Source organism: Lithobates pipiens, unplaced genomic scaffold (assembly GCF_037356315.1).
Source record: "Lithobates pipiens isolate NorthernLeopardFrog02 unplaced genomic scaffold, aLitPip1_a1.2 Scaffold_27, whole genome shotgun sequence".
In the NCBI taxonomy this organism is placed as follows: Eukaryota; Metazoa; Chordata; class Amphibia; order Anura; family Ranidae; genus Lithobates; species Lithobates pipiens.
Window position 1 is genome coordinate 94,918,751 of NW_027507788.1, and position 137,899 is coordinate 95,056,649.

Consider the following 137,899-nt stretch of genomic DNA (forward strand, 5'->3'; position numbering starts at 1 on the left):
AGTTCTGTTGCTCCAGGGCTCTGCTTTTCATATCAGGTGTTTGAAGGAACGATGCCTCTCAGCTGCCAAGAACCTTCAAGGCTTCCTTCAGGCTGTGTTCCCAGTATAAGTACATTATAGTACATTATTGAAGCAAGTTAGCTGCTTCTTTCTATTAATTTAGTTTTATGAGCTCAGACAGATATGTGAATTTATTTAACCTTAGTATTATTCATAATTTTGTTTTCTCTATCTATTACAACACTGTGCACAAGTATGCAATAGGACTATCATAGGACACCTACCGTAGGGTGACCAGACATCCCTGGTTTCCGGGGACAGTCCCCGGATTGAGGACACTGTCCCCGGTTTTGTCCCCAGATTGGGGCTGGGGCAATTTCAAACACAGTCAGCAAAGAATTTAAAAAATCTGAATTACACCCCCCCCCCCCCCCCCCCGCTCTGCTGCTCCTACCAGCTTAGGGGAGTGCATATTTTTCTATTATCTGTACCCCTTTTTGATCATCATGTGCTGGTCAGAGCAGAGGGAATATTTCTTCAGTTTCGGGTGCATGCCCATCCAGCTCCGCTCACACGTTCTTCTGCCTTGGCTCAAGTCCTGGCCAGCCGCCTGCTTATCTCCTTGCCTTCCCTGGCCAAGTGGTTTTCCTCCCCGCTCCCCACCCAGTAGTACCCGTGGCCTGGAGAGTAAGACTTGACAGGCTGTGAGGCAGGCAGCAGCGATGGGCATAGAGCCCTGATTGCCGCCATTACTAGTTAAAAACAATAAAATATGTCCCCGGATTTCATTTTAAAAATCTGGTCACCTTAACCTATAGACATAATAAGATAGTTGCCCAATGCCCTCCTCCCTGCCCTTTCCATTGACACAAGTATGTATGCTTAGCTTATGGTGACATTTGTATTTATATAGCCTCTGTTTAGTGTTTGGACATGCAAACATCTTCCAGGTTCCCTCGGGGCTAAACTCTGCAGGAGACGAGAGATGGCGGCCAGAAGATCCGAATTCTGAAAGATCTTTCCCATAAATATGAGAATTAATTTTTGGCAAAATGTATGTTTATGTTTATGTTTATATATATATATATATATATACACTGAGCAGACAACTTAGGTGCCAGACCTTTTTTGGTGAAACACTGGTGATCATACCTCTCAGCTTTTGAACTCAAAAATGATGGATGCTTGAGGGAAGGTAGAGACCTGTGGTGTGATCTGCATGCTGCAGCAAACAGTGGGAGTGGCCAAACTTTACAGTGGAATGGGCATGGTTAAAAAAAAAACAGACGTCCTTGTACCTTTAAAATTTTATATATGTAAGAAGGCCAGTATGGCGGCCTGAATTTATGGGAGGAGCCCGGGGGGTATTTAACCAGCCCGTTCGCCTGGGGTAGTTGTCGGTTTCCGGTGCGCAATACCACGTCACTAGGCCGACAGCGCGTGTTGATCACCATTGATTACCATTCGGACAAACGTCTCCCTTCTAGGAAGTCTCGCAGTGCTCGTGTTCCGTCCGGTTTTGTACAATCTCGCTGGCTCGACTGCCACAGGTAGGGGTCTCGATTGACCTTCCTTTCCATATTTGTTTGAGGGTCGTAATACCCAAAAAATGTCATATCGTTCGTGATGATACCGGGTTGTTATCACTCAAAACGCACATGTCCGCATACGCCCTTCATTTCACGGGCGTCGTTCGGTAGATATTGCTTGTAATGCTATGTTAGTAGCTGGTTGTCAAAATCTTGTTTGTCGTGTACCGCAGTCATATCGTTGCCAGTCGTATCTTACGGCACAACGACTTGTGCCTCTGCCACAAGCTGGCTCACGTAGGCCATTTCTTCATTTCACCTGTCACTTACTACGCTCCGATTCGAATCCAGTTGCATAAACTAAATGCGCCGATTCGTCCCGGCGTGCCCCTAGGTACTCGGCCTAATTTCGGTACATGCTCCAGAGCCCGCTCGTTCCAACCGTCCGGGTCTCTGTCATGGGGGGGTCATTTCACGTCACCTACTACGTTCGAATCGATACCAGTCGTCTTTTCAAATAAAAACGCACAGGTTCGACCAACGTATCCCAAGGATCTTGGCCTCATTTCAGTACATGCTCCAGAGCCCGTTCGTTACCATTCCAACCCGGGCCCTGTCATGGGAGTCATTTCACGTCACCTATCACGTTCGAATCAATACCAGTCGCTTTGTCAAAACGCACAGGTTTCGATCGACGTGTCCCAGTTTGCGTTGGCCTCATTTCGGTACATGCGCTAGAGCCCGTTCGTTGACGGTCGCGAGTCGCGTCCTCTCCGAGTCGTAGCTCTACCATGGGAAACATTTCATCCTCATCTAGTACGCCCGGTTCGAGTCCGATCGCATTTACTTGCATCGACTCGTCCGGACGGTCCCAGGTTTGTAGGTTTTCGGCCTCATTTCAGTGCATGCTCCAGAAATCCGGGTCGGTTCCAGCCTCAGTCCGTGGCCGGCCGTCCCAGGCCTCTGTCATGACAATAGTCCTTTAGTTCATTTCACTGTCACATTCCGCGCTCCGGTTCGAATCCAGTCGCACGATCGCATGCACCGATTCGTTCCGGTTCACCCCAGGTTATTTCCCACATTTCAGTACGTGCTCCAGAGTCCGTGCTGTTGTCAGTCGTACTAGCGACACGACCAGTGGTGCCTCTGTCACGGCAACCATACTTCATCTCACGATCACTTATAGCGCCCCGACCCGAATCCAGTAGCATCTATGATGCATCGATACGGTTCGGCGTGCCCCAGAGGGAACAGCCACATTTCATTCGTTTTTTCCACAGGTTGCCTGGCGTTCGGCCAAAAAAAAAAAAAAAAAAAAAAAAAAGAAGAAACCCCAAAAGGAAAACAGAAAGTATGAGGGAAATAACGGCGCGATGACTTAGAAATTGTGGCGAAGAAATATCTACTCACCGGTGCACTTCAGTTGTGTTAGCCAGCCGCTTATGTCGCTTGTCAGTTTCCTTGTTAGGCTCCTTTAACAAATATCATCTGTTGTTTCTCTCTCCAGGTCAGTCTAACTTTAGCAGGTCCACCCTGCACCAGCTTGGACGTTATCTCCCAGGTAAAAAAAACAAAAAAGAAAACAAGAGGGCTAGGAGTGGAAAAGGCGACAGCGAGACGGACCGATACACATATGTATGTACGCTGAGGCACACGTCAATATATATGTGTATACGCGTTCGCTTCCGCCTTAGTACCCAGCAACAGGTGGGTTCACTTAGAAAATAGAGAAACAGTCTTGACTTTGTCATCCTTTATAGGTTCCGGTCGTCCATCTATCTTCCCCAAAGAGATAGGACATCACTCCTAGGACACGATCCATCAGGAGCCATGTCCCAGCTCGGCAGCGAAGACCTCACTGCCCCCCTGTCACCTCGCCCGCCTTCAGTGAGCGACAGCATACAGTCTTTCAGGGGCTGGACTATCCCTAGGCTGACAGCAGAGCTCAGACGCAGGGGCATCCCCTTCCCAGCCACAGCTAGGAAAGCAGAGCTGTTTAGGCTCCTCTCTACCCCCCCAGCTACCGCCGGGCCTAGTACCCCGCCTCAGGCTACTCTGCAGTCCATCTCAACGGCCATAGGCCAACTACATGCCATGGTGTCGTCTCTATCCAGCTCGGTCACGGATGTTCAAACCAGAGTGACCCTCTTAGAAACACTCCCAGCCACAGCCACCCCGGTTCCGGACGCAGTCCCGTCTCCACTACCAACAGGTACCGAAGGCACATGTCCCGTGGTCTGTCCAGCACATCTGGTGCCGGCCAGCATTAGGAAGGACATCTTGGACGGCAAGGATGTTAACCTTGCCTCCTTGCTCATTTCAGTACATGACCTGGCAGAGAATAAGGCTTACACCTGGGGGGATGTATCCGTAGTCCTCAAAGCTAAGGACCCCAGGCTGAACCGTAAACTATCCATCCCCGAGTTTACCTTAGCCTTTGGAACGCTGAGAGATGTCGTTTGCTCAGCCTCTCCTGCCAGGAGGGTAGAACTAGATTTGTATCTCCACACGGTGGTGGACCTGGGATACAAATATGGTGGCTTTGCTTTCTACGATTACCATCGTTCCTTCTCAGGGAAAGCAGCCGCCAAACTGGCACAGTTCCAGTCGCCTACAGACTGGAGCCTTATGGATACGGAACTATTCTGCCGGCATTTTGCCGGCCTTCGTTCACCCCTGTGTGCCATCTGCCAGTCCTCCACCCATACCGCTCCCTGGTGCGCCAACATACCGGCTAGTCGCCCAGTAGAGTTCCCCTCCACCTCTGCCGCAGCCCTAGGCCCATCAGGCTCGGCACCTAAGAACCAGGTGGACAAATTTGGACGCACGGTCCGAACCGTAGGGGGTGCGGCCATCTGCAATAACTTTAACTATGGTTCTTGCAATTACAGCCAGTGCCGTCTACTGCACATCTGCGTTATATGCCACAGGGCACACCCCAGAAATTTGTGCGAGGTCAAAGCGCACAAAGGCTCTTGACTAAGCCGTATAGATGTGCTTTGCCTGGGCTTCTATCTCAACACGCACCCCACTCCTTCACTAGCCACCTTCCTCATCGGTGGCTTCACCTCAGGTTTCCACACCGGCCTCATCTCCCTACCCCACCAAACCCACGAGTGCAGAAACCTCCGCTCAGCAGCCTCTGATGAACAGGCCATCGACCTGCTGCTGCAGAACGAGGTGGATCGAGGCTTCGTCATAGGCCCCTTCACTCAGCCCCCCTTCAATATGTGGAGAGTTAGCCCTATTGGGCTTGTCAAGGGCAAGTTTTCCAATAAAAACCGTTTAGTGTATGACCTGTCTGCGCCTCGTTCTTCTCACATTCCCAGCTTAAACTCCTTGATCCCTTCTGAGGAGTTCTCCTTAAAGTACTCCTCCGTGGACATGGCAATTCAGGCCATCCTTAAAGTAGGCACAGGTGCGTGGCTGGCCAAAGCGGACATATCCGACGCCTTCAAACTGTTGCCTATCCACCCGTCCCTCTGGTGCTGGCACGGGATTAAGTGGAAGGATCAATATTACTTCGCTACGAAGTTGACGTTCGGCTCCAAAAGCAGCCCGTGGCTGTTCGACATGTTCGCTCAGTCCCTCGAGTGGATTCTCTTACACAAGGTCGGCTGTCAGCAAATTATCCACTACCTAGACGACTTCTTGTTGATAGAACGGCCAGGCACACCTCCGAGGGATCTCGACAAGTTAAGGACCGTCTTTGGGAACCTCAATGTTCCCATCACTGAACATAAGGTGGAAGGACCCGCACGTTCAATCACCTTCCTTGGAGTCAATTTAGACACCAGCTCCATGAAAGCCAGCCTGCCCCTTGACAAACTAACCCGCATCAAGGCGGCACTCCACGAATTCAGTCGGACCAGGGGATGTACAAGGAGACAGCTGCAGTCGCTGTTGGGCATGCTCAACTATGCCATGCGCATTATTCCACAAGGCCGTTCCTTTGTATCACGTCTGTTGGTCTACCTGTCTCAGGCTCAAGACCCGGATCAAATCCTCTGCCTAGACACCGCAGCTTTAGCAGACCTGGCAATGTGGGACGAGTTCCTGTCCAACTGGAATGGCATCTCTCTTTTCATCCCATGCATCTCACCTCTCTCACCACAGGTAGTCACAGATGCCGCGGCCTCTACAGGGTTTGCAGCAATTTTTGGCCACCATTGGTTCGCCGGACCCTGGCCTTCTCAAATTCTTAGGATCCCGGGGTTTAGTCAATCCTCTTCACTCTTCGAGCTCTACCCCATGGTTGCAGCCGCCCAGCTCTGGGGCCCTACCTGGTCTGGTCAAACGGTAGGCTTCACCACCGACAATCAGGCCACAGCCGAAATTGTCAATAAAGGCAGGTCTAAATCTCCCTCCGTGATGTCCTTCCTACGCAGGCTGGTGCAGCTGTCGCTACAGCACCAATTTAACGTTGTCTGCATGTTTATCCCAGGGAAATATAACCTCGCAGCTGACGCCCTGTCCCGTTTTAATTTCCGGTCCTTCTTTCTACAGGTTCCCAGTGCAGATACCGCGTCAGTGCCTATCCCACATTGGTCACAGTTGACCCTGGACTAGAGCCGCATCTACTAGGAGCCACGCAGCTCATCAACCGTTCTTTATCGGACAATACGCTGAAAGCCTACCAGGTAGCCTGGAAGGCCTTCAACACATTTCTGGTGGCCTCCACAGTAGGCACCCCCACAGATGCTAGACACATACTAGCCTTCATCTCGTACTGCCACAACCAACTGGCCTTGTCTTTTAACACCATCCGCTTATATTTAGCTGGCGTTCAGCACTTCCTCTCAATCCAGGATCCTACCAATCCCTCTGTTTTTTCGTCCCACGCTGTCTGAGCCATACTACGCGGCATCCAAAAACAACAGCCGCCAGTGAAAGTCAAACGGCTCCCCATCACCAGTTCCATTTTCAGGGACATGTCCACCATACTCAACAGCTACCCCTTCGGTGCTCTCCCCAGTCTGGTCATACAGGCAGCCATTTACCTAGCCTTCTATGGCTTCCTTCGGCCCGGGGAGTTCACTCACAACAGCCCACACAGCCCAGTCCTCCGCAGACGTCATCTGCTCCGTCACCAGGACCATTTCATCCTCCACCTCCCGGTAACCAAGACCCAGCAGACAGGCACCGGCGTAGACATCCACCTCTTCAAGACTAACAATGCCTGGTGCCCGGTCGCGGTGCTTACACAGCTTCTCTCTCGGCTACCCGAGCTCCCGGACTCTAGCCCTCTTTTGCCCTTCCCGGTCAAACCACTAACTAACCACCAATTCATTAAGCATGTCAGGATTCTCCTCCGCAACTTGCTCCTCAATCCCAGTGAGTATTCCGGCCACTCCTTCCGCATCGGAGCAGCTTCATCCGCATCCCGGCATGGGGTCCCGGACCACGTCATCAAAAGGTTGGGCAGGTGGAAGTCGGCCTGCTTCACTCGGTACATCCCTAACCCACAGGTAGAGATGTCACAAGCATTCACTCAACTGGCTCAATAAAGATTAACCAGGAAACAATAAAACTCTTATCCCTACCTGACTGTTTTGCCCCCTTATTTTGGTATACCGTCCATTAGACCAAGGCACACTTTCAGGTCCATTTCATATAAGGTGTCTCATGATAAGCTTGTTTTGTTCAGATACATATCGGCCATAGGGCTCCAGCCATAAGTAAGAAGGCCAGTATGGCGGCCTGAATTTATGGGAGGAGCCCGGGGGGTATTTAACCAGCCCGTTCGCCTGGGGTAGTTGTCGGTTTCCGGTGCGCAATACCCTCCCTCCCATCCCCTTTTTAGGGCATTTATCTAAAACATTTCTCTTCAATCACATTTATTCTAATTACTGGGTATGCCCCCTTATTTTGGTATACCGTCCATTAGACCAAGGCACACTTTCAGGTCCATTTCATATAAGGTGTCTCATGATAAGCTTGTTTTGTTCAGATACATATCGGCCATAGGGCTCCAGCCATAAATATATATATATATATCAAAGGTACATATAGACTCAGCACACTCAATTTAAAAAAAAAGCCCCTCCCCCTGTTGAGTGCCCCTACAGCAAGCAACTTGCTATGGGGACACCAGAGCCATGCTGCAGCTCAATTTGCCCATTCAGACTAATTGGCTAACTGACTTCTATTGACAGTGGGAGCCAATGGCGCCACTGCTGTGTCTCAGCCGATCCTGGACAGCAAAGGCACTTGTGCACATCGCTGGATCAAGTTGGGACTCGGGTAAATATTAGGGGGGGTGCTACACACAGAACGTTTTTTTTGTTATCTTAATAAATAGAATACATGAAAAGAGAAGATTTATTTTTATTTTTACAGAATAATACTTTGGTGGATGCTGCACCTGTCCCCTGCCACCTCTGCAATGAGAACTGAGCGATCCAACATCGCCGATGGCTCAGTTCTCTCAGCTCCCCAAGCAGAGAGCTTCTGACTGTCAATCAGCAGCTCTCCTGCTCTGCTCCTCCACTCACATTAGGGCGCTGAGCTGTGGAGGGATGGGGACCGGCCGTCTCAGGCTCTCAGCGGCTTGTTGAGAGGCTGAGACGGGTGTCAGTCCAGGCACCTGGTGGATCCAGACTTTATTGTCATGATGACGCGGTGCCTGGACTGATTCCTGTGGCGTCTGCAGAGAGTGGACTTCAGCCGCTCTCTGCTGAAAACAGGTCATAGGAGTGCAAAATAAATTGCACTTCTGTGACCCATAGGAGAAGCCCAGCCAAACGAAGCTCAGGATGGACTTCTCTTTTAAAGTGGCAGTAAACTCCCCTATCGTTTTCATCCACGGAAGCTGCCATCTTTGCCTCTGTTTAATCTTCAGCTGCCACGGTGCTGCACATGTGATCCGTTATGACACCAGCCATTGGGTGGTTTGACAGTTTGAGAGCACAGCCAATGTGCAGTTAGCATTTCTTTTTTAAACTGTTTAAATCAATGGGTTTACTTCCACTTTAAGATTTAAAAAAAACTTCTGCCTTTACAACCACTTTAACACAAATCTTCTCCCCCCTTACTCAGCACAAACCCTCCTCCACCCTCCCAAAATTCCCTCTCTCAGCACAGTCTGTCAGGGCTGGGTTCAGCCCTTCCTTCTCTGAGCTGTCCGCTCAGCTGTCGGCTAATTGCCAGCTCCTATCTCTCCACAGTTACTCAGCTGTTGATGATATCCTGCTCGCCAGTGTTGCCTACTTAAGCTGTCCGACCCAGAGGATCTCTGCACTTGCCTTAGTCAACATCAGAGAGACTATCTCCTGCATTCCTGTTGAAAGACTTGCTTGGCTGACATCCCTTCTGGCTCCAGATCCTGCTTGCTGTTTTACTACGTTCATCTCCGGCTTCTTGACGTTTGGCTTGTCTTGACTACCCCTTCTGGTTCCTGAACTCTGGCTATGTTTTTACTACGTTTGTTCTATTTACTTCTATTATTAAACAAGTGTTATTAAACTGTACTTCTGTCTCGGTCTGATTTCATGGTTTCTGACACAGTCTCCTATCCCCACCCCTGTCAATTTCCCCATCCATTTACCATTTACATCCTTTTCCGTTTGTGTGAAAGGGGCCTAGAGACGAATCAGAGGTGACAATGTTTCTTGCTTAAATAAATACATAAACGCCTGTCTGTTTATCAAGCGGACCCAATTGAAACTTCTATTCTCCTCTATGAAGTAATGGTTGAAAATAGGCATGTGTCCATTTACACCCACCTACATCCGATTCCTTAAAAACAAACAGATGGGGATCCCCTTCCGTCTAGCGTTTCAGATGGCAGTCAGGTGTAAACAGAAAAGTAGCCTGTTTGCATTCAACTGCCATAGGTGGAGCAGACACTAAACTGTCATCTGCCTGCTCAGCGGGGAACGCCGAATGGCTTGCACTTGCCATCATTATACTGCGGCAGGTCGGCATGTTTCCGTGAACCTAGCTATATACGTCAGTCCTTTAAGCAGGGATAGCAGGTGCCCGCTGCACTGTGGGGATTTCGATGCGCATGGCCAGTAGTCGCAATGACCACCTGCCATGCGCAATTGCAGCACAAGAGGCAGAACAGGGGCGCGTGTGTGTGTGTTTGTGTGTGTAAACATACAAATCCCTGTTCTGTGAGGAGAGCAGAGATAGATCGTGAGTTCTTACTAGCTAGGAACAACGATCCGTCATCGCTTCTATTCAATCGCATCCCCCCTACAGTTAGAACACACAAGGGAACACAGTTTACCCCTTGATCGCCCCCTAGTGTTAACCCCTTCCCTGAAAGTGACATTTATACAATAATCAGTGCATTTTTATAGCACTGATCGCTGTCTAATTGTCAGTGGTCCCAAAAATGTGTAAAAAGTGTCTGATCTGTCTGCCATAATGTCGCAGTCCCAATAAAATTCGCTGATCACCACCATTATTAGTAAAAAATAATAATAATAATAATAATAAAAATGCCATAAATCTTTACTTTATTTTGTAGGTGCTATAACTTTTGCTCAAACCAGTCAATATAGGCTTATTGCGATTTTTATTACCAAAAATATATAAATATGTAGAAGAATACATACCAGCCTAAACTGAGGAAAAAAATTTGCTTTTTAAAAAAAAAAAATGGGGATATTTATTATAACAAAAAGTACAAAATATTGTGTTTTTTTTTTTCAAAATTGTCACAGATTTTTTGTTTATAGCACAAAAAATAAAAACCGCAGAGATGATCAAACATCACCAAAAGAAAGCTCTATTTGTGGGAAAAAAAGTACATCGATTTTGTTTTGGTACAGCATCACACGACGGATGATGCCTGTGTTAAAGGGGCCTAACTCTATTCAAAGTGGAAAAAAAAAAGTTTAGCCTATAGTTCTACTTTCAGACTTTAATTTTAACATTTTTGTACTTGCAGATGTAGCACCCTGGAGTTTAGGCAGGGATGCTCCTCACAAATTTACTTGCCAGGGGTAGTTACCCTGGTTGATTGTTAGGGAGGACTCAATAGATCTCTAAGTTCGGCCTGGTTGCACTTGTCTCTACTATCACTAGGTGGCCGGGTACTTGGTGGTGCTAGATATGAAAAGTGCAACGCAAGGTCAGGTTATGGGTATGTGGGTATCTTAGCCAATGGGCAAGGGTTTCTTTGAATACCATAGCCTGCTGGGAGCACCTATATAATTCAGTGGAGTCAGGTGATCTGTGTTCATTGCCACCTGGACGGCTGTCTGGGTGGACGTGTGTCGTGTTGCCTTTGGCTGCTAGGCCAGAGATTGGGCCTATCCCAGGGGCATCTGGCTGATAGGCGGCCTACGGGCCTATCCAGAAGCAAGAGAGCAGCCCAGGGTTGGGATTGTGGCTTGCAGTCCAACCAAAAGTGACGATTCTGCCAGCAGGAGAACCTGTCAGTGGTCAGAGGTAGAGGAGAAGCTGTTGCCACTAAGGGATCATCCACCTTATTACCAGGGACCACAGTGAGTAACTGGAGCAGTATTCTTTCCAAATGGGCACGATGGAGAATCAGGAAACTTCAGGTGGTGATCAAGTCAGGGACCCAGCCAGCGGAGGTTAGGTTGCAAAGCAGACTTGTGTGCCAAGCCAGAGACCAAGCAGGCCAGTTGGATGAAGCTTGAGGATTAACTGAGTGCCAAGCAAGGGAGCCAGTAGAGAGGCAGGGGTGACGCTTGAGGAAGATACCACCGTGAAGATTGGAGGAGCTCAAGAGATTCAGTGGCAGTGAATCAGAGGGTCTAGTGAGAGACCAGGAGCTCGGTGTACTGAAGAACTACAAGGACAAGTTGTTGTAGTGAAGGTGAAGGATCTGTTAGGCTTTGTGTTAGGAACTGTTAAAGACTGCCATAGGAGAGAGTATTCCTGAACATGCAGATGTGGTGTCTTGCTGGGTGCCTTTCCCTGCATTGCTGTCCTCCTATTAAAGTCTTGCAGTCTGCCAATTGAAATTGCAATTACTTAAGGGTGTCCTGGCCCTTTACTCTCTTTCCCCCACATAACTTTATCCACCTTGCACCCACTATGCCTCACAGCCCACCATATACAGAAGGATGTCAGCTATCTCTGGCCCTGGAGGTTCTCATTAGACAGTGTAGCAAGGTCTCAGGCCTTCTTCAAAGATCTATTGAAATCCTGAACAAGCAAACAAATTCTGCTAGCAAGCCTAATGCCCACAATGGGGAGCCGAACAGAGTTATGCCAACATCTCTGTTACATGGTTTATACTTTTGGTGCTGCTCATTAAACATGCATAGTGCCATCCAGGTGGGGGGGGGGAGCATGGTCCAATTGGTCCAACTATGTTGGAAGGGTGGCAAAGGATGCAGGCTTTTATATATTTTGAACATTAAGAGGGTTGTTGTTGTTTCTCTTCAATTTCCGATTTTAAGGTGCCAGTTCAGACATAATTAGTTCTTGCTGGAGTTCTCCTTCATGTTTTGCAAAGAATTCTCTGAAATGAATCTATGACCCCTTAAACTTCCCTTAACTTTCCTTCACTAAAATTTCTGTATCAGTCCTAGACATAATTGTTCAAAGCAGAGTAAATGGTGAAATAATTGATGCATAACGATAATATCCTGGAATCAGACAGTAACCTGAGATCTGGCTAATGCATCCAGAGAAAAAAATGAGCTTTGGATAGTATTGGATGAACAGGCTGTGAATCATCACTCACTAATCCTTAGTATAGACTCGCTTGAAGTAAAGCAACAAGACAAAGGAGCATGTTTGGGTAAATTCATAATACACCGCACTCCCTGAGAATCTCCCATAACGGCGATTAAGGAGGACCACAGTTGACACAGTGATACTACAGAGTTCTAGAATAAACCTAAAAGAGTGAACATGTGTCTGTGTACACTGTCACCCTATTCACCAGAGGATCAATAAACAATAAAGTGGTCTTAAAAAGACCATTAACAGTCTGAGTACTTACCAGGTGCAGAGGAGGGTTTACTACTTCTAACAACTACGACACCACCAACAGCTTAAAGTGCACATCTACTCCATTCTTGCCTAAAGCCAGACACCACGACATGCAATTACCATTGTTGGCTAGAGAAGCATCTGTGCTTCTGATTTAGCCTCCCTTTGTTAATGGGGCTTCACTGACTTCATGGCTAAGCCTTCTAAACAGTGCAATATTTCCGAGCCATGAAAAGGAGTGGGATATTCACAGCTGAATTGACACAAAAAGCCAGCCATTCTCCACCAGAGTTCCACAAAACTCTAGGGTTCCTTTAGAGATTTCAAGGGGTTTCTTGAGCAATGGCTGATTGACTTCCCATCCACGGTAGAATTCTGAACACCATTATTAGGCTGGGTTCACACCTCCACAGCAGGGGTCCAGTGTGTCCCTGTTCTCCATTTCATGGACGAATCAGGGCCAAATTTTTGCCTGAATTCGGCTCTGAAATGGAGCCAAAGACGTTCCTGTACAAGCCGCTCCACAGCCGCAACGGAGATATGTGAACCGGCTCCATAGAGAGCTAGTCCCAATCTCCTGTAATGCGAAATGGATGCGGGTTTCTCTGCATCCAATTCATACAGGTGTGAGCCCAGCTTAAAGGGCCATTCTTCTCAATATAACCACCAATGTAAGGAGGCATTCTTTTCACTACTCTCACAGAGGCAGTTGTAGGGAGGGTACCCTCAAAATCAAAATTTAGTTTGAGATAAAAAAGTTGAGACAGGCTGCAATAAGCAGTAAATGAGATGCGCACCTGATGGGGCCATTTTGAATTTAGACATCCTCTGCCACTGCAACAAAAAAAACAAGCTCACACCCCTCAGGCCTCTAATTCTGGGCATGCTCCAGTGCCAGTCTTTATTGCTGTTCCTGGCTACTCAGATCCACTGCCCCCTCCTCCCTTGCCAAGTCACTGGAAATTAAGGAAATTATCTATTTATTGCTATCCTTCCATATGGCCTCTGAGCTCCTAAGTGCTGTATTGTGGGTAGTAGGCATATAACAAGTGATGTGTTTCCCCATATGCAGAAATACTGCGCAGTCATTTTTAGTTTAGGTGGGTGGCCAAGGGGCAGTAAAACTGTGTGTCAGCCGCCTGTGTTTACCTCCCTTCTTAAAGAGACCTATAAGTTAGATTTGAATATATTCCTTCCATCTCCCTTATTGGTCAGTGGGGGCACCTAACAGTAGGGCAAACAATTTTTTCATTGGCAGGAAGAAGAGGTGGCAAGCTCGACTTTTTAATGAAAAGTTAATATTTGCATATAACTTTGCCTATATCTCTGGAACAAACGATCATATTCACATATGGTTTTTAACTGCAGGTAACTTCAGATTAGTCAAGATTTTACGTTTTAATCTTTGGGGCTTTGACAGGTTAACCTAAAAGGGCTTTGCATAGATTTGCACTTGAGACATCCACTTACTCACTCCATGGAGACGCTCCACAGAGCCAACACACCTGTGCTGATGGAGCCCCACACTCCTCTTCATCCTGGAATCCCAGGAATGTGACATGAGGGTCTCATGACCGTGTAATAACCTTCTGTAAGATTACCTGGTGCTAGGCTCTCATTACTCATAAATAACTGTGTACTTTGTATACACACTTCACCCTGTGCCAGGCTATTGGTCATCATGGCTCACCATGCAGAATGTGTGCACAAATCATTGTAATCCAGGCTGCTTTCACAATCAATCACATGTAATGCTAACAACTGACCTCATTCATCGTAGATTTTTTTTGGAACGATGAATATTGCATTGTGCACATGCATTTAAATGTATTTCAGTACATTTTGTGATGGGACCCATTTCACCAATTCAAATTTAAAATGCAGAATAACGGTTTCAAAATTCTGCTTGCATGCATAGCAATGTGACCCAGCCCTAATAAGAACAATTCAAGGTATAGGCATAAGAGGCGTTAGATCTTCTATTAATAATGACTAGTTCTGTAAATAATTTTTTTTTTTTTGTAAATAATGAATTTAGCCTTTAATTTAAAAAAAAAACTACTTTTGAAGAAAAAATAAATACACATTTATTTTTACCTGCAAAAATATGTACATTTCTTTCCTGAGGAGCCTGCTGAAAATTGCACCCGTGATAGCGAGTGATTGTCAGGTTCTTGCATACACTGCCTACTGCTCTCTGCCCAATGCCCATACCTATGTGCAGTGCTTTGAAAAAGTATTCATACCCCTTGAAATTTTCCACATTTTGTCATGTTACAACCAAAAACATAAATGTATTTTATTGGGATTTTATGTGATAGACCAACACAAAGTGGCACATAATTGTAAAGTGGAAGAAAAACGATAAATGGTTTTAAAAATGTTTTACAAATAAATATGTGAAAAGCATGAGGTGCATTTTTATACGGCCCCCCTGAGTCAATACTTTGTAGAACCACCTTTTGCTGCAATTACAGCCGCAAGTCTTTTTGGGGATGTCTCTACCAGCTTTGCACATCTAGAGAGTGACATTTTTGCCCATTCTTCTTTGCAAAATAGCCTAAGCTCTGTCGGATTGGATGGAGAGCATCTGGGAACAGCAATTTTCAAGTTTTGCCACAGATTCTCAATTGGATTAAGGTCTGGACTTTGACTGGGCCATTCTAACACATGAATATGCTTTGATCTAAACCATTCCATTGTAACTCTGGCTGTATGTTAAGGTCGTTGTCCTGCTTAAAGGCGAACCAGTCTGAAGTCTTTTGCAGAATCTAATGCCCCGTACACACGATCGGACATTGATCAGACATTCCGACAACAAAATCCATGGATTTTTTCAGACGGATGTTGGCTCAAACTTGTCTTGCATACACACGGTCACACAAAGTTGATCGTAAATTGCAAACGTCAAGAACACGGTGATGTGCAACACATTTGATGAGCCGAGAAAAATTAAGTTCAATAGCCAGTGCTGCTCTTCTGCTTGATTCCAAGCATGCGTGGAACTTTGCGCGTCAGAATTGTGTACACGCGACTGGAATTTCTGACAACAGATTTTGTTGTCTGAAAATTTGAGATCCAGATCTCAAATTTTGTGTGATGGAAATTCCGATGGAAAATGTCAGATGGAACCTACACACGGTTGGAATTTCTGACAAAAGGCTCCCATCGAACATTTTCCGTTGGAAAATCCAACCATGTGTATGGGGCATTACAGGTTTTCCTCTGAGATTGTCCTGTATTTTGCTCCATCCATCTTCCCATCAACTCTGACCAGCTTCCCTGTCCCTGCTTTGTTGAAGGTGATGTGTAGTGTTAGTTTTCTGCCACACATGGAACTTTTTGGCCTAAAAGCAAAATGCAGTTTTGGTCTCCTCTGACCAGAGCACCTTCTTCCACATGTTTGCTGTTCCCCCACATGGCTTTTCACAAACTGCAAACAGGACTTCTTATGGCTTTCGTTCAACAAGGGGTTTCTTCTTGCCACTCTTCCATAAAGGCCAGATTTGTGGCGTGGACGACTAATAGTTGTCCTGTGGACAGATTCTCCCACCTGAGCTGTGGATCTCTGCAGCTCCTCCAGAGTTACCATGGGCCTCTTGGCTGTTTCTCTGATTAGTGCTCTCTTTGCCCGGCCTGTCAACTTATGTGCCTGGCCATGTCTTGGTAGGTTTACAGTTGTGCCATACTCATTCCATTTTCAGATGAACAGGAGATGTTCAAAGCTTGGGATATTTTTGTATAACCTAACTCCGCTTTAAACTTCTCCACAACTTAATCCCTGACCTGTTTGGGATATTCCTTGGCCTTCATTATGCTGTTTGTTCACTAAGGTTCCCTAACAAACCTCAGAAGGCTTCACAGAACAACTGTATTTATACTAAGATTAAATTACACAGGTGGACTCCATTTACTAATTAGGTGACTTCTGAAGGCAATTGGTTCCACTAGATTTTAGTTAGAGGTATCAGAGTACAGGGGACAGAATACAAATGCATGCCATGCTTTTCAGGTATTTATTTGTAAAAAAAAAAAAAAAGAATGGCCCAGTCAAAGTCCAGACCTTTATCCAATTGAGAATCTGTGGCAAAACTTAAAAATTGCTGTTCACAGATGCTCTCCATCCAATCTGACAGAACTTAAGATATTTTGAAGAATGGGCAAAAATGTCACTCTCTAGATGTGCAAAGCTGGTAGAGACATCCCCCCAAAAGACTTGCAGCTGTAATTGCAGCAAAAGGTGGTTCTACAAAGTATTGAGTCGGGGGGCTGAATAAAAATGCACGCCACACTTTTCACATATTTATTTGTAAAAATATTTGTAAAACCATTTATCATTATTCTTTCACGTTGCAGTCATGTGCCACATTGTGTTGGTCTATCACATAAAATCCCAATAAAATACATTTAAGATTTTGGTTAACACATGACAAAATGTTGAAAATTTCAAGGGGTGTGAATACTTTTTCAAGGCACTGTATGTACAAGCAGATAGTTCCTGAGCTGTAGGGAGTGAGTGAGCTACGGGCATGCTGATCAGGTCATCTACGGTGGAGAATAGGACTTGTAGTTTTTTTTCATTCACAGATGGAATTGAATGACGTGATTTTGTGTCAGCAGGGGTATGGTGAAGAACCACCACTGGCACAGTGGGACATCGGGAGGTGAGAGAGGGGTGCTGCCTAGTAGAGATGTTAATGATGAAAAAATGAGTTTAGGTTTGGCAGAAGGGAGGGGCCAGGAGCACCGGCAGGGGAACCAAGAAGAGGAGGATCGAGGCTGCTCTGTGAAAAACCCCTACACAGGGCAGGTAACCTGGGAACATATCATTACTGGATGATGTTTGCACTTTTTGACACTTGTTTTGACCTTTTATTATTTTAGGATCAAAATCCTAAAAGTCCATAATTTTATTATTGAGTTTTTTTCATAGGGCTGGTCACCTTTTGCTAGCAGCGCTCACTGTGTTTTATTAGGACTTAATAATTGTATAACTTTACAAAGACCTATACTCTGGGAGATATGCAAATGTCTATACATAGAGTTCTATTCATAGTGGCATTCATAAAGAAATTCACTGTACAAGTATGTCAACCATTCACATTTGCAATTTGAAGAATTAGGGTCAGTCTTTTCTCTTGATTAAATACTTAAACACATTTCTTTGAAGCTAGCCAAAGTTTGTTGAAAACATTTTCTATAAAAGTGCACAAATATGTACGAACCCAAAGTGACCATCAGAGGAACACCATAATCTGTCTTTGCATTCACCAAGGGTGGAACTCAGTATTCTGGCAGCAATTTAGAATTCCCACGTTTGAGTCCCAGAAGGATTTAAGATCTTCTCTTACAGATGGCCATCTAAATACCAGTTTTGGGTGTACTTACTGTAGGTATTAAAAGTAGATTCAAACCTTTGGTGGATGGTATTTAATTTTCTAAAGCACTTGTGTATGATTAACAGTTGTCATGTTTTTTTCCATAAAATACTTCTCACCTTTTTTTTATCCAATGTTGCATTTCAGTGCTGCAGATCTCTTCTGGCTCTTTTAGCCACATTCTGCAGACGAGAACTCGCTCCAGCATCAGCTGGAAACCACTCAGGGCGACAACTCTGAAGCACAACTGGAGGACAGTGTCACCATAACGCAAGGATCTGGCATGGTAGGATCACCAGGTATTGTTTGAAGTTTGCTGATTTAAAAAGATTGAAAATATCTTATGAAATCACATTATCATGTTAAAACATATGTGGGATTTTACATTTTTTTTTTTTTTTTAGAGTGAACCAATTTGTCGATTTGCGATGTATAAATGTAGATTGGTACAGTCTAGTGAGAATTTTAAATTAATGAAGTTTCTTGAATTCCTAAATGGCATGAGTCCATATGTCTCATATTACCTCCCTTACTCTTCTGCTTCTTCTAACCGCTGGAGATAATTCCCCAAACCCTGAGCCTCCCTTATTTAACTGTACCCAACACACACCTCACCATCACCCCCACACCCTCTGGCAGTAGTCACAATCTACACAATTTAGTCTCCATTCCTCTTTTTTCCCCAAGCCAGCCTCCCCTTCTCCTGTGCCCTCTGGAACGCCCGCTCTGTCTGCAACAAACTAACCACTGTTCATGACCTCTTTGTCACTAATTCCTTTAATCTACTTGCTGTCACCGAGACCTGGCTCCACAAACTTGATACCCCTTCTCCTGCTGCCTTCTCCCAAGGTGGCCTTCTCTGGACTCACTCCCCTAGGCCTCCCCCCAGAGCACCTTCCAAGTTCACTCTCCTCCCACTTTTTCCCTCTCATCATTTGAAGCTCACTGTATACGTCTATTCTCTCCAAATTCCCTAATGATCTACCGGCCTCCTGAACCATTATCGACTTTCCTTGATGAGTTTTCTGCCTGGCTACCCTACTTTCTCTCTTCGGAAATTCCCACACTCCTTCTCAGTGATTTCAACATCCCTGCTAATACAAATACTCCTGCTACTTCTAAACTTCTTAGTCTAACCTTCATTTGACCTGAAGCAATGGGTACAGGCTTCTACTCACTCTGATGGCAACACCCTTGACCTTGTATTCTACTATCTATGCACTCCATGCAACTTCTCCAACAATGCTTTTCATCTCTCCGACCATCACCTTATTAGTTTCTCTCTCTACCTGTCTTCCACCACCTTTCCCTCCAATCGCCTAACCATCACCCGTAGAAACTTTCACAAATTCAACTCTTCTCTCCTCTATTCTAAAACTGACCACCTGTATGACAAAATCTCTCCCCTGTCCTGCCCCAAGCAAGCCACATCCATCTACAATAAATCCTTGTCCTCCACCCTGGACAAGCTTGCTCCCCTCACTACACGCAGAATCAGGCCTCGACCCCTACAACCCTGGCAAACAGATGACACTAGAATTCTCAAAAAATGTAGTTGTACTCTTGAGCATCTATGGCACAAGACTAAGTCTCTCAAAGACTTCAACCAATACAAATCTGCCCTCCAAAAATACTATTCTTTCCTCCGCACTGCTAAGCAAACCTATTTTACAACTCTTATTAACAACTTCTCACCCTTCCCTATAAACTCTTCTCTACCTTCAACTTTCTACTTCGTCCTCCACCGCCTCCATCCACTGACTCACTTACTGCCCAGGCGATTGTTAATCACTTCAAAAACAAGATTGATACAATCCGTGATGAAATTTCCACTCTACAGATATTTCCCCCAGTTAAGACCCCAAGTCAACAGGTTTAATTGACACTCCCCTTATTCAAATCTGCTACTACAGATGAAGTTGCTAAACTCCCTTCAAACGCCAACCTAACCAGCTGTCCTTTGGACCCTATTCTATCTCAAACACTATGGTCACCCTCTGACTCTATCCTATACTCTCTAACCCACCGTATTTGCCGGCGTATAAGACGACTGGGCGTATAAGACGACCCCCTATTTTTCAAGTGAAAACATAGGTTTTGGGCAATACTCGTGGTATAAGACTACCCCCCTTCTGAGGCAACACCATTTTAAAAAAAACATTAGAACGATTCAAAAATACAAAGCAAGAATGCTAACTACTCATCCGCCTTGCTGTGTTATGTCATAAAGTAAATCAAACAATAATAGCACAAACAGATCTATTGAATGCCACAACACTGGAACGTAGAATTTTTCACTAACCAAACCTATACCACTCTTGGGTTATATTCTATGGGAATTGTCTACCAAAATGCATTTAATAACCCCCCCCTGTCATATGTCCCAGATTTACCTGTCCCTCTTGGGTGCCTGGGACCTCAAAGGCAAACAGCAGGATGTATAGTAGTAGGAGATCAGTGAATGGATTTACCCAGGGAAGTATGGTGAGCGGTGTATTATTTTAATGAATACAACGCCTGCTTGGATTGGCAGAGGCTGTAGCATCGTCAGCCCTTGTCTCTCTCTCTCTCTCTTAATAGAATACAGGGATTGGCTCAACGGCGTATACTGTTTGTAGCTGCAGCCACATACAGTATTAGCAGACATTTGGGGGCTGACATCCATCGGGCAGCATTGTATACCTGTATACCCGGCGTATAAGACGACCCCCGATTTTTGGGCATTTTTTTTAAGTGTAAAAGGTAGTCTTATACGCCAGCAAATACAGTATTCAATTTATCCCTCACCTCTGGCATCTTCCCCAATGCTCTAAAACATGCATTGGTCACCCCCATACTTAAAAATCCGTCCTTGGACCCTGCCAATCTTAACAACTGATGTCCTATCGCCTTGCTTCCCTTTTCCGCAAAACTCCTTGAAAACCTGGTTTACAACCAACTGAGTGACCACCTCATTAAGAATAACCTTCTTTATCCCCTTTAATCTGGATTTCGCTCTCAACACTCCACAGAAACAAATCTTTTAAAACTCACAAATTACCTACTAACTACAATAACCAACAGACACTATTCTGTACTCCTACTTCTGGACCTTTCAGCTGCCTTTGACATGGTTGACCACCCCTTCCTCCTCAAATAACTTTACTCCCTCGGTCTTCGGGACTGTGCTCGTCAGTAGCTCTCATCCTATCTATTTCAATGCACCTTCAGTGTCACTTACAATTATACTTCCTCCACCCTTCTCCATCGGGGTCCCCCAAGGTTCTGTTTTTGGACCTCTTTTATTTTCAATCTACACCTCTTCCTTGGGTCAGCTGATAGCCTCTCATGGCTTTCAATATCATTTCTACGCTGACGACACCCAAATCTATCTCTCCACCCCTCAACTCACTCCGTCAGTCTCCTAACCCATCATGAACCTATTAACAGACATATCTATATTGATATTATATTTCAAAGCTTGCCGCCTCAATCTCCGCAACATCTCTGTCCTTTTCTAACCAATGAAACCACAAAGCTCCTAATTCACTCCCTAGTTATCTCTCGCCTTCACTACTGAAACTCCCTCCTCATTGGCTTACCTTTAAATAGACTATCCCCCCTTCAATCCATCATGAATGCTGCTGCCAGACTCACCCCCCTTACAAACTTCTCAGTGTCTGCTATCCCTCTCTGCCAAATCCCTCCATTGGCTGCCACTCGCCCAACAAATTAAATTCAAAATACTAATAATAAGCTACAAAGCCACCCAAAACTCTGCCCCCAGATACATCACTAGCCTAGTCTCAAAATACCAACCTAATTGCCCTCTTCGTTCCTCCCAAGACCACCTGCTCTCTAGCTCCCTCATCACCTCCTCCCATATCTGCCTCCAAGACATCTCCCGAGCCTCACCCATCCTCTGGAATTCCCTACCCCCAATCTGTCAGACTTTTGACTGATCCCTGAAAACTTTCCTCTTCAGAGAAGCCTATCCTTCCTCCATCTAACAATTACACTACAGCCTACAGACAGCAAGACTCCCAGCACATATTTTTAGAATAAGCCTGTAGTTTTTGACGTTTCAGTAAGGAAATATTAATTTTTTTTCACACTGCTAAACAGATCACTGCTTTTAAACTCTACTCAAGTAATGTTTAACCATTTTAATATACTGTAAAAAGATCATCAACATTTCTCAGAGGAAAGGAAATAACTGTCAGATTTAACAATATGCTGGATAATTTCCAGTACAGTGTGCGTATTTGGACAAGCCTCCTTTATCCACTTTGATTCATACGAGGATATCAAGTGACATCTGACTATTGCGAAGTGGAGATTCAAATACGTTTTTGTCCTAATCACAGTTCCTCTTTTAATGTGAGATATGACACAACTAACTTATATAGGAGGACAAGTGAGAACAAGACAAGCGACACCTGACTAATGTGAATAATGACCTCATTGACTCATATGAGGAGAAAAAAAAGATTAGGTAGGTGTCACTTGTCCTTCTCATTTGAGTTAATAAGGTCTATTTCTCACATTGGGTAGATGTCACATGTCCTCCTTTTTTGAGTTAATAAGGTCCATTTCTCACATGAGGACATGTGATATCTACCCAATGTGTTGGGTGTTCAATCGCTCGGTTCTCAGTATAGAGGCGCTGGGGGACAAATACAGTATCGGACCAATGCTGCATCCACCTAGGTAAGTATGAATAAAAAACAACCCCCCCCCCCAAAACAAAATACATCTCTTTTAATCTTAGCCAGGACAAAGATACACTGTACATCTTGCCTAATTACATCCAAAATCTTCTAAATTGTGAGCTCTAACGAGCAGGGTTCGCTGATTCCTCCTTTATTGAATTGTATTGCAAATGTACTGTCTGGCCCTATGTTGTAAAGTGCTGTGCACACTGTTGGCGCTATATAAACGCTGAATAATAATAATTGAGAATGGTAACATCACTTTGACATCACTTTGACATCACTTTGCGATATGGTGATGGGAATTCAAGTTCTGCATCCTGCAGAGATCGCATTTTCCTTCATGCCTTTACTGTTGTAACCTTGTTTTTGAAAACTCTATTTGCCTGGCTGACTATTTCTGAGACACAAACTAAAACTAGCACACAAATCAGAAAGCAAATAAAGATCTCGTACCCTGTACACACGAGCGGATTTTCCGTTGGAAAAAACTTGGATGGTTTTTCCGACGGAATTCCGCTCAAGCTTGGCTTACATACACACGGTCACACACATAAATACACACGGTCACAAAACCTTCATTTGTCAAGAACGTGGGGACGTACAACACTACCACGAGCCGAGAAAATGAAGTTCAATGCTTCGGAGCATGCGTCGAATTGTTTCCAAGCACGCGTCCGAATTGTGCGCGTCCGAATTTGTACAGACGATCGGAATTTCTGATCGGAAATTTTTCCAACTGAAAAATAGAGAGCCTGCTCTCAATCTTTTGCTGGCTGGAATTCTGCCAGCAAAAGTCCACTGGAGCATACACAGGGTCGGAATTTCTGACCAAAAGCTCTCATCCGACTTTTGCTGGCAGAATTTCTGATCGTGTGTATGGGGCTTCAGAGTTGCTAATCTGCATACTAGTTCTGGGTCAATGACTCAAGCCATTGGCACAGAAAGACAGCCAGGGAATTAGCATTTTTAGAAAGGGAGGTCAGTAATGGCACCCTTCATATTTGAGCAGCTCAATCTTTAACCACTTCCCACCCGGCCAATGTACATATATACGGCCGGGTTCAGGAACATCCTTCAGAAGGAGGGGGATCACGCGCGTGTGCCCAATGCGGCGGCGCGATCCTGATGCGCTCGTGTCACACGGACACGGCGCATCTCCGATCAGCAGGAGGGCTCTGTGATTGGCCCTCCTGATCACATGATGGCCGTGTGTCCAATCACAGCCATCATGTGATGTAAACACAGAACCGGTTGGTAGGCAATTGGCTCTCCTCTCCTCACACGGAAGTTATCGGTGAGGAGAAGAGAGCAGATCGCTGCAGCCGGCTGGTGATCAGTGATGTTTTTTTACAGCTTTTTACTCACTGATCACCAACCTAGTGTAAACACACATGTCTCCAAAACACATGTCCCCAAATAATAAAAACACATGTCCCCCACATATGTCCCACTAAAATCACATGTCCCAATGATTATCTGCACACACATGTCCGTGATCACCTGCACACATCAATACATGATCATTTGCGTACATATGTCCGTGATCACACAAACCAATTATTATACACTTAACGGAAATTTTTTTACCAAAAATATGTAGCAGAATACATTTTGGCTTAAATTTATGACAAAATTCGATTTTATTTCTTTTAAAATGGAAAGATGATTATATTGTTGTTTTTTTCCAAATTCCCGCACTTTTTTTGCTTATATCGCAAAAAATTAAAAGAGAGTTGTGAATAAATACCACCAAAATAAAGCTCGATTTGTGCAAACAAAATGATAAAAATGTCATTTGGGTACAGTGTAGCATGACCGCACAATTGTCATTGAAATGAGAGAGCGATGAAAGCTGAAAAATGGTCTGGGAAAGAAGGGGGTGAAAGTGCCCAGTATTGAAGGGGTTAAACACAGCCATGCCATCCAGTCATTGCATAGCTAAATATAACTAAGCCAATATTTTGCATAATAAATCCCCCTGTGCCAAGCTGGTGTTATTCAATTAGGACTCTCACCCAAACTGTGCCAGACTGTTGTTCAAACACTAGCGGAAAGCATATTATTATCAGAGGCAATTTGTTTAATTAAACAATTCAATTAGTAATTTGTATATTTGTATCATGTACCAGGATGTTGTTATACAAATAAAACGGGTACCAGGCAGCTACAATACAAACACGACTATATGCCAGTCTATTAGACAAGCAGTTCTGCGTGCCAGTCTGTGACTGTATTATTATGAGCATAGCTGGGTTTATGCAGAGACATGAGGCTATGCCAGGCGGGCACATGTGGCTCAGTGCTATTATAACATAGGACAGCCTTACACATTTCAATATGTTCTCCTGACTTTTCAAAGTTCGTATACGCATAAAAATCACCTGAGTATGGAAGAATATGCCCAGAAAGGAGTGAAAAAAATTTCTGGGGAAAAGGAAGGAAGGGGGAGGAAGAAGGGAGAGGCCGAAAATGAAAGGTACGGAGGAAATAGAAATAGAATAAAAGGAAGGAAGGAATGAAAGAAAGGAAGGAAGAAGAGGAAGGGAAGGAAAGGTAGGAAGAAAGGGGAGGAATAAAAGGGAAGGAACTGAAGAAAGCAAAGATGGAAGCATAGATTTAATGCAAAGGAAGGGGGTGTGGGAAAGATGGCAAGAAAAAAGGGAATGGAAGATAAGGAAGAAAGCGGATAAAAGAATAAATGGGAGGAAAAGGGGAAGGGAAGAAAGGAATAAAAGAAGAATTTGGGGGAAGGAAAAAGAGAAAGGAATGAAGGAAAGCGAGGGAAGGAAGGCAGAAAAGAAAGAAGGGTAGGAAAGGAAGGAAGGGGATAACTAAAAAGAACAGAGAAAAGGAAAATGTATAGGATGGAAGTGGGTGGGGTGGGGTGGGGAGGGGAGGAGAGAATGAAAAAATGAAGGAAGGAAAGGGGACATGAACGACAGGGAAGGAAGGACAGGGCCGGATTAAGAACACCATGGGGCCTGTGCTGAGGATTTTGGTGGGGCTTTTTATAAAAATAAATAAAAATGCAAACAAAGTGATACCCTCCACACTCCTCTCCTGTACATACTGCCCCATCATAACCTCCTCACTCCTCTCCAGTACATACTGCCCCATCATAACCTCCTCACTCCTCTCCAGTACATACTGCCCCATCATAATCTCCTCACTCCTCTCCAGTACATACTGCCCCATCATAACCTCCTCACTCCTCTCCGGTACATACTGCCCCATCATAACCTCCTCACTCCTCTCCTGTACATAATACCTTCCACACGCCTCTCCTATAAATACTGCCCCCATCATACCGTCCACACTCGTCTCCTATACATACTGCCCCCGGTCAACCTTCCACACTCCTCTGCTGTGCATACTACCCACTGCCATACCCTCCACACCCCTCTCCTGTACTTAGTGCCCACTGCCCAGTGTTATACCCTCCACACTCCTCTCCCTCACTTGCACATACTTCCCACTTTTATACTATCCATACTCCTCCCCTATGCCTCTTACCTACAAAAGCAGTTCTTTGAAGATATTCAATATAATTTTAATGTTACCAGCTCTAGAATGGGCACACTTTTGTTAGTTCAACTAAAGGAAATCTTCTCGGTTCTCATATTTGTTCTGCCCATTGTTAGTACTCATTTAATTTTTTAATTACTACTGTGATTTATATGGGAACATAGGGGATGTCAGCTACTCTAAATATTCCACTGGTAAAAAAAAAGTGTCTCTGAAAATAAATGTTGGCAACTATGCACTTGGGCACTGCCCAATGGTCACCGGGTCAGTAGGGGGCCCCATGAGAGGCTCTTGGTGGGAAGGAGGAAAGGAAGGCAGGAAAGAAAGTTAGGTAGGAAGGAATAGTAGAAAGAAAGGGAAGCAGGGAGGCAAGGAAAGAAAAGAAGGAAGAATAGGAACAAAAAAAAGAAAGTAGGGAAAAAAGGAATAAAGGTAGAAAAAGAAAGAAAGGGAAAAGAGGAAGGAAGGAAATAAATCACTTTGACTTTAAAAAAAAAGCCTATAGTGGGAGCACAAATTGTGGCTATGAAATCAGCTCTTTCTTAATTACACAATGGGGGGAGATTTACAGAAACCGCAAAATCTGATGCAGATGTACATGGTAGCCAATCAACTTCAGCTTGTTCAATTAAGCTTTGACAAAAAAAAAAAAAAAAAACTGGAAGCTGATGGTTTCTTTGCAGACAGATGCACCAGATTCTGCATGTTCCAGCGCTAGTAAATCAACCCCTATGCTGTTTAACCTTATTTAAAAAAAAAGTGTGTGTGTGTGTATGTATATATATATATATATATATATATATATATATATATATACTGATTGCCCCTTGAATTATGCTGCCTCTGGACACATGCCTAGTTTGCCAGGATGACATCACAGTTCTCATTTCATCCATCTATTTACACTGACACACCTGACTCCATAGTTCTGTGCCAGCCAGGATCCTCCTCCACCCGGGGCCAGGAAATCATTACATGTTACTGGCTTCTGGGCTCTTTTACAAACAGGCCATTGTACCAGGCTGCTATTACGCCTGTGTCAAAGTATCATTAAAAGCACATTCCTTGACAATAATATATCAATGCCAGTCTAGAATTGCATCCAGCTCTGCCCCGACAGTTTATTACACACACATAATCCTAAATCACACCCTGAAAACACATTAATTACCTGTGATAATGTTACCCTTCTCCAGGATAACATTACATCTGTAACAGGCTGTGCCAAGGGATCCCACACAGCACTACATCATTGTCAATATATACCAGTGGGTGTGTGTTTATATCCATATAATTTAAAGTACATCACTCTTTACTGTCTGAAATGCCAGTTAAAGTGCCCCTGTAATAGGGTGACAACACAGTAACATAACTGAGCGGCAAGGACAGAGTGTTGTCACCCTATAACAGGACATTCCTGAACATGACCTTCAGGCCAGCATCACCACATATTTCAATAAAATCTGCAGATTTATAACATATTACTATAACTTAGAAGTCATTTTACTGTTTGTTTTCCATATTTTTACCCGATTTACGGGTGCTTTGTATAAGGCATATTCTATTTTTAAAGTAGAATTCCAGTCAAACCCTAACTTAAAAATGCTCTCCTCCCTTCCTAACGCCTATTCTGACTAACCTGTGTCAGAAAAGATCTGTATGTGCACAAATGCTTATGCCGCTGCGGTCTGACCACATGATTGGCTCCCCTTAGTCAGAACCGGTGTAGTATCAGATACTGTCCCCCATCACATAGTGTCCGCCCTGTACTGCGCTTGCGCAGTACGGGGGACAAGGAGAAGTCGAACATATCCGAAGATAAACGGTGCCTGCGCAGTGAGTCCAGGTTCAAGCCCCACCATCCAAGTGGTCATAGAGGCAGAATGAAAAAGAGCCGAGCGAAGCCAGGCCGTGCCCGACAAGTGGCGAGCGGCCCTGTTACTATGAGCAATGTCCACTTGGATGGTAGGGCTTGAACCTGGACTCACTGCGTAGGTGCCGTTTATCTTCAGAGATGTTTGGCTTCTCCTTGTCCCCCGTACTGCACAAGCGCTGTGCCTGCGCAGTACGGGCCAGACACTATTTGATAGGTGGACACATTTTGTCAGAATACTGGCTGTAAAGGAGGGGAGAGAGCACAAAACAACAGAGGGGCCTTAGTAAGTCTATAGGTGACGTCACCGTTCGGGCACTACCAGCTGTTGTTGAGCGCTCTCTCCATTCCCTTGCAGATTTCGCTGGCTGACACAAGGGAGACCACATGACTGGACTGGAGCAGCCTGAAAATAGGTAGAGATAATGTACAGATTAGTGTACATATAATTTCTTACACAGTTTAGTCAGAATAGATTTTAGGATTGAAGAGGACATTTGCAAGTAGTTTAGGGTTTGACCAGAGTTCTGATTCTGAGCACCAGGAACAAATACATTCCTTTGGTAGACACAAGCTCTTCTGACAATATTTTTGTGTTCAATTTCCACATTTCTACAGTGCTTTACAGACAAATAGACATTAGATCAACCATTCTCAACATTTTTACTCCACAGGAACCCCTGCTAAAACAACTTACCAGTGGGAAATTTGCATGTTACATTGGTGGTTAGTGGGAAGAGTACCTACTACATCAGTGGTCAGTAGGAAGAATGAACCTTGTGAAGCACCCTGCTAATAGGTGTAGGTAAATTTAGTTATTTTTGAGCTTCACTGTAATTAGTGGGGTTGGATTTGTTTGTTACAGGCTTTTCTGGGTTCTGCAGCTGCAGGCTTAACTACTTGCCCCTGTATTCCAGTAGGTTCTGGAACATAGTGGGCTGGAAGGGGCAGATCCTGGGCTGATTATGCATATAGCTTACGCCAATCCCTTGGTCAAGAGAGTGACCAACAGAGGTGTGTATAAACAGCCTGGGGCCCAAAACAGCAGGGTCCTTTGCTTGCTGGAGAGTGACCAACCCTGGAGGGGGTGTCTGCCCTCTAAGGTGATCCAGTGGAGCCTGCAGGAGGTTCTGCAGGGTCCCAGCCCAAGGAGAGCTGGGGGACAGACTATGAAAGCTGCTGGGAAATTCTGGAGCAAAGACTGCTAAGGATTTGGTCGGCAAGCTTGTAGGCAGGGGCAGTCTGCTTTGTCTGTGGCAGGCTCTCTGCAGTGGCACTGTTGTTGGTTAGGAAGTCAGGAAGAAGAACTAAGTTCCTCTATCCTCTCGGATGCTGCTGCCCCATGTGACTCAAGCAGCCATCATCGGTCAACCAGGCACTAGATGGCCAGGCGCATTATGCTCCCCCATAACAGACTCTGTTATTCTGGCTGAAACCTGCTCCTCTCATGCTACTGGAAATTTGAGTGTACCTAGCTGGGTAACTTTTCCACCAGATTTATTGTGAACTGTTGCGGCTTTAATACAAGTTCTAATTGCACCAGCCTGTGCGAGTTACTATCTCCGCACCACGCTGCACCCAACCTACAAGGTACATATTCTGGCTGATAACGGAAGGAGGCATCCATGTATACAGGGTCACAGTGAGTAGAGGTCAGAGAGAATGTTGCTCTTTTGAAGACACTGTCTTCATTGGCTCCAGGGCTGTTTCCAGTCTGGGATCCCCCTGAGCTAAATGTTCACATTCTAATGCTATTGAAGAAGACAACTGTTGCTAGACAGTTTCCTCAGCCAAAATGTGCATTAGTTCCTGGTTAGAGATGGACGAACTTCCGACGGAACGTTTCGCGTACGCGAAAAGATAACTCGGCCGAAAGTTCGCGAACCGTGGGCCCCATTGACTTCAATGGCAAGCGAACTTTAAAAACCTACAGGTCATATTTCCAGCCACAAAATAATTACTAGCTGTGCACACATAGTCCCACCACATGGCCACTAACATAACACATGTATGAGGTGAATCTGGGATCGACAACTACAAGCATTCTTTTCTTATATGTGAAATTTTGACAATTCAGGACTTAGGAGCGCATGAAGGCAATGGAGGAGAGGAAAGGCCAGGGTAGGCTATGATGAGGGTGAGTGAGATGATCACCAGCACCGTGATAGAGTGCACTGACACCAGCACCGTGATATATAGAGCACTGACACCGACACTGATTTGCAGACTGTACCTCAGTCCCTACACTGATAAAGGACTGCTGCAGAATAGGGCAGCAATCTGCAGCAGTGCACCACAACCCTCCAAATAGTACACCTATACCAGTCCTTACAAGGACCTTTGTGGACCAAGTAGCTAGTGATTTGCAGACTGCACCTCAGTCCCTACACTGATAAAGGACTGCGGCAGAATAGGGCAGCAGTCAAGTATAATATTCTTTCTATATTTGGAAGAAAGTATATTATATGTGTACAACCCTATATACTGTACACCTATACCAGTCCTTAAAAGGACCTTTGTGGACCTAATAGTAATAGCTAGCTAGTGATTAAACTGACTGTCCCTGCTGCACACAGCGTCCTGTCCCCCCCTGCACTGACAAAATTCAGGCTGCTGCAATCACCAGCACAGCAGTGCACTCAACCCTATATACTGTACTACACCTATACCATACCAGTCCTTAAAAGGACTTTTGTGGATCTAATAGTAATAGCTAGCTGGTGATTAAACTTACTGTCCTTGCTGCACACAGCTTCCTGTCCCTACACTGAAATAAGACAGAATGTAAAATGGCTGCCAGATCAGGTCTATTTATAAGGTAGGGGGAATGTCCAATTGTCCATGTGCTGAAATGTCTCAATTGACTGTCCTGTACCGCATGATGAATGTGTCATCATGGGTCAAAGTTCTTTCACACTGTAAACACATATGTCCGCCGGGCGAACAGCGGCAATAGTCCGCCGATTAGGCGAATCGCGAACATGCAAAATTTGCCGCAAAACGACCGCCGGGCGAACAGTTTGCCCATCCCTATTCCTGGTATCCCAAGACCCTAATCCATATTCCAGTTCTTCAATCAATAAAACCACAAAAGACACGAGTAATGTCGCGTACACGCGACCGGACTTTTTGACAGCAAAGGTCCAACGGAACGAGTCCGTCGGACAATTCGATCTTGTGTGGGCTCCATCGGACCTTTGCTTGCCAAAAATCCGGCGGACTTTAGAAATAGAACATGTTTTAAATTTTTCCACCGGAACTCCGCTGGACCGAGAAATCCGTTCGTGTGTATGCTAGTCCGACGGACAAAACCCGACGCTAGGGCAACTATTGGCTACTGGCTATGAACTTCCTTATTCTAGTCCAGTCGTACGTCATCATGTTCGAATCCGTCGGACTTTGGTGTGATTGTGTGTGGCCAAGTCTGTTCATTCGGAAAGTCCGTCAGAACTCCGCCGAAAGTCCGTCGGAAAGACCGTCGGACCCAGTCCCTCAAAGTCCAGTCGTGTGTACGCGGCATTAGAAAATACTGTGTACCTGGCTGCTGTGCACTTGAGAGGAAACAGAACCTGGGACAAACAGTGGGACCAATATAAGGAGTAATCTTCTCATTGACCACCAATATATTGGTATGCTGTCCAGTTCTGAGCACAAGTCCTCAGGAAGGATGTACTGGATATGGAGCGAGTATGCAGAAGGGCAACTAAGCTAATAAAGGATCTGGAGAATATTAGTTATGAGGAAAGGTTGTGAGCACTGAACTTACCGTATATACTCGAGTATAGGCCGACCCGAATATAAGCCGAGGCCCCCAATTTACCCCCAAAAAAACTGGCAAACTTATTGACTCGTGTATAAGCCGAGGGTGAGACATGCCTGTCCATCCCTGTGTGTGTGTCCGTCCATCCCTGTGTGTCCGTCCATCCCTGTGTGTCCGTCCATCCCTGTGTGTCCGTCCATCCATCCCTGTGTGTGTGTGTGTCCATCCATCCATCCATCCCTGTGTGTGTGTGTGTCCATCCATCCATCCATCCCTGTGTGTGTGTGTCTCCATCCATCCATCCATCCCTGTGTGTGTGTGTCTCCATCCATCCATCCCTGTGTGTGTGTGTCTCCATCCATCCATCCATCCCTGTGTGTGTGTGTATCCATCCATCCCTGTGTGTGTGTGTCTCCATCCTTCCATCCCTGTGTGTGTGTGTCCATGTGTGTGTGTGTGTGTGTGTGTGTGTGTGTGTGTGTGTGTGTGTGTGTGTCCAGCCTACCTGTGTCCCGAGCCTGTGTCCCGAGCCTCCGTCCCGTGCCTTGCCTCCTTGCCTCCGTCCCGTGCCGTGCCTTGCCTCCGTCCCGTGTCGTGCCTTGCCTCTGTCCCGTCCCGTGCCGTGCCGTGCCTTGCCTTGCCTCCGTCCCGTGCCTTGCCAGGATCGCCGCTCTTCGTCGGCGCCTCGGCGGCCATTGTAAAATTCAAAAGCCGCGCCTCCGCCTTCGCCTGTGATAGGCGGAACACTGAATTTCCCAGCAGCCTGTGTTCCGCCTATCACGGACATCGTCTCATCCTCGTCCGTAGTACAAAGATGAGACGATGTCCGTGATAGGCGGAACACAGGCTGCTGGGAAATTCAGTGTTCCGCCTATCACAGGCGAAGGCGGAGCCGGAGGCGCGGCTTTTGAATTATAGAATGGCCGCTGTCTGTCTGCTCGACACGCTGATCGAGCAGGCAGACAGCGATGACTCGAGTATAAGCCGAGGGGGGCACTTTCAGCCTCAAAAAAGAGGCTGAAAATCTCGGCTTATACTCGAGTATATACGGTATTCTCTCTGGAGAAGAGACGCTTGAGAGGGGATATTATTTCAATCTATAAATACCTTACTGGTGACCCCACAATAGGAATAAAACTTTTTTGCGGAAGGGAGTTTAACAAGACACGTGGCCTACGTAGAGGGTTCTTTACTGTAAGAGCATGAAGGATGTGGAATTCCCTTCCTCAGGCCTGTGGTCTCAGCGGGAGGCATCAATAGTTTCAAAAAACTATTAAATAAGCATCTGAACGAACATGACATTCAGGGATATACAATGTAATACTGACATATAATCACACACACATAGGTTGGACTTGATAGGCTTTGTGTCTTTTTTCAACCTCACCTACCGTGTGAATAAAGGTCCTTACATTAGTGGTCAGAGGGAAGAATGCTCCTTCTGTTTATGATCAGTGGGAAGAATGCTCCTTATATAGGAGGTCAGTGGGAAAAATGCCCCTTACATTTGTGATTAGTGATGGCCGAACGGTTCGCCCGGCGGTCGTTTCGCGGCGAATTTCCGACATTCGCGGTCCGCACGTTCGAACGCCTTTTTCCGTCGTTCGCCGCGGCGGACTTACGTGTTTAATGTATACAAGAACTTTAACCTTTGGTGACACGTTTATCATGTGATACAGGACAGCCAATTGAGACATGACAGCACATGGACACTTGTACATTCCCCCTAACCTATAAATACACCCGATCCGGTGGCCATTTTACATTCTTTCTTCTGTTAAGATAGGGACAGGTTCCTGTGTGGAGTAGGGAGAGATAAACCACTAGCTATTTGGTACACAAAAGTTCTTTTCAGGACTGGTATAGGTGTTAGGTGTTGATAGGTTTGCTGTGCTGCTGATTCTTGCAGCAGCCTGAGTGTCTTTTGTTAGTTTAGAGAAAGGGAAAGGACGGTGTATGCTACAGGGACAGCCAGATTAGTCTTTCATCATCATCATCATCATCATCATCATTAGCTGTTACTATCAAGGTCCACAAAAGAGCTGTTCCAGTAACCACTAATCGTTCTCTTTTTTTGCCAATTTGTATAGGGACAGGAAGGAAGCAGTGTTGTCAGGCAGTGAGGGTAATTTTAAAGACTTGCTGTTATTATTAGTTCCACAAAGGTTCTTTTCAGGACTGGTATCAGTGGTACAGTAATAGGCTTGTACATGTATAATATTCTTTCTTCCAAATATAGAAAGGATATTATACTTGACTGCTGCCCTTCTGCTGCAGTCTGCTAAACATTCACAACTCACTTGTTCCACAAAAGTTCTTATAAGGACTGGTAACTTGGTATAGGGTGCTACGGTACATAGGCTTGAGTGCGGTACAGTCTGCTGTTCTGTAAGGACCGCTATCGGTCCACAATAGATAGGGTTGACGTGCACCACTGCTGACCGCTGCCCTATACTGCAGCAGTCCTTCAGCGGTATAGGGACTGACGTACAGTCTGCTAATCACTAACACACAACCTGCTTGTTCCACAAAAGTTCTTATAAGGACTGGTAACTTGGTATAGGGTGCTACGGTACATAGGCTTGAGTGCGGTACAGTCTGCTGTTCTGTAAGGACCGCTATCGGTCCACAATAGATAGGGTTGACGTGCACCACTGCTGACCGCTGCCCTATACTGCAGCAGTCCTTCAGCGGTATAGGGACTGACGTACAGTCTGCTAAACACTAATACACAACCTGCTTGGTCCACAAAAGTTCTTATAAGGACTGGTAACTTGGTATAGGGTGCTACGGTACATAGGCTTGAGTGCGGTACAGTCTGCTGTTCTGTAAGGACCGCTATCGGTCCACAATAGATAGGGTTGACGTGCACCACTGCTGACCGCTGCCCTATACTGCAGCAGTCCTTCAGCGGTATAGGGACTGACGTACAGTCTGCTAAACACTAATACACAACCTGCTTGGTCCACAAAAGTTCTTATAAGGACTGGTAACTTGGTATAGGGTGCTACGGTACATAGGCTTGAGTGCGGTACAGTCTGCTGTTCTGTAAGGACCGCTATCGGTCCACAATAGATAGGGTTGACGTGCACCACTGCTGACCGCTCACCTATACTGCAGCAGTCCTTCAGCGGTATAGGGACTGACGTACAGTCTGCTAATCACTAACACACAACCTGCTTGTTCCACAAAAGTTCTTATAAGGACTGGTAACTTGGTATAGGGTGCTACGGTACATAGGCTTGAGTGCGGTACAGTCTGCTGTTCTGTAAGGACCGCTATCGGTCCACAATAGATAGGGTTGACGTGCACCACTGCTGACCGCTGCCCTATACTGCAGCAGTCCTTCAGCGGTATAGGGACTGACGTACAGTCTGCTAAACACTAACACACAACCTGCTTGGTCCACAAAAGTTCTTATAAGGACTGGTAACTTGGTATAGGGTGCTACGGTACATAGGCTTGAGTGCGGTACAGTCTGCTGTTCTGTAAGGACCGCTATCGGTCCACAATAGATAGGGTTGACGTGCACCACTGCTGACCGCTGCCCTATACTGCAGCAGTCCTTCAGCGGTATAGGGACTGACGTACAGTCTGCTAAACACTAATACACAACCTGCTTGGTCCACAAAAGTTCTTATAAGGACTGGTAACTTGGTATAGGGTGCTACGGTACATAGGCTTGAGTGCGGTACAGTCTGCTGTTCTGTAAGGACCGCTATCGGTCCACAATAGATAGGGTTGACGTGCACCACTGCTGACCGCTCACCTATACTGCAGCAGTCCTTCAGCGGTATAGGGACTGACGTACAGTCTGCTAATCACTAACACACAACCTGCTTGTTCCACAAAAGTTCTTATAAGGACTGGTAACTTGGTATAGGGTGCTACGGTACATAGGCTTGAGTGCGGTACAGTCTGCTGTTCTGTAAGGACCGCTATCGGTCCACAATAGATAGGGTTGACGTGCACCACTGCTGACCGCTGCCCTATACTGCAGCAGTCCTTCAGCGGTATAGGGACTGACGTACAGTCTGCTAAACACTAATACACAACCTGCTTGGTCCACAAAAGTTCTTATAAGGACTGGTAACTTGGTATAGGGTGCTACGGTACATAGGCTTGAGTGCGGTACAGTCTGCTGTTCTGTAAGGACCGCTATCGGTCCACAATAGATAGGGTTGACGTGCACCACTGCTGACCGCTGCCCTATACTGCAGCAGTCCTTCAGCGGTATAGGGACTGACGTACAGTCTGCTAAACACTAATACACAACCTGCTTGGTCCACAAAAGTTCTTATAAGGACTGGTAACTTGGTATAGGGTGCTACGGTACATAGGCTTGAGTGCGGTACAGTCTGCTGTTCTGTAAGGACCGCTATAGGTCCACAATAGATAGGGTTGACGTGCACCACTGCTGACCGCTCACCTATACTGCAGCAGTCCTTCAGCGGTATAGGGACTAAGAGTTTTGTCACAGGGTCATTTAAAAAATGACATGCAGAGGAAGAGGCAGGCCCTTCCGCAGGGGTGGTAGGGGTAGGGCAGGAGCAACAGGCTTGAGCCAAAGTGGGAAGTTGCAGAAGGTGCGTTCAATTACTTTAAAGGATGCACCAGACTTGGTTGAGTGGCTCGCTCAGCCTTACTCTTCTGCACCCTCCTCATCCTCTCGATCTGCACCCTCTTCTTCACTCTCTGCTATGTGCACCCCCAAAGACACTACCACCAACAACACGACCACCACCACCACCACCACATACCTTCCGCTTGAGTCACTGGAATTATTTTCCGATCCATATCAAGAGGACATTTCTGATGCGCAGCCACTCTTGGTATTGGATCAGGAAGAGGAGGTAGCAACAAGCGCTACTCAGCAGTCTGACGCCAGTACCCAGATCAGCCCAAGGAGGAGGTTGGTCCCCGGTGTTGCTGCCTACTCTACTTATAGCGGTGGGGAAGGTGACGTTGATGATGACGTGTCTAGTGATGTCACGTGGGTGCCCACAAGAGAGGAAGAGGAGGGGAGTTCAGAGGGAGATATGGACCAGCAGATAGGGAGGAGAAGCAGCAATGACTTACATTGCACAGCAGGGACAAAGCAGACTGCAAATGTATCAGGAGCGAGTCATCGACCATGTACGGTCACATCTGGCGCTCCCAGGACACCGGCACATGGCTCCGCAGTGTGGGCTTTTTTTAACGTGTCCGCTGCTGACAATAGCGTTGCCATCTGCAATCTTTGCAGTCAACGCGTTAGTCGCGGTAAGCCCAATACTCACCTAGGGACGACCGCCTTAAGAAGGCACATGAGCAGCCATCACCGAGCCCAGTGGGAGCAACGGAACACACAAAGCCACACTGCAGGCTCTCACCGTCCAGCCTCGTCTTCTACTTCTCCTTCTCCTCTCTCCTCACAATTGTCCTCCACTCCACCTTCCATCACGCCAAGCTCACATTTTTCTGCAAAAAGGCAGGCTTCCGTGGGCCTAATGTTTGAGCGTAAAAAAATGATGACGCCGGATAACCCTCTTGCCCAACGGTTGGCGGCTGGCTTGTCAGAACTCATAGCCCGCCAACTACTGCCATATAAACTGGTGGACTCGGAGGCCTTTCGCAAATTTGTGGCCATTGGAACACCACAATGGAAGGTCCCAGGAAGGAAGTATTTCTCAGAGAAGGGCATCCCAGAGCTATATGGCCATGTTCAGCGGCAAGTGAATGTATCTCTGGCACACAGTGTCGGTGCCAAGATACATCTGACCACAGACACGTGGTCTAGCAAACACGGGCAGGGAAGGTATATCAGTTTTACTGCCCACTGGGTGAACCTTCTGACGGCCGTCAAGCATGTAACCCGTGGCACCCGTGTAGATTTGGTTTTACCGCCACGGATTGCATGCAGGCCTGACTCTTCTTCTCCTCCTCCTACTCCATCCTCCTCCCTCTCCTCCTCAGCTGCCTCCTCCTTTTCCGCTGCTAGCGTCTCTTCCACTGCACCGCCCAAGCTCCCCAGAACCTATTCCACATGCCAGGTGAGACGTTGCCATGCCGTGCTGCGTCTGTTGTGCCTGGAAGCAAAGAGCCACACTGGCCCGGCACTCCTTTCAGCTTTGCGTTCACAGGCAGATGAGTGGCTAACACCGCTCAATTTGACAGTTGGTAAAGTGGTGTGTGACAACGGTGCCAATCTGCTTAGCGCATTGAAACAGGGCAAAATCACGCACGTGCCGTGCATGGCACACGTCTTAAACTTGGTCGTGCAGCGATTCCTTGTCAAATACCCTGGGGTCCAGGACATCTTGCGGCAGGCAAGGAAAATCTCGGCCCATTTCAGAAGATCTTACACGGCCATGGCTCGCCTTGCTGACATTCAGCGGCGACACCATCTGCCGGTCAGACGTCTTATTTGCGATTGCCCGACGCGATGGAACTCAACCTTCTATATGCTTGATAGGCTGCTCCAGCAGAAACGTGCAGTTAACGTCTACCTGTATGAACTCTGCGAAAGAAACGGTTCTGGGGAGCTGGGTTTTTTTTCACCGCGCCAGTGGCTGCTCATGCGCGACACATGCAGACTTCTGCGGCCATTTGAGGAGATCACCAAACTGGTCAGTCGCAGCCATGGCGCCATCAGTGACATGGTACCTTATGCCTTCTTTCTGGAGCGTGCATTGCGTCGTGTCATTGATCAGGCTGTGGAGGAGCAGGAGCGGGAAGATGAGGAAGTCGCAATGCTGGATGAATTCCCAGGGGGGGCTACTCTATCTGAGACAAGTCAACAACAGGAGTCTGATGAGGAGTCAGAGGAGGATGGTGCCGGGGCGGATGAGCAGGAGCAAGAAGAGCATGCTTTAAACCTTTCTGGGATCCCTGTTGTGCGAGGATGGGGAGAGGAGAATGAAGAGGACGACATTATCCTGGATGATGAGCAGGAGCCAGGCCACCACACCGCTTCCACTTTAGTGCAAATGGGGGCCTTCATGCTCCAGTGTTTTAATAGGGACCCCCGTATAAAAAGCATGAGGGTCAAGGACCAGTACTGGGTGGCAACGTACTTAGACCCCCGGTACAAACACAAAATGGCGGAAATGTTACCGCCGTCGCAGAGGGCTGTCAGAATGCAGCACTTCCAGGCCTTGCTTCGAGAAATGCTGCATTCTGCTTTTGCGTGCGCTGGCAGAGGAGCAATTCCCACTCCCAGAGAAGGATTTGCGGGTACCAATCCAACAGCGCCTGCAAGAAGAGGCCGGTTTGAAGATGTGTTGGTGACTTCGGATATGAGGTCATTCTTTCAGCCGACCCATCGACAGGTGTCATCCGGATCCAGCATCAGGGAACGCCTAGACCGTCAGGTGTCCGACTACATTGGGTTAACGGCCGATGTGGACGCTCTGAGGAGTGATGAACCCCTAGACTACTGGGTGGGCAGGCTTGACCTCTGGCCAGAGCTTGCCCAATTTGCAATCGAACTGTTGGCTTGCCCCTCATCCAGTGTCCTGTCCGAAAGGACGTTCAGCGCAGCAGGGGGGATTGTGACCGATAAGCGTACTCGCCTAGCTCACCACAGTGTTAACTACCTCACATTTCTAAAAATGAATGAGGCATGGATCTCGGAGGAATTCAACACATGTGATCAGTAGACCATGTATATGTCTATAAACAATTTTTGGAATCAAGCACACAGACCTTCTTAATTCATTTGGCTCACTTCCCTGACCCAAAAAAGCACACCGTACTATATGCCCCTACCCTCCTCTTTGAAGAGGTTGAGCGGTGTCATATTTCTACTGGGGCTGCTTATTATGAGGGGTTCCCACCATCCCTGTGCTGTGCTGACTTCCTCCTGGGTGTTCTTATTATGAGGGGCTCCCACCATCCCTGTGCTGTGCTGACTTCCTCCTGGGGGTTCTTATTATGAGGGGATCACACCATCCCTGTGCTGTGCTGACTTCCTCCTGGGGCTGCTTACGGTGCTGCTGTCAGCGCTGTATGTCACGGAGCTGCTGTCAGCGCTGTATGTCACGGAGCTGCTGTCAGCGCTGTATGTCACGGAGCTGCTGTCAGCGCTGTATGTCACGGAGCTGCTGTCAGCGCTGTATGTCACGGAGCTGCTGTCAGCGCTGTATGTCACGGAGCTGCTGTCAGCGCTGTATGTCACGGAGCTGCTGTCAGCGCTGTATGTCACGGAGCTGCTGTCAGCGCTGTATGTCACGGAGCTGCTGTCAGCGCTGTATGTCACGGAGCTGCTGTCAGCGCTGTATGTCACGGAGCTGCTGTCAGCGCTGTATGTCACGGAGCTGCTGTCAGCGCTGTATGTCACGGAGCTGCTGTCAGCGCTGTATGTCACGGAGCTGCTGTCAGCGCTGTATGTCACGGTGCTGCTGTCAGCGCTGTATGTCACGGAGCTGCTGTCAGCGCTGTATGTCACGGAGCTGCTGTCAGTGCTGTATGTCACGGAGCTGCTGTCAGCGCTGTATGTCACGGAGCTGCTGTCAGCGCTGTATGTCACGGAGCTGCTGTCAGCGCTGTATGTCACGGTGCTGCTGTCAGCGCTGTATGTCACGGAGCTGCTGTCAGCGCTGTATGTCACGGAGCTGCTGTCAGCGCTGTATGTCACGGAGCTGCTGTCAGCGCTGTATGTCACGGAGCTGCTGTCAGCGCTGTATGTCACGGAGCTGCTGTCAGCGCTGTATGTCACGGTGCTGATGTCAGTGCTCTGTATTACGGTGCTGCTGTCAGTGCTCTGTATCTCCTGCACCCTCTTGTTTGCCTACCCTGGTCCCTGACCTTCCCTCTCCTCCATTGCCTTCATTAGCTCCATAGTCCTGAATTGTCAGAACAATTTCCCAAATAAAAAAAAAATGCTTGTAGTTATCGATCCCAAATTCACCTCATACATGTATTATGCTATTGTCCAGGTGGTGGGACTACGTGCTACCCCCTAATAATTACCCCGTGGCCGCAAATTCGACCTAAAGGTTTGCGAAATTCGCCTCCCATTGAAGTCAATGGAGCCCGCGGCGAACGGTCGTTTTCGCGAACGTTTGTGTCCGTTCGCGTTTCGCGTTCGCGAAACGTCCCGTCGGAAGTTCGTCCATCACTATTTGTGATCGGTGGGAAGAATGCTCCTTTCACTGGTAGGCCAAACCCTAGAGAAATCACGTGTTTTTGCAGCACCTAGAACGTGACATTTTATTTTGTATAGCTAAGATTTTTTTATTTAAAAATAATAACAGTAAGTGTACGCTATTGATTGAGAGCTACAAACATAGGCTTTGTAGGCACCACCTTTGGTTGAGGCTGCATTCACACCTGGCGTTTTCAAGCGTTTTTTGCTGCATTTTTTACCGCGATTTGCGGCGTTTTTACAGCGTTTTTTACCGCGATTTGCCGCGATTTTGTGCAGGGTAAAAGGTCACCAACGTTAAAAGAAGAAAAACGCCCAAATCTGCTCAATTCGAGCAACAAAAAAGGGTCCGGAACTTGTTTGAGCTTCAGGCGTTCGGCTTCAGGCGACATGTGTAGTGGAGATGTGAACCATCTCCATTGAGAATAATAGAATTTTTCCCCTCTAGCGTTTTGTAGCTTCAGGCTTCAAGCTACAAAACGCTCAGGTGTAAATGGGGTCTAAAAGCATTTAGGTTTATTGCAAATGATTAACAACATTAAAAAAGACATGCATAAATCACCAAAATTTCACCCCAAACCACCACATACCACCACATACAAGACCCTGTTCAGTGACATGTACAATATTACATGTGCAAAGGTATGTAAAATAAATTTCCAAACAACACATGTATGAACATTGATGCTGAAGATTCTGTGTTTATATCAAGGCCCAAAAGGGCAAAAAAAAATAATCTTGTGACATCCTCCACCTTGTCCAATAATAAACCGAATGCCCCATGTTGTAAAGCACTGTGCAAACTGTTGGCGCTATATAAATCCAGTATAATAATAATAATAATGTTCCGGTGTATAGTAACAGCCAACCACCAAGTGAACTGCCCACTTCTGGTGGGATCGAAACACAAGACCCCAGAGCTGAAATCAAATATAATTTATTCAACTTGTTATAGTTGTAGTGATTCCTGTTCATAATATTATAAAATAATCACAAAGAACTCCAAAGAACCCTAATTTGGTATTCCTAATGTGCTAATGTATTTTTACACAGGAATGTCCGATCCACTTAAAAAAGAAAAGCCGCATCCAGAATGTTTTGATACACCACAGAGGCACGCTGTGAATGCCAGTTCCTGTCTCTTGGTTTCTGTATATGTGAATCATCCAGTGCCAAGGCATCAGTCCAGAAATCTCAGTGCCAGGCCAGCTAGTGACTACAGCAGTGATTCACGAGGAGGTGACTTGCTTTTTTAAATGTGATGCATGAGTCAGGAATCTCTGGGAACTATGTAGAGAGTTCAACAGAGGCTAAGAGGTTATGTACTAGCCTAGCCTTGGGCATCTGAGCTCCGAATTTTAGAAAACATCCTAGTTCTCAGCTCAGCGCACAACGTCGCTGTATTGTTTTGTGATCGGGTTCAAAATAATCCCACATTCTAATGCGAAGAAAGGAAATTTTCTAGGGAGAGATTTTTCAAACTTAATGTCAGATCTTAGATGCCTATCTAAAGGCCAGTGTAACAAGACCTTACATTTGGTTGTTTTGATGAAGTCAGAGGTCAAACTACTAAATTTAGGAATTGTTAAAAGTGTGGAAAATGATATAAGTAGAGTAGAAAAGCCTTTTGTCTCTATGCAAACATATGATTTTTTTTTTGAAAGGACAACTACAGTCAACCTCAAAACTTCACTGAATCTGCCCTTCTAAAACTCTCTAACAACATACTAACTGCTAAATCCAGTGGCCACTCCATACTCATACAATTAGAACTTTTTATTGCCTTTGATACAGTTGACTACCCTCTTCTTCTCCCAAAAACTTCACTCAATTGGCCTCCAAGAATCTGCTCTTTGCTGGTTCTCCTCCTACATATCTAAACACCTCTACAGGGTCAACTACAACTCCATCACCTCCATGACTGTTCTTTGAGGCCTTCTATTTTCTATCTACACTTCCTCCCCTTTTACATTGATAGCCTCCCATGGCTTCCAATACCATCTCTATGCTGACAACACCCAAAACTACCGCTCTACTCCTCAACTCACCCCCTCAGTCTCCTCAAATGTCATTAATTTACTAACTGGTCCATTACTTGGGATATGATATTCATACTCAAATTTAATCAAAAACGGGCATATAAAATGATTATTAGTTTTTTTCTGAAGCAGTGCACCACAAAGCACAGTAGTGAGTTACCATGTTCTGTAATACATGTGCAGAGCTGCCCTGCCTCTGTGTGTTAGGGTTCCATTCAAAATGAATGGCAGCACAATGTGCTAATGCTTGTGACAATTTATTTTCAGCATTTTTTATTACTTTATTTTCTTCAAACTTACTAGGGGAACTCAACCACTCTAGGAAAAGTTCATTTCCTAGCACAGACACAACCCCCCACCCTTCTGACACATTATAGCCCTCTCCTCTTTCAAGAGTGTCTTATCACTGTCTGTGCTGGACCACCTCTGTACATAATCTTTTATGTAGTTGCTGGGCAAAGTGTAAAGGAGGGTACTGTAGAGCAACCTTCCTCAACCAGGGTTCCTCCAAATGTTGCTAGGAGTTCCTTTATCTAAGATGCAGACATTGCTCCTTGCTAAAGGAACTCCTAGCAACAATGATGTTTTTCGCTACCTTTAAGAGGAGATTCTTCCTACTGACCACAAATGTAAGGATCATTATTCCCACTGATCACCAATGTAAGGATCATTCTTCCTACTGATCACCATTGTAAGGATCATTCTTCCCACTGATCACCAACGTAAGGTGCATTCTTCCCACTGATCACCAACGTAAGGTGCATTCTTCCCACTGACTACCAATATAAAGGACATTCTCCCTACTAACTACCAATAAAAGGGTCATTCCTTCTACAGACCTCAAATGTGGACCATAACAGTAATTTACCATGAGCTGTAGCAATTATTAGCTGACGTCCCCTAAAACCAGAACGTTTTTTAAAATTTTCCACCATGTAAAAAAAAAAGGTTAAGAAACACTGTTATAAGGAGTCAATTGAGAAGCAGTCCTGAGTCGGCTGACATTAAATCCAAGATGGTGGTGCTCCACAGCAAACTTAGGCCTATTGAATGTCAAGACAAGGGGGCTCTTACAGGTGAATAACATGCATAAAAAATGTTAAGTGCGCATATAATCCTATGGGAAGATTGTTGGTGAAATGAATGGTCAGGGGACGGGATTTCTTTAAGTGACCAATAGAATCCAGATTTGGTGCTTCAGTGACTCCCGTAGCCCAGTCTGATTCATTAATTCATACTTGATATGTCCCGCTGGGTACAGTACACAATGTCTCCGACTGTATTGTTTTTTAATCTTGTTGCTGTGGCTTATGTTACTTATGTCTGAGTGCTCTATGGTCATTGTGTGCTTTTCTTCTTTTTTTTTTGGAGAACACAGATATGCAGTTTTATTATCCTTCTCTTGTCCATTTGTCCTTCATAACAATACCTTGAAATAACTGAGAAAATGTCTCATATGTGCATTGATTAAAAAAAGGTTTATTGCAAAGTGCAATACCACCCGCTATGTTTCAGAGTGTGTTACAGTGTAACTTGGATACACTCCAGGTCATTTTGACAAATTATTTGCAGCATCCATGTCCGCGTGATCAATCCACTGCAACCAGACCCATTTCATAACAGTCCTTTTCCAGATTCCAAATAGGTCATGGTTAACCAAAGTGTTTGCAGTTAAATCCATATATGTGTCTGATTAACCACTTTCCTACTTCTAGGCAGCAGTCTGCTTAGGCAGGTAGACAACTAGGCACATTCCATTCATGTGAACTCTCTTGGCTAGGATGAGCAGTTATGTTTATGTCAATGGGGGTTGGGGAAGAGGGGTGGGGAATTACAGGTATATGTTGCCAGAACCGTTTATTTAATGTGGGAACAATTATGCTTGGCACAACCTTTCTTACCTGCCATAAATTATGTTACTGTTAAAGTAGAAGTTCAGCCTAAAACTCAAATGTGGCTGCCAGTAGATTTTAAGACTAATCTATTTAACCCTGTAAAGCAAAAATCGCTATACATACATTTTCTGCAGCCAATCCAGTTTGGTCTTCAGCGGTGGATGCTGTGCGGAAGAGACAGCTGACAACGGCTGGAAAGTGACGTCACCCATAGACTTACTATGGGGCTTCCATTGTCGGTTGCCTCTCCTGCACACTCCCACACAGAGAAGCCGCCGCTGGCATCTCAGCACGGGACCGCACTCAGATGGAGAAAAGGTATTATAGCGATTTTTACAGGGTTAGACAGATTAGTCTTAGAATGGCCGGTGATCATTTTTTTTTGGGGGGGTGGCAAACAGTAATAACATCGCATTACCCCCCCGCCACCTCCTGGCCAGCGGTTGGTCTGGTGGGTCTGGTGCACTTACCCCATCTATGGTGGGCAGCGTTCTCCCAGGCTTAACCGGCGGCGGTGGCGGTTTTCCCTTCCCCTGCTCTCCACGGGTATCGCGGTGGCTTCTGTTTCCTTCCTCCTCCTCAGGGCCAAATGGGACTCTTCTCTTTTCGGACAATTGGAAAACGGGTCTCTGACCTGATTCTGATGACCGGATAGAGAATCAGTGTTTCAATAGTGAATATTCATTCACTGTTGTAACACCTGGGTGGGACCCTGGAGCAATGCTCTGCGCCACAAGCCCATCCTATTTGAAAGCCTATTAGAGCCTCTGGCTCTAATCAGGTGCTTCAAAAAACACCCCGCCACTGTAATTCACATGTCCGGCGTCTTGAAAGGGCCTGGATGCATGAATAGGGGGGTGGCGGTTTCCTGTCAAAATATATAGAAGCAGAACAAAACTCTGGATAGCCGCACTATGATAGCTATGAGTAAGCGCTGTTTGTAGCGTGAAACGCGTCAGGACCTTTGTTCAAAAATCTTTTTGTTCCCCTTTGCTGTGATGTGTTGTTCAATGGAGTTTTGCACTTGCATTTGAAGAAATAAAGGCACCTAATTTTTACTCAACCCGGAGTGCGGCTATCCAGAGTTTTGTTCTGCTTCTATACATTTGGCTTATGCAATCAGCCTGCACCTGGAACCCCTATCTACTTGGAGAGTTAGAAGCCTGTCAGTGGTTTGACCTGGAGCGGTGAAATTTCTGTTTGTTTCCTGTCAAAATAGCGGCCATGGATAGAGGGGCCGGCACTCCGGCGCCTCTAATGGATGGACCGCCACTGCTTAGAATGTTTTCTGGCAGTAGATTTAGAGTTTGCTTTAATCTGAACTTCTACTTTAACCCCCCTGACGGTATTCCCGAGTCTGGCTCGGGGTGGAATTTTCATACCAAAAGCGGTATCCCCGAGCCAGACTCGGGACTGCATCGCTGGATCCAGGAGGAGGTTTACTTACCTTCTCCCTCGGATCCAGCGTTGTCTCCCCGCTGTACGAACGAGTCGTGTCTTGCTCGATGCATCACATCGCCGATCTCCGTGCCCTGCGAGCGTTGCAACGCACGGGGACGGAGATCGGCGCCAAATTCAAAAAGTGAAACAAACAGTAAACATACAGTATAATGTAATCTTACAGATTACATTGCTGTATGTAAATATTTCACATCCCCTTTGTCCCTAGTGGTCTGCCCAGTGTCCTGCATGCAGTTTTATGTAATAAAAACTGTTCTTTATGCCTGGAAACTGGAGATTGTCCATAGCAACCAAAACTGTCCCTTTACATCAAAAATGGGTTTAGACCAGCTAGAAAACAGCGATAATAAATTGGAATCACTCGCAGAATTGAGCGATAGCGATTTGTGGGGAGATCTGTCATCAAATACTGAAAAGTAATGACAGTGACAATTCTGCAACTGAGCAAATTTCTGTGTTTTTGATTTGATTACATTATTGAATAATTTTTATTATTGTTATATTATTATTTGGTACAATTATTTATAATTATTTATTATATTATAATTTATGATTTCATTTTTCAAACTTTATTATACCCGGGATGTCTGCTAGACTCTGGTTCGGACTGATTTAAGTGAGTTATTCCTAAGAATTGCAGGACTACAATATAAAACGCCAAATTTTCATGCAAAATAATGGTACCGCTTTTAGCACCTAAAATCCGAAATAATCGTACCGCCAGGGAAGTTAAGAATGGTAGGCAAGCTGGTTTTTTCCTAAGCCCATATACATGAAACAGTTAACCATTAAACTTGAAGTGGCCATCATTGCACGTCCATAGTCATCTTTAGAAAAGCAATTATGTATAAGGAAATGGGAGGAGCATAAAATAGGATCCTCCCATCTATGGGGTCGGGGCAGACTAAGGGTTAAATTTATCACAGTTTTATTTTAAATTTATTGGTTAAAGTTGGTCACGTGTTTTTGACACAGGCTAGACTTATATATATATATATATATATATATATATTGTGGCAGCACGCAGGCAAAGTCACCTGGTTGTATCCAGGATGGGAAATATGTGTGCCCTAGATTCAGGCTTTATGCAGACTTTTACAATTAGAGGGGAAGAGTTAATGAGCCCAGCTGAAGTAAGTGGGCTCATTAAGACCTCTACAAAAAACCCCAGCATGCTTAGGGAGATGCTCCATCCTGGAACCAGTTTTGTGTTGTATAGACTGGGGAGTGTGATATCTGTTCTGTGCGGTGAGTTAACGCCTGTGTGGCAAACCTCTACAACAGAGACAGGGACTGGTGCAGCACAAGGCTGCACTCAGTTGTTAGACAGGGAATCTAAGTGTGTAGTTAGAGGTCAAGCTGACCAGGATTTATTTTCATGTTTTATTTTTGTTTGGCTGTTATATTTATCACTGCATGTAGCATAAATAAACCGCATCTTTTGTTTTTTGCACCTCCAACGCTGTCTGCTGTGCCTGATTTTGTGTTGTGAACCCATCCAGGGGGTCACACACACCCGCTGCCGAGCTAACCCCTCACAATATATATAGTTCTAACTGCGTAGGAGGTTATCGTCCTTTTCTTCAGAAGAGGGACAGTTTTAAAAGTTTTTGGACATGCCTTATGTTAACCCAAGCTTTATGGCTGGGTTAAATTGGTGGTTGTTATATTGTATGAGTGAGTATTGTATTATTTTATATTGAGGCATGAACTTATCGTTGGTTAAAATAAGTTAAATACCAATAAATAGAAGTCCGCGGCCATTTCAATCCATTTAAATAATTTGTCTGTCTTATTTATTTAATTAATATCTTATATATATTGTTCTGCATACGACACCATGGTAGAGTGACCTGATTCCATAGTGGTGTTACATAAACATTTATGGCTATACTGTGTGTATGTAAGGGCCTGTCCACATTGAAACTAATAACAGGCCTATAGTAATTTACTGTAAGAGAAAACAATGGGAGTGTTTCTTAATTCCTGTATAGAATTTGGGAAGTGTTTTAACTGCTTTCAATTCCGGAGGCTATAGTTAACATAACTAGCTGTGACGGGCATGAAAAAGCCCACCAAGTACTGGATGCATCACAAATGCATACTAAAGCCGCGTACACACGGGCGGACTGTATGGCCTACTTAGTCCGTCATACAATCCGACGGACAGTCCGTCATACTTTCGAATGAACGGACTTGACCACACACACCACTTTTTGAGCGGACTAAGTCCGCCATACTATCCGCCCTACTTTTGAAATGAACGGACTCGCCCACACACGCGGAGAAAAGTTCGCTCATTTCGAGCGCGTCTCCAGGTAGGCGGGGCCCGCGAAGGAGACATCGCTGACCCCGCCGCCTGGTATGGACTTAAAGGGGAACCCCAACGCCGAAAAAAATTGGCGTGGGGGTCCCCCCCAAGTCCACAACAGACCCTTGTCCGAGCACGCTACCCGGCCGGCCAGGAAAGGGGGGCAAGCGTGCGCCCCCCTCCTAAACCGTACCAGGCCGCGTGCCCTCAACATGGGGGGTGCCACCCCAAAGCACCTTGTCCCCATGTTGATGAGGACAAGGGCCTCTTCCCGACAACCCTGGCCGTTGGTTGCCGGGGTCTGCGGGCAGGGGGCTTATCGGAATCCGGGAGCCCCCTTTAAAAAGGGGCCCCCGGATACCGGCCCCCCACCCTATGTGAATGAGTATGGGGTACAATGTACCCCTACCCATTCACCTGTAAAATAAAAGTACAAAAAAAAAACACAACACACGAGATAAAATACTTTATTGCACAGCTCCGGGGGTCTTCCGTCTTCGGGGGTCTTCTCGCCGGACTCCTCCGCTATCTTCTTGTAGCTCTTTTGCTAGCGGAGGAGTCTGGCTTTCTTCCTCGCCACCGGCCTCTTCTCCCGACTTCGGGGGTCTTGTCCCCCTCTTCGGTTCTTCTGCCGGGCCACCGCGCCTTCTTATAGCTCTTTTACAGGCGGTGGCCCGGTCTTCTGTCGCCGCCGCCGCTGCCTTCCGTTCTTCTTCTTCTTCTTCTCCAGGAGATGTTGCCTCGACGATCTCTCTGGCCGGAATGCCAGGGACGCACTGCGCGGCCACTTATATAGGGACAAGGGGTGGTGTCACATGGCTTTATGTCACATGGGTTGGTCACATGGGTTGATGTCACATGGGGACTATGACATCGTAAGGGGGCGGGGTCACCATGTGACACCAACCCATGTGACATAAAGCCATGTGACACCGCCCCTTGTCCCTATATAAGTGGCCGCGCAGTGCGTCCCTGGCATTCCGGCCGGAGAGATCGTCGAGGCAACATCTCCTGGAGAAGAAGAAGAAGAACAGAAGGCGGCGGCGGCGACAGAAGACTGGGCCACCGCCTGTAAAAGAGCTATAAGAAGGCGCGGTGGCCCGGCAGAAGAACCGAAGAGGGGGACAAGGCCCCCAAAGTCGGGAGAAGAGGCCGGCGGCGAGGAAGAAAGCCGGACTCCTCCGCTAGCAAAAGAGCTACAAGAAGATAGCGGAGGAGTCCGGCGAGAAGACCCCCGAAGACGGAAGACCCCCGGAGCTGTGCAATAAAGTATTTTATCTCGTGTGTTGTGTTTTTTTTTGTACTTTTATTTTACAGGTGAATGGGTAGGGGTACATTGTACCTCATACTCATTCACATAGGGTGGGGGGCCGGTATCCGGGGGCCCCCTTATTAAAGGGGGCTCCCCGGATTCCGATAAGCCCCCCGCCCGCAGACCCCGACAACCAACGGCCAGGGTTGTCGGGAAGAGGCCCTTGTCCTCATCAACATGGGGACAAGGTGCTTTGGGGTGGCACCCCCCATGTTGAGGGCACGCGGCCTGGTACGGTTTAGGAGGGGGGCGCTCGCTCGCCCCCCCTTTCCTGGCCGGCTGGGTAGCGTGCTCGGACAAGGGTCTGTTGTGGACTTGGGGGGGACCCCCACGCCGATTTTTTTCGGCGTTGGGGTTCCCCTTTAAGTCCATACCAGGCGGCGGGGCCAGCGACGTCTCCTTCGCGGGCCCCGCCTACCTGGATACCCGCTCGAAATGAGCGGACTTTTCTCCGGGCGGGAAAAGTCCGCTCATTTCAAAAGTACGGCGGACTGGCATACACATGGGCGGTTGTCCGCCGAAATGCGAGTACGACGGACAGTATTTAGAAAAATCCGAAATACTTAGTACGCCGGACTGCATGCTGAAAAAGTCCGCTGAAGCCCACACACGAGCGGACTGTCCGCTGAAATGTGTTTCGGCGGACTAAGTAGGCCATACAGTCCGCCCGTGTGTACGCGGCATAAGACTTAATAAACACATGGTTTATTTGGTGGGCTCTGATACCAGCAGCCCTACGTGTTATATCAATCCCCTTTGCCAACCATGAACTATTCATCTTACTGAATGGTGCATAGTAAGTGAAGGAAGACTCTACTCCAGTCTCTAGTCTGAGACCCCATCATTTTCCAGTTGGGTGCTGCTATGTTGTCACCACGTTGTGAAGCCGCATTGTTGGAGTCACAGGAGGAAAATAAAGGACAACTCTTCCTTTTCTGGTTATTCGTCACTGCTCCCTGCTGTGCATATGTTGGTGGCCAGAGGGTCTGTATAGAGCAATGCTGGGACAGGCTCATGTAGTGCCCAGGGCCATAGGTGTGCGCAGCCTATTGCATTAGGGTGTGCACCCTAAATCTCAAACACACATGCCTTTCTCTGCAGCCTCAGCTGCACTGGACATTGAATGAATGGGAAGTGCTCTGTGTTGAGCTGCTTCCTGTTCATTCACAAACAGAAGCGTAGTAAACATAGTTTACTATGCTTCAGTTATGAATGAACACAGTGAGTGTGTTCATTTAGAAAAGGAAGGGGCTGGTAAATTACATATTTACTAGCTCCTTCCTCTGCTTTCTATTCTGAAGCATCCCCCACAGCAGCCGAAGGGGGGGGGGCAATGGGGGGGGAGTCAGCAGTACTGCTGGGGGAAACGCGGCCCAGGAGGAAGCCTGGGCAGTAGGGGAAATCCACACGTAGGGATTAGGGTGCCCAGGCACACTTGGCACACCTATGCCCAGGGCAAAGATTTAAAATTGTACTCCCCTCTTCCTCAATGCTTGATGTAGATTGGTGTACTTCACTGCGTCCTCTGGTGCATCTATTCTCCTCTTGCCCAAATCTAGTATGGAGGGTACAATGTGCATGTGTGGTCATTTGCTTGCTTTATAGTATTTAAGGGTAGGTGGTGGGTCATTGTGTGTGTGTTTGCATCAGCTGTGGGACTTTTGAATGAGGGGGTGTTTTGTTGCGTGGTCTGACATAGGGTGACCACAATTCCAAACTGCTATTCAGGGACAATTTTGCCAAGGGGGGGGGGGGGGGGGGGGGTGTTGAATGTAGTCTCGGGGTTGACGGGGATTTCAGGGGCGAGTGATCAAATCATATTATTTCTATTACTACATTGTAATACATAAAGAAATAGTTAAACTCACCATAATGCAGAATCATTGGGAACCCTGAGCTTGTCACTTGCCACAAGATGCAGCGTGCCACCGTAGGCTGCCACCAGATGTGGTGTGTCACTTGCCCCCATAGCCTGCCACCAGATGCAGTGGCACTTGCCACCCTGCACTCTTGCTGGGTAAGTCCCTTGATCCAAGTGCCTACCTGATTCCTACACTGACCTACCTGTCCACTACACTGACCCCTACACCGACCTACCTGCCCACCACTACACTGACCCCTACACTGACCTACCTGCCCACCACTACACTGACCCCTACGCTGACCTACCTGCCCACCACTACACTGACCCCTACGCTGACCTACCTGCCCACCACTACACTGACCCCTACGCTGACCTACCTGCCCACCACTACACTGACCCCTACGCTGACCTACCTGCCCACCACTACACTGACCCCTACGCTGACCTACCTGCCCACCACTACACTGACCCCTACGCTGACCTACCTGCCCACCACTACACTGACCCCTACGCTGACTTACCTGCCCACCACTACACTGACCCCTACGCTGACCTACCTGCCCACCACTACAATGACCCCTATGCTGACCTACCTGCCCACTACACTGACCCCTACGCTGACCTACCTGCTTACTACACTGACCCCTACGCTGACCTACCTGTCCAGTACACTGACCCCTACGCTGACCTACCTGTCCAGTACACTGACCCCTATGCTGACCTACCTGCCCACTATACTGACCTACCTGACCCTTAAAATGACCTGCCTGACCACTATAACCTACCTGACCTCTACCATGACCCACCTGCCCACTACACTGACTTCCCTGTCTCCTGCACCTAGCTACCTGACTCCCCTGGCCACTACACTCCTTACTGCACTACTCACACTACTGACTACTCCCCACACAAATATAAGGTAGATCGGTGGATTTCACTCACCACTCCAGGCCAGGATTCCATGAAGATCATCCATAGATGTCTGCTATCCCCCAGTCGCTCCTCTGTATCCCCCGCAGGCCGGGATCTCCCCCAGCAGCCGCCATACACTCGTCTGCATCGAGCACCACCCCTCCCCCTCACACACATGGGCTGCCTGTGGCCCGCACCTGAGGAATCATGGGGGACAGGCAGGGCAGGCTGGACCACTGGAGTCCCTGAGCGGGGGGGGGGGAAAGCCGGGTGCTGAGGAGTGTCTGCCTCATTGGAGGTGTGTGGTGATTATATGGGCTGGAGCCTGGAAGAAGTCACTTGGGCTGCCCACCCCCACGGTACACCACTGGGCTGGCCCGGCCGAATGACATCATTGGCATTCAGCAGTCAATGGAAAATCACAAACGGCTGCATCAGTTTCATTCCGGGACACTGTATTGTCCCAGAATGAAGGTGCCCGGAACCCGGGACAGACCTGCTAATTGCAGGAATGTCCCGGGCAATCCGGGACACGTGGGCACCCTAGTCTGACAGCAATAGTTATCAGAGCAGACAGAAGTCTGCAGCCTGGTAGAAGAGACGCTGCAGTCCACTAGTAGCTCATGAAGGACAGGGCCCACATGCATGTGGTGAGGGTACTGCACCCCCTTGTTTTGGCTCGGATATAGGGATAGAGATGGGGGCTTAGCTCTTAAATTTTGACAAAAAGTCAGCATTTACATACTAGTAACAATGTTGTTTAGCCTGTACAGGCTTCACATTCTAGGCAATCCAGGCAGTGATATCTTCTTAATGGAGAACATTATGAAGATACCACTATGTTTACTTTCTTGTGGAATGGAAATATTCACCTAATGCAGCAGTAATTAGGCTCATATATTTTTTTACTTTATTCTGAGAAAGAACTGACAAGTACATTTGTGAACAGTCTTCTGCTTTTCTCTCCTTCCAAAGACATGTCAGTTCTGTTTTAATTTATTAGAGAGATGGACCTTTTTTACCATTTATCTGTTCTTGCACTTGTTAGCTAGTTGACATAATTAACTGCCGGGAGTGTTGTGTTTATGTAAGCTGAAAAAGAGTACCAGGCTGTGCTATTATACATACTGTATATCAGAGGCGTAGCTTGAAGCTTGTGGGCCCCGATGCAAAAGTTGACCTGGGCCCCCTCTAGGGTTGCCACCTTTTCTTCAAGTCAAACCCAAACACTTCTGCGTTGCACAGCAATTTTTTTTCATAGTATGCATAGATAAACTATGCATAGATGTTGCTATTAAATAACATTGCCCTTTACATCATAGTCCACAGAGTACCTCTTTGATGTAAAGGGGAACTCTGATGTAAAGGGGGAACTCTGTGGACTATGATGTAAAGGGGAACTCTGATGTAGAGTCCAGAGTCCACATTAGATTGGCTGAAATATAAGGGTTGCTATTGGTTACAGTTGTGGGGGTGGGTAATGGAGAGTACCTAATAAAAAAATTCATATCACATAAAGGTCTTTTTAAAATGTTAATTGGTTAAAAGCATCAAATACAGAAACTGTGGCTGCTGATAGTACTGTTAAGATTTAGCAGTCTTTATCAAGCCCTACCATAGGTCTTCTATTGCATTTATTTGTGATTCTTATAACTACTATTGCTCAAGCCCTGAGGAAGGGGGATCCTTTCCCTGATATGCAATGGTTATATTTGTTGCTCTTAACCAAGAAACGTCTCGGAGTGATATTAAATGTTGTAGTGGGTGTTCCTCAATACCCACCCCAGAGTTTATAATCTGCTGAGTGATCTTACTTTCATAATCAGAGGTACCAGCCTAGGACAAGAACAAGGTCACCTAAATATACCTGCACTTCATTGTATATTAACCAGAACCAAATCTCAAGTCTATGGGTCCAGCACTATCACACACATCATACATTGGGTACCACTGGGCACACTTCCTTACTGCTCTATGCTATGTTTTATGGAATAATCTTATTTGAGCTTCAAGCAGACATTGGGCTGGAAGGAGGAACTCACTGCCTGGAGCTGTTAGATGGAATGATCTGACTTTCTTAGCAGAAAATTAGATACATCAGCCAATCAATACATCAGAACAGAAAGCTTTCTTCTAATCAAAAGCTCAACAGAGAATGGAGCCCAAATCCAATAGCAGAGGCGTGGTTAGATGGGTTTCAAGAGAGTAAGATAAGAAATAAGATAGGACGGAATGGGAAAAAAATGGAAAATAGACTGAGAACATGAACATTAAGACATTGGGTTCCTTTTTAAATTGTATCTAAATCCAAGGACAAATATGTAATATTTTGCAGCTTTGTAGTTCTTAAAGACGGCCCTGCACCAGATCTAATATTGATTGGACCCTGGGCAAAAAAATTCTTGGGCCCCCCCCCACCCCCACCCCCATGCAATTTCGCTCTCCACCTGCTCTGAGACATACAATAAATAGCAGCTAAACTTAAAATCAGTTTACTGTATCAGATCAGGCAGCAATTGAGATTGGTTGCCAGAGGTTACAGTATATTATTACCGCTTACTGGCTGGTTGCTAGAGGTTACAGCACACATTAATGCTCACTAATTAAAGTGGTGTTTCCACCAAAAAAAAAAATAGCTCAAAATTCATAAAAAAATAAGTGGAAAAAAATGTTTTACTCACCTCTAAATGCCTGTTGCTAGGGGGTCCCTCGTAGTTTGCCTCCTTCACTGCCCAGGCTGGTGACATCACTTCCCTTCGTGCCGCACAGTCATCTGGGACCTAATGTCCCAGATGACTGTGCGGCGTATCCCGGCACTTGGCACAGCTCGCACATGCGCAGTGGGTGCACGGCTTTGAAGCCACAGCCAGGTGCCCACAGTAAGAATGCCAGTGCTACGAGCGGATCGGGGAACGAGGTGGGGCTTCGTTCCCCTGCATCGCTGTACCCTGGGACAGGTAAGTGTCCGAGTATTAAAAGTCAGCAGCTGCAGTATTTGTAATTTTTTTTTTTTTTTAGGGGGCACCCCACTTTAATTGCTAGAGATTACAGCACATGATTTCTGCTGGTTGATTAGTTGCTAGAGATTATTGCACAGAATACTGTTCACTGTTTGCTATAGGTTACAGCACATCTTCTCCTCACTGCAGGGGGCATGATATACATATGAATGCTGTCGGCCTCAGCTATTTACATATAAAAGCAGCTGCTATTTACATATGAATGCTGCCATTATTTACATATTATTGACGGTTATTTACATTTAAATATTTGCTGGTGAGTCATCTGTACCCAACAGTAGGGCAGAGCTGGGCAGCATTAATAGCAGCACTTCACACTGAAATATCGGGACACAGCACAGGACTAAAACTTCAAGGTACATGGGAATTTAAACTGGGATAGTTTAATATACGCACGTTTCGGCTATATTTGAGTGTTCCTCAGACGACATCAATTATAGACGAAACGTTGTTAGGGAGTGTGATGTGCTGACGTCATCACGACCTGTTTGTGAGCGGGTGTATGCTAGCCGGCCAGCGAAAAGTTTTTACGGATGCTTGTTCTTACAGAATACGTTGTAAGTGCAATTTTTATTCTTTAATAAATGTAAGTATATGGATTCACACTATGGCTGGCCTCTTTCATTCCCATGAGCCCATGATTGATGTATGCTTGATACCGCCTGCTGTGTCTCCTGATTTATCATTGTTATCTGGCCATGGAGAGGTGACGCCGTTGGGTTGACATCTGGATGGTCATTCGTCATACAGGCTGTATTAAGCTTGCCCTCTGGTAAGCGTGATATCTATGTTATGTGGATACGTGTTGATGGTGTTTGCATATTCAGGATTTCCGTTTACTTCTTATTTTCTTGGACTTTATTGGATGCACATATTGATTGCATGGACTTTTTTTGTCACATATTAATACCCAATATTCATGTATGGGTATTAGGTGATTTATATATAATTTTATATATGCAATCTTAGCGCAGCTTTTTATGTATTTTTACAGTGCAGAGCAAATAAAATGAACAGTTCATAAAATTATCCAATGATTAAATAGTCCTGTATGTGAACAAACAGAGAAAGCCTCCTAAGGTGCAATAATGGTCAAGACGGTAAAGCAGTGATTGTAGCCCATCCACCACAATTACTCTAGCCTCTCACTTCACAGACTCGACCTGTAGCAGGTCACACAGCTTTTGACCCACACCTGGCGTTCCCCAGCACATATGGTCCAGCCAATGGTCTCCTCAAACCTAAGGACAAAAAAAAGGGGACAATCTAGTGCTCTCCGTTTTACAGGTTTAATTTCATAATATAAAAAGGAGAAAAACTACTCACAAGAATAACACTCCAGCGGTATGCAGGCAAACACGCATATTAAAAATATTACTGGTTTCCAACCAGGAAGATGGATGCGGGTGACGTCAGATTTGACTCCTGCCCCTGAACCCGTCCATGGGGGACTTTTTCGGGGGGGTTGGAAGCACGTCGACGGCCCACTCGTTTATATCTACCATGGCATCCATCAATCAACAAATCAGGGTTCCCAGACAAAACTGCACAACCGCAGTAGATATCTTGCAGATAATTTAGCACAAGGGGAGCCGGTCACTGAAAGATAAAACCAGTGTCAGTTATCTAACTATAAAAACAATGGGGTTCATTTACTAAAGGCAAATCCACTTTGCACTACAAGTGCACTGCAAGAGCACCTGGAAGTGCAGTTGCTTTAGATCTGAGGGGAAGATCTGAAATGAGGGGAAGCTCTGCTGATTTTATCCTTTTTGTTTGTACGTGATTGGATGATGTTTTTTATTTTCCTTGCATGTCCCCTCAGATCTACAGTGACTGCACTGCAAAGTTAATTTGCCTTTACTAAATAAACCCCAATGAAACTTATGTCACTCCTAATAAATTGAAATATGCCAGGGTAACATTAACCTCATTAACAAATACTATCGGGTTGATTTACAAGAACTGGAGAGTGCAAAATCTGCTGCAGCTCTACACAGAAACCAATCGGCTTCCAGAATTTTTTTTGTCAAAGCTTAATTGAACAAACTGAAGTTAGAAGCTGATTGCAAAATCCGGTGCAGCTGTGCATGATATCCAATCTCCAGTTTTAGTAAATCAACCCCCCAATGTGTTATTACTGCAATGATTACCTAAAATTGATTTTAATGTGACCTGCATATTTTTTACAGGCTTGCTCTTCCACCTTTTTCTATTGCATAAATATAGATGTTTGTATATTGAAGGCTTAGGGATTATCCACATAAATATAAGAAAGTATGTGACGTCTGGTGCTCTTTGACTCTCACTATTACTGCCACTTGAGAGATTTGTTATATAAACTTATTATGTGTATGTCGAGGTGCATAAATGTTTGTATATTACGTAGACCTATACAGCTACTAACCTGGTTTCACCTGATGGAAGAACACTGGGATTTATTTACTAACGCTGGAGAGTGCAAAATCAGCTTCCAGGTTTTATTGACAAAGCTTAATTGAACAAGCTGGGGTTAGAAGCTGATTGGCTACCATGCACAACTGCACCAGAGATCTGAGTGCTCCAGCCTTAGTAAATGTATCCCACTGTGTCATTACTTTGTTTTGTTTGTCAAATGTTCATTTCTAACAATGCATATGTAACATGGATTTAATTTGATATTTGTGGAGGCGCATGCGCGGCAGCTCACAAGATGGCCGCTGACTGCTAGAGCTCCGCTCCACCACGGCCCCAAATTAAGAACAAGAGCCCTCGGAACGTCCCGCGGCGATCACCACCGGGCCTGTCAGATAGGCGATACCGCCCGGAACCCACTGATGTCGGTCTCGCACCCGCGCCGGAATCTCCTGGGGCAGCTGTCAGCATCAAACGTTCCTGTCAGCTATGCCAAGATGGCGGCGGCGGGACCTAGGACAACACACAGCGCGGATGTCGCTGAGGAGTCCATAGCTGACCAGGACCTGGCCCCTCCATGCTCCCCAGGTACAGACTTTCCTCCTCTCCCCCAGGCAGTCTCTCCTGCATCCACAGAATCCCTGCTAGGCAGACTGGACAGGGAACTTCCTTCCACCCCCATACTGGATCCTCACACAGGCATGCTTCTCTCACATGCTGAAACAGATACTGCAGCCCCCACTCTCAATGACTTTCCCTCTATGATGGAAGCTTTTTCTCAACTTCTGGCCAAAAGCCTGGCAGAAAATGCGGCACAGATTACTGCATCCATACATTCTGATTTGCAGCACATAGGATTGAGAATGGATACTATTGAAAAGAAAGCAGATCAGGCAGTAGTGCGAATTAATCAGAATACAGCCAGATTACAGGATCTGCAGGATCAGCTTGAAACCGCATGCGTAAAAATCGACGACCTCGAGAATAGATCGAGGCGTTACAACTTTAGGATCAGGGGACTTCCCGAAACCGAGAAAGATGTCCCTGCTGCTGTGAAGCGGCTGATTAAGGACTTAATACCTGACATTACTGAGCAACGTCTGGAACTCGACAGGGTGCACAGGGCCCTACAGCCTCCCCGTTCAGATGGCCTCCCTAGAGACATTATTGTTAAACCACACTTTTATTCTGTAAAGGAAGAGGTTATGAAAAAGGCTAGGTTCTCAGACAACCTCAATCTGCTGGGACATAAGATTCAAATTTTTACAGATTTGTCACCATATACGGTACAGAAAAGACGCGCCCTCAAGCCCCTACTTCAAATCCTGGCGGATAAGCAGATCCCTTACAGGTGGTCTTTTCCTCTTCGCCTTAACTTCTCTTATATGAATAAGAGTCATGGATTCTCCTCGTTTGCTGACGGTGAGAGACTTTTGTTACAGCTGGGTTTGATTCCTCAAGACCCATCCTCCAGGCAAACCTTCAGAGGGACTCCGGCTTCCTCCAAGAGGCCACCTCCAGCCAGTCCTCATCAACCAAATTGGCTACAACAGCATTCCAAACGTTCCAAAGAAAATCTCCCGCCCTGATGTGGAATCGTCTACAGAAGAATGGATCTATGCTCCTGATTTTTGTCAAAAACTCCCTTTTTTCTTTCGGTCTTCGGCCACCTCCGGAACTATCCAGTGACCCCCACTGAGTCTCCCTCCTTTAGCTCTGGTCCCTTTACCTGATCTAATCAATTTTGATCCCTTTTTTTTTTCGTTGCTATTTGACTGGTGGACTCAGGAGGGGGGGGGGGTGTATTGGAGGGATTGTGGGGTCTTAGCTCTTTGGGGGAGGTTGGGAGGGTGGGTTGTGAAAGTTTTGTTCATCTAAGGTTTTACAAGACTCTAGAAGATCGTATTTATCCTGACCTGGGGTTCACTTTACCTCTCTCTACTTTACATTTGTTACTCTGGGTTTTCCCTGTCAGGAACCTCGGCGTTCTGGCCAGGCTGGCACACCTTTTTCTGCTGGCGACTCCTGGGGGAGGTTTTTGGCAGACGGGGTCCCTGATGTTGTAGCGGGCAGCCTGCCCCGGCCCTATGCCCCGGCTGGAGTGGGCTGACTCGCCGGGGCCTTGTCTCTGGGGAAGTGGGGATATGGGAGCGGTTGGACCTACTGAGTAGGTATCTTGATTGAAATCTCAGTGACCAGTAACAGGGTTCTGTTATTTGTACTTTTCTTTTTTTTTTTTGCTTCTTTACTGGTGGTTTGTACTATTTTAGATTTGTTCTTCATCTCAGGGATGTTCTGCATATAAGTGTTCTTATGGGCTTTAGTTACAGCCCTCATTTTCTTGTTTTAGTTCTCCGGTTACTGGGGCTGTGGTGGACCCAGTGCACCTCCGACAGGTTTCCAGAGCACCTCTAGTGCCCTTGGGAACTCTACTGGTGGTCCTATAGTTAGGACTAACCGGTCCTCTTAGATTACAGGGACGGAATGACCCATACATTCCGCCCGAGGGGTGGGAAGGGGTTTGGGGACCCCAGATTTCATTGGGTAACGTTTTAGGTAAGGTATATGAATACATTTGATGTCACACAGGTGTTATTAACATTGTCTCTTTCTTCCCTTTCTCTTTCTTCCTTTTCTCTTTTCACCTCTTTTCTATGGCTCCTCTCTTTTGCTCAATTTTGCAGTACCTGGATCCGTGACGGACCGTGGTCTTCCTTCCCAGGCCCCAGCGAGTTGGCTCACACTTTGCTCCTACTCCTCCAAGTAGCACTGTTTCGCTACATGGGTAAGAATGCTGCCTACAAGCTAGCCTCTACACACATTTTTCCTGACTAGTCCCACCAATTCTGCTCCCACTCTCAAAATCTTTTCACATAACACCCAGGGACTCAACTCCCCTGTCAAACGTAGGAAAATGTTCCAAAGTTATCGGTCTATGCATGCAGATGTTCTCTTATTACAAGAGACTCACTTCCCAGCTTCATATAATCCTACCTTTCTCCACCAACACTTCCCCCAATTTTTTCTATCCTCCGCAGCAAACAAAACAAAGGGGGTGGCCATATGCCTGGCCAAGCATATTAATCTCTCACACCATGAGACTGTAGCGGACCCGCTGGGAAGATACATTGTGGTATCAGGGAAGATTGATGGAGAAATGTATACTTTTATATCTTACTATGCCCCCAACAAAGGGCAGAGGGCTTTCTTTGACTCCTTACTTTATAAGATTAAACCTCATCTTAGGGGTACTATTATCCTTGGGGGAGACTCGAACATTGCTTTTGATTCTTCCTTGGACAAATTGGGTAATGGCTATCAAAAACCCAGACATCTGCCTAGACAAAGCGTTAAGATCGCCCAATTACTTCACTCGGCAGGCCTGATTGATATTTGGAGGGAGGTCAACCCCCGTACAAAAGATTACACGCACTTTTCGGCGCCCCATAATACTCTGGCCAGGATAGACCACATCTTTATCTGCCCCACATCGATCCCCCTTGTCATTTGCTCTAAGATTGTGGATACTCCATTATCCAATCACTCAATGGTCACTCTGTGTATAAACAGGCCAATAGGGGTGGGGTCCCCTCCTCGCTGGCGGTTACAGGAATCCCTTTTAAGCGATCCTGCCCATTGTTCGGTTATTGAGGGCTTTATTCAAGACTATTTCCGTAACAATACGACTGATGACGTTTCCCCTATGACGATCTGGGCGGCTCATAAGACAGTTGTTAGGGGAGAAATCATCAAATTATCGGCAAAACTTAGAGCGGAACATAAAGCTGACACGATAAAGCTGACTGATGATTTCCGATCGTTGGCCAGGCTTCACAAGCGTCACCCTACTCCGGTCTCCCTCGCTCAACTGGATAAGGCTAGGACCTTATTGAATTTGCACTTAACGACAGCAGCGGAAAGACATCTTAGATGGACAGGTGCTAGATTTTATAGTCAACGAGATAGGATCGGTTCCAAACTTGCTGTTAAACTAAGCCCCAAACACCGCATCTTAGCTTTTCCTAAAATTAAACTGCCATCGGGAGAGTTATCACAGAATCCAGAGAAAATCATGGAGGCCTTTCTTCAGTTTTATACTAAACTTTATGAAAAGTCACCCGATCTCTCGGGATCGACTCGGAAGACCTTCCTAGATTCCCTCCCACTGCCCTCCCTGACTACTGATCACAAAGACCTCTTGGAAAACCCGTTTACCCAGGAAGAAGTGTTACATACAATCAACTCCTTGAAAATAGGCTCTTCCCCCGGTCCAGATGGTTTTTCTACGGGTTACTATAAGAAGTTTAGCTCCACCTTAGCACCTCACCTGGTCTCCCTATTCAACTCCCTTGGGAAGGGGTCACCTCTGAGTTTAGACCTTAATTCGGCCTATATTTCGGTAATACCTGAACCAGGCAAGGACGTCAGTGAAGTGGGAAACAACCGTCCTATATCTCTCATGAATAATGACATTAAAATTATGACTAAGATATTGGCCAATAGGTTAGCGAGCTTTATTCCCTCATACATACATAGAGACCAGGTGGGTTTTATTCCCGGGAGACAGGGCCCGGACCAGATAAGACGGTCCATCGATGTCATATCTCTCCACAATTCCCAATGGGATGGAGGTCCCCCTCAGGAAGGGTTCCTCCTTTCGATCGATCTACACAAAGCGTTCGACTCGATCGACTGGGATTATTTATCGGATATCCTGCACAGATGGGGCTTTGGCCCTTCTTTTCTTAATCTGATCAATTCACTTTACTCCACCCCTTCCGCCCAAATACGCTTGATGGGTAGATATTCTGCCCCGTGCCACATTAGAAGAGGTACTAGACAGGGCTGTCCACTCTCCCCCCTGCTGTTTGCAATTGCCATAGAAACCCTGGCGATAGCTATCCGGACGAACCCTGACATTCGGGGGGTGGTTTGTGGGGACCAGATTCATAAATGTGCATTATATGCAGATGATCTCCTTCTGTATATTACCTCTCCCCTAATTTCTTTACCAATGATTTACAAAGTGTTAGGTAAGTTTAGTGAGATTTCTGGACTTAGAGTTAACATTCATAAATTGATGGCATTGAATGTTAACATTCCGCTGGACCGCCTTCTGCAGCTTGTTAGAAACTTTGATTTTGTTTGGGCTCCCAAAGAAATCTCTTATCTGGGGATCAAACTGACTCCTAACATCAAAGATCTGTTTAATGCAAATTATCCCCCTATGTTAGCCAACTGCAGGAGAGATCTGGATCAGTGGTCGAGGTGTGGTCTGTCCTGGCTGGGTAGGGTACATGCTGTCAAAATGACGCTCCTTCCCCGTACTCTGTACTTGTTTCGGTCTCTTCCCATACCGGTCCGAAAACAGTTCCTTAACAAATTACTATCTGAGATCATTCGCTTTGTCTGGGGGAATAAGGGTTACCGATGCCCATCTAGAATTTTGCTTCGCTTGAAATCTCAAGGAGGGTTGGGTCTCCCTGATCTTTGGAACTATTATCTAGCAGCACAATTGTCGCAAATTTCTCTGGTCTTCTCCAAAGGCCCAAAACCGGATTGGCTTTCTATGGAGAGGAAAGCAGTCCCCCTTCACACGATAGACTTCCTTCTTTGGTGTGATCCGAAGGCGCGACCAGCCATCATGTCACCTATACTATCCCACTCTGTAGCCCTTTGTTCAAAGCTATTCAAACGTAATACTCTGACCTCTCCACTGAAACCGCTGGCCCACCTATTTAACAATTCCAATTTCCCGCCTGGGCTGAACATTCAGGCTTTCAAATGGTGGACTGACAAAGGGCTATATCGCATAGGCCACTTTCTTTCTCCTGTGGGTCCCCTGACCCTTTCTCACTGTAGAAAGAAACTGGAAATGCCGGATACGGAATTATTCAGATTTTCCCAAATATCTCATTTTTTTAAATCAATTTGGTCTGATCAACAGACACCCCCCTCCATCACACCTTACGAAAACTGGTGTGTTAATACTTCGGACCAGAAAGGCAGCATCTCTCTGATTTACACAGCGCTCCTGACGAGGATGGGAAAGCCGACGTATGCTCGGGCCTGGGAGGAAGACGCGGGAAGCTCATGGTCCCTGACTGAGTGGTTCCAGGCAGCTACACGTTCTTTTAAAGGTATTTATAATATTTCATTAATAGAAGCCAGCTTTAAAATTTTATTCCGTTGGTATTATGTCCCCGCTAGATTGGCACGGATGTACCCAGGTACTTCATCCCTATGCTTTAGAGGCTGCGAGTTGGAGGGTACTATGATACATATATGGGGGACCTGCCCACATATCCGTTCATTTTGGCAGAAAATTTTCCGTACCATCAACATAGTATCCGATACCACTGTACATCCTAACCCAAATGTAGCTCTTCTTAATCAATACATCCCCAACCTATCCAAACAGAAACTTGCCTTCTTCATATTGTTGGGAGCTAAAACTACGATAGCGAAGGCCTGGAAGAAGCCTACGGTCTCTTTCCAGTGTTGTAGAAGGAAAATCTCTTGGATTATGTCGCAGGAACACCTAGTGGCTAATTTGAACGATAAGGTTGAGAGCTTTTATGCCACCTGGGATCCCTGGGCTGCTTATTGCCACTTTCCCCTTAGACCTGGCTTGTCATGTTGATTGTAGATACACAAGTACTACCCTCTCTGTTTCTATTCTCCTTTTCGCTCTTTCTTTTCCCACGTTTTCTTCTTTCCTCTCTTGGGGGGTATTTTTACCTCCCTCTCTATTTGTTCTACAAAACTTGTTATGACACCCACACACATTAGAGGGTCAGAGGTGGGTTAGGGGGTTAGGGGGTTGGGGGATTACAGTCTGACCTCCTGCCTATCTGTACTTATAAAACAGTTTATCTACCTTTGACTTGGTGGCCCAGGAAGCCTGTTATGTGGACAAACTCTACCAGTGGGGGGTGGGTTTGGTGGGGGGTTTCGGGGCGCTCTCTGGGAGTTCTAGGCTCTCACACAGTTAGCTCCCATTGGGGTGGGGGGGCCTGGACTCTCGGGGGTCGCTCTGGGGCCTTATGCCGGATCCCCCGTTTTTTTTATTTTTTATTCTCGTTTTTATTATACTTCTGGTTTCCTGGACCGGATTGATCTGTATTGGAAGGGTCTCCCCTGACAGTTCAGACCATTTTGAGGGTGTTCATGGATACGTTATGTTTTGCTTAGTGTGTGGCTGTCTCATGGTATTCTGTATGTTTAAATTACACGTATTTCATTTGTTTAGAGGTACATGTGTACCGGCTGACTTTCTGTTATATGAATCTTTTTTATAATTGAGCCATTGCTATTCTGTTTAACGATGAAAATACAATAAAACTTTCTTAAAGTTAATTTTATATTTGTGTGCTAACTGTTGTATTCTTTAACGTTCATGTTGAGCGCTATAGTTGTTATACCGATTTATATTTATACTTCGTCAAAAAATTTTTTTTACTAAAAAGACCTAAAAGTTTGAGACCTAAAAGTTATTTCATGGGTTCCCTGAAAATTCCTGATAATAATTAGTGTACTGTACCATGAGCTATAAGATGTTTGTACTAAGATATAAGATTGAATATAAAAAAAAGGAAAGTTGCATACTTGTTGTATAGAGCAGCCCTGGGTGACAAATACACTAATTTCTTTCAGTAATAATAATTATGTTCAGAATATAGACTATCATTTTTAATATATGAGTAAAGATTGTAGTATCCCTTCACATTGGTGGTCAGTTCTGAAATGCCCCCTTACATTTATGGTCAGTAAAAAAGTGACCATTTACATGCAAATGGACTACACGTGAGCTGGACTTTTTGTGGCTGCAAATTCAACTGCTGACAAGGCTCATGCTTGTAATCACCTGGAAGAAATAACAATAAAGGAAATTTTGAAAAAAAATGATATTTTCTACTTTTTGTTATTAGAAAAGTCCTATAAACTCAATTTTAGTCATACATTTAGGCCAAAATGTATTCAGCCACATGTCTTTGGTAAAAAAAAAGTCAATAACTGTATATTTATTGGTTTGCGCAAAAGTTGTCACATCTACAAACTAAGGTACGTTTTCTGGAATTTACGCAGCTTTTAGTTTACGACTGCCTATCTCATTTCTTGAGGTGCTAAAATGGCAGGGCAGTACAAACCCCCCCCCCCAAATGACCCCATTTTGGAAAGTAGACCCCCTAAGGAAATTGATAAGTGGCATGTTGAGCCCATTGAATATTTTATTTTTTTGCCTCAAGCGATTGAATAATGACAAAAAAAATTTTTTTTTATCTTTTTTACACAAAGTTGTCATTAAATGATATATTGCTCACACATGCTATGGGCATATGTGAAATGACACCCCAAAATAAATTCTGCTGCTTCTCCTGAGTACGGGGATACCACATATGTGGTACTTTTTGGGAGCCTAGCCGCGTACGGGGCCCCGAAAACCAAGCACCGCCTTCAGGCTTTCTAAGGGCGTACATTTTTGATTTCACTTCTCACTACCTATTACAGTTTTGAAGGCCATAAAATGCCAAGATGGCACAAAACCCCCACAAATTGCCCCATTTTAGAAAGTAGACACCCCAAGCTATTTGCTGAGAGGCATGTTGAGTCCATGGAATATTTTATATTTTGCCACAAGTTGCGGGAAAATTACAAACTTTTTTTTTTTTTTTTTTTTTTACACAAAGTTATCACTAAATGATATATTGCTCACACATGCTATGGGCATATGTGAAATGACACCCCAAAATAAATTCTGCTGCTTCTCCTGAGTACGGGGATACCACATATGTGGGACTTTTTGGGAGCCTAGCCGCGTACGGGGGCCCCGAAAACCAAGCACCGCCTTCAGGCTTTCTAAGGGCGTTACAGTTTTGAAGGCCATAAAATGCCAAGATGGCACAAACCCCCCCCCAAATGACCCCATTTTGGAAAGTAGACACCCCTAAATTTAAGGGTACACTAGTGAGACTAGGTAATAAATGGCGGGTGCCCTGAAACTATAAAAAAATAACTAACCAACCAGCGTCACCTGTAACAGTTATATGGTGATCACTGGTGAAAGGGTTAACTAGGGGGCAATCAGGGGGCTTTATGCGGTAGTATATGGGGGTCCCTGGCGCTATAAAAAGCTGCGGCGAACCTAAATACCTACCTGCCTAACTAGCGTCACCTGTGACACTAATACAGCGATCAGAAAAACGATCGCTTATTAGGCTGGGTTCACACTGGAGCGATGCGGGAACGCCACGAATCCGCGGCAGGTTCCCGCATCGCATGCCTCCCGGCGGCAGTTCACACTGCCCTATGCGAACTGCTGGGAGTGTCAGTGAAATGTTAATGACACCCCCAGATCAGTTCGCATATTGCAGTGCGATCTGCAAACTCGGATCGCATGGTGTGAACAGCCATGTGATCCGATTCTGCTGCGGACCAAAAAAAGGGTCCCGTGCGAGTTTGCGGCGGGTGCGGCGGGTGCAACGCGAATTCAGCCATACTATCTGTATGGCTGAACTCGAATCGCACAGAGATCCGATGTGATTTGCACTGCAGTGCGGTGCGAATCACATCCGTTCTCATAAACCGCTGCAATGTGAACCCAGCCTTAGTGACACTGGCGACGGGGGGTGATCACGGGGTTAAACCTTTATTGGGGGGGTTAGGGGGGTACATTAGAACTAAAGGGGGCTAACCCTAACTGCCCTAACAGTTATTACAGTCACAAATGACACCAATGCAAAAAAAATAAAAAATGCATTGGTGTCACTGTGACTGGGGGGGCAGGGGTAATTGGGGGGGGTGATCGGGGGGTAAAGGGGGGGTGTGAGTGTGCCTGGCATGTTCTACTGTGAAGTGTCGTGTTGGTGCAACTCACCGATCCTCTCTCCTCGGTGCCGGAACGAAAAATACCGACACGAGGAGAGATTTCATCACTTCCTCTGCCTGTGTTTACATTACAGGAGAGGAAGTGATGTCACGAAGGATTTCCATTCGTCGGGAGCGATCGCGAGGGGGTGGCCATGAATGAATGGCCGCCCCCTCATCCCGGATCGCTCCCGAAAGAATACCGATCGCCGCTGGCACCGGGGGGGTGCCCGATCGGGCCCCCCACCCGCGGGAAGGCAGGGACTTATATATACGCCCATATGCCTGCCCGTGCCATTCTGTCGACGTATATCGTCGTACGGCGGTCGGCAAGTGGTTAAATGGTGATCAGTAGGAAGAATGCTCCTTACATTGGTGGTCAAATGGAGGAATGTTCCTTATTGTCTGGCACCAGTTATGTTTTAATTTATTTAATATCTACTTATGCCAAAATTTCTCAAGGAAGCCTTTATAATCCTAGGGTTCCTCCAGATGTGTATGAGAACTCTGATGGAGAAAGTTTGCTTAAAGGCAGGGTAGATTTGTCATAATGCCAATATCGGTATAAGGTATGAGTGTCAGAAGCCAGAAATTCTTCTGTTCCATGGCAGCTGCTTGTCTCACTCCAGCATCCTGGTTTTGATTAAGCTGCACTCCCCCTGTCTGACTGTCCACCTGCAGGGTGGTTGATGTAGACACAGCCCCTGTGTGGAGACCAAACCTGTTTTAAGCCTGCCAAGCCCTTAGTATCATGCTTGTGATAGTGTTTATAATACGTGCTTCAAGCTCCTTGTTTGCCTTTCTTGTTCCTGTGCCTTAACCTTTGCCTCCACCCGAACCTCACCCTGACTGATAATTTGTTTTTCTTGGTTATCAACCTTAGAGTTCAGAGAGTAGTCCAAAGTCCAATCCGTCTGCCTTTTGACCACAGATTTGACTCAGGCTACTCTATGAACATTGCCCTTCCTGAACCCAGACTGCCATTGGATTACTCTGCCTGTCTGACAACCACAAGTACATGTTTGCTGTGCTTACTATGGCCTTGCCTGGCGTGCTAGCCGGGAACTATAGCAATGCGTATAAGACCTGGGGTCAACAAAATACTGGTAGACCTGCTTGCCTTATGGAATGGGGGCTGCTATAGGCGAAGACCACAGAGCCAGCTGTAGTTCCTGACCATCAATGCTAGGGGTAGGTATGGCAATAAGTCATAGAGTGAATGAATTGTAAGTCATTGGGCCTGTCTCATTGTAAACATTTAGAAAGGAAGATGTAAGACATAACACTAGTACATATAGTATACATATTACTAAACCTATGTACATATACTGTATCATTATCAAAACCTAAAACAAAGATTCTAAAACTTGAATACATATTGATATATTAAGCTGATCTCCTTTACACTTATACCACAGAAGGCTATACTTTCTTTTTATAGAGGGGATTCAGAATGCACACCTTATACCTGTTGAGCTGTCCCAAGAATCTAGGGCAGAAAGAATATAGAGTATTTTGGTTTCTGCTGACACTCTTGGCAATTGACTTTTATTTCTCTACCTTGTGGGAATGTTTCAAAGCTTGGAAAACTTCCAATGGGAACCATACAGGTGTTATATTGTACCTGCAGGCGGTGAATGTGAGAGTCAGTGTCTAAAACCATCTGGTTTTCTTGTGTTTCTCAGGAACCATGGTGGCGAAATCTCTGCTTGACTTGCCAGATTTGCATGCCATTGACTCTGTTGTTTTTATTTTGTTTCCAAAATGTGTTTTATACCTTTTACTTTGAGGATTATTAGTGTAGTTTAACAAATTCCATGTATTTGATATTAATATTGAAAGACATCAAAGATAAGTAATTATTACAACGAGTCATAGTAAAAAATGAACTGCTTTTTTAATGCGAAGTCAGCTTAAACAAAAGTTATGCTCTCTTATTTGTTAAGCCCCACAGAACTAAATCCAAATCAATTCAGTAAAGTTTAAAAAACTGTAGGGGGAGGGTGAAGTAAATATACTTACCTTTCCTCAGCTGCCACCAGTGACACCTAGGTGAGGGTGACTTCACCCTCCTTCTGGTGAAATCCTGGGACAGCCAAGTAGCCCAGAGCTTGCAGGATGATGCTCCTGCATCTACGTACAAGATTCAGGGTTACTCTGCATTCCCCATAATTTCACTGGAAGTATGGTGATATCACCCTCTGCAATAAGGAATCAAAGCTAAATATAAGTATATGTACTACATTTCTATCCCTTCATGCTTTTTTTTTACTCCTATGCAACTTTTGGCCATTGTTTTGGGGGGGGGGGGGGGGTCTTCAGTACAAAAGGTGACCTTAAGAAATTTGACTCAATTCATAAAGCCAAAACACTGGATAAGGACCCTTGTTTTCAAAAAGGTGACAGATATATACAGTGGTGTGAAAAAGTGTTTGCCCCCTTCCTCAGTTCCTGTTCCTTTGCATGTTTGTCACACTTAAGTGTTTCGGAACATCAAACCAATTTAAACAATAGTCAAGGACAACACAAGTAAACACAAAATGCAATTTGTAAATGAAGGTGTTTATTATTAAAGGTGAAAAAAAATCCAAACCATCATGGCCCTGTGTGAAAAAGTGATTGCCCCCCTTGTTAAAACATACTATAACTGTGGTTGTCCACACCTGAGTTCAATTTCTCTAGCCACACCCAGGCCTGATTATTGCCACACCTGTTCACAATCAAGGCATCACTTAAATAGGAGCTGCTTGACACAGTAAGGTCCACCAGAAGATCCTTAAAAGCTACACATCATGCCGAGACCCAAAGAAATTCAGGAACAATTGAGAAAGAAAGTAATTGAGATCTATCAGTCTGGAAAGGGTTATAAAGCCATTTCCAAAGCTTTGGGAATCCAGCGAACCACAGTGAGAGCCATTATCCACAAATGGCGAAGACATGGAACAGTGGTGAACCTTCCCAGGAGTGGCCGGCCGCCCAAAATTACCCCAAGAGCGCAGCGACGACTCATCCAAGAGGTCACAAAAGACCCCACAACAACGTCCAAGGAACTGCAGGCCTCACTTGCCTCAGTTAAGGTCAGCGTTCATGCCTCCACCATCAGGAAAAGACTGGGCAAAAATGGCCTGCATGGCAGAGTTCCAAGGAGAAAACCACTGCTGAGCAAAAAGAACATCAAAGCTCGTCTCAATTTCTCCACAACACATCTTGATGATCCCCAAGACTTTTGGGACAACATTCTGTGGAGCGATGAGACAAAAGTGGAACTCTTTGGAAGGTGTGTGTCCAAGTATATCTGGCGTAGAAGGAACACTGCATTTCATAAAAAGAACATTATACCAACAGTAAAATATGGTGGTGGTAGTGTGATGGTCTGGGGCTGTTTTGCTGCTTCAGGACCTGGAAGACTTGCCGTGATAAAAGGAACTATGAATTCTGCTGTCTACCAAGAGATCCTGAAGGAGAATGTCCGACCATCTGTTCGTGTACTCAAGCTGAAACCAACTTGGGTTCTGCAGCAGGACAATGATCCTAAACACACCAGCAAGTCCACCACCGAATGGCTGAAGAAAAACAAAATGAAGACTTTGGAGTGGCCTAGCCAAAGTCCTGACCTGAATCCTATTGAGATGTTGTGGTATGACCTTAAAAAGGCCGTTCATGCTCGAAAACCCTCTAATGTAACTGAATTAGGACAATTCTGCAAAGATGAGTGGGCCAAAATTCCTCCAGGACGCTGTAAAAGCCTCATTGCACGTTATCGCAAACGCTTGGTTGCAGTTGTTGCTGCTAAGGGTGGCCCAACCAGTTATTAGGTTTAGGGGGCAATCACTTTTTCACACAGGGCCATGATGGTTTGGATTTTTTTTCACCTTTAATAATAAACACCTTCATTTACAAATTGCATTTTGTGTTTACTTGTGTTGTCCTTGACTATTGTTTAAATTGGTTTGATGTTCCGAAACACTTAAGTGTGACAAACATGCAAAGGAACAGGAAATGAGGAAGGGGGCAAACACTTTTTCACACCACTGTAAATCCGATCAAATGTATGCAGCCATGTGACTGAATTTATTTTATTTTTTTTCAATTTCTTTATTTTTATTTTAACAAAGGAAAATGAACAGCCTCTTCCATAATTGACATACATTACCTATATATAAGCAACCAACAACATATCATCAATTACCAAGATCGTTTAACCATGCAGTTAAATCTGGGGGAATATCAAAAAGAGGAAAAAAACTCCATCTACATTTCACTTTCCAAATTGCTAGCCAAACCTGGTCAAGGGGGACCCGGCACAGCAACTACTCCCCCTAATGTTCCAGATATAACAGCTAATATGAGACTAGTCTCCTTCTTTCCTTTTTCTACTCCCCCCCCCCCCCTCCCACCTTAAAGGGAAAAAAAAATCAAATAATATAAAAAACCCTAAATGAGTCCCCTCCTCCTCCCCTCCCGCCTCTCAATTTAAGGTATATTAAAGGGCCCATGTCCTCCTTTCTGATCTCATGGGGCTCACGTCAATAGGTTTTCTCCGTTCCTCTGAAGAAACAAAAAGATTCCATGGTGACCATGTTTTCATATAGATTTCTCGTTTTTGTTGAGATGTCCAAACTAGATCTTCAATTCAGATTACTTGCTCTACATTCCTAAGCCACATTCCCACTGTGGGAGGCTGTGTCTGTTTCCAAGTAAGGGTAATACAGGCTTTGGCACAAGATGGACTTCCTGTATGTTTTAGCTGGGATTTCGGATAGATGCAATAGGAAGAAGGCTGGGTCTTCCTGAATTTCAATATCACAAAATTTTTGCATGATCTCCTGGACCTCTTTCCAAAATTTCCTAAATTCTAGGACAGGACCAAACAATATGTAGTTGTGTCCCCTGTTCCCTCTGACAGCACCAGAAACCATCTGGTATGTTCAGAAAGCATTTGTGAAGTATAACTGGGCTTCTGTACCAATGGGAAATGCTCTTATAATTTGTTTCCTGCATTTTCGTACAAGGCGACTGAAATTTTTTAATGCAACAAAAAAAAAAGATTTGGTATGACAATAACCAACTTTGATTATCCTTTAATGATTTGCTGAGTGATTAGAATCTTGTGAAAGAGAATAAAATTTGATTCGTTTCCCAACAGGGATCACCTATCATTACTCATACAAGGAGTTTTAAAAACATTTAGGCAATAGTTTTAAGTTTGGTAAGGTTTTAATAAAGGAATCCCATACTTCAAAAAATAAATAAAAAATGTGTGTCTCCTTTTATTCCACCAGGTGGTCTCTATCAGTTCCATTTGAAATATAAGCATTTAAAGAACCTATTCATGAAGGTTAAGTATAGATTCTTCAGTTTTTATTTTTATTTTACCTAATGTCATGGGTAATGCAACAGGGGCAGTAATAAAGGCCAAAGGTGGTCAGGAGAACCCAGAATCACCACTGAAGCCCCCAAGACATTTATTAAACCAGTGGGTAAGTCAGCCCCTATAAATGAAATATTACTTTCAAGATTGCCCAGTAAGATTTCAGTTAACTGCAGTCACACCTGCTAAGTGATGGTTTCTGGTTTGCTATGGGTTACACTGCCTTATTAAATGAGCCCAATTAAAACAATGGGGGAAATTTTGAAAGATAATGTATTAAAGATAATAAGAATTACACTAAGCATCTAGATAAAAAGAATGGAGTGGAGAAAGGAAAGAGAGGAAGAGAGAAGAGCCAGCTCTTGCCAGTAAAGCAATTACAGAGAGTGATGAGCGAACTGGGAGGGGTAATGTGGCCGGACAGAAACAAAACAATCGCTCCCCTCCTGCCAACCACATCAAAAGACACAACAAGGACACGGCTCAATGTCTAGCTATTCTGGGACAATCGCCACCTGGGATGATTTTTATTGGTGCACCGGAAGAGCCAGGAAAACATATTAATTTGACAGCTTGATGCAATAGCAGCATATTGACCTGTAGCATCTACCGTCAGCGGATATTAAAAAAAGAAAAGTCCTGGGTAAATAAAACACAGATCAATAGTTTCAAATATACACATTGCATTTTCTCTCCATGAAGGATGACCCTCATTATCATCGTATATCTTCTGAAGCAAAGGAAAAACAGTCTTTGTTTCTAGTAGAAGACCTCTATTTTTATCTTATGTACTCACTAGCACTAATGGTTTGGTTGGATTTTGACTGTATTCTCCTAGAAATCAGACAGTTCTTACTTAAATGAGTCTGGATGGGGACTACATGTATGCCTATTACAGTTAACTTCTCTCATAGCTCTGGCCTCATACATTTGTTTCATGAGGTCAATCATATTCAACATGTTTTAGTTATGTGCATAAGAGTGACCCCATGCTTAAATAGACATTCAGGGAAAAGTAACAGGTTCTCTTGAATGCTCACACCTCCCCCTTCCCAGTCACTGATACTCATCACGCTCCCATCTTTCTATTACACCATTAAGTATAATCCCTATGAAAGCTCCATGTTGGTCTACAATTGAGTTTGCACAGGGCTTCTCCCTCTCCCATGTGACAGTGTTCAAATATAGCAGTTGGCAGCTCAACTTGAGTATGGCATTGGAGGAAACAGAGAAGATTATATACTTGTAGCGCCCACCTAGTTAGGCTGATATGGAAATTTAATTGTTGGCTTCTGCTAGCTTGGTTTGGTCTGCTCAGAGCTTCACAGGCTGAGAGCTTGATTACAGTGGCAGTTGGTGCTTTATATCTTGGGAGAGCGGCAAACACGCCACCCCTTCCCCTCCACTGGTCAGTCAGTTGGTCCATCCACCCCCCCACCAGCTCTGCACTTACCCCATCTGGCAGCTTTGGCTCCTTCTTGCGTCTCCTCCCATGGCAGCGGCTTTGTCCTCGGCGGCTTCCCTCCTCCTTCCCCTGGTGGCCAATATGATCGCTTCTCCTCTCGGCCCATCGGGTCGAACCACTTCCTGATTGGCTGGGAGGAAAAGCAGGAAGACGATAATGAATATTAATTCACTATTGTCACACAACTTGGTGGGCTCAGGGCGCAGTGTTCTATGCCTTGAGCCCACCTTTTTTAAAGCCTATTGGAGCCTCTGGCTCTAATCACATGCTTCTAAAGCTTCTTAAAAAAAAAAACATTGGAATCCATGCCTCCAGCACCCTGCATGTAGATTAGGGGCCGGACGTATGGATGGGCCGTCACTGATTACTTCCCCCTGTCTTTAGAAGAAGCTTCCAGGGCTTAGGGTGGGAGAATTCAAATGTCCAGCCTAACTATTCAGTAGGGCCTAGCGAATCCCTGGGGAGTATGCCCAAATAAGCCTAGTCTGGAGCCCTGAGAAGATGGTCTTTTTCCTCCTGTGGTGATAAATCTAAGAGGAGGGAGACTGCCTGTCCCTGGAGCCCTTTGGACTGAACACTGGACTACCTTGCTGGAGGCTGCACCTCTGGATCCATCGTGTGCCAGGAACCTGTGCGTAAAGCCTCAGTACTGTACTTGCAACAGGTGTGAAACATGTTCTAAATCTAAAGTCTGTCTGATTTTTTGACAGCAAAGGTCCTATGAAGACCACACACAATTGAATTGTCCGGCGGATTCGTTCCGTCAGACCATTGCTGTTGAAAAGTCCGGTCGTGTGTACACGTCATAAGTGATAGTAGCCGCCCTCCTTCTCTTTTGAGAGCTTTTCTAAGTGTCCAAGAAAAAAAAGCTCAGATACCTCTACCTGCAACAGCTACCCCGAAAGCTACCTCCCGAGCCCTACCTGGTCATATGAAAGGTTTGCTTTAAAGCGGATCTTTTAAGCCAAGCAGAAGGTGCACTTTTTTCAGCAGCCCCCCCCCCCCCCCCCCCAACACAAATGCCTTGAATGTTGCGAAAACCTCCAACAGGTCTCACTAATTTTACCCAGGTTGTCTTCCCATGTGGGTCCTCAGGCAGCCAGGCACACAACACTTGGACAGTCTCTCTCACAATAACTAGGCTGGGAATGCCTTTTTTAGTTTTCATACACACTAGCGTCTTTTTGTAAGCTAAAAAAAACTGGAAAAACCGCTATATAAAAAAACACCGGTAATAGCTTTTTGTACTAGCGTTCTAGCAGTGATCTAGGCTCCATGCAGTTTTAAGCTTCTAGATGCTATTTGCATTTTTTTATGCTCCCAGAAGCTAAATAGTGTTAGCCTAAAGCAGTGTGTATGGACATATAGGATATTAGTGTTTTTTGAGCTTCAACAATTAGGAGCAGAAGTAGTGTAGCGTGATGTACAGGGCCACCCAGTGATGTCATTGAGTGACCCCCACCCCTTCTGCTTTCAGAGGAGGAGGGGTCATCCGGTTACCACCCTTGCCTATATAACAGTTGTCACAGGAAAAAGATAGCAGTCGGCGGGTCGCCTCCCATGGAGGCGGAGTATTTATTTTTCTATTTTTTGGGTTCCGTCACGTGGGTGATTGACTGATGAGACCATATCAGGATAACGATGTTAGCCCGGGTAGAACAGGCTGGGAGAGAGACATAGGGGACATCTCAGACGAAAGTTGGCAAATTATCTTGAAAAGGGTACCCCTAGTATCATTATCACCGACTCAATGCCTGACGCAACTATTTATAATATATAGGGTATACAAAACACCAGTTAAATTATTTAAGTGGGGCAGACGCGATTCTCCGGAGTGTCCTAGATGTCAAAAGTCTCCAGCTGACTTAATACACATGATGTGGAATTGTCCAAAATTGGTTAGATATTGGTGAGAGGTGGTTAATACAATCAATGCTACATGTAATACACATATTGGCAAGACCCCTGTGACATGTCTACTGGGATATTTTGACGAGGATGGCTTCTTTCCCAGGGAGGTGATGATATTAGTTACTAGACTATTGCTTATTGCACATAAGTTAATTGCTCTAAAGTGGATATCTCCGAATGCACCTTTACTTGAGGACTGGCGTCTTCAGGTAAATTAAAACATTTTGAAAGAACAACAAATTGATTGCAATAAGGGGGAACCCAATAACTGGATTAAAATATGGAAACGATGGATATCGGATCCACGGTTAGATCCACTCTCGCTAGTACTGGGGAAGTCTGGATTGAGTGGTTAGTACTGTTTTTTTCTGTTGAGTGGGACAGTAAACGCGGTATTCGAAAGAAAACGGGATAGAGGGTTATACCAGAGGGCAGGAAAAAATAAAATAAAAAATTGTTGTAATGCCCGGTGTGTGCGTGTATTTTTTTTTGGTATGTCTAATGCCGCGTACACACGAGCGGACTTTTCAACATCCAAAGTCCGAAGGACTGAGTCCGTCAGACTATCCGATCGTGTGTGGGCTGCAACGGACTTTTGACTCGCCAAAGTCCGAAGGACTTTAGAATATGGAACATGCTTCAAATTTTTCCGAAGGAACTCCGCCGGACCCGGTCCCCTTCAAAAAATCCGCTCGTGTGTATGCTACTCCAACGGACTAAAACCGACGCTAGGGCAGCTATTGGCTACTGGCTATGAACTTCCTTATTCGAGCCGAGTCGTACGTCATCACGTTCGAATCCGTCGGAGTTTAGTGTGATCGTGTGTGGCCAAGTCCGCTCGGCCGAAAAGTCTGTCAGAACTCCGTCGGAATTCCAGCAGAACTCCGACGGAACTCCTTCGGAAGTCTGTCGGACATAAGTCCTCTCGTGTGTACGGGGCTTAAGTGTATATGTTTGTAACTACTTGTGTCTAAAGGACGGTTAGGAAGTATATATGATAGTGGTAAGTAAGAAAGAAAAGATAAAAATATAAAAAGATGTTTTGCACGGATCAATCGAAAGGATCTGGTGGCCCCCTTGTTAAAGGAGGTTTGCTAAGCCCATCGCCTGCAGACCCCCACAACCAATGGCCAGTGTTGTGGGGACTAGGCCCTTGTCCCCATCAACATGGGGCAAGGTGCTTTGGGGGGGACCCCAAAGCACCCTCCCCATGTTGAGGGCAAGCAGCCTGGTATTGTTCAGGAGGGGGTTGCTCGCTCATCTCCCCCCTTTCCCTGGCCTGCCAGGCTGCTTGCTCGGATAAAGGCCTGGTGTGGATTTTGGGGGGCTCCACGCTGTTTTTTTTTTAAATTTATTTTGCCATGGAGTTTCCCTTAAAATCCATACCAGGGGGAACCCACGCCAATTTTTTCATTGATTTTTATTAATGTTGACAGGAGCCGGCAATACAATACAGCCTCAAGCAATTTTAAATGACATTTTTTCTTTGAGAAATGTAATTTTTCACCAATTTACAGGCAGACTAAGAGGACACCCCAGGCACTATATTTAAAGGAATATTAAATTTTTATTGTTTTACTTTAAGCATTATTAAAATCACTGCTCCTGGAAAACTGGCCATTTTAAAAACTTGAAACAAAAATAGAAGAATAGGAGATATCTTCACCGCACTTCGTGGTAAGAAGTGGATATCTCGGAGTGATAATTTAAGGAAAAAAGAGGGTGCCACCATCCAACCATTTTAAAAACTTGTTTTTTTGCTTTGATACATGTCCCCTGGGGCAGGGCCTAGGACCCAATACCCTTTTTGTGGCAATAACTTGCATCTAAGCCCACCTAACTGTCGCTATATAAATTGTGAATAATCATAATAATAATAATAATAATAAAATGAACACTTTTGATTTTTCATGTTCGTGTCCCATAGACTTTAATAGTGTTCACATGTTCACACAAATTCTTTGTCTGTTCGCATGTTCTGGTGCGAACCGAACCAGGGAGGTGTTTGGCTCATCCCTAGCTCCAATGTTTACAGATGAGCCAAAAAAACTGAATTTACCTGAACCTCTCTAGCAACCTATTCCAGTAGGTTGCTACAGGAACAAAATGTTACCCCTCCCAAAAAAATATTTACCTCAGCCATGGCCTTCAACACTTCAGGAAGGCATAGGTGAGGTCACCATGTCTTCTCGCAATATTGGGAGCTTGAAATCCCACGAGAATGCACTCTTGCTTGGCAGGATTGCATGCTCACAAGATTTTAAGCTCCAAGTTGTCACCCATGTCTCCCAAAAGCATTGGAGGCCAAGGCCAGAAGGGAAGGTGTACTTTTTTTTTTCTTTAATGGGGGTGGGGGGATGGTTGTTTAAATTACTAAGGGATGCCAAAAAGGTGATTTGCTGTGTCAGGGAAGAAATCAGAGAAGAACTGGCAGATACTGTATGGCAATATCCATTATGGCCGCATGACTCTGCGCATGTGCATTAGAAATCAGTGCGTAACGCAAAAGTACGTTAGCGATGGCTAATGTGTATATGCAAAACGTGCTAATTAGCAGTGTTTTGCTGACCAATATAAGGATTGCTCTTATAAATCGCTGGATTATTGTCAGCTCTGTATCCTGTGTTTCTTGCTCCTGTTTGATTACCTGTTACTGACCCAGCTTACCCTGACTTGCTTTGGTTTCTCTCCTGCCTCTGAACCCAGCTTGTTTCACGGACCTGCTCTTGCCTGTTCCAGGTTGACTTACTATGTTTGTCCCCTGGCTTGATCACAACTAATCCTCTTGCCTCTGCTTCTGACTGCCTTCCTGTGTTTAACCCCTGGCCTGGCTTCTGACGATGTCTCTGATTTTCCACCTGTTAAGATCCGCCAGTACCTCCAGGGAATCATTGGCTGTGACCATCTTCTCTGCTTCTGGGTGTCCGCTTCTGGAACCATCAGACAGCTTCACCAGCAGGCAACCCGTGCATCAGTGGACACAGCACCCTGTCTCCAACTCCAGGGGTACTCCGCACTCAGCCGCAAGGGAAGCCCTCTCGTCACCTCACCCTCTAGCCTGGCACGTGACATGCTGTTTGACATTGAAGCGTATCTAAACCCAATAATAAAAATGTCATATGTTGCAGCTTGCCAGTTCTGTGTGGTGGCTGCATTTGTTTTCACTGTCAGGCTCCCCCGCCCCCCCATAGTTACCTGTTATTCCACCAATAATAGCTACACTCACTCCGGTGTGTCTCCAGAAGAACAACATTGTCCCCATTAGCTTCTCTTCTAATTTTGACTACAAGCATGTTTTCCTCTCTTCAGCTCTATCAGGGGAACAAGGAAACTACATTGCTGACTAGATCAACAAGTATTTTCTGAATAAGGACCTGTAAGCTGTGACATAATCCATTTTTGTTCTTGGGTTTAGAATAGTTGTCAAGTTACAGAATAGAGACTCAATTCATTCATGGATTGTCTACATCTTCTGGCATTGGTAAAATGACAGTTTATATATGGCAAACATGCGAAGGAGAAGACTGAATTTTCTATGAGAAGATGAATGTCCTTTCTGTCCTACACACCTAATAAATCTATTTTGGTCTGGTAACCTTTCTTCAATGTAACAGCTCTTTTCAAAAGCTATTATTTCAGACTCCTGGGAAGTTATGTTCCTTCTGCCTTCTTAAAGACATTTAATTGAAGCATCTGGTTTTATATAATTTGATAGCAGCGAAATCTGGATAAAAAATTACAACTCCAGCTTGCGCTTCATTTTTTTTTTTCAGTATTCAGGCGCTGAACATCCTGGATGGTCGCCATTCCGAATAATGTGATATTTTATAAGCAGATATATTGCCAGTGTGCTTTCCCTAGAACTGCATTAAATGATATAATAACGAATAATGTTGATAAACAACCATTAGTCTCGTATTTCATGCCTGCTCGGTGTCTGAGCGTTCTCCTGCTCTAAGTGCATTTTGGCAGTAGACGGAGAATGCTGTATACTGAAATGTATTAATTATTGTTTTCAATATATGACGTAACATATACAGGAATCCCACAGATATTTTGCTGCTTTAGAATAACTTTAAGTAGATGATGACTCACGCATCGAGAGACATAAAAGTTACATCAACGGGTAACCCCACTCAACATGTTGAAGTGGTATTAAACCCTGAAATAAATGCAGGACCCTGCTAGTTAGGTTGCTAGGATGTTCTGTAAATTATTATTTTTTTGGGTCCTCTGAAATCAGTGGTGTAGTTGTTGACAGCTTTGGGCTGTTATGGTTTGATTGCTATTCCTTGCTTTCTAGATACTACTGGAACATAAGGGGTTGAGCAAGGCAAATGGACAACCTGAATATTTACTGAGCTGCAGCCAATCCCTGGGGAAGTGTGCCCAGTAGGTGTCCAAAGAGCCCATAAATAGTCTGCAGCCTGGAGCAGGGGAGACAGGGGGGCTTACAAAGGTCAGCTTTTACTTTGGTATTAATGCTTTATAAAAATGAAGGAAAACTGTTGCAGTAACAGCTTTAAAAGTGTAAGTTGGAGTTCAACTTTAATTGTTTAGTCAAGTCCATCTAAATCTGCTAGTACATCTAATGCTGCATACACACGACCGGACTTTCCGGCAATCTAGGTCCGACGGTCTTCCCAACTGACTTTTGGCGGATTTCCAATGGACTTTCCGAACAGACGGACTTGGCCACACATGAACAGACTAAGTCAGTTCAAAAGTCCATTAGTTTTGAACGTGATGATGTAAACAGGACAAAAAAAGGAAGTTCAATAGCCAGTAGCTGCCCTTGTGTTGTATTTGGTCCGTCGGACCAGCACACAGACGAACAATTTTCCCAATTTGAGTCCGTCGGGATTGAGTCCGTCAGATTTAAAACATGTTCTATTTCTAGGTCTGCCGGATTTCATTCCTGAAAGATGAACGGATTAGCCCACACATGATCGGATTATTCCGACGGACTAATCCCGTCGGACCTAGTTTGCCAGAAAGTCCGGTCGTGTGTACGCGGCATAACACTACCCTCTCCCAAAACTGACAATGCTCCTGTCCAAGGGTGTTTCCTATGCAGTGTACTAAGAACAAATCAAAGCTTGCATATGTAATATGCTATTATTATTATTATTAATATAAAGGATTTCTATAGCGCCAACAGTTCTACATGCATGATGATAAATTAATGCTTTAAAAACATTGTTTCTGTGTATAAAGTCCAAAGATTGGACAACTCTCCTGCTACTTGTAGATTTAGTACCTACCTTCTACTTGACAAAGTCATAGTGGGCTTGCCTGGGTATGGAGTTTGAATGGGGCAAACCAGGCAAAGGTGATTTTCCATTTGAATCTGTCAGGAGTGTCTAGCGCTCCTGCTCCTTATTCCAGCATCCGGGTTTTAGCTATGGCATTCTCCCTGTCTTTGTCCACCTGCTGGCTGATGTGATCAGTCTCTGGGTGGAAACTCAAACCTGTTATAAGCCAGCTAAACCCTCAATTGGATGCTTCTGATAGAGTGTAATATATGTGTTATTCCTGATCTAGCCCCAGAGGCGTAATTAAAATCTTCAGGGCCCCAGTGCAAGAAGCAATAAACACCCCCCCCCCCCCAGCTCCTGATCACGAGACCCTTTCCTTAGGACCTGATGCCCTTCCCTCTGGGTCCAGGCCCTTTCCACTGCTCCTGAGGCCCTTTACACACACAAACTCTCATGACAAGTTAAAACAAATTCATTTCAATGTGTGTTATCCTAATCAATGCAACTCAAGTCACAGCAAAAAAAAAAAGGTTCCTGCACTACTTGTCTATATTGGTGCAATTTAAGTGCCATATACGGTGATGTTAAATCACAAAAGTCACTAGGTAGTCCAAAGGAAGTTACAAGGAAATTGCAAGCAGAAGTGGGGCAGGAAGTGTGTGGAACTGATAGTGTCCAACTTTACTATTCTGAGAGTCAGGTGTGTACAAGAACTAGAGATAAATTAACCCCCTCTGGGAGTGTAGGTCCCCACTGGTGTGAATGAGGACTGAAGTTGGCTAATGGTGCCTGAGAAGGAGTTATTTGCCCCTACGTTGACTTGCCATTTCTTCACGGAGTTGGACCTTAACACTGCCACATATATGCATCACTAAATTGTTCTGCACTTACTCATCTCCCCAGAACAAAGACAGCTCACAATCAAGCATCAATTATTATTAGCCAGTGGGAAGGGCTCCTGATTACATCACCACAGTGCAGCCAATCATGGGATAGGAATCATTGGGAGGCCCTCCGGTAATAACCACCTACTTACAGGTTCAACGGCATGGGCTTAAAGCATATCTAGAGCCAAAACTTGTGTTTTTTCTTTTTTTTTTTGAGTTTCGCATAGAGTAAGGACTAGAACCTCTGTAAATGTGTGCGCTCGGGCGTGGCCGTACGGGGATGGCGGTGGGAGTGTGTGAGGAGTGAGCTGTGAGAGAGATGTGTGCTCTCACCCCGTGTATGGATTGACGGCGCCGGCCCCGTGTATGGATTAACGCTGCAGTTCCAGTTGGCCCCCCCTCATGCCTCAAGAGGTGCTCGAACCTCAGCACAGCCCTGCATAATCCCCTCGGTTACCCGAGCGCAGTGCGCTCTCTGTGTTAGTCCTGGAGGGCTGGACGGACGGCGGTACAAAGCCTGGGCGGCTCGAGCGCTCTGTTATGGGACTCGATGGCTGAGTGAAGAGACAGGGAACTCCACGCTGCTACAAACCCCGCGAGACTACGAGCAACGAGGTGATAGTAAGCATTGAATTTGTGTACAGTGCAAGGTACTCACTCACTCTGAATCACTCTGGCTAAGCCCTGAATGCATGGGATAATTGAGAGATAAGCCTCACAGTCAGCAGGAAAGACGTTTGCTTGTTCATATACATGTTATCTCTCATATTGCTAAACCAGCATACTGCTAACCAGCATACTACACTACAGTGTTATAACCTCGTATGAACTGTTATTTATTATACTTTATCTGAGCCTTGTGGTGATAGTAATAACCAAGTTGAGAGGAGGCAAGAAGAGTGGTTGTTACATAAAAGCACTTGGACACACATGATATATCTGGATATATATATTTTTATACCTATATAGCCACCCCGTCAAGGGCCTGCACTATCATTGGTGATACCCCCCCTATCTTTGGTTAAATACTTTAACCAAGACGTAAGGACTTTTTTTTTTTTTTTTTTTTTTTTTTTTAAAGAAGGGGTTGGGGTAGGACAACGATATGTCGGCAAGGAGGAGAGGGGAGGAACAGGGCGGCCAGGATAATGTGGGGACCCAGTCATTGAGATCTGCTAAAGACAGAGATAAAGATAAAGACAGGGAGAGGGCTCCCCAACCGAGTGCAGTACCGGGAGTATCTTCAGCCGCGGCAAAACTGGAAAAATATGCCCACACACCGGACCATACTCCAACTAAGGGTGGGGGCCTAATAAAAATTCCATCAGACAGAAAGAGTCAAGGGCCATCCGCAATAGGAGTAAAGAGTGCAACTAATAAGAATACTGGGATAGCTGGAAGATCTGAAACAATCCCCCCGTTGGCCCCCTCATTAGAAGGAGAAGCTGAGCCATCATTAAAGGAGGTGCTGGGGGCTGTTAATATCTGTAAAGCATCGCTGGTTGAGTTGTGTGACCAAACAAAGGGCATCAAAGAGGAAATAGTTATGATGCGTCACGATCTCCAGAAAACAGTGGACAGAATAACATCGGCTGAGGGCAGAATAAGTCAAATCGAAGATGAGATGTATCCCTTAAACCAGGAGGTCCAGGTTCTCAAAGTACAGATGGGTAAATTTGAAGGGAAACTGGATGAAATGGAAAATAGACTTCGAAGGGACAATGTGAGGGTGGTTGGTCTCCCGGAAAAATGTGAAGGCCCGGATCCAATTGGATTTTTGGAGAAATGGTTTATTGAGGTGTTTGGAAGAGATTCCTTTTCGCAGCAATTCGCAATAGAGAGAGCACATAGAATTCCATTTAGAGTTTCGCCACAGGGAGGACACCCTAGATCTATGCTACTAAAGTTTCTGAATTATAAAGATAAAGCAGTCCTACTTCGTAAGGCTAGAGAAATGGGTAGTATCCAATATAAGGGATTTAAAATATCGTTTTATCCTGATTTTTCTCCTGAATTGCAAAAACGTAGAGCAGAGTTTATAGAGGTGAAGCGCAGGCTTCAGAAAATGGATATTACATATGCTCTTCTGTATCCAGCACGACTCCGTATAATAGCAGCGGGAGAAACTTTATTTTTTGACTCGCCGGCTGGTGTAATAACTTGGATAGAGGAAAGGGGGGACCAGATAGGGAGGAGGTGAGGGAGAAACTTCTCTTTTTTTTTTTTTTTTTCTCGTTTTCTCCCTCGCCCTCTCGTCTTCTCTCCCCTTTTTTTCTCTCCCTTCCCCTTTGTTTTTGTTTGGGGGTTTTTTCCTTTTTTTTTTTTTTTTTTCTCTTTTTTTTTCTCTTTTTTTTTTCTCCCCCCTCCCCCCCCCTTTTTTTTGGGGGGGGGGGGGGGAGGGGGGGCAGCACATATGTATATGGGGCTGAGGGTTATGTGGTAAATTGAATATCTGTCGTCACTTAAATAATACATACAAATATATGTGTAAGGGGTGAGGTGTGTTATAATGTTGATGTATAAATTGTGTAAACGGGGAAAAGGGGGGAGGGACGGGAGGGGGGTGAGTGGGGAGGGGGGGGTGGGGAGTGGGGGGGGGTATGATTGCACAGGATGGTATGTAACGGTCACGGGAAAAGCCCCTAGGGGTAACCTAGAATGGTATAAGGGGGGGTGGGGTAAGGGGTGGAGTATAGAAAAAGGATATAAGATTAAGGAAAATAGGGTTGAGTACACAAGAGTAATTTATAAATTAAAATTAATACAAAAACACGGATTGAAATCACTAGTAAAGGGGAAACTTATTGGTCTTAGGCTATGGAACAAGTTTAGCACAAAATATCATAGTGTTATGCAAAAAGAATGCAAAAAGATGTATATGTTTACGGGGTGGGGTTTTATTATTTTTTTTTTTTTTTTTTTTTTTTTTGTGTTTTGGTCCTCTCTCTCTCTCGCCCTCTCCTTCCCATGCCTCTTTCTTCCTTTGGAAGAATCCTTCTGTTTTTTTTTTTTTTTTTTTGTCCTTCCTGCTTGGTAGTTCTTGGTATATATGAATATATCCCTCTCCGTCTTTCTTTTTTTTCTTCAAAACAATGCAGACTAGAGTTTTGAAAATTGGATCATGGAATGTCCGGGGGATGGGTACACCTGTCAAACGAGCAGCAGTGTTTGATATTCTTGAAAGGTATGATGTCCAGCTGATCTGCCTACAGGAGACGCACTTAACTGAAGAAACTAAGTTACAACTCCGAAGTAAGAAGTTTCCATTTCAATTCCACTCAGTCCACACCTCTTATTCAAGGGGGGTGGCCGTATTGATAAGGAAAGAAGTTGCGTTTCTGTGTCGACAGATCAGCATAGACAAAGAGGGGAGATATGTTTTCCTGCATTGCGTAATAGAGAACCGGGAGTATATCCTGGCAAACATATATATTCCCCCTCCATTTGGGTTGGAGGTCCTTTACCGCTTATTGGAGTTCATAGTGGATAAATCCGGGACCCCGGTTATAGCGGTGGGGGACTTCAATGAGGTTGTTAGTAAAAACCAGGACAGGTTCCCACCAGGAAGATACACCCAGAAGGCAGATGAGACCTGGCTATTTCGGTTCCTGCAGGAGGGAGGGTTGTTTGACATGTGGAGGGTTCGTAATCCAACCTTGTTACAATATTCATGTTTTTCAAGTTCTTTTTCCTCACTCTCCAGGATAGATTTGGTTCTGGGGAATGAGGAAGCAAATAAAGTAGTGAGGGATATAGTATATCATCCTAGGGGGGTATCTGATCACTCTTTGTTGACAGTATCAATAAATATAGAGGGAAAAAGAACCCCTAGGGTATGGAAGTTGAATCCAGTATGGTTGGAAGTAATTGGTGATCCAGAAGAGATATTAACCCGGCTAGAAGAATTTTTGGAGTTTAATAAAGATACTGCAGCAAGAGGGGTGATATGGGATGCATTAAAAGCTTATCTTCGGGGAATCCTTATCCAACAAGTTGCGAAAATTAAGGGGAAGTCAAAGGAATGGGAGAATAGAGTAAGAGAGGAGGTAATGGAAGCCGAAAGAGCATATGTGGAAAGCCCTACCCCAGAGAAACAAAACATATGGTTGGAAAAACAACAGGAATATAAAATGGTGATTATGAGGAAAATGGAGAATAAAAGGTTATTTCAGAGCCAGATTGCTTATGGGGAGGGGGAAAGAGTCGGGAGAATGTTGGCGCATTTGGTAAACACCAATTCCTTGTCCTCCTCTGTCCCTGCGATCAGGACAGAAGAAGGAGAAATTATATCACAGGGCGTAGAGATCATAGATACTTTTAGAACATACTATGAAAAGTTGTACAGGTCTCGGGGGGCTGCGAAGGACAGGGAAATGGATGTATTCTTTGATAGCATTACAACTCCGTTCCTCACTGAGGAGGAGAGGGGGGTAATGGAAGCCCAATTAACATTAGAGGAAATTCAATTAGCGGTGGCAGAAATGGCCAACCAGAAATCCCCAGGTCCAGACGGTTTACCAGTAGAAATATACAAACATTATGGGAAAGTAATGCTGCCAGAGCTTCTTAAAGTTTTTAACTGGGCAAAAGAAGAAGGGAAGCTTCCAAAATCAATGACCGAAGCAACGATAGTTGTTTTGCATAAGGAGGGGAAAGATCCATTGGATACGAAATCTTATCGACCTATATCCCTCCTTTGTTCTGACGCTAAAATATTAGCTAAAGTGTTGGCACTCAGACTGAATAAAATTATCTCGAGACTCGTGCATCCCGACCAAACGGGATTTATCCCCGGTAGGTCCACTGGCATGAATGTTAGGAGGCTTTACCTAAATCTACAGTTACCAACGGAAAATGAGGGTAAAAGAGCAATTATGGCGTTAGATGTGGGTAAAGCCTTCGATAGCCTAGAATGGGGATATATATGGCGAACACTGGGTACATTTGGGTTTGGCCCCAAGTTTATTGCTTGGGTACAGACCCTATATAGTGGTCCTAGTGCGCGAATAAGGATTAATGATGAGTACTCAGATAGGTTTTCTTTGGAGAGGGGAACAAGACAGGGGTGTCCGTTGTCACCCCTGATTTTTGCTCTTGCTATGGAGCCATTAGCCATCGCAATACGATCAAATATAAATATGGCAGGCTTCCAGAGAAAGAGGAGGGAGGAGAAAATAGCTCTGTACGCAGACGATATCCTCCTCTTCTTGGGAGACACGGAACAAACCCTTAGACAGGGGATGACTATACTTGCCGACTTTGGTAATTTTACTGGATTGGTTATAAATTGGGAAAAGTCTGCCCTAATGCCAGTAGATTCAACAGTGAATCGAAACATGCTGGCAGCCCCGCAGATAGAAGTGGTCGATCAAATAAAATACTTAGGGATACTTATTAAAAGAGACCCTGGAAAATATATTGGGGATAATATACTCCCACTAATAACTAAATTTAGAACTAAGATTGAAATATGGAAGAAGCTCCCACTATCAGTTGCGGGAAGATGTAATTTGATCAAAATGGTGTGGCTGCCCCAGATGCTGTATTTATTGCATAACTCCCCGGTATGGGTTGATAAAAAGTGGTTCAAAAAAATAGAGGAACTATTTAGAGAACTCATATGGAAAGGTCGAGTGTCAAGGATTAGCCTCCAGACCTTACAGTTACCAACTAGGAAAGGAGGAATGGCAGTACCCCATCCACGGAGCTATTTTTTAGCAGCTCAACTACAGCATCTGGGGATAAGTAAAGGTAGGATCGGTGGAACAAATAAGGCATTGATGATAGCAGAGTCCCCTCACAATACAATTATGGAAGCTCTGGAGGCAAACTCATTTCAATATAGGATACCGACGATAAAAATGGGTTTAAAAGTCTGGAAGGCAGTTAAAACAATAAAAGGCCTGGGAGGCCTGACTAAATATACTCCATTATGGAATAATTTAAATTTGCCAGAAATGGAAATGATTGGTAGATATAGACCATGGGAGATAAAGGGGATTGATAAACTGGCCCAATTATATGAAGGAAGGATATTGAAAACATTTAATGCACTGAGGGCGGAGTTTGATGTACCAAAGCATTCATTCTTTAAATATTTGCAGATCCGACATGCGTTGGATAAACAATTTAATAAACAAGGCCCAGTGTGGAATAACTCCCCTTTTTATGATAGATTGAACGCGCAAGAAAAGGCAGGGGGAACCATAGCAGAAATATACCCATACATAATCGAAGGGAATATAGAAAACCCAGAGAAACTTAAATGTAGAGGGAAATGGGAGGAGGAATTTGGGGTATTTTCAGATGAGCAATGGAGGAAGTTATTGGTGGCAGGACACTCTATCTCAATCTCGCCTGCACAGAAGGTTTCTCACTTGATGCTATTGCATAGATCATACTATACCCCCAAGAGACTGTTTGGTTTCGGGAAAAGAGAGGATGATAAGTGTCCAAGATGTCAAGATACTGGGGACCTAGCGCACATGTTCTGGAGATGTCCCAGACTATTTCGATACTGGTCAGAAATTATCCACACTCTGAATGAAACGTTTGGAGTGGGAGTAGGGAGAGATCCCAGACTATGTGTGCTGGGACTGGCCGAGGGAATAGGGGGCTCATCCTGTACAACTAAAGCAATACTGAGGTGTATGTTTCAGGCAAGAAAGCTTATAGCACAGAGGTGGCAGGCAGAGAGCCCCCCCTCGGCAAGAGATTGGACAAAGATAATAACAGAAACAATATGGAAGGAGAGGACAGTGTATATCAAAAGAGGAAACTTGAAGGAATTTGAAAAAATATGGAAGCCTTGGATGGACAGGATAGGATATCCAATGTAGAGGGAGGGAGGTGGAGAGAGAAGGGGACGGGGGGAGGGAACATTTTGGTTAGTCTCTTTTTTTTGTTTTGTTTTATTTTTTTGGTTTGTTTTGCTTTGTTCTGTTTTTGTTTTCTGGTTTTTGTTTTGTTTTGATCTGTTTTTTGATCTTGCCGGAAGGGAAATAATGCTGTGAAGTCAGATAATTGTTAAACTATGAAGGAATGACTGTACCCTTGACGATCTAATGGTTTCCTTTTTTTTATACATATATACTTATGTTTAAAATTTTGATATAATATGATATAAAGATTGTATTTATGAAGAAAATGAATAAAGAATATTTTAAACTAAAAAAAATGTGTGCGCTCATTTATTTTTTTCCACTGGGGAGATTCACCATTTCTATTTCTCTAATGTCCATTGTCACTGGGACTTAGACCATTGTCACTACAGGTGATTCCATTAGAAGATTTCCTCTCCATTCCTATTCCCACGACTAAGCAAATTCCTTCTAATGCCGCGTACACATGACTGTTTTTTTCCGTCAGAAAAAACTCTGACAGTCTTTCCGACGGAGTTTCGCTGAAACGGACTTGCCTACACACGATCACACCAAAGTCTGATCGTTTAGAACACGAAGACGTACGATGGAACTAGAAAAAGGAAATTCAATAGCCAGTAGCCAATAGCTGCCCTTGCATAATTTTTGGTCCTTCGGAATAGCATACAAACAGTTCTCCCAATAGGAATTGATTCTGTTGGACCTAGAAACAGAACATGTTTTAAATCTTTCCGTCAGAATGTTTGAAAAATAAAAAAGTCCAATGAAGCCCACACAGGATCGGAATTTCCGATGAAATGATTCCATCACATTTTTTCTGCCGGAAAGTCCAACCGTGTGTACACAGCATAAGAGGATTTCATTCACTTTTAATGTGTCCATAGGACGGGAAGCAAAAGAAGATCTTCTCAACCATCAAAGAACTGGCAGGGTTTTAATCGTTCTGTACTTTATTGATTACAAATTATTCAATCGCTTTTATTAACTTTTGGATAAACATAGTATGGCCCTACAAAGGGAGCTGAGGTATGGTGGGGCTCCCCAAATGTTACTACAGTGATGGGTCCAAAATAAAGGCATACATTTGGATTAAAATGAACAACCCCTTTAACTATAGTGGTGAATTTAACAGACCCATTTGTAAATATCCTCTGTGACCTGATATTTCCAGTTGATTTGTAGCTGGAGGTCAGGAAGACATCTAAATAAAGTTTCAAACCTGGGAGGGCTTTCTGTTTTATTACCATGCCTCACCTAGTGCGTACAGCTGGGCCAGCTTCTGACATGATCGGATTTCCTTACCACGTTACTGGCCCCCTGGTATTCACATACTGCTCTTCACCGAAATCCTCAGCAGTCCTGTTACCTGACTCAGGGCAGCTGTCTAGTATTCCGTATCACTAACACCCTGCCAGAGAGGAAATGTCCCACACGCAACTACAAACTCTTCTACAAGTTCTGCACTGTATATTTACATAGATGTAGACCCGGTCACCATCATCTCATATACTTTTTGACATGTTAATGTAATTTCAAAAATAGTTTTCAATAATTTATAATGTATGTCTTTCAGTAAAATAATATTTGGTGACCTGCAGCTCTCATAGTCACCTGGGGCCAGAAGCAAATCAAGAGCTCTACTATCCGGTGTCAATGAAAGTGTAAATATTAAAGAAAGCACAATGATACCTAAAGTTACATACACCTTATGTGATGTAACTTTTATCTACACTGCAGATTTTATTTTTAAATTTGCCTGAAGTTCCCCTAATGTCTTGGATGCTGCTATAGCAAGATCCTCCTGCACTGGTTCTGCCTAGGCATTGCTGCTCTCCTTTGATTTTCAAGCTCCACTTGTTGCAATCCCTATAATATAAAACAAGAAAATCTAGAAGGATGAGTGGGAACCCTTGACTGTTGAGGCAAAATGGGCCTAGATCCCAATTAACATAACACAATGGGATGAAATGCCCCACCACCCTTGCCCTTTACCCCATTAAATAAGACACTTAGAACCATTAGGTTGGAAAAGGCAAGGCCACAGCTTTATTAAATTCCAATACATAACATGTGAACATATTTAACCAGTGCCAGTCACAGTCGTACTGTGAGCACTCAACCAAAAGAGGGAAGTGGGGCCTGTCCTTACCATGAGTGCGGGACAGACAACCTACTTCCAATTTTCCATCAAGGGCATGGCCCATTACAGCAACTTTAACTGCTGGCAAGGTCAAGAAACTGAAGCAAGGTGTGATATACTATAACAGAGAAAAAAGGGGGTGAGAGGATGGGCAGCTCTTCCAACCGACTCTTCCAAAAGACCCAGAATTCCCTGGGGCACATGTTCTCTGAGCTCAGGCCAATCCCATCCCCATGTTTCAACCAATCGTTCCCCTTGACCGGCACCTTTCCATGCCCCCATCAGTCAAGGTTCTCTTTCCCTAGGGAGGGGTCTCAAGAGGCCTTCATTGGGTTCATGAAGTGCACAGACTCAAGTGCAGAGATCCTATCAATGCTGCCTTATAGAGATATAATAAACAATTTATATTTGCCTCTTTACGCTGCACAGAACCAGTAGTTTAAATGGGTGTCCCAGAGCTGGTAGTTGAAGCTCCTTAACATGCTGCACTGTGATTTGACTTCAATGAACATCAGTAGTTGACCATGAGCTTGTAGGCACGTGCAGTCTACTTTCTCCACTGCAGGTGGTGCTCTTCCACAGCAGCATTGCAGTCAGAGGGGAAGGCAGAAAGAATACAGTTCCTCTATGGTCTCCTAGTTCACTGGGGAGGCATTCAATTTGATATTGCCACCCCATGTGACTCTGGCAGCCATCTTGGGTCAGGTAGAGACTATTCAAGGCCCTGGCTTCCAGGTTTGGCATCGTTGATAGAGAAGGGACATGTACCCTTCCTGGTAGGGACAGTACTAGTGGCAGAGAAGGGTTCTTGATTATCAGGGAAAGCATAGGGCTCGCAATTTCTCTGGACAACTGCCTATTGGGCACAAGGCGACCAGGCTACATTCTTCCCCTCTCTACAGACACTGACAGTTCGGCTGCCCTCTGCTCTCTATGTGCTGTTGGAACTGTGAGTGTTTGGGATTGGGCTCCCTTCCCATCGGGTTATTTGAGAACTGTTTCTGCATTATTTCAATACAAGTTCTTTCATTGCACTGGGACAGAGCGTGTTATTCCTTTGCACCCTGATGCACCCCACCTACAAGATGTCACTAGTTACTATATATAATCTGTAAAGTCCTATGCGTTTCAACAGAAATTACCATCTTCCTCAAGGGCTTGACAAAGACCGTTGTTTCAAAAAGCTGTAGCACTACTCTAGCTGTAGCACAGCTAGAGTAGTGGTGTGCAATGGCACTCTATGACAAGCACTCTATTACCTTAGTGGACGGAGTCTTCCTTTTTGTAATAGTGAGATAGCTTTAGAGTTGAGTCGGTATACTTTGCAATTTGGGCATTGAGAAAGGTGTTAGTGGATATATTACCCCAAACACTATCTTAAAAACCCATGCCAGCTTTGTCCTTATTGCAGATATTTTCTTACTTCCTATCTGTTAAAAACATTGGCACTGTAACAGTGACAAAGGGAAAATCTCTTTATATGCAAGACAAGTTTGAGCCAACATCCTTCAGAAAAACATCCACAGTTTTGGTGGCGGAAAGTCCGATCGTGTGCATAAGGAAGAGAGAAATTGAGAATTTTTATTGCCTTGAAATGTCAGCAAAAATTAGGAGACTATAGCGAAATTTCATCATTTCTGAAAAATGCATCGGATTCCATAATGAAGTTAAAAATAAAGGTTGTTTTAAGGATTCAATGGCCCCTGGGGGCCAGGGGGGTGTGGTGGAGGAAAAGGAAAGCTGGTTGTACCACTATATTCCAAGTCGCCTTATCAAAGGAGGAAGGAAAACAGGGAATGTTATTTCTGGAACCCCTATGACTGTGGACTTACATAGCTTACATGGCTTTTTAACAATGTAGCCAGAACAATGCATAGTTGCCAACATTGTCCAAATATTTATAGAGACACTTTTTTGTCTGTAGGCAGGGTCTTATTATAATTAGGGGGTTGGGCATTCATTTGTAAGTATGACATGGCAGGAAGGAGAAAACTGTGGCGTGCAAAGCAGGGCTCAAAGAGGGTGTGGTTCGAGTCTGAGAACGAGGGATGGAGGAAGGAAGAAAGAAAGAAAAATAGGGAGGGAAAGAGAGAGAAGTAAGGAAAGAAAGAGGGATGGAGGGACAGCAGACCCAGATCCTACATTACAATAGAAATATGTGTATTCCAGAAAGTTTAACAATCAGCAGAAAAAGATACTCTAAACAACTGCTGTTAGCTCTTCAATCATCCTGACACCATGGTTGTTATGGTGTCAGGATAACTGAAGCGCATTATTTAGTTTATTACATTGTAATATAAAATTAAATTGTTCAACTCACCATAATGCAGAATCAGTGGGAGCCCTGAGTGTGTCATTAGCCACCGTTGCCTGCCACCAGATGCCATCAGGTGTCCCCAGCAGAGTCCCTCTTTACATCAGGTGTCCCAAGTAGAGTCCCTCTTTACATCAGGTGTCCCAAGTAGAGTCCCTCCTTACATTAGGTGATCCCTAGCAGAGTCCCTCCTTACACCAGGCATTCCCAGCAGAGTACCTCCTTACACCGGGCATTCCCAGTAGAGTCCCTCCTTACACCGGGCATTCCCAGTAGAGTCCCTCCTTACATCGGGCATTCCCAGTAGAGTACCTCCTTACATCGGGAATTCCCAGTAGAGTCCCTCCTTACATCGGGCATTCCCAGTAGAGTCCCTCCTTACACCGGGCATTCCCAGTAGAGTCCCTCCTTACACCGGGCATTCCCAGTAGAGTCCCTCCTTACACCGGGCATTCCCAGTAGAGTCCCTCCTTACACCAGGCATTCCCAGTAGAGTCCCTCCTTACACCGGGCATTCCCAGTAGAGTCCCTCCTTACACCGGGCATTCCCAGTAGAGTCCCTCCTTACACCGGGCATTCCCAGTAGAGTCCCTCCTTACACCAGGCATTCCCAGTAGAGTCCCTCCTTACACCAGGCATTCCCAGTAGAGTCCCTCCTGCACCATCTGTACAGACACCTCCAGAAGTACAGGCATCCCCCATGACAACTCACCCCCAAGGAGTACAGAACCCCTTCCATCTGTACAGACCCCCCAGGACAATTCACCCTCTCCATCTGTATAGAGCCCCCCCCCCCCAGGAGTACAGACCTCCCCCCGTTCATGCACCTGGGTGTGCAGCCTCCTGGAGAGTTACTTTCTCAGACTGTCGCTGACTTTCCGGGGAACAGAGCGATGTGATAGGAGGCAGCCAGTGAGAGTGAGACAGCAGAGTCTCAGTCAGACAGGGATATTGTGGCGCCGGGACCCAGGACTCTGCATCAGGCCTCGGGACCACTCAGGATGGTCACTGTGCTCGTCTCTGTGCCATTTACAGAACCAAGAGGGGGAGCCTGGGTGGCAAGAAAGTGGCAGGGCTCCGGCTCTTGTTTCTTCCTTACGAGCAGGTCTTCTGTAAAATGGTGACCGAGGCAGAATTGACCAGTGGCGCGCACCTCTAGCGGCGTCGGGCAAAAAAAAAAAAACAGGTAAGAAAAGATTTCCCTGGACATTCCACGGGAATCGGTAAGGCTGGGACAAGGGTCTAAATCCTGGAGGGACCCTTGGCGAGTATTATTATACTGTCACAAAGAATGACAAAACTATTTCTTAACAGTCACAGTGTTCAATGAATTCCCCTGTGAGAATCCTATGAATATTTCTATAACGGATTCCTTCCCGCATCACTGTGAGTTGGCAAGGTGCCAGAGGACTGGAAAATTGCATCCAGGTCTGTTTTTAAAAATGTTGAAATGCAATGGTAATTTATGTAGCAAGGCCCCAGAGGCCCCCCTGCATATCTTTAGGGCCTTCTGTGTAACATGGAAGAGACAGTACTAATGACTACAATCTGCTGCAAACAATTTTCTTTTTACTTTCTCTAATGTAAACTTTTGTTATAGTGCGCAAAAGAAATATTTAATTAGTATTGGAATTACTCACTAAAATAGTATTAGGCATGTATAATTTTTAGCCCAAATTTTCCTGCCAAAATTCTTTGAACATAGGCCAGTTGGCTTAGAGGGGTCAATAATGGGGTCTTAGTAGCTATATTGTGCTGGATTACTGCAGATTGAGTTGTGGAGGTCGTGGGGGCAAGCAGCATGCCTCCCTTTTCTAGCGTGTCCATATTGTACACCCATAGCACACACAGGATGGAATTGAGTGGCTAACATAGTATTTCTAGTTTTTGATTTTTAGCATGAGGAAGACAATTTTAGGACCAAAGGAAGAGAGGACATTAAACAGGGAGAAGCAAGAGGCAGTGGTATTGCAGTAAGTTAAAGTTACTGGAATATCAAAGTGGACTTCAGCGATATGGAGGGGGTGGATAATGAGGTGACAGTTCATCTGTGGTTGCCGCTGATTGATGGGGAAGAAATTTCTGAAGGCGAGGCAGAACAACAGTGAGGGAAGCATCTGCCCAGGGGCAGAGGAAGCATCCAGCCTAATCCATTTTATAGGACTGTCCCAGAGTTACAGGCCACTGCTATTCCCAGCACCGTTCCAAAGTACTCTGCAGATTGGGCCTTTTTTATGTATAAGTTGATTACCGTACCATTGGCATCTTTACTAAAAAGCACCAGCTATTTAGATATCACATGCATGAGGAAACACATGACTTATTGTACTGAAATGTCGATGGGACCAAGCTCTGTGGTGCAGTTAAAATTCACACCCTTCCTTCTCCTTGTTCTCCACTTCCAGCTTCTTCCTCTCCACAACATTATCCTGGTTCATCCATCACAACATCTGCAGCCTCTAGTGATAGAAATCTCACGAGGTGTTTCAGTGGATTGGGATATGCCACATCAAGCAAAAAATAGGGTCATAGGGCCACGCTGAGAAGGTTCAAATGAAGGCACTGTCTTCTACAGTATACATCTGCACCAATCCCGCCATCTTCAGCAGCATCCTTCCCAAGGCTGATGTCTCTTCCCCAGATGCTGGACCATAAGGAAATCATGTGTGTAAATATCCCCCATGCCCAGCAACTTGACAAAACTGCAGTGTTGCACCGATTCGGACGGTGCCATTGCTGTCAATTTCCGGTGATTGTTTATAAATATTACATCTGAATTAAATAAATACATTTTAATATACCTTATCCAACATTAAATTATGAAAGAACGAGACAAAATCTTTATACCTATATATCTTCCTGTACTTTTTTTCAATATTTTTAATTACCTAATTTTAGAAGCATTATTGCGCAATAAATATATTTCTTGATCAGTTGTTATAACTGATTGGTCAATAGGATGTTTGTGTTTATTAACTCTAAAGAAAGGGAATTGTGAAACCCCTGAAAAGCGGTGGCTCTCTTATTCTTTTAGGCTGGGTTCACACTATTGCGAATTCGATGTGGTTTCCCCACATCCAATTCACAATAGCAGGAGATTTTGACTGGCCCTCTATGGAGCTGGTTCACATATCTCCGCTGCGAAAAGAGCTGTGCATCTTTTGGTCCGTTTCAAATCCGAACTCAGCCAAAAATTCATGCTGAAATCGGACCTGAAATAGTGAACAGGGAAGCACCGGATGTGCTGCTGTGAGCCTCATGTGAAGATAGTGTGAACCCAGCATTAATCCTTGAAAAAATCTGGACTCTGAACATTATTATTTCTTATTTATTGGCAGTTCTTCTTGGATCCCATTTTCCTGGGTGTACATGTGAGCAGCCTCAATGAAGCAATTTAGCTTGATCAATGTGGTAGTTCGCAACACTGGATATTAACCACTTCAGCCCTGGAAGATTTGGCTGCTGAATGACCAGGCCATTGGTCATGCGTCCCCTAACTGACAATTGCACGGTTGTGCGATGTTGCACCCAAACAAAATTTACGGTCTTTTTTTCCCACATACATAGCTTGACCAGTGTAAATAAGAGGCACACCTCCTAATTTCCCAAACTGAGGCCCCATCGTTACACCCCCCAAACCTGTACCCCATTCTCTTAACCTATAAGAATGAGACCACACCTTCTTTATGGGGTATAACTGGTGTAAGGGATCTTCCCGGGGTAGGGTGTGTTTGGACACAGTTCACAGCAGACTTGGAATTTGATAAAGCAGATCTTGGCGTTTATTCATGGTACAAACAGTCCAGCAAACAAAATATACAGCAACACCGTGCTTTCTAAGTACAACAAAAATAAAAGTCCTAGCCCGGCTGGGCGCTTACTAACAGGTTCTGCTCACCTATCTGACACTTACAAACACAGCGTCTTTCGCCTGGATATCGCAGGGTGAGTTTTAGCTCCAGCAGTGGCTGTGCTTGCAGCTTCCTTCAACACACAGATTGTTCATTCCCTGGCTGAGAAGCAATCACCTGCAGACCCTGCAGTGCCTTTAGCTTCCCAGGCTAATTAGGATCCAAGCTCACCTGATCCCAAACCCAGAACTGGATCGGGGGATGTGGAATGACAGGTCCCTCTACCAAACCTACCTGCCATTCCATATAAACCCAGGCCCGGCAAAATTAAATAACAACTCAGCAGCATATCGCTGCTGAGAAACTGATCCATCCTGGATTTACCATCTCACACTGTGTAGCAACCTAGGTGAGATGTACACCCCCTCGATCACTTCTCCAGTGACATGTCTACATATCCCCCCCCTCTTTTTCAGACCGGAGGGCTGAGCCTTTTGTCCCCACAGACAACTTACCCTTGACAATGCGTCAGCATTTGCCTGTAATTTCCCTGGCCTGTGTTCCACAGTGAAATTAAAGTTTTGTAGGGAGAGAAACCATCTAGTCACTCTTGCATTTCTCTCCTTGTTTAACTTCATCCATGTTAGGGGGGCATGGTCTGTCACCAACTTGAATTTCCTGCCTAGCAAGTAATACTTTAACGATTCTAGGGCCCACTTTACTGCCAAACATTCTCGCTCCACAATGGCATAATTTTTCTCGGCCGGGGTTAGTTTTCTACTCAAGTACGTCACTGGATGCTCCTCACCATTCACTACTTGTGAGAGTACTGCACCTAAGCCTGTGTTAGAGGCATCTGTCTGGACCAGAAATTCTCGCCTGAAATCGGGGGTAACTAAGACAGGTGGTTGGCACAAGGCAGACTTAAGGCTTTGGAAAGCCTTCTCGGCCTCTGGGGTCCACGTGACCATTGCTGTCTTTCCGCCCTTTGTCAAGTCAGTTAGTGGAGCAGCAACTGAGGCAAAGTTCGGCACAAATCTACGGTAATAACCCGTAATACCCAGGAAAGCTCTAACCTGTTTCTTTGTCAGGGGTCTAGGCCAATTCTGTATTGCCTCAATTTTATTTAGCTGTGGCTTAATCAACCCTCTCCCAATAATGTAGCCTAGATATTTGGCCTCTTCTAGGGCTAGAGCACACTTCTCGGCATTTATGGTCAACCCCGCATCACTTATGGCATCCAACACGGCCTGTACCTTACAGAGGTGACTTTCCCAATCAGGGCTAAAAATGACCACATCATCGAGGTAGGCAGCTGAGTAATCACGATGTGGTCGCAGAATCAAGTCCATCAACCTCTGGAAAGTTGCAGGCGCTCCATGTAACCCGAATGGCATCACTACATACTGGAATAGCCCATCAGGGGTGGAGAATGCAGTTTTCTCTTTAGCCTCACCAGAAAGTGGAATCTGCCAGTAGCCCTTTGTGAGATCGAGGGTGGTTATGTACCTGGCGTTACCCAACTTCTCAATCAACTCATCTACCCTGGGCATAGGATACGCATCGAACTTGGAGATCTCATTCAACTTTCTGAAATCGTTACAGAACCTCCAAGTTCCATTGGGCTTTGGGATTAGCACAATTGGGCTGGACCATTCACTCTGTGACACCTCAATTACCCCCAGAGCAAGCATACGTTTTACCTCGGCAGATACGGCTTCCCTACGTGCCTCCGGTATCCTATAGGGCTTAAGGTTTACTCTGCTTCTAGGCTCAGTTTCAATGTGATGATGGATGAGGTGGGTACGCCCTGGGAGGTCAGAGAACTTGTTTTTGTTTTTCTGTAAAAATTCCTGAGCCTCCTGTTTCTGTGACACTGATAGAGTATCACCTACCTTGACTGGAGGGATTGGTTGTGACAAATTATTAACAGTATTTGTCGCCCCCAAGGATTCCCTGTCTTTCCAGGGCTTGATCAAGTTTATGTGATAAACTTGGAAAGGCTTCCTTCTACCTGGTTGGTGCACCTTGTAGTTCACCTCACTGACCTTTTCAACAATTTCATAGGGACCTTGCCACTTCGCCAAGAATTTACTCTCAACAGTGGGGACTAGTATAAGGACCCTATCGCCTGGGTTGAATGTCCTGATTCTTGCGGACCGGTTGTAAATTCTACTTTGGGCCTCTTGAGCCCTCTGGAGGTGTTCCCTTACCAGGGGCATTACAGTGGCTATACGGTCCTGCATTTGTGCTACATGCTCAATAACACTCTTGTATGGGGTGGACTCATTCTCCCATGTCTCTTTTGCAATGTCTAGTAGACCCCTAGGGTGATGACCATAGACCAACTCGAATGGTGAGAACCCTGTGGACGCTTGGGGCACCTCCCTAATAGCAAACATGAGGTAGGGTAATAAATGATCCCAGTCACGACCATCTTTTGCCACCACTTTCTTCAACATATGTTTCAAAGTTTTATTAAATCTCTCCACCAATCCGTCCGTCTGGGGGTGGTACACAGAGGTACGGATGTGTGAGATTTTAAATAGTCTGCATAATTCCTTCATTACTTTCGACATAAATGGCGTACCTTGGTCAGTTAGGATTTCTTTGGGGATCCCAGTCCTAGAGAACATATAAAACAACTCACGTGCAATTGTTTTAGATGCAGTGTTTCTTAAGGGTACAGCCTCAGGATAGCGGGTCGCATAATCCAGGACTACCAAAATATACTGGTGTCCTCTAGCTGACTTTACAATGGGACCCACTAAATCCATGGCAATACGCTCAAAAGGCACCTCTATAATAGGAAGCGAAACCAAAGGACTGCGAAAATGTGACACTGGGGCACTAACCTGACATGTGGGGCACGACTCACAGTATTTTTTAATGTCATCATATATGGCCGGCCAAAAAAACCTCTGGAGAACCCTCTCTCGCGTTTTGTCAGTCCCCAAGTGTCCCCCAAGAACATGGTTATGTGCCATGTCAAGCACCTGACGCCGGTACGGCTTAGGTACCAGAAGCTGTTCCACAATCTCATCCTTAACCTTATTGACTCTATAGAAAAGATCATTAGTCACCGAAAAATGTGGAAATCTTTTTTCAGCATCTGGTTCCTGAGGTACCCCATTCATTACAGCAACCTGCTCTCGCATTTTTGAGAGTGGGGTCCTGTAATTGTGCAGCCCCAAAATTATCTCTAGACACCTCTAAGTCTAGTATATTTTGCTCAGTGGGAGGAGCCTCCTCCTCCCCAGCCAGGACCTGCAAAGGAAAACAATCATTTTCATCCTGTACACTTTTATCATTCACAGTGGACAAGGCAACCACCTTAGAGGTATCCTCACTCCTTTTGGGGATTTTTCTTTTTTCCCAGAGAGCCCAGAATAATGGAAAATCGCGCCCCAATATTACATTATGCATGAGGTTTTTAACCACACCCACTTCATATTGTACGGTGCCTTGTTCAGTCCCGACTTTAGCCAGCACTATAGGGTACATTTTTGTATCACCATGTATGCACACAACACTCATATGCTTTTTAGACTCTAAGTCCCCAGTCACCAGGCTAGCATGCACCAAGGTTACAAGGCTTCCTGAGTCCATTAACGCTTTAACAGGAAAGTCATTGATTGTAATATCGCAGATTTGCGGTTCAGTCTCTAGTCCAGGAACTGCAGCACAAGATGGTTCCGCAAATAGCGACTGACGCCGGCTAGCGTCACACTCCATGGGTTCAGAGGTAAGAGGGCAATGGGCCGACACGTGTCCCGCCTCATGGCATCTCCAACACTGGATAGGGCCTGGTCTCTTTGGCAAGGAGTCCTTTTCAGAGCCCCTTAGCCACCCGGGACCATCACCAGTCTTTTGTCCCTGAGACACCACTTGAGCCCTTTTCCCTCTATCAGCACCCCTCCACACTCCCCCAATAGATGGAAGTCTCTTACCAGCTGACGGCACAGATCTGGCGCTCCGGGGAGGTGAAGATGCTGCAGGAACATCACGGAGGTAGTCCTCAGTCGCCTGGAACCTCTCCACAAGGTTGACAAGTTCGTTTGCGTTCTTAGGATCACCTTGTCCCACCCAGCGTTGCAGGTCAGTAGGAAGCGCTCGGAGGTAGCGATCCATCACGACCTTCTCTAGGATTTGTGCAGTAGTAGAAGTGTCTGGCTCCAACCACTTTCTTGCCAAATGGATTAGGTCATACATCTGGGACCTCGCTGATTTGTCCAGACTGTAGCTCCAGTTGCGTACCCTCCGGGCACGGACTGCAGTAGTAACTCCTAGTCGGGCAAGTATCTCCTCTTTTAGCCGAGTATAGTCCTTAACCTCTTGCTCACTGAGGTCATAGTAGGCCTTTTGGGGTTCACCTGTTAAATAGGGCGCAATTACCTCTGCCCACTCAGCGGCTGGTAACTTCTCTCGCTCAGCCACGCGCTCAAATACTGTTAGATAGGCCTCAACATCGTCCTCAGCAGTCATCTTTTGCAGCGCTTTCTGCACAGTCCTTCTCCCAGAAAAAATCTCTGGAGCGGCTCCCATCACCACAGGCGCCTCTCGATTTGCTATCAGGTGCTCAATAAGTTGTTGTTGTGCAGTCATGGACTGTTCATGTCGTCTATTGGCCTCTATCTGAGCCTGCTGTTGTGCAGCGATCATCTGCTGTTGTTCAGCCATGGACTGTTCATGTCGTCTATTGGCCTCTGTCTGAGCCTGCTGTTGTTGCAAACTCACTTGCATAAACTGCTTCAGCATCTCCTCCATGTTGCTGGACTGTTCTTGGAGTGTCGTTGCAGCTTTCACCCAGGACATCAGCAGCTGTAGCCAAGTCTGTCCACACTGTTGCCCCTAGCAACCGCGTTGCCCGCTACCTCCACCAATTGTAAGGGATCTTCCCGGGGTAGGGTGTGTTTGGACACAGTTCACAGCAGACTTGGAATTTGATAAAGCAGATCTTGGCGTTTATTCATGGTACAAACAGTCCAGCAAACAAAATATACAGCAACACCGTGCTTTCTAAGTACAACAAAAATAAAAGTCCTAGCCCGGCTGGGCGCTTACTAACAGGTTCTGCTCACCTATCTGACACTTACAAACACAGCGTCTTTCGCCTGGATGTCGCAGGGTGAGTTTTAGCTCCAGCAGTGGCTGTGCTTGCAGCTTCCTTCAACACACAGATTGTTCATTCCCTGGCTGAGAAGCAATCACCTGCAGACCCTACAGAGCCTTTAGCTTCCCAGGCTAATTAGGATCCAAGCTCACCTGATCCCAAACCCAGAACTGGATCGGGGGATGTGGAATGACAGGTCCCTCTACCAAACCTACCTGCCATTCCATATAAACCCAGGCCCGGCAAAATTAAATAACAACTCAGCAGCATATCGCTGCTGAGAAACTGATCCATCCTGGATTTACCATCTCACACTGTGTAGCAACCTAGGTGAGATGTACACCCCCTCGATCACTTCTCCAGTGACATGTCTACACTGGCCACAGCAGCCTTTTATTTATAAAATATAGAAAACATATAAAACAAGTATCCACTTTAACCATAAATAACAACAACTCAGAAAAATCAGTTTTTTAAACCCGGTGGCTTGTATGGCACTTCCCCAAATAATGTATCACTTTTTATACTGCGGGCAGGCTACCGTACTAGGCCTCCGGCCATGATAACTTCAGCCCGGAGAGAACTCATTACCCTCAGTGTCCACCTTCCCATCCTCAGCTAACACGCGTTAGCTGTAACCAAGGGAGCCCATGTCCCTAATGGGTCCCCCACACTTCCATCTCCTGGGTCCGTTACCACCATACAAGCCACTACCACGGCCATCAGCTAACAAGAGCCCGCTGTATCCCCTCCTGCAAACCCAGGGCCCAAAGATCCAGCCCGACGTCTGAAAGATGCACCCCGTCACCCAAGAGGTTCAAACCCACATCCCATTCCAACTCCCGATTGCGGACCACCAAACCCCCATTTCTGATCACAAACTGCCCCACCCTTTTGTTCACCTTAATCCGCGTTTTGTTCAATCGATCAACCGACCGAGCCAGCCGCCAACTCGTCCTGGCCACTATATCAGACCAGACAATCAGCATTCCAGGGAAAAGGGTACTCAAACGAAGGAAGTCCAGCTTAATCCCGAATGAGTTCCCTGGCTGGCCGACCCCCCAGGTCGTTGCCCCCACATGCAGTACCAGCACGTCAGGTGGCCTGTCCAGGCGCGCCACATGGAGCACTTCCGGCAAAACCCTACCCCAATGCATGCCCGGCCTCCCAATCCACCTCACACAGGCCTCTTCCCGAGCAATCCCTAACTGTCTGCCGTTTGGTCTCATGTCTGCCCTCCTGGCCCCCCTGAACACATAAGAGTGCCCGAGTATCCAGACGAGTCTCCCATCTGGAATCCACCTGACATAGAAGAGACCACAGATAACAGAGCACTTCACCAAACGTACAAACACAAACCCACCGCACGACCGGCATAGAGGATGCCGAGATGCATTTAATTAAATGCACCACGCCCAAATTATCGCAATTCAGCCTAACCTTCATATCCCGGGGCCCGCACCGAGGACATCAACCTAATCCAGAGGCACCACCGCAAGGAGGGACGAACAGCTCTTCTCTGACGGAACTGCTCGTCATACCTGAGCCAAGTGGTACCCCCGTAAACCCTATAGGCCTCACCCACCGCGTCCATATAGCAGAATAACGCCGAACAATGTTCGGGGTTCTTCTCACCAATTACACTGGCCATAATGGCGAATGCCTGCAGCCAATTCGCGAATGTTCTCGGGATCAACCTATAATGCCGTTTTTCCTCATCCTTGTTATCATCGGGTGTAACCCTGTCGAGGTTAAACTTCTCGAGGGGCAGCAGCGAAAAGATCTCCGCGTACTCACCCTTCACGATCTTCTCCCAGACCTCCAGCTTAAAGTGCGATCCCAACGGTCCCTCGAAGCACACGTAGACCTCACACTTCGCCGCATCCGCAATGCGAACCACATCCGTCCTACCTCCCCCTTCCGTTGACGCCACCTTGTCCCCAGACACCGGCGCCCCCGCCGGAGCCGCCCCCGTAACCACTGGGGCCACCTAAACCGCAGGAAGAGCCACTGCGGCCGGCGCAGCTGCCAGCTCCCCCGCCACCCTCTCCCCCCCAGCGGACTCCGAGACCAGCGGCCCCCTCCCACCGGTGTCCTGCGCGAAGCGCTGCACAAAAACCCGCAGCCCCCCCCCCCAAAAGAGCCTGCAACTGAGACTCGGAACCCACCGAAGCAGACCCGGCACTGACCGGCCCAGCCCCCCCCCCCCCCACACACACACCCCGGCCCCGTCCCACCCCCGACAACCCCAGACACAACAGGGACCTCATGAGACACAGACACAGAAGCCAACTTACCGGGCCCACCAGGGATGGACCCCGCCGCTGCTGTCCTCGCCTCCACCACTGACGGACGCTCCTGCAGACCCTCCAGGCCAGATGCGCTCAGCTCCCCTTCAAACAGGACCCCTGGAGCGTGCAGGGGCTCCGCACTCTCCGCTCTCACTGGCGCTGGTCGATTAGCATGTCGCCCAGGCCCCCTCCGCCCTCTCCGCTCCTCTGCAGCCCCGCTCACCGCCGCTCCATGTGGCCCAACAGATGCTGCCGCCACCGTGCTCCGCAGCGGCCTCCGGCCGCCATCTTGGCCCCGCCTCCGACCATCTAAACCGCCGGCCAGGGATGGGGAAGGCCCGGCGGTCATCTGAATCTCTGCCCCACGCTGAGGCCTACCCCTCTCCGCTCTAGGGGGGAGAGGGAGCCCGGATCCACATTTTGCCTCCGTGAGCGGGCGGGAGGTGCTAACCCGTGCCGAAGCCCTGCCCACCGAGCGCCGTCGAAGTCGAGGATTCCGTCCAGGCCTGGCGGAAGCAGGTGTATGCTTCGCCAGCGGGTCTGACGAGTCCCGACCGGGGGGGGCTCCTGTCATGGTGGGTAGCTCTGGGGGAAAGGTCCAGCCTCCGTGCGCGTGGCATGGCCGACCCCCCAGCCTCAGCCTGAGTACTGATCAGCGGTGCCACCTGCTGTTCCAGTCAGTCCGGTCCATGGCAGGCGGCCGCCGCTCTAAGCTGGGCGAGAATGCTATCAGCCATTAAACACAGCCGTACCTCCTTATGCTGCCTAAACTCCAAACTCCTCTCACTCCTCGTGTCCCTCTGCTAGACTGAACCTCCTCCTCTTCCTGCCTACACTTACTGTATCCTCCCCTCCCCTTCTTTTCTGGCCACCCCCCTATAACTACACCTTTTCCAAAACTTTAACCCTTGCTGTGCCCTTCTCTCACTGTCATGCTGGCCCTTTCACTACCCATCGCTGCACTCTGTCCGTTCCCAGGCCTTTCTTTCTTTTGGTCATATTTGATCGCCTCTGTGGTTTTTATTTTTTGCACTTAACCACTTAAGCCCCGGACCAATTGTCAGCCTAAGGACCAGAGGTCTTTTTACAATTTCGCACTGCACTGCTTTAACTGGTAATTGCACGGTCATGCAATGTTGTACCCAAACGAAATTTGCGTCCTTTTCTTCCCACAAATAGAGCTTTCTTTTGATGGTATTTGATTGCCTCTGCAATATTTATTTTTTACGATATAAAAGGAAAAAGACTGAAAATGTTTAAAAAATATATATATTTTCTACTTTTTGTTATAAGAAAATTTGAATAAACTAAATTTTAGTCATACATTTAGGAAAAAATTTATTCAGCCACATGTCTTTAGTAAAAAAAATGTCAATAAGCGTATATTTATTGGTTTGCGCAAAAGTTATAGCGTCTACAAACTAGAGTACATTTTCTGGAATTTACACAGCTTTTAATTTATGACTGCCTATCTCATTTCTTGAGGTGCTAAAATGGCAGGGCAGTACAAACCCCCCCCCCCCCCCAAATGACCCCATTTTGGAAAGTAGACACCCCAAGGAAATTGCTGATGGGTATGTTGAGCCCATTGAATATTTATTTTTTTTGTCCTAAGGGATTGAATAATGACAAAAAAAATAACATTTTTTTTCAAAAAGTTGTCACTAAATGATATATTGCTCACACATGCCATGGTTATATGTGGAATTGCACCCCAAAATATATTCCGCTACTTCTCCCGAGTATGGGGATACCACATGTGTGGGACTTTTTGGGAGTCTAGTCGCGCACAGCACCCCGAAAACCAATCACCACCTTCAGGATTTCTAAGGGTGCACATTTTTGATTTCACTCCTCACTACCTATCACAGTTTCGAAGGCCATAAAATGCCAAAATAGCACAAAACCCCCCAAAATGACCCCATTTTGGAAAATAGACACCCCAAGCTATTTACTGAGAGGCATGTTGAGTCCATGGAATATTTAATATTTTGCCACAAGTTGCGGGAATATTACAAACTTTTTTTTTTTTGCACAAAGTTGTCATTAAATTATATATTGCTCACACATGCTATGGGCATATGTGAAATGACACCCCAATATACATTCTGCTGCTTCTCCTGAGTACAGGGATACCACATGTGTGGGACTTTTTGGGAGCCTAGCCGCGTACGGGGCCCCGAAATCCAAGCACCGCCTTCAGGATTTCTAAGGGCATAAATTTTTTATTTTACTCCTCACTACCTATCACAGTTTTGAAGGCCATAAAATGCCAAGATGGCACAAAACCCCCCCAAATGACCCCATTTTGGAAAGTAGACACCCCAAGCTATTTGCTGAGGGCCATGTTGAGACCATTGAATATTTTTTTTTTTGTCCCAAGGGATTGAATAATGACAAAAAATTAAAAAAAAAAATGTTTTTTTACAAAAAGAAAAATCGAATAAACTAAATTTTAGTCATACATTGAGGGCAAAATTTATTCAGCCACATGTCTTTAATAAAAAAAATGTCAATAAGCGTATATTTTTTGGTTTGCGCAAAAGTTATAGCGTCTACAAACTAGAGTACATTTTCTGGAATTTACACAGCTTTTAATTTATGACTGCCTATCTCATTTTTGAGGTGCTAAAATGGCAGGGCAGTACAAACCCCCCCCCCCCCCCAAATGACCCTATTTTGGAAAGTAGACACCCCAAGGAAATTGCTGAGGGGCATGTTGAGCCCATTGAATATTTTTTTTTGTCCCAAGTGATTGAATAATGACACAAAAAAAATAAAAAAGTTTACAAAAAGTTGTCACTAAATGATATATTGCTCACACATGCCATAGTTATATGTGGAATTGCACCCCAAAATATATTCTGCTGCTTCTCCTGAGTAAGGGGATACCACATATGTGGGACTTTTTGGGAGTCTAGTCGCATACGGCACCCTGAAAACCAATTACTGCCTTCAGGATTTCTAAGGGTGTAAATTTTTGATTTCACTCCTCACTACCTATCACAGTTTCGAAGGCCATAAAATGCCAAAATAACACAAAACCCCCCCAAATGACCCTATTTTGGAAAGTAGACACCCCAAGGAAATTGCTGAGGGGCATGTTGAGCCCATTGAATATTTTTTTTTTGTCCCAAGTGATTGAAAAATGACACAAAAAAAAACGTTTACAAAAAGTTGTCACTAAATGATATATTGCTCACACATGCCATAGTTATATGTGGAATTTCACCCCAAAATATATTCTGCTGCTTCTCCTGAGTACGGGGATACCACATACCGGTATGTGGAATTTTTTGGGAGTCTAGCTGCGTACGGCACCCCGAAATCCAATCACTGCCTTCAGGATTTCTAAGGGTGTAAATTTTTGATTTCACTCCTCACTACCTATTACAGTTTCCAAGGCCATAAAATGCCAAAATAGCACAAAACCCCCCCAAATGACCCCATTTTGGAAAGTAGACACCCCAAACTATTTACTGAGAGGCATGTTGAGTCCATGAAATATTTTATATTTTGCCACAAGTTGCAGGAATATTAAATTTTATTTTTTTGCACAAAGTTGTCACTAAATGTTATATTGCTCACACATGCTATGGGCATAAGTGAAATTACACCCCAAAATAAATTCTGCTGCTTCTCCTGAGTACGGGGATACCATATGTGGGGGACTTTTTGGGAGCCTAGCCACGTACAGGACCCCGAAAACCAAGCACTGCCTTCAGGATTTAAATATAAAACGCTACCAAAAAAACTGTTAGCGATCGCAGGGATCAGGCCTGACTCTGCGATCGCTGCAGTTATGTGTTTAGTGTTTTGTAAGTGATCGATCGATACTGCACTTGGGTGGGCTGGGCGGAGGGGCAAAACGCAGGTGCTAGCAGGTATCTGGGCTGATCCCGCTAACAATGCGTTTTTTTGGAACCCTAAACTGCTGGGGACGCTAGTATAGATCTGATCAGATCAGATATTGATCTGTTCAGATACTATACCACTACGGGAGGTGTATGCTTTGCGCTTGGGTGTTAGCAGTACTGGCACTAACCTAGCACTGCCTGGGGCGACGCAGACCCTGACCCTAAAACCTAATTGATATCACCCGCTGGGTGATCAGGGGGTTAAACCTTTATTGGGTAATAAATGGTGGGTGCCCTGATGCTGTAAAAAGCAAACTAACTAACCAGAGTCACCCGTAACACTTATACAGTGATCACTGGTCAAAGGGTTAACTAGGGGCAATCAGGGGGTTAAAATCTTTATTAGGTAGTATATGGGGGTCCCGGATGCTATATAAAACCTGACGGGGAACCTAAATAACTAACTGGCTATCCAGCATCACCAGTGACACTTATATGGTGATCGCTGGTGAAAGGGTTAACTCTAGGGGCAATCAGGGGGTTAAAACCTTTATTGGGTAGTATATGGGGGTACCTAATGCTATAAAAACCTGGCGGTGAACATAAGAAATAACTAGCTACCTAGCAGCACCAGTGACACTAATGCAGCGATCAGAAAAAGGATCGCTTAGCGACACTGGAAAAAACGGTGAAAGGGTTAACTAGGGGCAATCAGGGGGTTAAAACCTTTATTAGGTAGTATATGGGGGTCCCGGACACTATATAAAAACCTGACGGGGAACCTAAATAACAAAATAACTAACTGGCTATCCAGCGTCACCAGTGACACTTATACGGTGATCGCTGGTGAAAGGGTTAGAAACCAATGGCCCTCCCCTCATCCCGGATCACTCCTGAAGCGAAAAGGACCACCGCAGCCAGCGGGAGGGGGTCCGATCGGACCCCCCACCCACTGGAAGGCAAGCACGTACATGTACGTGCTTGTGCCTGTCGGTGCCATTGTGCCAATGTACATTGCCATGCAGCAGTCCTTAAGTGGTTAAACAAAAAAAAAAAGAGCGACAATTTTGAAAAAAAACACAATATTTTGTACTTTTTGCTGTAATAAATATCCCCCTTTTTTTTTTTAAAGCTATTTTTTCTCAGTTTAGGCTGATATGTATTCTTCTACATATTTTTGTTAAAATAAAAATCGCAATTAGCGTATATTGATTGGTTTGCACAAAATTTATAGCGTCTACAAAATAGGGGATAGTTTTATGGCATTTTTATTATTATTTTTTTTTACTAGTAATGGCAGCGATTTCTGATTTTTATTGTGACTGCGACATTACGGTGGACACATTGGACAATTTTGACACATTTTTGGGACCACTGGCATTTGCAAGTGATCAGTGCTATAAAAATGCACCGATTACTGTAAAAATGTCACTGGCAGTGAAGTTGTTAACACTAGAGGGCGATCAGGGAGTTAACTGTGTTCCCAGGGAAGTGATTATAACTGAAGTGGGAGGGGACTGTCTAGAGAAAGTGACGGATCGTGATTCCTAGCTAATAGGAACACACGATCTGTCTCTCCTCTCATGTATTTCTGTGTTTACACACACACGTCCCTGTTCTGTCCCTCATGCTTGCGATCGCTCGTGGCCGGCGGTCATCGCGACCATCGGCCACGAGCATCGGCACCCTTGCTGTGCAGTAGGCACGTGCGCGTGCCTGCTATCTCAATCCCGCGAGCCGATGTATAGCTACAAGGGTTTGCGGGGTCATGCCGACCTGCCGCAGTATAATGACGGAGGCTGGTCAGCAAGCAGTTAATAATAAATAGGTCTATTATTATTATTATTTTTTATACAGTATTTATATAGCACCAACAGTGATTCTAATGCATGTTTCCTGAATTCTCCAGGATGTCAGGTTTTCTTCTTCAGGCCAAAAGCCAAGGAGGGACCCAGTATAATACGAAGGTATCAGACAACTCCTATCCATTCATTTTTTTTACAGAAAAAGAACCAAAAAAAACAACAAATGTTGGTTGTTTTATTACCTTGTAATGGAACCCCCTCCTAGCCCCTTAGTCATAACTTTCTACTTACAGAAAACCGTAACCCATAAAATGTAATGACATACACAGGTGCACATATAAAATATTCATGTCGTTTGTAGTAGACGGATTGATAATGAGAGCGTCTGAGATGAGAATTGTTGTTTTTTGTGACAGTTGTCCCTTGAATGTGTTTATTCAGCTTGTCCCGGTCACTTTTAACAATGGCTGACTTTTATATTCAGCTGCCCCTTGCTTCCAGGTATAGCTCCCGGCGGCGGACGCGTGATGTGTTTTTGGAAAACGGTCTAATATATTTCTCACATTCTGCCTTTCACCACTGTGAACGTCAAATATTTAACACATGTATTTACTCAATAGGAAATGTAGGCTCATATGCTCGCTCAAATTGACATATTGCAGATATTTATACACACACTTGCTCATGCAGATGAGCTTTGCTTTGCTAGATAGGAATTTCTGACATTCCTTGTCCATATTTATGGTAATAGATAATGGTGGTCTCTCATGGTAAGAGGAAGAGCGACCCCATGTGGACAATTAGGATATTTCGTTTAAAATAAATCTCCACTGAGGGAAATACAGTAAAGCCTTCTTAAATCAGAAGGTATACAGTACACACGTCTCATTCCACCCATATCCCAAAAATAAGAGGATTATTGAGGACAGTGAGCCGAGACATGCGATTCAGTGCTTTTTGCCCCACTACATATTGTGTAGGGTGAGAGAGATTATTAATTGCTTTAAAGCAGGGGTGTCAAACTCTATTTCATTGTGGGCCACATCAGCGTTATGGTTGCCCTCATAGGACCTGTTGTATCTGCAAGACTAAATGACCAGAGCACCCCACCCCCCCCCCCCCCTACATCAGATGTCAAGAGCTCTCCCACCATCAGAAGTCAAGAGTCCCCACGCTTCCTTCTACCACAGTCAGTGGCGGCTGGTGCTCAACATTTTTTGGAGGGGGCACAACCAATCTGAAAAATTCTGAAAAAAAACCTCATCAATTGCAGCCTCACTGTACCATCAAACACAGCCACTGTGCCCATCAAACGCCGACACTGTACCATCAAATGCAGCCACTGTGCCCATCAATTGCCAACACTGTACCATCAAGCGCAGCCACCGCGCCCATCAAACTCAGCCACTGTCCCATATCAAATGCTGCCACTGTGCTCATCATATGCAGCCTCACTGTGCCCCATCAAATGCTTCCACTGTGCCCCATCAAACGCAGCCACTGCGCCATATCAAATGCTGCCAGTGTGCCCCCCATCTACCGTCTGCACTTACCCTGTCTCAGTGGGACAGCTCCTCAATGCTCCTCGATGTCTTCTTCCATCCTCTGCTATGACTGGATGCCTGATTGGCTGAAACGACAGGCGCTGTGATTGGACACCTATCGGGTGATGGGTAACAGATCCGAACACCTGATTGGCGGAGAGGCGGTTTAGTGTTTGAATGAATATTCGCTTTCCTCTTTTCTAACACAGCTAAGTGACCTGTGAGCGCCCCGCATGGTGCTCGCAGGTCACCTTTTTTGACGCCTGTTCGAGCCTACGACTGTAATTCAGGCCCCCGCCACCTGTAAAGGGTCCAGGGGCTTGAATAGGGGGTGGCAGCAGCGGCCATAGATATATTCATGCAATGCATGAATCCATCTATTGGTGCTAGAGGGGTGACTTGAGAGAGGGGGCAGCGCCCGTGTGCCCTTTTGCTGCTTCCAGTGACCACAGTGCATCCCTGTGCCCTTTATGCTTCCCAACTGCTGGAAGCAGCAAAAGTACAGGGTCTGGAGGAGGACCAGAGGAGGTCAGGAGTGAGCTGCCAGAGCCTGCTGAGATCATATGGGGTGGGGGGCAGAGAGGGGTGCTGCTTCTGCACAGATGACCCAGTGGAATGAACAATTGACTGACTGTACAGCAATCAGTTGGGACGACTATATGACGACTATATACATTTGATTACTTCAGTCTCCTCCAGCACATCACTTGCTTGCAGACCGTTACTCTCTCTATCTCTCTCTCTCCAGCACATCACTTACTTCTCAGGCACAGCTAGCACATGTCTAGGCCCAACACTGGCTCAGCCAGGCCTAAGCAACTTGCCCTTTGGAGGCAGGGACCGTGGGCCCCTTTAACCGCTTACTGACCAGCCACCATCATACTGCAGCAGGTCGGCACGATCCCACGAACCAGTGCATTTTTATAGCACTGATCGCTGTATAATTGTCAATGGTCCCATAAATGTGTCAAAAGTGTTTGGTCTGTCCGCCATAATGTCGCAGTCCTGATAAAAATCGCAGATCACCGCCATTACTAGTAAAAAAATAAAAATGCCATAATTCTTTCCCCTATTTTGTAAATGCTATAACTTTTGCGCAAACCAGTCAATATACACTTTTTTTATTACCAAAAATATGTAGAAGAATACATATCAGCCTAAACTGAGGAAAAAAATTGGCTTTTTTTTCAAAATTTACACACTTTTTTTTGTTTATAGTGCAAAAAATAAAAAACACAGAGATGATCAAATACCACCAAAAGAAAGCTCTATTTATGGGAAAAAAAATGACATCTTGTTTGGGTACAGCGTCACACGACCGCTCACTTGTCAGTTAAAGCGACACAGTGCCGTATCACAAAAAATATGCCCTGGTCATGCCAAATCTTCCGGGGGGCTGAAGTGGTTAATATAGAAAAAGGAAGTCTTTATTGCTAGCTGTCCTTCTGGTGGACTACGGCTCCAAGTAAGTCCCCTTCAGGCCCTGCCAGCCCTCCTGGCTGCAGCTGCCTGACTTCACTGCCCATGACATTGCAATCCTCAATGGCTCCACACCCAGCTCTGACTGTTTCTTCTCAGTCCTCTCTGGCATGCCTCTCCAGTCTGCCTGACTGTGCATGTCACTCACCAGCCTCCTGCCTGCAACAGGTAGTTCCCTCCTGAAGACTTGCCCGGCAGTACTAGCTCTTGCTGTTCTCTCTGACTCCTTTCTGTGCCTCCTAGACTTGGGAGCTCCCCTCAAAGGCCCCGACAGCTTAGTACTCCATTCTCAGTTCTTCCACCCAACAACTCCTCCTCAGCTGGGCGGACCCTGGGTATTTCCAGGAGGCCTGCCCCCTGCCAGTCCTACTTGGGGATTGGTCAGGACTCCCCGAGACACCCCAGACAGCTCCACCCCTCTCCCCCTCCTCTTCTTCTAGAATCCTCCAGAAGAAAGAGGGAGGTGACAGTGGAGAGATGCTGTCTGTGAGTCATCAGCTGCTGCTCTGAGCCACTCCCAGCCCACACAGATAAAAAAAAACAAGCCTAGCTTCCAGCTCGGAAAGAAAAAAAAGAAAGGGCAAGGCCTTCCAAAGGGGTTGCAGTAACTGAACACTACAGTTAAATTTAATTACATTTTATTTAGAAAAAACACACCATAATATCAAGTATGACAAAATGCCAAAAATATCAGTCTTAGTATAACCTTCCAAAGACAACGTTGTCATTTAAAATGAGGGATTGAAGCTGCACATACATCCAAACATCCATATATTGTTGATCAATGTATTGCATATACTATCGACCTCCTTCCTAATTAAGCAGTGGATTGTGGTCACCCCAAACCGGATATGTAACTGTAAATTGTTTGAGATGTGGATGCACATAAACAGCTAGGTATATCATGGGCCATCCTATGTCATTAGTATACAAATTCAACTGTGGCACCTAGGGTTAGGGGCTCTCATGTATCTATTAGAGGTATAGGTGGCCTAATTGTATAGGTTGCAGTGTCCAGTAAGCAAGACTGTGTGGGTAAAACTTCTTAAGCGTAAGCCCTTGTACACACCGTCGGACATTTCGACAACCAAATCCATCGGATTTTGTCCGAAACTGGTGTTGCATACACATGGTCGGACAAAGTTGTCGGAAAATCTGATCGTTCAGAACGTGATGATGTTATTTCGTTATGATGGGACTACGTTCAGGCTAGTAGCCAATAGCTTTGGTCTAGGAATTTGATCTGAGCATGCCTGGCACTTTGTCCGATCGGAATTCTCTACAAACGATCGGACAAAGTCCGATCAGATCATGTTGTGGGAAAATTTTACAGCCCATCTCTAAAACTTTGTCGGTCGGATATTCCGACGGAAACAGTCCGATGGAGCCCACACATGGTCGGATTATTTCAACAACACGGTCCGCTCAGACATTTTCCGTCGGAATGTCAGACCGTGTGTACAAGGGCTTATACTTATTTAACAGTTCACTGATCCATCACAAGTCGGTTTGGGGAGGGAGGAACACAGCAGGGGGAGTTGGTGTTGTCAGTCCACAGCTAGTCAGCAAGTTAAACTGAATGATAGACGTGGGTGAGAGTATCTTACATTGCTGTGTCTCCTCATACCTCCACCCATCCTTTCTGAGCCGAGCTCCACTCCTGAAGTCACCGGATTATCCCCTTGGGAAGTTGATCTGGGTGTTGGATCCAGTGTCACCCCCGCCTGCAGCAAGCTCTCAGCTGTTTCATCACCACTGCCTCAATACATTGTTTGTGTTAGTGCTACGACCCCTCCGTCATCACAAATGTGCTGAGGTCACACTGACATGTTTCGTTAGCCAATGACAGCTAACTTCCTCAGAGCTAGGCCTGCCTAAATGTGCCTGTTCCACAAAAATCCTAACTTCTAGTACCTATCTAAGCAGAGGGAGCTACACTGTTATCACCGAAACTTGGGTTGTCCCCTGAACAGGCATATAGGGAAAATCTCCCAAAGGAAACACTAGTTCTTTTGACCCTGGTGACAATAAGGAAGTCTCACCAATGTTTCACAGATGGCATATTGTATTCAAGATGGAAAACAAGTTCTACTTCCCTTCCCAACCTGTATAGTTATACTATGGAAAATGAGAAGGATGCCAATGCTGATTAGGCTCCACCTGAAAATGCCATTTGCCTGCCTGTCTTTTTTGAATACTTTGCCAGTCATTGACCTGAAACAAGCATTTGGTAGGTGAAGTAAGCATACTTTTTCAAGATCAGTGATTCAGAAAGAACAGAATCCAGAGTGTTGGCATATTGGCTGGACAACTAGGATTTTAATAAAGTGATCAGCAATAGCAAAACCTATACAGTATATCTCTTGGGAGCATACCTTTTAATTATCCAAGTTGGGAAAGAGGGCCAACATTTATCACAAAGTATGCAGGCAAATAGTTCACCCCTCCCAGGCCCCTAATTTCAGAGATCAGAAAGTATTCATATTACTTTTTTGCCTACTTTTATGAACTTTTCTTTTATTTAATTACTATATTTTATTGTTATAATTGCATTAAATACTTTATTATATTGTATATATAGCTTCTGATGATGCCCAGTGGGAGGGGGGAAACGTGTCAAGCTAAGGAGACCCGGTGACCATTGTTTGCACGCCAAGGTGGCGTTTCTCTGCACGTTTAAACTTTTTTTGATGTAAGTGTAATATCTTTGAATTTTATGAATAAACCTTGCAGTATTACACTATATATAACCTTTTTTCCGTCATTGTTATGCATCTTTATGGATGTCTGATCACTGAGTAAGATGAGAAGGATCCAGGATATCCATATGTTTTAATCATACCGGTGGAAGATAGGAGTTATCCCTATGTGGTGTCCATACAGTCCAGCTATCACTGACGGGAGATGCTGATCTGGAGATAATAACAGGCGTATTTACTGCCTTTTTCTGGTGAGTGGGGAGCCAGGAGGGGAGCGCGAATAGTCACTTGAAAACCATCACAACTGTTTATAAGCATACCACATTGAATGGACTTTATATAATTGCATTTTATATATCTTTGCACTTTATATTGGCACTGAGTACTTTATATTGTATCATGTGTTATATCATGATACTGTATTTGTTGATATAGGTTTACTTAATATTGTATTGGCTTGAGTGTAACGAGCAGCGCTTTAATTTCATTTTTTTTTTTACGTAATTCTTTTTGACATTTATATTATGATTTGGAAACTGTTTCTTGTTAACACTTATCCCTTGAGTCATTTTACGTTCTGTCTGCTGCACTGACACGGTATTATGTTTTATTAAATGGGAATGAGTAACAGCAAGGGCTTACATGCGTAGAGCCATCCAAATCTTCATCTTCAATCAAAGCAAGCATAACCAAAAGGAAACAAGTACAGAAAAGTAAAACTTTCAAATGTCCAATTGATAACATGATCTCCTCATATTATTTGATCCCTTGAGTCTATTTGAAATCTTGACGTTAATAACTTCAGAGTGTTAACAAGAAACAGTTTCCAAAGTGTAATATGGATGTCAAGGAGAATGAAATGTCCTAAAGAGTTGCTTCTTGTAAACATCATCCAAAATGTCTTATTTTTTTGTAACTTGGCTTGTCAGGCAATCAGGTTCTCACTGTTCACAGAACTCCTAGCAACCTCCAGATGAATGCTGGCTGAGAGTTTGGATAAAACATTTAGTGGAATGTAACACCTTTATTGGTTAAATAGTGCAATTATTTATAAAGGGACAAATTACCGGTAATCTGATTCCATAAGTCCTTCCAAAGATGGGCAGTGGGGTGTTACGTGACAGCTTTCCCTCAAAGACGCTGAGACTCATTTATTGGGTTTGAATTTTTCAGCTAAAGGCTTATTTGTAGTTGTCCTTGACATCTACAAATATACCCCTTGTATTCTGAATATGATCAAATTTAACCTGTCAAAAATAGAAATAGAAAATCTGGCCTTGCCAATGTGGTTCCCTCATGTTGATTACCTTTAGATAGATTTTACTACAATTAATTAAAATAAAACTGAACCTTTACCAGACAAATAACTTATTTTCATCTTGCTCCTTCTCCCTTCTTTTGCCACAATTACATACAAATGTTTTGCTTCAGCACAGCACTTATATATACTGTATATTCCTGCCTAGACAAGAATGACATAGTGTTGCATTAGCAAAATACGGTGCAAGCACGCCATGGGAATTCCATGCATGTGCTGGTTTGCCACAGGCTTTGGGACCTAGCAGAGATTCCCAGTAGAAACCCCAATGTATTTATTTAAAGGATCCTTTAGCTGTCTTTGGCTAATGATTTCTATTTTAAAATCAAACAAAATGTCTCCTTTCTCCTTTTAATGATTGCCAAGAATGACATCCTTTTAGAAAATCAGTTCGTTCAACATTTGCCAGTTTATCAGCTCTTGAACATGAAAAGAACCAAGAGCCATAAAGAGTTATCATGTCTTTGTCAGGTCAGATGAAAACATTTTCTTCCTATGGTTTGCATTGATATATTTAAGGTAATCTGCCACAAGCTTGGGCAATTCAGAGTATCTGATGAAAACATATATCATCAAGGGTTATCTCAGATGAAATGTAACAAAATGATGATGATAAAGTGCTATAGGCATAATGATGCAACCTGTACTAGGGAAGCTCAGAGGCTTAGTAGTTAGTTCTATATTGCTTGCAGTAGAGCTGTGCAAGCAAGGCATCCAGGTGTGCGGACGAGGTGCCTGTAACTCTCCCCCGCCAGGTAAAACTGTCACCCGGATCTTCATCTGCAGGCATGCTGTAAGTTACTACACACTGTCACTCACTACATACTGTCACTCACTACATAGAGTCCTAACCTGCCCTACACCACCCCAACCTGCCCTATACCACCCTAGCCTGCCCTATACCACCCTAACCTGCTCTATACCACCTCAACCTACCCTGTGCCACCCCAACCTGCCACTATACCACCCTATACAATCATTTACAGGGGGTGGTTTGGACTACGTCCTGTGACCATGTGCTGCCTGCAGGGTGCTGGGCAGCCTAGACAGGAGGGGGGTGACAACATGTTTTATTGCGCCAGGTGACATTAAACCCTAGTGATGCCACTGAGTTTAACATCAGTTATAATCATGTTAATGATATCACTCCTGAAAAGAAGGGTCATTGATCACTTAAAAATACACAAGAGTGGGTTGTGATATGGATTAGTGACAAATACAAAAAGACACCAACATCCCTGAATAGAAAGTAGATACAGAGAAGTTTTTTTTTGTTTTTTTTTTGTTTTTTTTAGGGGATTTTTAGGGTGCCATAGACACAATAGAACCAGAAAGTTTGTACAAATAAAACTGTGTTTTTACCTATAGAGTCAAAAGTGAAAATTATAATTAGGCAAAGAAAAGAACCAAAAACAACTTGTCTTTTTGGTGTATCGCACATAAAATTGCTTTCTTATTCTAGTCACAAAGGCGTGATGTTTAAGTGTCTATCCCGACATGTTTCGCCGTCGAGAGCTTCCTCTGGGGATTTTTTAACTGTCACTATTTAAAAGACAAAACACACTATAATATGTTATATAATGGTACATGGTATAATGCCATATAAAGCCAAAAACGAAAACATATAATAATAAATGAGCATTATTGTTTGCCATGTTTAGCCATGTCAATGCTTATCCAGACCAGTCTCCCAGTACTTCTGGATAGGAGCCAATGAGGCAGTGCAGAAGACACCAAAAACACTGTGCAGCCACAGAGGGCACACAAAGGCCCAGCTATAACATAATGATGGTTTGCATATTACTGAATGGAGTACTGAATAAAAAATAGGTGGACACCATAAACCATAGTGACACACCAAAAACATATAACTGTAAAACATACTCACGGCACAAGTTGTTATTGTAGAAGTGACCAAGAGTGGCAGAGGCTTGCAAAGTGCAGATCGTGAGATGCCAAATTGGTAGGCGGGATCTTGGTCAGAAGTCCAGGCCCAGGTTGGTAACAGAGTTGAACATTATTCAAAGATATTCAGAGTTAAACATAGGCAGACATGGATAATCCAAAAGCAGGTCAGGTGGAAGCCAGGTTGGTAATAAGGTCAGCATGATTTTCAGATAAAAGAATTACAAGAGAACAGACTGAAAGACTATTCAGCAGTGATTCTGTGCAAAGGTTTAAATAAGCCCACTTGGTGCTAGTATCTATTGTGCACATCCCTGCGTGCTTACATACATGTGTGCTGCTCCTAAAAGTCACACATCTAGTTATGCCCGTAAACATGTGCACACTTATGTGAATGTGCATTAGCCCGATGGCTGGCATATCTTTGATATGTTTACTTTGAAGAGAGGTTCACTTTAAAATTATATTAAAAACTGACACCAGTGACAAGCAATATTGTAAAAGATTTTTTACGAAAATATCGAGACACAGAGACCAAAACCAGTGACAGTGTCCACTGTGGTCAATGCCATTTGTGGTCTTCGGTTTTTTTCTCTTTAATAAATGCGAACAGCCCTCTAAGGAGTCTTAACTGCCATTTTTGTGTAAGCTCGGACTCTGAGAGATTTTCTATTTACAGGATGCTGTAAAACTTCTTTAATTATTTATCATGAACTTACAAAAATAATCTGTTTACGAAGCCTCCTCCATTAACTGTTCACAATGTGTAATCAATGTCTGCTTTCTGATAAAGAGCCAGGCTATATTCTATGTTATGCTTAATATCTTTTGCATTAAAGCTGAAGTTGCATGAGCTCTAGGGACCATTGCTGCTGGGGAGTTAAGCAAATGAGAGCTAAGATCAATATGAAAACTGCAATGGATATCAAAGAACACATTAAATACAAAGCAGATTTCTAAAGGTGTACATAGATATTAGAAGGGATTTGCTTGCCTCAACCTTTTACAGCTGGATAGGAAGGCCCAAAGCAAAAAAAAAGCATAGGGCAGACATGACAGGGTGAATAGGCGGATCAACGCTGTAAAGGGTTAAAAAAAAAACTGGGCATAAGGTTTAAAGGGTCAGAAAACCTACTGGATTGGTAGTGGCAGAAAGTAGGGAGGGGGTCTTAGGACATTAGGGGGGGAGTGGTGAGCTGCAAGGGTTCTTTTCGTGTGCATCGGAAGAAGGAAATTTACATCCATTCTCTTTGTTTTTTGGGGGTGGGGAGCGGGGTTCTGGTTCTGTGGTCTTTGAATGAATATTTTTTTTTCTATTGTTGAAAATTTTCATTAGCACTTTGTCTTTTTATTTTTTTATTTTTTTTTATCAGTTCATTTAGTGCCACACTGTTAGGATTTTACTTCATGATCTATCCTGAATCATGATATTGTGTTGGCATGCTTTTGTCGGTTCTGGACCCAAGTGAGGATTTTTTTTAAATTCATTTTTGGGACTCATTGATTTGGGACTTATTGATTTGGGATTGATTTCCTCATTATCTGGTGTTAGCCTCTGCCTGTAAGAAAGCTGCCTCTGATTCAGATATTACAGCCAGTCTAGGGACAGACTTTTCCCATAGGAGCCCCCTTATCCAAAGGCTCCATATACCTGCTGGTACCCACTTGTCCCCAGTTCTTGCCAAAACTGTAATATCTAGTTGTAGCACCCCCCTAATTAGTGTAGTTTGCTAAGCACCTTTAGTTTAGCTCTTCTGTAGCCAGAAAAGCAGTGGTTGATGATTACTCTAGTTTGCTCAATGTTTCACATGCTATTGTTCTGAATATTTCCCTCTGCATTCTATTGAATTCTAGAATCACAGTGAGAGGGAAGACAGAGGGGCAGCTTCAATATTTATGGGGACCCAGCCAATCCCTGGGGAGATGTATCCAGTGGGTGACTAGGGAGCTCATAAATAGTTTGAAGCTTGGAGCAGCAGGGTAGTGAGTCTTAGGTCCAGGTCTGCAAGAGGAGGCCTCTGCCTCTTAGGGTAGTCTGCTGTAGATGCTGCTTGAAGACCATTGCAGTACCAGCTGTAGTCTAAGCTGAGGGGCCTACTTCCATAGTCTGGGCTAGGATCTTCTTAGGGTCTGGAGAGCTTACTGAAGAGTACCTGATGGAAGTTGGGGGAAAGAGTGTCCAGCTGTCCTGAGGTATTGTACAGTACGTCTGTCTGTCTCCCTCACTGAGGAATGCCGGTGGATATCAGAAAGTGTCAACTGATGATCCTATGGCATTGTGAGCACTAACCAAAATTCCGTGCCTTAATGACTGTGTGCAGTTCTCTGTTCTACAAAAAAAAGTCGTAGGCATGTCTCAGCCAGTAGTGAATTTCATGGGAACTCTCAGATCAGGTCAGTGTAAAGGAAAGTGTCCTCAGTCAATTCAGTTTCCTGGGGTATCCCATGGAAAACATGGGACCCTATCACCCTATCCAAGTTTAATTCTTCAATAAAAAATAGAAAAATGCACCCCTAGGCTGTTCTGGAGCAGGAGAAGATAGAAAGAAGATGCTGTTTGCCTGGCTGTGCATGCTCTAGTGTTGGGGGGAGCTAATAACTATTTGCTATCAATTGCTCCTCTGGGGGTGCACTAATACTGAAAACATCATGTAACTCTCTGTAAGATTCAGAACTCCGACATATATCTACATGGATGTGATGTTAGGTACAGTTCTACAATGGCAATACATCACTTCAATGACAGCTGCTGCATGTTTGTCTACACAATAACATGTTCCTACAATTGCCGCCGGTTAGAAAACAACCCATTCTTTACCAGTCATAAAAACAATGTCCTGGTTAATAAAGCACTTAGGATTCAGCTGTCCTTCAGTATCAGGAGCATTCCATAGAGTACAGCAAAGATGTAATTTACTATCTAGAAATAATACAGATACATGTAATGCATTAGAGCTCTTCAGCTGCCTGAGACAATTTTGCACATTCCAAATGCCCACAATGAAATAAACATTATGGAATGGAGAGTTCACAAGAGACCTTGAAAACCACCACTTAGCTCTACCAATGATATTCTTATTCCAGTACTTCTTGGCTAGTCATTCTCTGAATAGTAAGGAATTGTAAGTCTCTATTTAGGATATGGGGTGAGCCCAGTAAAAAGGGTCTCAAAAGTAGAAAGGGGCAAGCAAGCAGAAAACGGGGGAAAGGGGGCCACTCTTTTGCACAGTGCCTACTAATGTAGCCATGCCATTTTGCCCTTGATACTAAGGGCTCATGCACACAGAATATTAAAAACCCCCAGTGCTGCTGCCAGGAAAAAGCATTAAAAATTTGTTTTTAGCCACATTTTATGAATAGCGTTTATGAGCATTTATCCGCACTTTTTGAGTGTTAGCGTTTTTACATTTTTGGGAGTGTTTTTACAAAAAAAAAAAAAAAAGCACTTAAAAACAGCTCAAAATGCCAAACACGGCTAAAAGCTTGTTACATCATTTAGGCATGTTTTTTTGGCATTTTGTTTTTTAAAGGAAAAAAGCCTCTGCTCCTGGACGCTCGAGGCAGTCATTTTTTTTTCACTGCCCCTAAACGCTTATGCCTCCAAACTCTTCTGAACGTTTTTGTGTGCATGGATACATAGACTAACCTGAAAGAGAGTTCAGAGGCAGTAAAAAAAAATGTCATTCGACCCAAAACGACTGCAAAAACATCCTGTGTGAATGAGCCCTTAAAGTGGTTCCAAAGGCTCAAGGTTTTTTACCTTAAGGCTGGCTCCTAGGAAAAAGAGGCAACTGGCCTGTTTTTTATAGGGTGGATGTCTTTTTTTGGGGAGCACAGCCTGCACTTCTGGCCTAGGCCAGAGAGATTTCACCAAGAGACCTCATCAAGTGAGCATAGTCAGGAGGTCGGCTCCTAGGATTTCAAAGAGACAGCTGACCTGATGATGTCACAAATAAGATGGAGGTGCAGTACCGGATCATGGTGGAACAGCACTGGATTTTCTAGATGGGTGAGTATGCTAATCTAACTCAATCCCCTATACCAGGATTATTATTATTTCTAACCAATGACACAACAAAGCTCTTAATTCACTCGCTGGTCATCTCTCACCTCGACTACTGCAACTCCCTTCTCATTGGCTTACCTCTACATAGTCTATCACCTCTTCAATCGATCATGAATGCTTCTGCCAGACTCATCCACCTTACCAATCGCTCTGTGTCTGCCACTCCTCTCTGTCAATCTCTCCACTGGCTTCCGCTCGGCCAAAGAATTAAATTCAAAATACTAACAACTATGTACAAAGCCATCCACAATTTTGCCCCCAGCTACATTACTAGCTTAGTCTCTAAATACCAACCTACTCCTCCTCTTTGTTCCTCTCAAGACCTTCTGCTCTCTAGCTCCCTCATCACCTCCTCCCATGCTTGCCTCTAGGACTTTTCCAAAGCCTCTCCAATCCTATGGAATGCCCTACCCCAATCTGTCCGCCTATCTTCTACTTTATTAGCTTTTAGACGATCCCCGAAAACCCTTCTCTTCAGAGAAGCCTACCCTACCCACACCTAACAAATGTATTATCATTTTCTCCATCAGCTCATCCCACACAGTTATTACCTTTTTGTTTCCACTTGACCCTCCCTTCTAGATTGTAAGCTCTAACGAGCAGGGCCCGCTGATCCCTCCTGTATTGATTTGTATTGTAAGTGTACTGTCTGCCCTCATGTTGTACAGCGCTGCGCCAAACTGTTGGCACTATATAAATCCTGTATAATAATAATAATAATTATTATTATTATAATTACCCAGGGTGGGTGGATTGTGGTAGGTAAAATTCCTCTTTAAACATCAACCTGTGAAAAAAATATTTTTTTTCCTCTCCTTTTCAGGTCAGTTGCTAGGGGGTGCCTCGTAATCTGCCTCTTTCTCTCCAAGGCACCTGACGTCACTTCCCTCAGCGCCCATGCTCACTAGTGCTCCTGGGAGATGTCTGTCATCATTTCCCAGTAGTCACTGGGCAGCACTGAGGGCTTCGTTGCCATCACAATGGGGACAGGCACTTCTGACGCTGACGCCCAACGTCAGAAATGTATGGCGCTGTGCATGCTGGTTGGTCAGCTGCACCAGAGCCCAGAAGATAGTGCTTGTGGGCTTCACGTGCCCACAAGCACTATGGAAACTGCCCGGAAAGAAGAATATAAAATATATTACTCTGCGAAATCCTCAATCCAGTGCCTGGCTGCATAAAAAGTGAATTCTTTAAATTAGCTTTCTTAACAAAACATATGGTTACTGTGGCGAATTAAATCCAGAGAAAGGAGAGAAGACATTTCAGAGTAAGTTGCACCAACACTACACTAACACAGTACACATAGGCACACATTTCAACTCCCCGATTGCCCCCCCCAGTTAACCCCTTCACTCCCTGTCCCCGCTTCACCCAGTGCAGTGTTCAAATTTTTCTTTGATCACTGTACTGGTGTCATTTGTGAAACTAATCAGCATTAGTGCACTTAGTAGTAGCCCCAGATAGGTCTACGGACCCCCCAACCCCCCTAATATAGGCTTAACCCATTGATCACCCCCTGTTAACAGTGATGACCATATTAATGTCATGGGTGATGCTGGTTAATTATTTTTTTTATAGCGTCAGGGCACCCGCCATATATTACCTAATAAAAGGTTTAACCCCCTGATCACCCGGTGGGTGACATCAGTCAGGTTTTAGCATCAGTTAGGGTCTGCGTCGCCCCAGGCAGCGTCAGATTAGGGCCAGTATCACTAACACCCACGCACCATAACCTCACTTAGTAGTATAGTGTCTGAACGGACCAATATGTTTGATCTGATTAGAGCTATATTAGTTCCCAATAGTTTAGGTTTCCCAAAAACAAAGCATTAGTTGGTTCAGCCCAGATACCTGCTAGTACCTGCGTTTAGCCCCTCCGCCCAGCTAAGTCCACCCAAGTGCAGTATCAATCGATCACTGTCTCTTACAAAACACATAATTGCAGCATTCGCAGAGTCAGGCCTGATCCCTGTGAATGCTAACAGTTTTTTTGTAGCGTTTGAAGCAGTCGCTGACAGGTGCTCTTTTTTTCCTGTGATTCTCACTACTGTACCAGTAAATGTAGAGGTCAAAATGTCCAATCGAATGTACAGTAGTGAAGAGGCCTACATGTTTCTGACAGACTAGAGTGAAGAGGAAGTCACCCATCTGTCCGATGATTCTGGCTCAGAATACGAACCCGTAGTCAACAGCATCACCCTGACAGATAGCACTGATGACAGAGTTGTGGTCTCTGCCAAGGTCAGACGTACCCAGCCCCGTTCTTCTGCTGTTGTTGAGGTGCAAGAACCGCAGGGCTCTCACATGAGGCAGAGAGCCAGTACAAGTGCCGCTCATCCTTCTGGTGAACTGGCAAGCACCAGCGGCCTAGTACATCCTGGTCATACATCCAGCACTGCTGTAACACTTGGTAACGTGGCAAGTCCCATAAGTGCAGTTCAAGCTGGCGAGGTGGCTAGCGCAACTAGTGTCCCGCAACCACCAAGAAGACAGAGAGGCCTGTCGAGCCTATAGTGCCGCCTGCTGCATTTGACAATCTGAATTGGGAGGCCACCACTTCTGCAACACTCGTACTTCCCTCATTCATTGACCAACCCAGAATTCAGGTGGAAACAGTTGATTTTAGGTCCTGAAATCCGTGGCAAAATATGGCGGTGATTGGATTTCGGGCTCCTGTACACGGCTAGGCTCCCAAAAAGTCTTAGCCCCTGTACACACGGTCATAAATTCTAATAGAAAAGATCCGATCGGACCATGTTGTTGGATAATCTGACCGTGTGTGGGCTGCATCAGACTTTTTCCATCGGAATGTCCGACCAACAAAGTTTGAGAGCTGGATATAAAATTTTCCAACAACATGATCCGATTGGACTTTGTCCGATCGGAATTCTCTCCAAACGATCGGACAAAGTGCCACACATGCTCAGATCAAATTACGAGACCAAAGCTATTGGCTACTAGCCGCAACGTAGTCCCGTCGCAACGAACATCACATTCCGAACGATCGGATTTTCCAACAACTTTGTCCGACCGTGTGTATGCAACACCAGTTTCGGACAAAATCCGTCAGAAAAAAAATCAGACAGAATGTCCGACCGTGTGTACAAGGGCTTACACATGTGGTATCCCCATACTCAGGAGAAGCAGCAGAATGTTTTTTGGGGTGTAATTTCACATATGTCCATGGCATGTTGTACTGCCCTGCCATTTTGGCACCTCGAAAAATGAATGAAAAGAAAAGAATGAGGCAGTCATAAACTAAAAGCTGCGTAAATTCCATAAAAAGGAACCCTAGTTTGTAGATGCTATAACTTTTGCGCAAACCAATACATGTACACTTATTGAAATTTTTTTTTTTTTTTTTTACCAAAGACATGTGGCTGAATACATTTTGGCCTAAATGTATGACTAAAATTGAGTTTATTGGATTTTTTTAATAACAAAAAGTAGAAAATATATATATTTTTAAAATTTTCGTTCTTTTTCAGTTTATATCGCAAAAAATAATAATCACAGAGGCAATCAAATACCATCAAAAGAAAGCTCTATTTGTGGGGAAAAAAGGACATAAATTTTGTTTGGGTACAGCATTGCTTGACTGCGCAATTACCAGTTAAAACGACGTAGTGCCAAATTGTAAAACGTATCCTGGTCATTGAGCAGCCAAATCTTCCAGGGCTGAAGTGGTTAAGACATTTTTTAAGTACAGTTGTGGTGTAATTGTGTCAGTGCAATAAAATTGTAGAGCCTTGACAGAGAAAAGCCATTCCCAACACGGGCTTAGAAGTGTTTATGAATGTGCAGTGTGGAATGTGTTACTAATTGAGTTGAGTTATGACCTTATGAACAAAACAATAAATGGCTAGACTGTCCTATTCTGTTTCACTTGCTTTCAGCTTTGGAATCTTCAGAGTCAAGGTGCTGGGAAAACTTTAGTACATTTTTTATAACACTTTCCCAAGAGCAGGAACACTTAAAACTAGCATTTCAGGGATTTCAATCCACCACTTGGTACCTAAAGGCTAAGTCCATCTTTTGCAAAATAAAGAAATAAATAAACGCACCCATATTTGCAGCAAGAAAAATGATGCACTTATTGTTTTTATATATAAGCCTGCAAAGCTTTGCAACCATGATCAGTGGACCACAGGTGCAATGCCAGGCTCCTGCAGACTCTTCCTCCAACTCTCTTTACTGAGATATGGGCTTTCAGTTATGCAGCGTACACACGACCGGACTTTCCGGCAGGCTAGGTCCGATGGACTTTCAGCAGAGTTCCAAAGTACTTTCCGAATGAACAGACTTGGCCACACACAATCACAAAAAAGTCAGACGGATTTGAACGTGATGACGTACGACCGGACTAGAATAAGGAAGTTCATAGCCAGTAGCCAATAGCTGCCCTAGCGTCAGTTTTCGTCTGTCGGACTAGCATACAGACGAGTGGATTTCTCCATAGGAACTGGATCCGATGGAATTCCGGCGGAAAGATTTGAAACATGTTCTATTTCTAAAGTCCGTCAGATTTTTGGACAGCAAAGGTCCGAAGGAGCCCACACACAATTGAATTGTTGCTGTCGAAAAGTCCGGTCGTGTGTACGTGGCATTAAAGAGCTGAAGGAAGTGTCAAGGGGCTATCACTACACTTGTGTTCCAATGATAACTACAAATCCACCTGCTGCAGTGGAAGATGGAACTTGTAGTTTATTTGTTCATAGATCCTTGTGAGAGAATGGCACGGCTGTGTGGGTGAAACTCTGCACAGCCACACCAATATAAATTCTGACAGCTGCAGCAAGGAAGAAGAACCTGTGCATGCTGTTGAGGTGGGGAGAGAGGATCAGTTTTAAACCTGCTTGGGACCATGTTATATGTTATACTTTAGAAACATTATACACCCATATTTAAATATAGAGTTAGCCGTTATATAGCACATATATAGAGAAACAATTTGAAATCTGGCAATTGGTAATAGGGTCAATACCTGTAATGATAGTATTCAGTTCAATTCCTTTCTCATTTCACTTTTTTTTTCTACATTTACATGCAGACCAAGCCGTCCAGCAAAATGGGCAGTCAGGACAAACCATATAATACCGGGGGTACTTGCAATGATTAGCTTTTAGTCAGATGTGGAACTGTGGCAGGGCTGCTATTAAATTTATTTGCCAAGCGATAGTTGCCAATTGTTAGAAGAGAGATGTGCAGCAATTCCAGAATTAGGGTTAAATCAATTGACCTCCTGTCGCTAGATGGCCGGGTATCTAGTGACATTAGATAAGACAAGGGCATTGCAAGGACAGATTAGAAATGAATGGGGTGTCTCAGCCAATGGGCAGTTATTTTATTGGGTCCCTTGGCCTGCTGGGGGAACCTATTTATTTGGGTGGAGTCAGGTGATCGGGGTTCTGTGCCCCCTGGACGGCTGTCTGGGTGGACGTGTGTTGTGTTTCCCGGGACTGCTAGTGCAGAAACCTAGGGCCTATCCCGGAAACATCTGGCTGCTAGGCCGTCTGAGGGCCTATCCAGAAGCAGGAAAGCAGCGCAGGGTTGGGATTGTGGGCTTGTAGTCCAACCAGAAGTAACGGTTCCACCAGGGAACCAGTAGTGGTCAGAGGTAGAAGGAATTCAAGGAAAGCTGTCTCCACTAAGGGACCATCTACCTTGCTACCAGACACCTTTGTGAGTAAGCTGAGGCCAGTACCAGAGCAGTCTTACCAGTGAAGGGCGGTGAAGAAGTGGGAAAACTTCAGCAAGTGCCACGTCAGGGACCCAGCAGGACAGCAGAGGTGACGATTGTGGAGTGCCAAGCCAGGGACCTAATGTGTCAGTAAGGGTGAAGCTTAAAGTATATCTGTGAGTGCCAAGCCTGGGACCCAGCAGAGAAGAGGGAGTGACGCTTGGAGGATACTGAGTGCTACAGTGAAGGAGCTCAGGGGATCCAGTGGCTAGTGGATCTGAAGTCTAGTGAGAGAGACTGGAAGCTTGTTGAGTGAAGACCCACAGTGAGTGAGTGTGGGGTAAAGAACTGTTCGTATTGCAGAAAGTTGAATACCTTTAACGTTATTAACAGCTACAAGATCGTTGCCATAGGAGACAGCAGTCCTACCTATACAGAAGTGGTGTCCGGCTGGAGGCCTTCACCCGTATAGCTGTCTACCTATAGAAGTCTCAGAATCTGCTAATTATCTTTGCATCTACCTAAGGGTGTCCTGGCCCTAACCCTCTATCCCACCGTCCTGTTTAAGAGACAATAAATCTCTTTACATTCAAAAAGTGTCTGGCGCCCACCTGTGTTGATTTAACTGCCTAAAAAGTGTTATCTGGAGTTGACCAGATATTAATTAAGCAAAAAACGAATTTAAAGTCAAAACATTTTTTATCTTTTTTTACCTCATAAAAACATAGCATTTGGCAGCATGTGTATAACGAGATAATAAGAAACAAAGAAGCTTGGAATGAGTGACCATTCTGATGGCTTCCATCAGGGATTGGTAAGCTTTGCAAAATGCTACCCTCTTCAGACCCGGGGAAATTAGATTTATAAATAAAGACAAAGACAAAAGGACACAAAGACCTAGCGCTTTATTTACCAAATCTAAAGTTAATACAATAAAAGCCAATGAGTGCATACTCACAAAAGCCATAGCTCCCAACTGTCCCTGATTTTGAACAAAGTCCCTCTTTCCTTCTCATGTGTCTCATGTATCTTTCAAAAGTGTTTTTAGTGCTAAACCTTTCATCCAATTTCTAAATTGTGCTTCTTTTTTTTTTTGCTACTTTTCCTTTTTACTGTCTTTTACAATTGATAAAATGCAGCAATTATTATTATTTTAGTAAAAAAAATCTCCTTTAAGGGGGTGTGGCAAGGGGTTGTGTCCTATGCCTACATACTTTTGCTAATAGGTGTCTCTCTTCAAATTTTAAAAATTTGGAAGGTATGCAAAAGCCTAATGCCGCGTACACACGGGCGGACTTTTCGACGGACTAGGTCCCACAGTCTTTCCGATGGACTTTCCGAATGAACGGACTTGGCCACACACAATCACACCAAAGTTCGACGGATTCAAATGTGATAACGTACGACCGGACTAGAATAAGGAAGTTCATAGCCAGTAGCCATTAGCTGCCCTAGCGTCGTTTTTTGTCCTTCGGATTAGCATACACACAAACGGATTTCTCTGTCCTGTGGAGTGGGAAAATTTAAAACATGTTCTATTTCTAAAGTCCGCCAGATTTTTGCCAAGCAAAGGTCTGATGGAGCCCACACACGATCGAATTGTCAAAAAAGTCCGGTCGTGTGTAAGTGGCATTAGGCTAAACAGTGATGTAAACACAATACAAGTGGCAGGAAGGTCCTGTTATGCCGCGTACACACGGGCGGACTGTATGGCCTACTTAGTCCGTCGAAACACATTTCAGCGGACAGTCCGCTCGTGTGTGGGCTTCAGCTGACTTTTTCAGCGTGCAGTCTGGCGTACTAAGTATTTCGGATTTTTCGAAATATTGTCTGTCGTACTTTGGTTTCAGCGGACAATCCGCTCGTGAGTAGGCTAGTTCGACGGACTAAGAATGGCGCATGCCCAGAAAGGATTTACACGGCGGAAAGGTGCTTTGCTGTGTATTGGACTTCCTATTTCTAGTCCCATCGTACGTGCTGTACACGTCATCGCGCAAGCTTTCGACGGACTGTTTGTGCATCCGTGTGTGGTCAAGTCCGTTCAGTCGAAAGTATGACGGACTGTCCGTCGGATTGTATGACGGACTAAGTATGCCATACAATCCGCTCGTGTGTACGCGGCATTAGAGATAGATTTTACACAACTCTGACATCACTCATACTTGCCAGCAGACCCATTTCAAGTGACGGACCATCTTCTTCAGAGACAGAAATAGTCTATGTACAAAATGTCATCTTATATAGAAATACTCACTTTATGGGAGGGGTAAAGGGGGGTTGGGAGGAGCCAGAGCGCATCACAGTCAACCACTTGAGCCAGGACTCTTGCAAGTGAAAACATACAACTCAACATCAGAACTTATATAAAATGGAAATAAAGATAGAACTATATATATTAACTACTTCAATACCAGGCACTTACACCCTCTTCCTGCCCAAGTCAATTTTCAGCGTTCAGAGCTTTCTCTGTTTAACCACTTCAATACCTGGCCATAGTCATATGACGGCAACAGATGGGATCTCCCATCCTGGGTGGACGTCATATGACGGCCTCGGTATTTCGCCACTCCTGCGGGCCACCCTCAGACACAGCCCATCCCCGATCTGTGTGGTTTCCATTCCCATCCACCCCCCCGATACATGTGACCGGCCGTGTCCAATCACAGCCGGTCACATGTACTGTGCCGTTACAGCGCTCGTGCACGCGCCTAGGGCACGTGCAGAACGGTGATCGGGGATGCGGCTTGTCACCCTGACACAGCCCAGCCCTGATCTCAGTAAAGAGCCGATGAAATTGGCTCTTTACCACGTGACCGGCTGTGTCCATTCACAGCCGGTCACAGAATGTAAACAAACCACGGTAACGAGATGTTACCGGGTTCTACTCCTCACACACTGATCGTGTGTGAGGAGGAGATTGTGGTAACATCTCGTTACCGCCTACTGTACACTAATCACACACTGATTACCCCCCACCCAATAAAGAGGACCTGTCATCACCCATCACAGCCCATCTGAGTACCTGAGTACCTGTGTCAGCCCATCTGAGTACCCGAGTACCTGTGTCAGCCCATTTGAGTACCCGAGTACCTGTCCCAGCCCATCTGAGTACCCGAGTACTTGAGTACCTGTCACAGCTCATCTGAGTACCGGTCACAGTTCATTAGAGTACCTGTCACGGTCTATCTGAGTACCTGTCACAGTTCATCTGAGTACTCGAATGCCTGTCACCAGCCCTTCGGAGTAACGGAGTACCTGTCACCAGCCCGTCGGAGTACCCAAGTACCTGTCACCAGCCCATCGGAGTACCCGAGTACCTGTCACCAGCCCGTCGGAGTACCCGAGTACCTGTCACCAGCCCGTCGGAGTACCCGAGTACCTGTCACCAGCCCGTCGGAGTATCCAAGTACCTGTCACCAGCCCGTCGGAGTACCCAAGTACCTGTCACCAGTCCGTCGGCGTAACAGAGTACCCGAGTACCTATTTGCAGTCCATGCCTCATAGAATACACATTGGGGTGTTTGCTTTCCAAAATGGGGTCATTTTGTGGGTAATTCCATTGTCCTGGTGCTGCAGGACCTTCAAAAGTGTGATCGGTAGGAACAAAATGAGATTGTAATTTATGCTCCTAGAACGCCTGAAGGTACCACTTCCATGTTGGGCCTCTGTGTATGGCCAGGCTGTGCAAAAGTCTCACACATGTGGTATCGCAATACTCAGGAGGAGCAGCAGAATGTGTTTTTGGGTGTAATTTTTGCTATATACATGCTATGTGTTAGAAATATATTATAAAGTGACAACTTCGTGTAAAAAAAATAAAAGATTTTAATTTTCTTTCCACGTTTTCTGAAGACTTGTGTAAAAAAATGAACCGTTCAAAAGACTCATAATACTTCATAGAATATACTTTGGGGTGTTTGTTTTCCAAAATGGGGTCATTTTGTGGGTAATTCCATTGTCCTGGTGCTCCAGGGCCTTCACAAATGTAATAGTTCGTTAGGAAATTAGAGGTGTCATTTATGCTCCTAGAACCTCTTACGGTGCTCCCTGCATGTTGGACCTCTCTGTGTGGTCAGCCTGTGTAAAAGTCCCACACATGTGGTATTGCCATACTCGGAAAGAGTTGCACAATGTATTTTGGGGTGTAATTGGAAGTTTGCATATGCTGTGTATGAGAAATAACTTGTTATTATGACAATTTTGTAAAAAACAAAAAAAAAATCTTTTTTTTCCCAAAAATTGTGGGAAAAAATTACAACTTCAGAAAACTCACTATGCCTCTTACTAAATACCTTGGACTGTCTACTTTTCAAAAAGGGGTCATTTGGGGGTATTTGTACTTTCCCGACATTTCAGAGCCTCAATAAATGAGGCCGTCAGTACATCAGGTGTGATCAGATGTGATCAATTTTCAATGATTTGCACCATAGCTTGTAGACTCTATAACTTTCAAACAGACTAAATAATATCCACTAATTTGGTTTATTTTTACCAAAGAGATGTAGCCGTATACATTTTGGCCCAAATTTATGAACAAAAATGACTTATTTGCAAAATTTTATCATAGAAACTAAAAAAAAGTGTTTTTTTTTCAAAATTTTTGCTCTTTTTTCACTTATGTCACAAAAAATAAAAAACCCAGTGGTGATTAAATACCACCAAAAGAAAGCTCTATTTGTATGAAATAAATGATAAAGATTTTGTTTGGTTACAGTGTTGCATGACTGAGTAACTGGCATTCAAAGTGTGAGAGCGCTCAAAGCTAAAAATTGGTCTGGTAAGGCAGGTGTATAAATGCCCTGTATTGAAGTGGTTAAATGACAAGAATGCCGTCAAACAGAATTCTTATAATTTTGTTCCCCCAAATAGAGCTTTCTTTTGGTGGTATTTGATAACCTCTGCATTTTTTATTTTTTGCTAAACAAATAAAAAAAGACCTAAAAAAAAAAAAAAAAAAGTTTCTTTTGTTACTGTTCTAACATTTTGTAAATAAGTATGTTTTCTCCTTCACTGATGGGCACTGATAGATGGCATTGATAGGCATCACTGATGGTACTGGCAGGCATTGGGGATGGCCACTGATTGGCAGCTGCCTGGGCACTGATTTGCATTTCCCTGGTGGTCTAGGGTGGCATACCTGGTGGTCCAATGTGGTGGCAATCCCTGGTGGCACTTAGTGGTCCTGGGTGGGCATCCAGGGGGGGGGGGGCTGTGCTGAAAAACAATCTCCTGTCCTATCAGGAGAGCAGCCGATCGGCTCTCCTCTACTCGATCAATGGCTCTTCCTGTTTACATCATGATCAGCTGTGATTGGACATGGCTGATCACGTTGTAAAGAACCTCTGGCAGAGGCTCTTTACCAAGATTGGTGTAACGGTGTGTCAGACTGACACATGACACCACTTATCGCCACGGCATGCGAGAGTGGCCGTTCTGGAGGGCTGTCATATGACGTCCATCCAGAACGAGAGCCATGCTGCCCAGCCGTCATTCGATGGAGGGTGGGAAGTGGTTAATGAAGAAAATTAACTTAATGTACTAGGCCAGCCCTCAAAATTTCTACTCATCTGCTCGCATTCGCATATATTTTTTTAATGCACAGTATATGATCAACTATTGCCACAGGCTCAGAAGATGGAAACTACTGGCTTAAAGAGGAAGTAAACTTCCATCTTTAAGTTTTACCCATAGGTAAGTCTGTAATAAGGCTTACCTATAGATAGTGTAAAAACCTCCTAAACATGCTCGTTTTAGGAGATATTTACTGTACATGCAGCTGGTGAAATCACTGGCGCATGCGCTCTGAAGGAATGGCTGCCCATGCCGTTTTTCAGGGCCCTGTGCCATGACTGGCAGCTCTCGTGCACATGTGCAGGAGTGATGTCATCGCAGCTCCGGCCAGTGACAGAGCCGGAGTCCGCGAAACCAGAAGGAAGACTGGGTGAAGATGGATGCCGCCACCAGCGATGACAACACATCGCTGGAAGGCTTTGTTTTAAGGTAAGTTTCATATAATATGCTAGTATGCGAAGCATACTAACACATTATGCCATTGCCTTGCAAAGAGTGTTAAACCTTTCATCCGATTTCTAAATTGCTGCATTTGTACATTTTAAATGTCAATATAAAGGAATAGTAGTGGTAAAAATTAGACCTTGTGGATTTAATTAACTAATATTATATACTAATAATATATTTAACCACTTGCAGACCGGACCATTTTGCTGGTCAAAGACCAGACCACTTTTTGCGATTCGGCACTGCGTCGCTTTAACTGACAATTGCGCGGTCGTGCGACGTGGCTCCCAAACAAAATTGACGTCTTTTATTTCCCACAAATAGAGCTTTCTTTTGGTGGTATTTGATCACCTCTGCGGTTTTTATTTTTTGCGCTATAACCAAAAATAGAGCATCAATTTTGAAAAAAACTCATTATTTTTTACTTTTTGTTATAATAAATATCCCCCAAAAATATATAAAAAAAACTTTTTTTTCCCTCAGTTTAGGCCGATACGTATTCTTCTACATATTTTTGGTAAAAAAAAATCGCAATAAGCGATTATTGATTGGTTTGCGCAAAAGTTATAGCGTTTACAAAATAGGGATAGTTTTATAGCATTTTTATTAATAATTTTTTATTATTTTTTTTTTTACTAGTAATGGCGGCGATCAGCGATTTTTATTGTGACTGAGACATTGTGGGGGACCCATCGGACATTTTTAGGACCATTGTCATTTATACAGTAATCAGTGCTATATAAATGTAGTGATTCCTGTGTAAATGACACTGGCAGTGAAAGGGTTAACCAGTGGGTGGCAGTGTAGGGGTTAAGTGTTCCTAGGGGTGTGTTACTAACTGTGGGGGGGTTGGGCTTTCATTTAGTGAACACTGATCTCTGCTCCAATCACATGGAGCAGAGATCAGCGTCACTAGTTGCTAGGCAGAATGGAGAAATGTTGTTTACACAGCATTTCTTCATTCGGCTGCTCCGTGAGACGATCGCGGGGATGCCCACGGCGATCTAGTCCGCGGGTCCCGCGACCGGACTCACGGGGGTCCCGACCAGCGCGGGAGCGCGCCGCCGGCGGCGCGCTCCCGATGGCAGGGCGGCATTGAATATTGGACGTACCTGTACGCCAATATGCCTGCCCGTGCCATTCTGTCGATGTACATCGTCGTGCGCTGGTTGGGACGTGGTTAATTAACCTTTTTTTTTTTTTTTTTTTTGGTTAATTCTTCTTTAACCACTTCAATACCAGGCACTTATACACCTTCCTGCCCAGACCAATTTTTAGCTTTCAGCGCTGTCACACTTTGACAATTGCACGGTCATGCTACTCTATACTTAAACTAAATTTTTTATCATTTTGTTCTCACAAATAGAGCTTTCTTTTGGTGGTATTTGATCGCTTCCTGGATTTTTTTTTTCTGCTAAACAAATCAAAAAAGACTGAAAATTTTGAAAAAAAATTTTTATTTTCAGTTACAAAACTTTGTAAATAAGCACGTTTTCTCCTGCACTGATGGGCACCGATGAGGTGGCATTGATGGGCACTGATAGGCGGCACTGATATGCGACACGGATGGGCATGGATAGGCGGCACGGATGCCTATGTCAGGCTGACACACCGCACCACAGATCGCCGCGATGCGCACCCCTGGGGGCGCGCAGTGACTTAATATCCTGAGGGCGTCATATGACGTCCAGTCAGGATATTGAAACCACTTTGCCGACGTCATTCTGCTATATGGCGGACGGCAAGTGGTTAAGGAGGTGTGCCAAGGGGGCGTGTCCTATGCCTACATATGTTTGTTAGTAGGTGTCCCTCTTTCTCATCTCAAAATGTTGGGATGTATGTCTAAATGGACACACAGAGCTGCAGCTCAGCTTGGGTGCCCCCATAGAAAACTGCTTGCTGTGGGGGGCACTCGATCTCAGGTGTGGAGGACTTCAATCTCAGGTGAGTATTAAATAATGAGCTACTATGCTATGTATACTAGCTCATTATGCCTTTGTCTTGCAGGTGTTAGTTTTTTTTTTTTTCAAAGTGGGTTTACAACCACTTTAATGCATTCACTGCAGTAAGGCAAAAAGCTCTCCACTACTTTTCCTACCCCTACAATCCCTGTCAGATCTCCACTCCTATTCAGAATGTTGCTGTTTAATCTCATTATA

At 45.0% G+C, this 137,899-nt stretch overlaps 1 long non-coding RNA gene across 1 annotated transcript; it reads right to left on the reverse strand.

Moving 5' to 3' along the window:
- Positions 1-56,545: 56,545 nt before the first annotated feature.
- LOC143933204 (uncharacterized) lies at positions 56,546-120,040 on the reverse strand. The gene is made up of 3 exons (XR_013263041.1): positions 119,957-120,040; positions 56,950-57,222; positions 56,546-56,864 (listed from the first exon to the last, which is right to left on the reverse strand). It is a non-coding gene; the product is annotated as an uncharacterized LOC143933204 (long non-coding RNA).
- Between the last annotated feature and the right edge of the window lie 17,859 nt (positions 120,041-137,899).